Source organism: Lycium barbarum, chromosome 12 (assembly GCF_019175385.1).
Source record: "Lycium barbarum isolate Lr01 chromosome 12, ASM1917538v2, whole genome shotgun sequence".
NCBI classification, from domain to species: Eukaryota; Viridiplantae; Streptophyta; class Magnoliopsida; order Solanales; family Solanaceae; genus Lycium; species Lycium barbarum.
This window is the reverse complement of record NC_083348.1, coordinates 22080241-22224419: the sequence shown is the minus strand read 5'-3', so window position 1 is coordinate 22224419 and position 144179 is coordinate 22080241.

Here is a 144179-nt window from a genome sequence, read left to right as displayed (position 1 = left end):
TTTCCGAATTCCAAACGTATAATGCCGTTTTCGCCCCTCCAAGTCAGGTCATCCGAAAACGTTTTCTTAAATCGTCCTTTTGGAGGGCTTACACTCATTTTGGCTTATGGGTCCTTCTTAGGACTTGCTCAACCTCGCATGTACTACCCATATATCTCTTCATATGTATTTTATAAAGTCCCGATGTGTGGGCCCCACCTTAACTTATGGTTACGAGTGCTATCATCAAGTAACTTGTTAACCGATTTACCCCGTACGATCTCCAAATGTCATATATATACATTCTTATACTCAGATAATATAATCTTTATTCCTAATCCTTGTGTAACTTTGCTCTCCCTTGAGCTCATACTATGTCGTCGACAGTCTTGGTAACGCAAAAATTTTCGGGGTGTAACATCCTCCCCCCCTTTAAAACATTCGTCCTCGAATGTTCAACTTATCTTATGGGGTCTTATAATACTTCGGGGTTTCCTCTTATAGTTGTCCTTTTCTTCATGCCCATTCCTTATCTTTTACCATATTTTCCTTATAACCGAACTCCTTTATCTCTACATGAGTCCTTATTCCGTGTCACGGGTTTTCTAATCTACTGCACCATCTCATTATCCTTGTCCTTCCCTGGTCATTTCTCGACACAAGTATACTTGTCTTTGATTTCTTTGTATTTACGCTCCGAGGTGGATTTCCTACAATCATAATTGGATATAGCCTCACGTTGATGGCTCATATAATTTCATAGCATACACCCTCATGTCTGCCTCATGGCACACTTATAGTCATTTCACTTGTACTTCTTTCGGGTATCCTTCTGATGTGCCGATATGCTTTAAACTCTGGCTCCGAGCTAATAATTTTTTTTTCCCTTTTCTGGAGCCTGAAAATGTTGTGATTCCTTTTAGGCCTAATATAATACGTCCTCCCCCCCCCTTTAAGAGGTTCCTTGCATGCCAACAGTCCTTTTATAAAAAATTTGTCTATACTCTATTCCTTACCTTCTCTCCAACTTGTACCTAACATGTCGACAACTTCTTGTCCTAGGTTTTTCTTTTACTTCCTATCTATATCATCGTTTTGTCTACATTTCCATACCCGTTCATCCACTATTCGCACCTTTCACTTACTTTGCAACACTTGTACCGTTTACTCTTGCTATTACTCAAACTTCGGTATCCTAACTCGATTGATGCCTTTTATACCGTAGCTTCGGTTGTTGGGACTCACATATCCTTTAATACAATCATGCGTGGAATACCCTACGCTTCCATATATATATATATATATATATATATATATATATATATATATATATATATATATATATATATTATCAACTAACCCACAAAGTACTCCCAGACACTGTTCAAGCCTATCCTAGTTCTAGGGCCGAGCTAGTCTGCCTCGTCCTACGCGTCTTCCTATGGTCTCTAACCATCCCGTATATCCTAGTTTTCCTTAGACTACCCTAGCTTTTCATTTGTCTCTTCTGTCTCAATCTATAGAATTTCTTGCCAACTTCCCAGGGGGTCACCCATCATGGAATTGCTCCCACCTGAGCACGCTTAACCCAAAAACTTCACTGGAATTCGATGTCTTAATGTTGATATTCGCGCCCGCTTCCTCACATGACCTTTATTACATGTTCTGGAGCAAATCGAAGTCTTACAGGTTCTGAAATATTTTCGTAACACGTCCTTTCCTTTATAATTACCATTTTACCCTTTTTGACCCTCAACCTTCACTTTTCGTTCACGTGCATGACTATCCTTCGTCCTGGATCTCAGATTCCCGATAATAAGGATCACACCTTCATCGCCATGCCAGATCCATAACCTTTCTGAAACAACGCATCTCACTTATTACCTATTTACAGTATCTTCTGTCCCCATTTCTTTTTGTTAGGCGTATCTATTCTCACAGAACCTCCTTTACCATTCTTACTTTTCAAAATCTGTACGTAATAAATATCGACAATACTTCACAGAACATACAACTAGACGGCATATTCCAGCCATCCAGAACTTCAAGTTCCAAGTAACAGAGCAAATATATCAAGATTTACCTCTGTAACTTGCCATATCGCTTCTCGCCTTCTTCCGTCGTAGGTAAGGCTTGTATAAGGAAATCTTATTTCTTATGACTTGGCTCTATCGCACGATCTATGATAGAAAGAATGTCAACAATCCCTAGATGCCCTGCAGCCTCCTATTTATAAATGTGGCCGGCTTCACACCCAGAAACAGGACTCTACTGGACACGACTTTGCAGACAACCCTTAGACCGACCTGCTCTGATACCACTTTGTTACACCCCGACATTACTAGGGTGTGATGGGCACCCGACCCCATATTCGGAGCCGAGCGAACCCGCTGACTCACCTTACATAGATAATCCTTTGAACCTCTAAATCAGGTATATATAATAAAGCTTACTGAAGTATTTTCCCTTTTTTTTTTGCTACTCTTAAATCAAATAAAATCTGTAGCTGTGTAAAACTTATATCATAATACAAACTGACACATCGGCTGATGGAGCCGCTGACAGACTGACTCCCGATACCCACGACTCTGTCTGCAAAGTCTCTAACATCGACTCAGAAATTCTAGCACACAAGCTCTGACTCGGCAGCACTCCCAGGAACAAGTGGGATCTACCAACTTCACTGGAACCCCTTCTATACTAGCTTCTGCTCGTCTGGGTGTACTTGCGCGGCATGAAACGTAACCCCCGAAGAAGAAGGGTCAGTACGAGCAATGTACTGAGTATGTAAGGCATAAATAGAAACATAGTAAGAGATGAATATATGAATATTAACTATATGGAAGCATAGAACATATCATAAGGTAAAGGAATAACCTGTACATGTGAATATCATAAGATAAGGGAAAGACCTGTATATGTGAGTGCCTCTGAGGGCGGATGCCATGCATGCTTATCTTTCCTTTGAAAGGCATTTATTGTTCATATATGTATGAAAATAGAGCATGTCATGTTGCCGAGGCGTCGGTAGCCGATCCATTTAACCATAATTATTTATATATATCCCGCATCCGGGCACCCCGCGTCCGGGATGATATCATGTAAAATACGGATACATGTACCGTGTGTATATCCCAGCGTCTATAGCGCTCTGCCCTTTTTCCCATCTTCCCCATATACATACATATACATATATCATATCATAGCATGTAGGAGAGCCCAAAGAAAAACTACAACTCTATCGGAGTGACGTAAGGTCGGTAACCTCCGATTATATTATGGAATCATCATGGTCGTCACGTCTCACCTTGAAGGAACAATTATATAAGATGAGACAAATAGCAAATAACATAGGATAAGATCATAAATTTCATAAGACGTTGAATCATGTGCTTTAAAGTTTTTGAAAGAAAATAGAATTGTTATCAAGGAGTAAAGTTGAGAATTAAGAAATAACTCAATATTCCCATATTCGTATCGAACCCATAACTTAGGATTTTCCAACATGGAACCATTCTTAACATACTCATCATAGACGTTTTCTCATATCTGGCATTATCATTGTCATTATAAGAATCATATTCGTCGTTCTAGTCATAAAAGTTTTCAACTTCTTAAAACATGGTTTTTGGAAAAATATGGGTATTTTGGAAAACAGTTTGTAAACTATTAGGGAAAGACTTATACCTTAGTATCATAGGCTTCTAACTTTTGAAGATAAGGAAACTATGGAAACATTCGTAAACTTGCGACATAGAGATCATGCCAAAGAAGGAAAGGGTCGAGCTTTAACATACCTGTGTCGCGCCTTACTAGCTACGCCTATTCGTCCAACTTGTTTGTCTACATTCAAGAAGATTGACATAATCATTAGACTCAACATCATACAGTTGTCTTAATCCTTCAAATGAATTCATTTATAATCTGCCGAAATTTCGGCAGTATCTCCCCTGTAAATACACCATCCCCGAGATTCTAGCTCGGCTAATTTTAATCAACAACAATCCGGGAATTCAACCCGGACAAACCAACAACAATACCAACAATTATTCAAACAATATCAACATCACAACACTATTATTCATACCAATATATTTCATAAACATCCCACACGATGTTTTTCAACATGCAACAACAATATGGACTTCCTTTCATCCCAATCAAGGAATATAATCTCACCAACACACCAACAATGTTAGATACCATTTTTATATGCATAAATCAGTTCATCCACACGACCACAACATGTTCAAAACAGTCCATAAACGCAACAACTACAACACGACACTTTATGACCCTTCCTCCATAACTATTTTCATTTTTAAAGCTTGCTAGACCTTCAAATAAATTCAAAATAAGAGATGGAATAAATAACATACCTCAAAATTGAAGAAACTTAGCCACATCAACCTTTTTCCAACACCAAGCGTAAGCAAAAGCAAGAACAATCACCTTTCACGGACTAGTTTGGCGTAATCTTGCCAAATTCTTGATTTATTGGACTATAATATTTGGGAGAGGTGAAGAGAATTTTCTAGGAACTTTTAGAAGGTTAATTTTCTGAAAAGAACAGATTTATGGGGTATTTATAGGCCCCCTAGGTCGGTTTCACCGACCTCCCCTTGTGGGGCCCGCGGAGCTTCTCTTTGTTTTTTTTTTGGCAGCTTAAGGTCCGGTTACTAACATGGCCATAACCTTTGATACCGATATGGTGTGAGGGCCCACGACCTATGGTTGGAAAGCTCTTTCAATTATCTACAACTTTTATTGCTTGGTGTTTTTCCAAATTCCAAACGTATAATGCCGTTTTCACCCCCCCAAGTCAGGTCATCCGAAAACGTTTTCTTAAATCGTCCTTTTGGAGGGCTTACACTCATTTTGGCTTATGGGTCCTTCTTAGGACTTGCTCAACCTCGCATGTACTACCCATATATCTCTTCATATGTATTTTATAAAGTCCCGATGTGTGGGCCCCACCTTAACTTATGGTTACGAGTGCTATCATCAAGTAACTTATTAACCGATTTACCCCGTACGATCTCCAAATGTCATATATATACATTCTTATACTAAGATAATATAATCTTTATTCCTAATCCTTGTGTAACTTTGCTCTCCCTTGAGCTCATACTATGTCGTCGACAGTCTTGGTAACGCAAAAATTTTCGGGGTGTAACACTAGCTAGGCCATAATACATACATACAAGACTCGTCTACAAGCGTCTAGAGATAACAAAACTGTACCATGGTCGGGACAGGGCCCCGACCTACCCATCAATTGTGTTTATACAAAAGGGACTCTAAAATCTAGACCTGGTAACTCCGGATGAGTGGAGCTTACCAATCAAACTTATGTTTAGCCTTGTCTACTGGATTGGTCTATTCGGCTGTCTATCGGAACCTGCAGGCATGAAATACAGTGCCCCTGGCAAAAAGGACGTCAGTACGAAATAATTGTTATAGCCCGTATTTTGGATGTTTAGATATTTCAAAGTCGTCGTGGGAAGTTAAGGACGAGACCATTTTCAAAAATCATTTTTAATGTATGAGTTGTCACAAATATTATTTACGACTATTATTAGTATGGAAGTATTGTGAGAAGTTAAGGGCAAGAAGAGAAATTCGCAAAATAGGCCGTGGAAATAATGTGGAAGCTTAGGGGCAAAATGGTAATTTCACAAAGTGTTCAAGAAAGTTCATGGAAATTCATGTTGGTCGTGTGGCATAAAAATATGTCCACAATTTTTAATTTAGGAGGGCTAATTGTAAATTATAAGAAGATAAATTGGTCTTCTTTGACCATGTTAGGAAATTCAAAAGAAAAGGGAGGAAATCTCTAGAGAAATATAGAAAGGGGGCCATGTGTCTACCTTATAATTGGAAGGGACCTTATATATATATATGAGAACTTGTGAAGCAAGACAAAGTCTTCATTTTTTCCATGCTTAGGAAAGACTTGGAGAAGAGAAAAGAAAAGAGAGAGGGGTTCGGCCATGGCTTGGCCGAACCTATACCATGGAAAGTTCATCACAAAAAAATATTCTCTTCATGTATTCCAAGCAATTGGAACGTCCTTTCTAACGTGGAGTGGTTGTTGGAACAAGTAAAGTACTTATTCAAGCAACATCCAACCCTAGCCGAATAAGAGGAGGCAAAGAAATAAGGTAAGTATTAACCCCTTCTTTCATATGTTATGGGTGATTTGTACATGTTGTAGAGTGTGGAATGGATGAAAGTCATGGAATTTGGTATGCTTGAGTGTTGGCCGAATATGGTTCCATGGTGTAGAACAAATGAATTAATTTTATTTAGTAATTTGATTGTTGTTGTTATGTGGATTCTATGATGAACAATTGAAGTCGGAATCGTTTGTAGGTTGTTGGAGAAGATCATGTAATTTTCATATAGTTCTTGAATTATTGTGGTTAATATTGTTAACATGTGGAAGGTTGATGTAGTTAATAAATTTGGAAGATTGTAAATTGAGTTGTTGTGATTAAATTTGGGAGGAGGAAATGGGTTGTCATTGGTTTTGTTAAATTTGGAAGGTCTTGAAGGAAGTAGTATATTGATTAAGTTGTTAGAATGTATCTTGGGTTGATTATTGATATCGTTGCTATGATTGTTGGCATTGTTGTTTATAGTTTGGCCGGGTTGAATTCCCGGATTGTTGTTGATTAAATTGGCTAAGTTAAAGTTTTGGAGATGGTGTATTTATAGGGGAAGTGCTGCCGAAATTTCGGTAGACAAACGTTACCTTAAGATTCCACTTCTAAATGTCCTAACTAAGGTTTGGTAAATGTGACCAAATTGTAGATTTTGGCGGATTTGCAACTTGAATGTGGAGTATCATAAGGAGCGGAAAAAGGTATGTAAGGTTTTACTCTTTCTTTCTTGGCATGTCTTAGGCATACTAGGTTGGATACGAGCCTCGGGGATAACTCTATTCTCCGGAATCCGCACCTAAAGTTACCCCTTTTTCATTCAGTAGAATTGAATTAGAAAGTGTGCGAAATGTTGGAAAAACCTCCTAAACATCTAGAGCTTGCATAAATAGGACCCGACTACCTTAAAACCCTCACAAATGACGTCATGAAATGTAATGTATGTAAATTTGGCACGGCGCCTAATTTGACCCGAGGTGGGCCCATTGTTCCCGGATTTTCCTTATTGTTCCGTTTGTCAAGTGACAAGTATTGCAACCATTCTAAAGAGAATATGTCTATGATAAGTATGATAAGAATGATTCCATGACTAAGTGTCTTAAACTAAGGACCCAATATGAATATGAAAGTATCAAATTAGTTCTTGATTTTTAATTCTATTTCTTGGTTATGACACTATCTTCTAAAGATTCCAAAGCAGATGAATTGACTTCTATGACATCCATGACTTCATTCTATGTTTTCTTTCAACGCTATTCTCCGTGGATAGTCTAGCCTTAAAATACTCGATCCTTCAAGGTGAGACAAAGCGATCTTGGTTATTCCATAATGCAATCGGAGGTTTCCGACCTTACGTCACTCCAATGGATACATGATTTTCTTTGGGTTCTCATGCATGCTTTATACTTAAGTATTTTTTTTATCACACCGCGCCGCCCAATGGACGGCCGGGCAGATATACACACCACTATAGTGGGCAGTTTATACCCCGGACGCGGGCTCACACACCGATCCTACATGGACGGGCAGCATTACACCGTACCTATATGGTCGGGCAGTTTACTTACAGATATTTACATGTTTGTTTTAAAAGCTAGCATGTATGGCATCCGCCCTAAGGGGCATTCAGATGTACAGATTACTCCTTTACCCCATGATATGCTCAGATAGAGTTACACCGTACCTATATGGTCGGGCAGTAATACACCGTACCTATATGGCCGGGCAGCATCACACCGCACCTACATGGTCGGGCAGTTTACTTGAGATTTCTATAGGTTATTTCTAGAGGTAAAGTTGACTTGTATGATACCTGCCTTAAGAGGCAAACAGAGGTACAGGTTATATCCCTTCTCTACGTCGTGTTTCATGTCTTTTATTATGATCTTATGTTACTATTCATGCCTTACATAATCAGTACATTGTTCGTACTGATCCCTCTTCTTCGGGGGCTGCGTTTCATGCCACGCAGGTACACCCAGATGAGCAGAAGCGATCATAGAAGATGTTCCAGTGGGGTGGGTAGTCTCCACTTGTTCTGGAGTGCTGCCGAGTCAGAGTATATGAGCCATGATGTTTTGTTCAATGTTAGAGACTTTGCAGACAGAGTCGTGGGTATAGAATGTCAACTTTGTAGACGTCTTCGCCTGTCGATATGTTATTATGTTTCATGTCACGGGTCCCACATGATGATAGACTTTATTAAAAAAAAAGAAATTGGAGAGCGTACTATGTATTTTATTCTTAATTGATTCAAGAGCTTATATATGTAATAAGAGTCAGTGGGTTGGCTCGGCTCCAGAGATGGGGTCGGGTGCCCATCACACCCTAGTAAGGAAGGGGTGTGACAATAATGTACCGAGTATGTAAGGCAATAGAATAACTTAAAGTTGAAAATGAACTGAAATACACAATAGTTTGGAAGCCAAAGAATGCTCTGAGATGTACTCACCTGTTCTGAATCAACATAATGTAATATAGTAATGTTATTATTACACCTTGGAAATCCCACGTTATTCGTATTACGAATAGACTAATGTAAGCCTAGGGTGTACATAAATTCCCTATAATTTCAAGAAAGATAATTGATAATTCTAAGGGTATACCTTAAGATTCCAAAGGCATTTGAGGCAAAATAAGTAAGTTCGTCGGAGGAAGTTAAGGTTGAGCCATGTTTTGGGAAATATTGTATCATTTGAGTTGTTCATTGCTTGGAATCACTTTAAGGAAGAGATATATAGCCCCTTGGAAGGTTAATGAATATTTATACAAGTGCTAAGAAGGTTCCATAAGGATTGGAGGTCAAACGAATAAAAAAGAACACATTTTCACGGAACCAGACAAAATAGGGCCATATGCGGCCGGATACTCAGTATGCTGGACAGCATATGGGCAGAAAAACCCCCCAAAATGGAATCCCTCACTGGCCAGCCTCCTCCCTAAGTAGAGGATAGGAGATTCGGCCGCATCACCACCCCAAGACGGTGCGGGGGTGCTAGGTTGCCACCTTTTTAAATCCCAAACGACCTTAAGTTCATTTCCAACTTTTCCCAGTTATTTCTCCACCTCTCTTGAGATGTCCAAGAAGTTCTTGAAGGTTCCCTGACGCTTCACATCCTTCCATATCAACCAATGAGAGAATCAACATTAACACCCCAAGGTAATCCAAGGAAAGTGATTGTTCTTAATTTCTTTCAAGGTTGGAGTGAACTTGGTCTTGAAGGGAGTTGAGCAAGGCGAGGTTCCTTGACCATAAGGTCAGTATTTCATCTTATTTATATGGTTAGATAGATGTAAAGGTTTAGTAACCCCTAGAAAGGAAAAGAATTAAAGAGGAAATGCCGTAAGGGTGATGGTGAAGAAGATAACTATGGTGTGAGCTTGAAAAGGGGATTTTGGTTGAACTTGAGATTGAATTGAATGTAATTACTAGATTATGATATTATGGATATTATTGATATTGTTTGGGAGATGTTTTATAAAATGGTGGAAGTTGATGAAATAGGGGAAATGTTGCCCAAATTCCGTTAGCCTTTAGTTTCCCTAGCTTGAACTTAAGCATGTTTTCAATAACCTAACTTAGTACGAATCCCCTTGAATGTAGAGTTGCGAACTTTGGAGGGAAGCGCTTAGTCGTTAAGAAGACATGAAGGAATGTAAGGCTATCCCTTCTTTCAAAAGGTATAATTCCGATGTTATATTTTTATATGTGCCATTTATATCACCCTTATTTCCCCAAAGAGCTAGAAGCTTATGATTTTTTTTAAATCCTTGTGAGGCTATGGATAGATGTTTCCTGTGATGATAATGATAATGATGATGATCCCATTCTAAAGATTACAAAGATTATGGTTGTGATGCCATTATGAGATTATTGAACTTATTTCATGATTTTCTTGATTTCACTCATTGTTGTTGATCTCACCTTATGTTACTCGCTCCTTCAAGGTGAGGTATAGCGATGATGATTGTTTCATAATGCAAATCGAAGGTTACCGACCTCATGTCACTCTGATAGAGTTGTAGCTTTTAATTGGGCTCTCATGCATGCTTATGTTTATATATGATTACCCTGTGCCTATATGGCCGGGCAGACACCACTACGATGGGCGACTTATGGATAATGATAACACTGTGCCTACATGACCGAGCAGACACCACTAGTGGGCGCCGTGAGATGATTACCTCGGATGCGGGAGGCTCGGACGCAGGATAATGATGATTACACCGTACCTATATGGTCGGGCAGTTTATATATACATACATACATATATATATATATATATATATATATATATATATATATATATATATATATATATATATATATGTATGTATGTATATGTTTATGATGTTTTAAAAGTAAAAGTGACCATGCATGGTATCCGCCTTAAGAGGCAATCGTATGTACAAGTTGTCTCTTCATCTCATGTTTCTTTATCTCTTTACGATGTTATTATTCATGCCTTACATACTCAGTACATTGTTCGTACTGATGTCCTTTCTTTTGTGGACGTTGCGTTCATGCCGGCAGGTAGACAGGGAGGCGATCCAGATCCCTAGGAGCTTTGTCAGCGGAGATACAGGAGCACTCCACTACTTCGGAGTCGCAGTCTATTGGTATACTTCATTTGTGTATATATTGGGCATGGCAGGGTTTTTTCCCGTCCTTATGATTTCCAGTACTCCAGATAGAGGCTCGTAGACGTATGTGGATAACTAGAAGTTTCATGGTCTCCCTAATGTATAGTTTGTATATCATTTTTGTAGCCTTGTGGGCTTGTACGTATGTATGTATATGAGGTGAAGTTGAAGGTTGTCTTACGATGAGTTTTACCTTGAGAATTTACATTCGTTCATATGGTGTTAATTGAGAGTTAGACAAGTGGTCCATCGAGATAGATGGGAAGAAGTATGCTAGGTGGTGCTCGGTAGGCTAGCTCCGGGTACCCGCCATGGCCTTCTGGTTGGGTTGTGGTAGAAGTGGTATCAAAGCTATTCGTCCTAAGGTGTGTCTACGAGCCGTGTCCAGTAGAGGCTTGTTTATGGGTGTGAAGCATGCCACACTTATAAATAATAGGCTGCGGGGCATTTGGGAATGATTGACCTTCTTTCTTCTTCATAGATCGTGCGATAGTGCCATGGCATAAGGATTCTCTTTTTCCTAATCGTGTGTAATGATTTCAGCAATGCCTGTGCAGAGAAAAGTAACAGCTACCTAGAAGGGAAAGACAGCGACAGGAAGACAGACTGAACGGGAACTACCGGCAAATATAGAAGAGGGTGAGTCATATAATGAGGTTCCATCTCGGACCTCTCAAATCCCACCTATTTCAGAGGAGCATGAAGGGGTCTCAGCTCCAGTTCCAATACCTCCAGTTCCTCTGCCAGGTGCCTCAGGGCAACAGATTGCAGAGGCTATTTAATTGTTGACCCAGTTAGTGGCTGCCCAGGCTCAACGGCGGGGTGTGGGTCAAGGTGACAGAGCGGTTAGTGCAAAAGCCCGTGATTTTATGAGCTTGAATCCTCCAAAATTTTACAGGTCAAAACCGGATGAAGATCCGCAGGGCTTTATAGATGAGATGTTGAGGACGTTGAGGATAATACATACTTCTGATACTGAGTCAGTGGAATTGACCTCCTATAGATTGCGGGATGTGGCCGTTCTTTGGTATAACAATTGGATATCTTCGAGAGGGGAAAATATGCCTCACCCGGTATGGCAAGATTTCGTAGATGCCTTCGTCCACCATTATTTACCGCCCGAGGTCTGACGGGTCCGAGGTGATAGATTTTTGAATCTCAGACAGGGGAGTATGAGCGCTCAAGAGTATAGTCTTCAGTTTAATTTTTTGGCTAGATATGCTCCGGGTATGGTAGCGGACATGGGGGGCCGTGTCCACCAGTTTGTGAGCAGTTTGGGACCGCATTTGATTAAGGATTACTTGACAGCTTGACTCCAGGAAGGGATGGATATCTCTCGTATTCAGGCCCATGCCCAAAATCTGGAAGAGCAGCAGTAGCCACACAGAGGCGAGCATGATATAGATAGAGGGCTTAGTAAAAGGACCAGATCGGCAGGTGTTAGCAGTGAGTATAGAGGGGGTTAGAGGCAGTAGTATTCCAGGTATTCAGGCCAATCTGTAGCTAGTGCACCTCCACAATTTGCAGGCAACAGGTTTGACCGCCGTATTTATTCTGGATCGGGTCATATCTCTAGAGTTTTGGGTTCCCAGTATGGAGGCGATCCTAGTCAAAGGAGACCACTTGTACCACGATGCAGTCAGTGTGGTAGGTCACATATGGGTCAGTGTCGTCGGGGTTCGGATGCTTGTTATGCCTGTGGCTAGACTGGGCATATGATGCGTAATCGTCCATCGGTGGGTGATAGAGGTAGGGTCCAACCCACAGGATCAGCAGCCGATTTCTCATCGTCTGTACACCCTTTGTGGCAAGGCTCACAGGAGCCATTAGGTCGTGGTAGGGGCAGAGGGGGAGCATCCAGTTCGAGTGGCCCTCAACCCATATTTATGCATTAGCCGGGCGACATGATCTTGAGTCTTCCCCTGATGTGGTCACAAATATATTATTAGTATTCACTTGTGATGTTTATGCATTGATTGATCCGGGTTCTACTTTATCGTATATTACTCCTTATATTGTTGATCGTATTGGGGTGAAACCCGAGCCAATCAAATCTTTTGAGGTGTCTACTCCTGTTGGTGACCCGATAATAGCTAGACAGGTACATAAAAACTGTGTGGTTGTGGTGTGTGATCGTCGTACTATAGCTTATTTGATTGAATTAAAGATGTTAGACTTTGATGTTATTATGGGCATTGTCACGACCCGACTAGGGGGCCGCGACGAGCACCCAGCGCTAGCCCACCCGGCACCCTCTTAGCTTACTCTTATGCTTACATCTAGGTGAGCCACGTAATTAGACATACATTTCCATTCATTCGTCAACTAGTCCCATTGGACGACATTACCATAATATCGTAATTGGCATTTATGCCACATCTAATGTACATAGGCCGACAAAGCCAACAAAATGACATACAAGACGTAGGCCGACAAGGCCGGACATATCTAACCACATACACGTGACTACGATCCTCTAAGAGTATAACATATCACATTAGCGGGACAGGACCCCGCTATGCCCATAATTATATACACAAAAGAATGAGTACCCAAAAGATATGGCTCCGAAGGAAATGGAGCTCTCTATGTAATCTCTGAATAGGCAGCTATGGATCAAGTCTATCTCCCCGTGCACCTGCGGGCATGACGTAGCGTCCACAACCAAAAGGACGTCAGTACGAAGAATGTACTGAGTATGTAAAGCATGAGCAACATCAATAAATAAGCATCATGAACAACATATGAAATAGCATAGGAGCCGGGGACAGGGGGGGGGGGGGGGGGACAATAATATCATCGTCATAGCACTTACTTGCCTTTCATAGGGAGTTTCCATTTCTCATATGTACTCGTATACATACATCATCATCCGTATTCCATAATAGTACTCGTACTATAATTGTGCTCGTATTCGTATACATAGTCTTATCACATTCATATTCATATTATATACTTAGTCATTTTATATACATAACATTTACATTGCATACCCGACCTCAGAGGATCGGTGTTTCATACATACTTGGCCAACCAAGGCTCAAGGTTACTCATACCTGACCCTACCAAGGCTTCAGGGTTATCCGTACCATCTGCAGAGGTGTGCGCGCGTTTCGTAATCGTATACATACTTTATACATAATCATATACATATATTCTACCCGACGTTATAAGCTCGGGGTTTCATTATAGCCCTTCATAGGCACACATATAAGTATAATAGCCCATAGGCACCTTTAGCATCATTATTATCATCATTATCATTACTATCATCATCATTATCGTTACTTCTATATCATAGGCCTACTCGTCGTATGAGGTGCGTGGTACAATCTTAGTACATATCAAGGGTCGTGAGCTTATGAGCTCGGAATATCAACCAATTGAAAACAACGTACTCATATAGAGGATTTAAGAGTTTGGCCAAGGAACCATGCCTTAAGAAAGAAAGGTTGGCCTTACATACCTTTCCGTCGCACTATTCTACACTCGCGCGTACTCCTCCGAAGTTCACGTTTCTACCTTCATTAAGGGCATACCGTCATTAGAATCGACAACTAGCATATATGACTAAAGCTGGAGAAAATCGGACAGCATCTCCTTTATTTATACAACATTTTCCCATATCGTGATTCAACTCCCAAACGTCAATATTACTTTCACAATATCGTAACAATAGTCATTAATCATCCATATTATTCACATTATCTAGATTCCTCAATTTGCTTCTTATTCACCCATTTTCATGGTTAGAATACCCCCCTTCGCCCATTCATCGAAAATGTCTAGATCATGATCTTAACACCATTTATAACATATTCATATCACAACGCAAGAACATTCATGATTCAACTCAAACTATTTCTCAAAACATCACTATTCATCATTCATGACCCATTTTGCTATACTCTCCTAGTGACCAAGCATTTCAACTCTCAAATACCTTAAACAACATATAAATAGCATAAATCTTACCTTAGATGTTGTAGGGACGAGCCTTAGTTGATAATATTCCACTTTGAGTAAAACCCTAGCTTTTCTCCATTTGGATTTCTTGACTTTAGATGATCCTTGATGGGTTTTTACTCTTGATTCACTTATTTAATGTTGTTGATGGCTTATAATCCTTGAAAACTTGTATAATAAATGTAGACAGAAGTTTTAGAGAGAGGAAGGAAATGTTGAAATGATTTCATGAACTTGGTCCTTTATTTAATAACATTGCACTGATCTGTCGGGTTCCATTATACGGTACATTATACGGTCCGTATAATGGTTATATGGTCTCTATAATAGACCATGAAATGGGTCTGCCTGTACCCCTTCACTGTGACCATTTGACGGTTCGTTATACGGTCCGTATAAATTTATACGGTCCGTATAACTGACCGTAAAATTCCACCAGCAACCAACCTCCACTGTGATGGTTTTACGGTCCATTATACGGTCCGTAAAACATTATACGGTCCGTAAAATGAGCCGTAAAACTCATCAGTTCACTGAACTTATTCTCATCACTTCGTTTGATCTCCGATCCTTGCGGAACCTTCTTAACACTTGTTCAACACTTCAATACCAATCTAAGGGACGTTATAACTCTTCTCCAAGACATCACTAAGTCCTGGCTAACTCGTTACTCGTAATCCCTTTCCAATACTTATCAAATACTTTTGCCTTCTCTTGGCAATACTCTTCCCTCATCTCTAACATCTTTAGAATCTCAACTAGGGTCATCAAATGCCATTCCTCACTAGTTTGTTTACTTGCGTGCCATCGAAAAATTTTCCGAGGTGTAACAGGCATGGATTTGTTGGCTTCCTGTTATGCCAATGTTGATTGCAGAACAAAAATGTTCGATTCCAATTTCAGGAGAACCAGTGTTAGAATGGGAAGGTAATATAGCGTCCATGAGAGGTAGGTTTATTTCCTGTCTCAAAGCGAGGAAGATGATTGCTAAGGGTTATATCTATCATTTAGTTCATGTTCATGACACCGAAGCAAAGCCGCCAACTTTTCAATCGGTTCTGATAGTGAATGAATTTTCAGATGTATTTCCAGATGAGCTTCTAGGCCTTCCACCAGAATGGGAGATTGATTTTACTATCGATGTATTGCTGGATACCAAACCCATATCAATTCCTCCTTACAGAATGGCTCCTGCAGTATTGAAAGAACTAAAGCCACAACTGAAGGCTTTGCTCGAGAAGGGATTTATTAGGCCCAGTTCATCACCATAGGGAGCACTTGTTTTGTTCGTAAGAAATAAAGATGGATCTTTGCGAATGTGAATTGACTACAGGCAGTTGAACAAGGTGACAATAAAGAATCAATATCCGCTTCCGAGAATCGATGATTCATTCGATCAATTACAAGGTGCCAAGTGGTTTTCAAAGATAGATCTGAGATCAGGAAACAACCATGTGAGAGTCAGGGAGGAGGACATTCCAAAGACGACTTTCAAAATAAGATATGGTCATTACGAGTTATGGGTAATGTCGTTTGGATTGACTAACGCCTAGGCAGTATACATGAACTTGATGAATAATGTGTGCAGGCCTTTCCTGGATCTATTCATAATTGTGTTCATCGATAGTATTTTGGTATATTCTCGATCGGAGGCATAACATTCCAATTATCTACGTATTGTTCTTGTAATTCTTCGGACTCGGGAACTATAAGCTATGTTTTCAAAATATGAATTCTGGTTGAATTCTGTGACTTTTCTGGGCCATATTATATCAGTTGATGGCATTCGCATAAATATTCAGAAGATTGAGGCTGTGAAGACTTGGCCAAGGCCTACAACATCTACGGAGTTCCGTAGCTTTCTGTGGTTGACAAGTTATTACAGAAGATTTATAGAAGGATTTCTTCTATTTCTGCACCATTAACGAAGCTAACTTAGAAATCAGCAAAGTTCTAATAGGCCGACGCTTCTGAAGGTAGCTTCCAGGAGCTGAAAGATAGATTGACTTCGGCCCCGGTCCTGCCACTTCCAGAAGAATTAGAAGGCTATGTTGTATGTTGTGATGTCTCCGGTGTTGGGTTGGGCTGTGTGTTGATACAACACGGTAAGGTCATTGCTTATGCTTCAAGGCAGTTGCGGAAACACGAGAAGAACTACCCGACCCATGATCTCGAGTTAGCTGCGGTTATTCATGCGCTAAAGATGTGGAGATATTATTTATATGGTGTTTATGTTGATATTTATACAGATCACAAGAGTCTCCAGTATATTTTCAAGCAGAAGGAGTTGAATCTATGGCAGAGGCGGTGGTTAGAGCTATTGAAAGACTATGATGTGAGTATTTTATATCCTGGAAAGGCGAACGTGGTAGCTGATGCTCTTAGCTGGAGAAAAGGGAATTAACTCGTGAGCTTTAACAACTAGCTAGCCTAGAAGTTCGCTTAATGGACTCAGGCAGTACAGGAGGTGCTGTCCATAACCCAGTTGTTTCATCTTTGGTAGTGGAAGTGAAGGAGCGCCAACATGAAGACCGGAAGTTAAACCATTATAAAAATACATTTCCTCAGAAAGAAAAGTCACTATTTGAGATTTCTACAGATGGAGTTCTTAGGTATCAAGGCAGATTATGTGTTCCTAATGTCGCTGAGTTAGGTCGACAGATTTTGGAGGAAGCCCATCATTCTTGTTATTCTGTTCATCCAGGAGCAACAAAGATGTAACATGATCTCAAGTCCCTATATTGGTGGGACGGAATAAAGAAAGATATAACAGAGTTTGTAGCTCAATGCCCTAATTGTCAACAGGTGAAAGTTGAGCATCAAAAGCTCGGTGGATTGTTGCAAGCTATGGAAATTCCAACTTGGAAAATGGGAGGTGATTAGCATGGATTTTATTACAGGCTTGCTTCATTCTCAGCATAAGTATGATTCTATATGGGTAATTGTTGATAGACTTACAAAGTCAGCTCATTTTCTACCAGTCAGAACTACTTACGCAGCAGAAGATTATGCAAAGTTGTACCTCAAGGAGATAGTGCGACTTCATGGTGTCCCAGTATCCATTATCACTGGAGCACAATTAATAGCTAATTTCTGGAAGTCCTTTCAAGAAGGTTTGGGAACTCAGGTGAGACTCAACACAGCATTTCATCCACATACTGATGGGCAAGCTGAGCGCACTATTCAAACCCTCGAAGATATGTTGCGGGCATGTGTATTAGATTTTGAAGCTAATTGGGATGATCATATGCCACTCATTGAATTTGCATATAACAATAGTTATCACTATAGCCTTCAAATTTCTCCATATGAGGCTCTATATAGGAGAAAGTGTAGATCGCCAATTAGATGGTTCGAAGTAGGGGAGAAAAAGCTAGTGGGCCCAAATTTGATTCAGCAAGCGGTAGAGAAGATCAAGCTTATTCGAGACCGGTCGTTGACAACCCAGAGTCCACAGAAATCTTATGCGGACAACCGTCAACGAGACTTGGAATTCCAAGTCAATGATTGGGTATTCTTGAAAGTGTCGCCGATGAAAGGTGTAATGCGATTTGGCAAGAAGGGCAAGTTTAGTCCCCGGTATATTGGGCTTTACCAAATTGTGTGCAAAGTTGGCCATGTAGCTTATGAGCTAGATTTGCCTTCAGACTTGGCGTCAGTCCACCCAGTTTTTCATGTGTCAATGCTTCGCAAGTGCGCTGGAGATCCTTCCAGAATTGTGCCTATAGATGATGTCCAAGTTACTAAGAAGTTATCCTACAAAGAAGTACCAGTTTCCATTCTAGAGAGGCAAGTTCAGAGACATAGAACCAAGGATGTAGCTTTGGTAAAAGTTTTGTGGAGAAACAATAATAGAGAGGAAATGACTTGGGAAGAATAGGAAGATATGAAGTCTAATATCCGCATTTATTTCCACCCCCAGAACAGGTTCAGGTAGAGACATCATTGCCCCCAGGTATGTAATACTTCTTTTGATGATTTCTTTGTCGTGTGTGGCCAATATGGTTATTATTGTTGTAGCCCTGGGAGGCATTGTATATTTTCGGCTGTTGTGATAGGATGGTAGTGGTACAATTACAGGGGAAACTCTGGCGAAATTTCTGCAGAATTCTTAAAAGTTTAACATTCGGGGACGAATATTCCTAAGGTGGGAGGAATGTTACACCTTGGAAATCCCACGTTACTCGTATTACGAATAGACTAATGAAAGTCTAGGGTGTACATGAAGTCCCTATAAGTTCAAGAAAGATAATTGATAATTTTAAGGGTATACCTTAAGATTCCAAAGGCATTTGAGGCAAAATAAGTAAGTTCGTCGGAGAAAGTTAAGGTTGAGCCATGTTTTAGGAAATTTTGTATCATTTGAGCTATGCATTGCTTAGCATCACTTCGAGGATGAGATATAGAGCCCCATGGATGGTTAATGAAGATTTATACAAGTTCCAAGAAGGTTCCATAAGGATTGGAGGTCAAACAAATAAAAAAGAACGCATTTTCGCGGAACCGGACAAAATAGGGCCATATGCGGCCGCATACTTAGTATGCGACCGCATATGGGCAGAAAAACCCCCAAAATGGAATTCCTCACTGCCCAGACACCTCCCTAAGGATAGGAGTGGAAATGCGGCAGCATCTGCACCATGCGACGCCGCATCTCCACTGCAAGACGGTGCGGGGGTGCGAAGTTGCCACCTTTTTAAATCCCAAATGACCCTAAGTCCATTTCAAACTTCCTAAGTTCATTTCAAACTTTTCCCACTTGTTTCTCCACCTCTATAGAGACTTCCAAGAAGTTCTTGAAGGTTCCTTAACACTCCATATCCTTCTATATCATCCCAAGAGAGAATCAACATTAACAACCCAAGGTAATCCAAGGAAAGTGATTGTTCTTGATTTCTTTCAAAGTTGGAGTGAACTTGGTCATGAAGGGAGTTGAGCAAGGCGAGGTTCCGTGACTATGAGGTATGTATTTCATCTTAGTTATATGTTTTGATTGATGTAAAGGTTTAGTAATCCCTAGAAAGGAAAAGAATTAAAGCGGAAAAGTTGTAAGTGTGATAGTGAAGAAGATGACTATGGTGTGAGCTTGAAAAGGGGATTTTGGTTGAACTTGAGATTGAATTGAATGTAATTAATAGATTATGATATTATGGATGTTGTTGATAATGTTTGGGAGCTATTTTATAAAATGGTAGAAGTTGAATAAATAACGGAAATGCTGTGCAAATTCTGTTAGCCTCCCTAGCTTGAACTTAAGCATATTTTCAATAACCTAACTTAGTACGAATCCCCTTGAATGTAGAGTTGCGAAATTTAGAGGGAAGCACTTAGTCGTTAAGAAAACGTGAAGGTATGTAAGGCTACCCCTTCTTTCAAAAGGCATGATTTCTATGTTATATTTTCATATGTGCCCTTCATATCACCCTTATTTCCCCAAAGAGCTAGAAGCTTATGATTTTTTTTAAATCTTTATGAGGCGATGGATAGATGTTTCCTATGATGATAATGATAATGATGATGATCCCATTCTAAAGATTACAAAGCTTATGGTTGTGATGCCATTATGAGATTATTGAACTTATTTCATGATTTTCTTAATAGCACTCATTGTCGTTGATCTCACCTTATGTTACTCGCTCCTTCAAGGTGAGGTATAGCGATGATGATTGTTTCATAATGTAAATCGGAGGTTACCGACCTTATGTCACTCCGATAGAGTTGTGGCTTTTAATTTTGCTCTCATGCATGCTTATGTTTATGTATGATTACACCGTGCCTATATGGCCCGGTAGACACCACTACGGTTGGTGGCTTATTGATAATGAGAACACCATGCCTATATGGACGGGCAGACACCACTAGTGGGCGACATGAGATGATTACCCCGGACGCGGGCTAATGATGATTACACTGTACCTATATGGTCGGGCAACTTATATATATATATATATATATATATATATATATATATATATATATATATATATATGTTTATGATGTTTTAAAAGTAAAAGTGAGCATGCATGGTAACCGTTTTAAGAGCCAATCATACGTAAAGGTTATCTCTTCATCTCATGTTTCTTTATCTCTTTGCTATGTTATTATTTATGCCTTACATACTGTCACGACCCAATCGAAGGGCCGCGACGGGCACCCGGTGCTAACCCACCCGGGCACGTCTTATCATACTTTCACATTTACATCTAAGTGAGCCACATAGCTAAATCATACTTTCCATCCATTATTCATGCTAAGTCCATTGGGCAACAATATATATATATATATATATATATATATATATATATCATCAATAACAATGCCCATATAGATGTACATAAGCCGACGAGGCTAACAAAATGATATCCAAAATATAGGCCGACAAGGCCAAACACATCTAACCATATACACATGTCTACGAGCCTCTAAGGAGTGTATGTCATATCATATAGGCGGGCAGGACCCCGCTATGCCCATAAATATGTACACAAAAGAATAAATACCAAAAGCTGCAGCTCCGAATGAAATGGAGCTCCGCTATGTAGTCCCTGAGTAATAAAGCTATGGATCAAGCCTGTCTCCCTGACCACCTGCGGGCATAACGCAGCGTCCACAAACAAAAGGACGTCAGTACGAAGAATGTACTGAGTATGTAAAGCATGATCAACATCATTATAGAGGCATAATAAGCAACATAAGAAATAACATAGGATGGGAGATAGTAGTATCATCGTCATAAACACTTACTTGCTTTTCATAGGGACTTTCCATTTCAAATGCGTGATTGTGTACATACATCCATATCTGTATCCGTATTCATATCCGTACTCATTTACATTTCGTATCCATTTTTGCATTCATAGCATATTCGTATTTATATTCATATTCATATCGTGTACACATCCATATCATTTACATAGCATACCCGACCACGAAGGTTTGGTGTTTCACATACCTGGCCCTACCAAGGCTCAGGGTTGTCCGTACCCAACTGCAGTGGTGCGCACGCAATATATATATATATATATATATATATATATATATATATATATATATATATATATATATATATATATATATATATTCTACCCGGCCTTATAAGGTCGGGGTTTCATAATATCCATACATAGGCACATTTACATAAAAGCCCATATGCATCTTTAGCATCATTAGTATCATCGTTCATTACATCTATCCCTGGAGGATTACTCATCATAGGAGGAATTTAGTACAATCGTAACGTATCGAGAATCATGAGCTTAGTAGCTTTTAAAGGTAGAATCATTTGGAGGACATCATAGGCTTATAGAAGATTAGACATTTGGCCTAGGAACTATGCCTTATGAAAGACGGGTTAGCCTTACATACCTTTCCGTTCAACTATTCTATCACTTGCACGTTCCCCTTAAATGCTCACGTTTCTACCTTCATTAGAGTTATACTATCATTATAAAATCGATAGCTTAGCATACATGACTAAAGCTAGATAAAATTGGACAACATCTCCTTTATTTATACGACTTCCTCCATATCATATATCAACTCCCAAACATCAATAATAACATTCACAACATCATAACAATGGTCTTTATTCACCTACATTATCCATATTCCTCAATTCACTTCGAGTCATCCATATACATGGTCATAGCACACTATTACATTCACTCATATACAATGTTTATCCCATGTTCTTAATATCATTTATAACGTGATTATAATCATAACATATCAAGAATCATGACTCAATCCAAGCTACTACTCAAAAATGACATTATTCCCACATTCATAACCCATTTTCTATCTCCTTCTACAATCCAAGTCTTTCAACCTCTCAATTCCTTAAATAACATGGAAAGACCATAAAACATACCTTAGATGGTGTAGGAATAAGACTTGGGTGGAAATACATCACTTGAGCCAAAACCCTAGTTCACCTCCAATGAAATTTCATAACTTGGATGATCTCTAATGAGTTTCTTACACTTGGTTTTCTTAGTTTGATGAAGTTGATCATAAATTTGTCTTGAGTTCTTATGGATGAAGAGTGGAGAGGGTTCTAGAGATTTCTTGAAGTTTTGGGTGAAAATGAAATGAAATAATGAACTTGGTCCCCTTTTTAATAACTTAAAAATCTGATCTGTCAGGAAAATATACGGATATTTATACGGTCCGTATAAGTGACCGTGAAATCGCCCCTTCAACATCTCGCTTCTGTGACCATTATACGACACATTATATGGTCCACATAATTTTATACGGTCCGTATAAGTGACCATATAATCCCATCAGTGAGGGACCTTCACTGTGACGATTCTGCGGACCATTATACGGACCGTATAATCGGCCGGGTAACCCATCTTTTCTCTGATCTTGTTCTCGTCACTTCGTTTGATCTCCAATCCTTATGGAACCTTCTTGATACCGATTTAACACCTCATTAACGATCTAAGGGACGTTATAATTCTTCACCAAGACACTATTAAATCATCATTAACTTGTTACTCGTAAATCCTTTCGGATACACATCGTATGCCTTGCCCTCTCTTGGTAAACTTTCTCCTCTTACTCCGAATGTCTTTGCAAATCTCAATTAGGGTCATCAAATGTCATTTCTCACTTATTTCTATACCGTATACTTCGTGCCCTTCGTTAGTCTATTCATTGTGCATCAACGGGAAATTTTTCGAGGTGTAACGTTCTTCCCCCCTTAAGAACATTCGTCCTCGAATGTTAAGATCTCGGGGGTTCTATAAAAATTTCGCCAGAGTTTCCCCTGTAATAGGGCACTACCATCCTCTCACAATAGCCCATAATAAAAATGCCTCACAGGCCATAACATAATAGCAATAGAGTTTGGCCACACACGACCCAAATGCATAAAAAGGAAAACATACAGACCTCATGATCTTGATGTCTCATCTTGGATCTCTCCCGGGGGTTAGAATAAGTGCGGGTACTTGGATTTCATATTTTCTTCCGCTTCCCATGTCATTTCTTCTCGGTTATTATTTCTCCATAAAACCTTAACTCAGGCCACTTCTTTGTTTCTATGCCTCCGTACTTGCCTGTCTAATATGGCAATGAGTACCTCTTCATAAGTCAACTTTTCTGTCACTTTAACATCATTTACTGGCACGATCCTAGTAGGATCTCCAACACATTTACAAAACATCGAGACATGGAAAATTGGATAGACTGACTCCAAAGTTGCAGGTAGGTCTAATTCATAAGCCATTTGCCCTATCTTGCTTACAATCTTACAAGGTCCAATGTACTGGGGACTAAGCTTGCCCTTTTTGTCAAATCTCATGACGCCCTTCATTGGCGACACCTTCAAGAATACCGAATCTTTCACTTGAAATTCTAAGTCTCGTCGATCCTTTTTCTTGCTCAATAATGATATTAAGTCTTACATAGTTTGCAAATCTATCCCACTTTCTTTCTTCCATGTGACCATGATAATGGTATTGATTTACATCTGTAGAGTCTACATAAATTCAATCCGCGATGTCTTGTCGTAGGTGTCCCTCGTCGACTCATTCAAGACTTCATAATATTTGAGAATTTCATAACCCTTTGGTAAGCTGTTGGAAATTCGCTATAACCACAATGATACAAAAATGAATGTTCCAAGGCGTAACATTCTTCTAGTAAAACCGCCTTTATTCAATGATCCTATAGAATTCGTAAGTAATATAACCCACCTCAGGGATATCGTAGGAAACATATAGCATACACTTATATCAAATCCAGAGTAATTGTCCTATTTGTCCTTAATGATAATTCCGACTCAACATTTCGACTTAATTTACCATATATTCTCCCTCAACTGACCCGGAGTATAACAAACACACTATTCTTGTTTACCCCCTACTCCTCTTTCTACTTACCCCATTGGATTCATTCTCGATATGTAAATACTTACAGGTTACATAACCGTTCTTGTGTGATTCGTGTACGAACATCTAATCTTATTCGTAAACTTCCCTTCCTTTGGTCCGTTCTATTTTACGTATCTCACATACACCAAAACTCTTTTGTCTATCTGATGTAACTTATCTCGTCATAATCTTTTCTCTCCTTTATAAGTCCCCTGATTATCACATCTTATATTCTATTATAGAAAACTTTATGTCTCTTCCTATTTGTCACTTATAACTAGCAATATCATTAACAAATAACCCTACTATCAATTCCCTCGCCTCTATTCCAGTATAGCATTGCTATTCTTTACAATATTCCTCAAGTTATTTGCTCCCAATGTCATGTTGTTCAAGGTTTTCACGAATAATTTTCAGTACAGTCTCAGATACCCATTCGATTCTTGTGCACTTATTTACTAGCTATTAGACTCATTTCTACATAACTTTCACTTTTTGTTTTAGAGTCTATATCTGTCACGTCTTAGGATCCATCATTTCAATCTCTACACCTTTATTTTCCTTACTCGTTTCCCCTCTTAAGGGTCTTACTTATACCACTCTCAAATCCGTAACCTTACTTTCAATCTTGAATTCATATATCCCTTTCCTCAATTCCCTTATTATACTGCATCATATTCATGTCATCTCCCATAATTTATAGCTACGGTAATTCATGTGTGAAGTCTTAACCTGCTCATCTCGCAATTCTGTAATCAAGTAATACAACCAACATAGCACCCTAAACAAGGATGTATTTTACTTAGCTCAACCGTTAGTTATGAGTCAATGTCTACATCCGCTCCAATTAACAACTTCTGTCTCATAGGGATACTCAAACAGTAGTCTATCTAGCTATCCGTACCATCCATGTAATGTCACATATCCCGTTCTTCGATACCCAGAGTTCACTTATAGCTTCATCTTTCCCTTTTCTTCCAATCTCAAGTTATTCCTATCTTTCCTATAATCGACTTATAGTAACCGTAAATGCATTTTCCCTTAAACCCGCCATTTTTGTTTTCAAGGATCTAAGTCTCATGCGCCACTAATACCCCGTATGCCCCATACTCTTTTACTCTTGTGTTGCACTCAGCATTGGTTTCAAAACCAATCATAATCATGTCGTATTTGTCGCTGATGATAGCCTTACTTTATCGCTTTATCATCGTACGTAAACTCATAATTCATGGCCACATTTTTCTCTCCAACTTAGTCCTTTATATAGTTTACTCGTTCTGTCTTAGTGTAGGATATTCGTAGGAGATGCATCTTCCTTTTCTCATAATACGACTACTTCTTAAGCACGCGTACTTCGTATATTTCCTTTTCTTTCTATACTCGTACTTATTCCTTTACATTCTTTCCTCCTCAATTTATCTTATTACCTCCTTTTTTATAGTCAATCCTTTATTCCTCGCACAAGGAATCCTATTCTTAACTCAGTACCGCTTTGTCCTTTAGAATATATTACCTCTATACAATCCATTCTTCGCTTCCAAAACTTATTTTGTTTATTCTGATCATCCCCTCTCATCCTTATTATGCTAATCCTTCTTCTAACAATCGTTCTATTTAATTATTCATCTTTCCGTAGTCTTGGTCTTTTACATCCAGCCAAAGATATAACTCATGATCTCGATTATGCAAATCACCAACTGTTACTACTTTGCCATATCACTTTTCTCTGATTTCTTTTTCAAGTTGACTTCCTTTTTTTCCTTTTGCTTGCTATCATTTCTGTCATTGAGGAACCTCTATGCTAGACTTTCCCCTAACAAGGTCTTATAAGCATTCTCATCTACTGCCTCGTGGCTCGCTTGTTGGTTTCACATTTGCGTTCTGTTACACCTCGCTATTCGGACATTGAGTTCCGTAGGTGTTAATTGCTTAATTGTGAACACCGAAGTGATATGTGCCTATTTTATGGTTGTAAAGGTTTAAGATCATGTACGAGAAGTACCGAAAGGATTTGCAGACAACTGAATCAAGAAAATTAAATTTGTCGAACTTTGGAGAAAATATGAGGAGCAATTTTGGTCCAACTTGGGGGACGGATATATCTTAGCATATGAAGCGTTTTAAGGTAAAACAAAAGCCTAAGATGAAGTTCGTTGAGTCTAGGTTCAAACTCAACAAACCGCTAGTCGATAGGATATCGGAGTAGAGAATTATGAACGTTACAAGTTCAGCTGACAGGGCAGAAACGCGTGCTACAGTACTGCTACAGGGTAAGAACCCGACCCGAATTTGACCCTTATAAAAAGGGTAAGAACCCCTTTTTTTCACCAGATTTTGCGGGAAAATTCCAGAAATTGAAGAGAGGGAGTGAGGAAAACAAAAAGTGAGCAATTTTCAAGTATCGGAGTAGTGGTTTAGGTCCGGGTAACGCATGGTTGTGATTCTAGTGTTGTTTTGCGGTGGATTTTAGCGTGGATACTGAGGATATTGCGGTCTTAACAAGAAAGAAGGTATGAATATTTCTCTTTTGGAAGGTATGGAAGTTGGAAAACAGTGTGTGGGCTGTTTTATGGTACATATTGGTGTTGATATTATTGTTGTTGATGTTGGTATTGTTTTTGTTGTTGTTGGCTGCTGAATTGAGATTTTGGGCTAGGCATATAAATAGAAGAGATGCTGCCAAAATTTTGGCAGATTCTAGAAAGTTTTATTTGTAGGCTTAGGATAAGTATATAACAACGAGCCTAACCATAGAATGAATGGTTTTATATGTAGATTTCAAGACAGGAGGTAGGGTGGAATGTCGAGAAGCGAGCTTCCAGGTATGTTAAGGTTAAACATTTCTTTCAAAGGCATGATTCCTACGTTTTGATTCCATACATGACATCTATAATATTTTTACCCCTAGAAATTCCAGAAGTCTATAGTTTCTGAAAAATCTTACGATGACTCCAATCCTAGAGATTTTAAATCCTAAGTTTCTAGATGATTTCATGACGTGATTGAGCGTGCTATATAATATATGGCCTCAGCTTATGTCTGAGTGTGCTATGGCCTCAGCTTATGTCTGGGTGTGCTATGGCCTGAGCTTATGTCTGAGTGTGCTATGGCCTGAGCTTATGTCTGAGCATGCTATATAACATATGGCCTCTGTTTATGTTATGGATCATTCAAAGTGATACATGATAGTGGTGATGATTGTGGTAATGATGAAGATCCTTATCATCTAAACGAACCCAGCAAATAAATGAACTCCAAAGACTCTATTCCTAGACAGTATAGGAGTATTCGTATCTTTGACCTCTTGAGTCTCGAAGGGGCATCCATAAGTTGTGCAATTTGATAATGTTGTCTAATTCCTGAAGGGGAGATTCAAAGGGTTTTCCCTTTCCTATGCATTTTACATTTAAATTTTGGAGTCTCGAAGGAGACAGATGAAAAGGGGAAGAAGTTCCCGTTTTGCGTTAAAATTGCTCTGAAGGGAGTCTTTTGATTGTTTTCAAAGATTTTCATGCATTTGCATATTTATATACATGCACGACATCATTTCATGGGGAAGGGAAAAGGGCTAAGGCGTTATATATGCAAACCACCTGATCAGCTGGTATACGATGATGATGATGCCCGAAGGGGCCATTATGCTATTATGCCCGAAGGGGCTGCGAGCAGGGTGAAGGCATGCATTATATATATATATATATATATATATATATATATATATATATATACATACATACATACTCATGCTGCATCAAAAGTTCATATGCCCGTACATGTTTTCAGAGTTGGTTACAGGTACAGGTTGCGTCTGTTACTCTTTTATCATCCGAGTCGAGATATATTGTTTCAGTTCTGCCTTACATACTCAGTACATTGTTCGTACGGATGTCCCTTTTCCTGGGGGCGCTGCGTTTCATGCCACGCAGGTGTATACAGATGAGTAAAAGACATTGCCTAGAGGATGTTCCCAGACTATCAGCTGGATTGGTGAGCTCCATCTCAGTTCGGAGTGTTGCCGAGTCAAAGTACTTATGTTATGGTATTGTGTATATGTTAGAGACTTTGCTGACAGTGTCCTGTGGATAGTGCGTCGAGGAGTCGACAGTGGTATAAAGCGACCATATAGGTCGATGTGTTTTCAAGCTTTATTTTTAAGGATTCTATTGTGACTAAAGGTTTTCTTGAATTAACGATAAGGGAGAAGTCCCTGATTTGACAAAAGAGTTTTATTGAAAAGCTATTTTTTTTTAACTGACAGAAGCGTCATTCCATAGATTAAAGGTTCACAAAAAGTTGTGACTCATGGATGGAATGGTAGTATGGCACTCAGTAGAGTAGGGTCTTAGGTGTCAGTCGCGGCCCTTCGGTTTGGGTCGTGACAGAAGTGGTATCAGAGCAGTTCGTCCTAGGGGTTGTCTGCAAAGTCGTGTCCAGTAGAGTCTTGTTAATGGTGTGTTGTGCGCCACATTTATAAACATGAGGCTACAGGACATTTAGGATGGTTACCCTTCTTTCACATCTAAGATCGTGCGATGAGAGCCAAGTCATAGAAAATGAAATTCCTTGCACTAATTATTGATTTTAGTAGAGGAATGGTATCGACAAATGAAGTGAATGATGTTATTGGGACTACAGGGACAATAGAAGTTGAGGGAATCAGCACAGAGGTAAGTATTGGTAAAAAGGATTATGAGTCGAACATGGTAAGGGTGTTGCAAGAATGATGGAAATCTATAGCTAATGAATGGAAGAGGAAGTGACTAGGAAAGTACAAAAGGACGATCGATAAAGGTTGAGGTATATTCCGAGTCGTGACCCAAGAGGTAAGCTGGTTTGCATTTATGATTGTTTTCTAGATTGCTTACACAACTCCTAGATGTGATGTCGCTTGGCCGAGGAAGGAAGTGGAGATTGTATCAACCTTAGGAACATGTGGTATATTTCTAGCATACCCTTATAAGAAGACTTTACCCCAAATTTTGTTTAGGCAGGTATGGTGAAGGTTATTCGATGATAGAGAAATTAAGTGCGTTGTCGATTTATGTGTAAGGAGAGAAGAGAGTAGGTATGTAAGTGAATGTAAAATATCGCAAGGATCAATTTAGTTGCTGCAGGAAGGTAAAGGATATGAGGTTGATTATTTTAGACAAGGAAACAGGGTACGAGTTCGAGTACGAGTAAAGGGTTCTAAGGAAAGCTATATTGCCGGGATTCACAGTTAGGATGTAGAAAGGTATGCTAGGAAGACCTATAGATTTAGACATACGAAAAAGGGAATATGAGACACCAAAATAGCCCGAGGGAAAATTTGGAGCATATGAGCTTTGCAATTAGAATTTCGAAATGATTGTGAGGGATGAGTCTGGCTAGTTGGTCAAAAGAGGGGAGATGTATTAAAGCTACAAGTTCAGGACAAAATCAAATGGCAACGGGATGATAAGTCACAAGTGGCTACATCGAGTATTATATATACCCTTATGATCGATGTTACGACATGTCAAAAGTATTGATTGTGCTGTAAGTCAAAATTGAGGTAGCAAACGCTATAGAGGGAATCAGGATTGGGTTTTCTCGGGGATTAAAGTTAGATAGCGGTAACTCGACTAACAACACAAGAAGGAGCATTAGGAAAAAGGAAGGTTATGATATCAAGGAGGAAGGAGAAACTTGGACAAGGATAAAACGTATACCCATTGAGGATTAGATAATACATAATTGAGGAAAAGGTTAGGATGAAAGCAGGAAAGAAGACGATAGGATCAAGTTTAAATAAATCAACAGGATATAGAGAAAGGTTGTACGTGACAAATGGAGAATGTGAGGACTCCGGAACCGGCCTATACGTCCTTATAACCAGAACTAAGAAGGTTGTAAATAATAGGCACTCTAGCAAAGGAGGAAAAGGACAAAAGATTTAGGAGATCACGAAGATTATAAGTCTATGATTGTTACAGATTGATTAACAGAATGATAAGACGAAGCTGACACTACAAGTGGACATTGGGCGATAATTATTGAAGTAAAAAGTACTATTCCGGCTGGACAGATAGTTGGGTACATCATCGTTTCGAGTATCCCTAGGGATTATTATAGGCAAGATTTGAGATTTAAAGTAGTATTTTTGAGTAATGACAAGTAGGGCACTAGAAGGATTCGTAAGTGAAAGAACAAAAGCGGCGACGAAGGGATTATTATGGGAGGAAATTTCGATCGAGAATGGCAATGGAATACAACACCATAAGGTAAAGCCTTTAAGGGGGGAAGCAAGTAAGCTTGGGTACGAGCACAAGGGCTGACTAAGGTATTGGAGGAATTATGACACCCGACAATGGGAAATCGAGAAGTAATAGGGAGTTACGAAGCAAGATGAGCTAAGGAATGCGGGGAGAAGCCATGAACATAGACGAAGATAAGATGGCAAGAAAAGGATTCAAGGATATTGCTATTGGTCGAAACAAGCTGGTGACAATAAACCCTCGTGAAAATTTCAAGCCGCTAGTTATACCAATTGTGAGAGTATATGACATAGAACCATATAAACAATCGCCATGATGAGATGGCTAACAGAATGGTACAACAACGAGGAGGGAGATACTTCACTTTACAGCCCTCCAGACCGAGAAGAGGACAAGCCGGCTACATGTATATCAGTCTTTTATTGGAACTTCTTATGTGTGTACAATTATTGCAGGATACCATTTATAGTAGACAAACAGAAGTTTAAAATGACCGATAAACAAGGTACTTATAGATAACGACGACTAAAAAGTTTTACCGCTACAAGGAGTCTTAAAATTAGGAATGCAAAGCAGTTGTATGTGTTAGTTGATGGCTTGTCATCCAGAGTTCCAAAAGCTAAAACGACATTTGCTTGGTCAGTAAAGTGAGGGACTTTTCCAATTCGGAGGGAGGTACATGATCGAAATTTTTTCTTGGGATTCGTGATAACTTCCACTTGATTTAGGTCACGTGATAAAGGCCACGCAGTAGGATGGATGTGATCATACCAGCACTAATGCACCTGATCCCATCAGAACCTTGAGGTTAAGCGTGCTTGGGCCAGAGTAGTAATAGGATAGGTGACCCCCCTGGGAAGTGTGCTAAGGAGACCTACAGGTTTAGACATTAAGGGAGGATGAAGAACTAGAACAGTTTGAGGGAAATTAGAAGCGTGTGAACCTCACGATTGGAGATTCTAAATAATTGCGAGAGAAGAGGTTGACCAACCTATATTAAAAATAAGGTGATCGGAGTATAAGAGAAGGACAGTCACTTTAAGACATCAGCAAAAACGTCGTGGAGTTGTAACTACAACATTCGAGGACGAATGTTTTTAAGGGGGGAAGAATGTTACGCCTCGCAGTTCGGACATTGAGTTGCGTAGGTGTTAACTGCTTAATTGTGAACACCGAAGTGATATGTGCCTATTTTATGGTTGTAAAGGTTTAAGATCATGTATGAGAAGTACCGAAAGGATTGGTGGACAAGTGAATCAAGGAAATTAAGTTAGTCGGACTTTGGAGAAATTATGAGGAGCAATTTTGGTCCAAATTGGGGGACGGATATCTCTTAGCATATGAAGTGTTTTAAGGTGAAACAAAAGCCTAAGATGAATTTCGTCGAGTCTAGTTTCCAACGCAACAAACCACTCGTTGATAGGACATTGGAGTAGAGAATTATGGACGTTACAAGTTCAGCTGACAGGGCAGAAACGCGTGCTACAGTACTGCTACAGGGTAAGAACCCGACCCGAATTTGATCCTTATAAAAAGGGTAAGAACCCCTTGTTTTCACCAGATTTTGCTGGACAATTCCAGAAATTGAAGAGAGAGAGTGAGGAAAACAAAAAGTGAGAAATTTTCAAGTATCGGAGTAGTGGTTTAGGTCTGGGTAACGCATGGTTGTGATTCTAGTGTTGTTTTGCGGTGGATTTTAGCGTGGATACTGAGGATATTGCGGTATTGACAAGAAAGAAGGTATGAATCTTTCTCTTTTGGTATTATCTAAAACTTATTTATGGAGATAAAGTCGTTACATAATTGTGTAGTAAGTTGGTTGGTTATGGAAGTTGGAAAACAGTGTGTGGGCTGTTTTATGGTACATATTGGTGTTGATATTATTGTTTTTGATGTTGGTATTGTTGTTGTTGTTGGCAGCAGAATTGAGATTTTAGGTAGGCATATAAATAGAAGAGATGCTGCCGAAATTTCGGCTGATTCTAGAAAGATTTATTTGGAGGCTTAGGATAAGTATATAACAACGAGCTTAACCATATAATGAATGGTTTTATATTTATATTTCAATACAGGAGGTAGGGTGGAAAGTCGAGAAGCGAGCTTCCAGGTATGTTAAGGTTAAACCTTTCTTTCAAAGGAATGATTCCTACGTTTTGATTCCATACATGACATCCATAATATTTTTACCCCTAGAAATTCCAAAAGTCTATAGTTTCTGATAAATCTTACGATGACTCCAATCCTAGAGATTTTCAAGCCTATGTTTCTACATGATTTCATGACGTGATTGAGTGTGCTATATAATATATAGCCTCAGCTTATGTCTGAGCGTGCTATGGCCTTAGTTTATGTCTAAGTGTGCTATGGCCTCAGCTTATGTCTGAGTGTGCTATGGGCTCACCTTATGTCTGAGCGTGCTATATAACATATGGCCTCAGTTTATGTTATGGATCATTCAATGTGATACATGAAAGTGGTGATGATTATGGTAGTGATGAAGATCCTTATCATCTAAACGAACCCAGCAAATAAATGAACTCCAAAGACTCTATTCCTAGACAGTATAGGAGTATTCGTATCTTTGACCTCTTGAGTCTTCAACGTGGCATAATTGTTAGAGCAAGAAGACTCCTCTTTGTTGCAAGTTTATAATCAAAGCTAAGTGAGAAGCTAAGGAGAAAAGGTAAGAATCAACCTTCTTTTCTATGTTATGGATGGTTTTGAATGTTGTAGTGTCTAGAAATGAGTGAAATTCATGAAAATATGAAGGTAGGGTTGTGGCCGTGTACATGTGTGATGTGTAGGAACAATGATTCGATTATTTTATTTAGTGTTTTAGTTGTTGTTGTTGTGAATTCTATGTTGATAATGAAAGTTTAATAATTCTAGTTGAAGTTGTAAGGGTTGGAGAGTTGTCTTAAGAAGCTAATGTGATTTTAATGTCATTTTTGTAGTTATGGAAGGTAATGTTGTTAATGTGTGAATTGTTGGTATAATTCATGAATTTGAAAGGAGAAAATGTGTTGTTGTTGTTGTTATTGCATTTGGGATGTTTTGGGTGGAATGGCATATTGGTTGGATTATTTTGAATATAGTACGGATTGGTTGAAGTATTCTTGAATATTGTTTGAATGGTTTCGGATTAGTACTTGAATATGTGAGAAATTATGAATTGAATGTGAATGGGAAGTCGTCAAAGTTTGTAGAAAGAAGTTGCTAATGTTAGTATGCGTTTTGAATCGATTGTGGACATTGCTTGAGTAATTGTTGGTATTGTTGTTGATACTTTGGCCGAGTTAAATTCTCGGATTTGTTGTTGATGATATAGCCGAGTTGGATTCTCGGGGATGATAGTATTTACAGGGGAAGTGCTGTCGAAATTTCTGTAGATAAAGTATTGGTTTTGAATTGGACTCTTAAGTGTTATGGCTAATGTTTGGTATATATGAATATTGTTGTAGATCTTGTGAAGCGAAAGACTTAAGTTCGGATTAGTGTAGAAAACGGGCAAGGTATGTAAGGCTTACCTTTCTTTCTTTTGGCATGACCTTTGCAAAATGAACAAATGACATACATGTATTATTTCAAAGAAAGTCCCATTCTTAGAGCCACTAGGATGGCTAGTATCCTTGATTTCCATAAGTTGTTTCATATGATTTTGATCCGTAACTATGATTTTCGAAGATCTATTTGATATGTTGCCGAATTAGCATTCGAGAGATAAGTGATATGATTAATGTCTTGACTTGCAAATAATAGGCCGTCCGAGTGTTCCGTTGAGTCTTGATATATTACGATATGTCCATATGATTCCAAAAAGCTATATATTTGATTTGATCCATAATGATAGCCGAAAGGTACTTGATATGATCGTTGCTTTGATTTTCCAAAAATAGCCTCTGAAATGCTTGTAGAAGGTTCTGTACTTCAAACTCTCATAACTTTCTCATACTAAGTCGGATTGACCCGAAACTCGTTTCTGAGCCTTCAGATGTCGGTAAGTGTACGTATTCGTCGAGTCTTGATTTATGTACATATAGTTTCTCACTACTCTGCTCGTGCATGTGTTATGACCTCTTTCACCGAGTCCCGGGCCGTTACGAATCGTGTGTATGGTTCGTCGGGTCCCCCGCTTGAGGACCGAGTGCCATATATGTATTCCGGAGTTAGATGTGTTACGGTGTTATGATGTGTTTATGGTTCGCCGAACCATATATGATGTGATATTATGATGTGTGACGGAGATTACGAAGCAAATCTTCTGGAGTATGATGTGTGTGGCGCCAAAGGCAGGGTGGCGCCACGTTCCCCGGGTCCCGCAAGGGACCGGATACCGTTCTTGGCATGCATGGTTTGTGTTTCCAGTAAGTCGTTTTTATTAATTTGCATATCGTGCTTACTTTCTGTACTAACCTTCTGCACTATTTATTCCGCTTGTGATTCTGTTCATATAATTCCATGCTTTACATGCTCAGTACATATTTCGTACTGACCCCTTTCTTCGGGGGCTACGTTTCATGTCCGCAGGTACAGACGTCCGTGTGAGTGACCGGACAGCTTAGGCTATCCATTCTGCTGCTTTGGAGTGCTCCCCTGTTCTGGAGCCCACATTTTAGTACAGACTGTTCCGTTGTATATCTTTATGTATATATTCAGGGGTACGGCGGGGCCCTGTCCCATCATATGATTTTGTTGTCTTTGTTAGAGGCCTGTAGACATATATGTGGGTCATGGGTCGTCATTGTTTAGCTATGTCCGTTTGATTTCCGTCTTAAGCGGTTCCATTTGCTATGACGGCCGAAACGGCCTGTATGACTTTGTATACATATGTATATTTCGTTGGGCGATGTGTTTGATGACAGCCTTACCGGCTTTTGTGTGATACATTTTCTATATGTGACCGCTTAAGACGCCATTTATTCTTCGCATCTGTATAAATCAATGTATGCTAAATATGGGTAGGTCATTTATATATCGATTTGGTAAGTAAGTGTGTATGAGTGTCCAACTCGGGCACTAGTTACGGCACACGGGGTTGGGTCGTGATAGTCAACCCCTTAATCGTACTTGCTTATCCTTAGCTATCATCTTATTTAACTGCTTACAATCACTTGTACATATGCAATGAGCTATCCTACTCCCTTATAGACTGAATTGGTTCAACTGATCCTTCAAATAATCTTTATTTTCTTCAACTTCATAGGGATCATTTGCATAAGGCAAAGTAAATATTGGTTGCGCACTTAACAATACTTTTGTTTAGTAAGACTAATCCTTTACTTAAAGGAAGTCTTGGGGTCTCCCTCGGACATCCCTAAAACTTATTCACCATAAAGGTGAACTGGAAGATCGATAACTTGGCTTTCATAATATGAACTCCAATCATACGGTATGCATACTTATTTCTGATTCATCTTCTCGATCTTAGGACAAGAGATAAACTTATTCCTTGGTACTTATACAACTTTGCATGACTTGAGTGCCTTTGAAGGTCTGCACCCAATTTCTTTTGTAGACTATATCATTCCGGTCCGTATACCTTGGAAGGCATACTATATACTTTATAGGCTACTCACAGATATTCCTATAATGTTCCGCTTAATATCTTATTCGCTATCCCGCATTAGAACATATCCTTTGACAGAACACATAATTCACTCCTTGACTTTCAATGGCTTGGTTCTTTACATATCACAAAACTCGCAATCCTTCAAGACGTTGACCTTAACAATTACTCCCACAAGCTACCTTATAAGCATCTTGTAATCCTTAGTCAAAATTATATATATTCTATAATCTAGTCTTTGCCAAGGACCTCAAATTCACTGATTAACTCACTTTCATATCCTGCTCCTTACTTTCCGGTCTATGAACCCTTGATTTACATACACTATTAATACAAATCATCCAGTATCCTTTTCTTTGATCACATACCGCACTCCTTTTCCATAGGTATCTGCAAATGTCATCTACTCGTATCTACGACACCTTCTATTATTGGTGCCTTATTCCTTTATTCGGCTTTTTGTTTTCTGTTTCTTTCCTCTTAAGGCCAATATACTATAAGCTCAGGGTGCTTCAATCTAATACTGCTAATAAGTGTGAAGGATGAAATGTCACCTCATCTTTCTTCAATTTCTTACAATTCGTAAGTCCCACCTTATCTGCTTAGTCATACTACAACTTCTGTATCCATCCCTGAGAAATCTCTCTGAGAGTACATAAACTTATAGGACTTAAAATTTCAAATCTCACTTCAAAATCCATGTCCATAATAAGGATGTCCTGACTATAATTATTCATAAGAATAATCCATTATCAACTTTCTGAGGCCCCAGAGTAACGAAATGTCACGACCCAAACCGATGAGCCGCGACGGGAGTCTGAACTCTAGCGACCAAACACCCCTAAACACTTATCTGAAACATACTGAACATCAAAGGCCCTTAAATGGCATAAACTGTTCTAAAAAAAGGAACATTAGAACTCTGTACAATCGGCATATATATATACACAACATGCGGAAGAACAGAGCAAGCCGGCTAGGCTGCTACATATACTGTACACAAAAGAATAGAAGCCGACAAGGCTATATCATCTGACTACTATACAACTGTCTACAGACCTCTACTGGAATAAAAGCTGTAGAAAGGATGGGATAGGGCCCCGTCATACCCATATATGCATACATATCTCAAAAGGGGCATACCAAAACTGACTGTAGCTCCAGATCGAATGGAGCGTACTGACCATTGCTAGATCTAGAGGTCCTACTGAGCTGGACCACCTGTCTGTCTCCCTATACCGGCGGGCATGAATGCAGCCCCCCGAGCAACGGGGAGTTAGTACGGATAATGTACCGAGTATGTAAGGCAGAAGAACAATATATATATAAGAATCATGGATAAGATCTGGACTCATAAACTAAAATGACTGACTGCATGTACTTGTATGAACTAGTATCTATCTAAATCTACATAAATCTGCGTGATTGACAATGCCTCTGTGGGCACATAATATGCATGCTCATACATATCAATGATGATCGTGCATCTATATGAGTGCGTATATAACGCCTGATGTATGTGCGTATATAACGCCTGATGTATGTGCGTATATAACGCCTGTAAGCCTCTATGGCATCTCATCATATCATATTGGCTCCCCTGTGGCCATAATCAATATCATTATCATAGTAGTAATGCGTATATAACGCCTGTATTTCTTCTCATACTTTACATATATCTAGTATTCGCGTATATAACGCCTGATATACGTGTGCGTATATAATGCCTTCTAGTTAAATGTACATAAATATATAATGAATGTAATGCATGACTAAGCTATATGCACAGAACTGGCTACATAAGACTAGATCTATGAATAGAGGGATTTCTCATAAATAGGGTACATGAACATCAAAGACTGAAGTACTTCTAATTCTTCTAAGAGTAGAGTAATATGGAAGCTCGCTTACTCGCTTGTTGGATCATATCATAGGATCATGCCAAAAGATGAAAGGAATCTCAACATACCTTGGAGTATACTTAATCGTCCAACTTCTACCTCTCGAACTTGCAAGTCTACAATTAAGATAACACAGGGCTTAGTTAGATTACTTACTTCACTTACTAACCATCCTCAAATACATACAAAGCTCACAAACTATAGACAATAATTTCCTTTGTGAGCTTACAACTCTCTTGTTATACCCCGCATTTTCAGAGCATGAGCGTGACACGCGCTTCCTCAAAATTGACAATCATGTTGTTGCCACATAATTTAAACTCACGTTGATAATGTTGTATTCCATACTTTTGTACATTGGATTATTCATAAGCTGAGGTGGGGCCCACGCGTCGAGATTTTTTTAGGTCACATGACAAGTTATATGAAGCACATATGTGAAGTTGAACACAACTCAAGAAGGACCCTTGAGCCGAATCAAAGTGGAAGTCCTCCAAACAAAATTTTTTAACGTTTTCGGGTGATCTGAATTCGAGGGGAAAAAACGGTATTATAAGTTTGGAATTTGGAACAATACCAAGAAATAGAAGTTGTAGATAATTGAATTGGATTTCCAACCATAGGTCGTGGGTCCACAGGTGACGTCGGAATAAGGAAATATGGACGTTTTAATGCAGAAAGGTCAGTGGGCTAGACCCAATCCGAGCCCAACCGGGTTAGGCCCATTACCCATGTCTTTATAAGTGCAAATTTCGGCCTTCCTCCTCATTTTAAGACCAGGAACGCCCAGAAAATTCTTGGGAGAGAGAGAAAAAGAGTCTTGGAGAAGAGAAACCAATTTTGATCGAAATCTGAGCCTCGAATCCCAAAGCCCATGAAGGGAAAAGTGTTGTACGCTGCGTTGTCTTCAATTTGAGCTAAGAATCAACCAAGGAGAAGAGTGATAACGTGGTGGATGCATGCTTAAGGTATGAAAAAGGTTCCTCTTCATTGTTAACGAGTTTATTTAGAGTTTCGACGGATTAGCACGGAGAGAATAGCCTGATAAATTCGTTTGTTGGTGTTGTGAATTATGGAATGAAACTTGAAGAAAATTTTGGATGGTAATAAATGTATTTAACTTGTAAAATGTGGAGGATGTTGTTATTAATGTCATTGGTATTAATTTCAGCTTCTTTACCGAAATAAAATTATTAAATAGTTATATCGGAAATTTGGTTGGTTGAGAAATTTAGAAAATAGTGCGCGGGCTGTTTTATGGCATACGTCGGTATTGGAAATGATGTTAATACTATTGGTATTGTTGTTGATGTTGTTGGTTGTTGAATTGGAATTTCGGGCTAGGCATATAAACAGGGGAAATGCTGCCCGAATTTTGGAAGAATTTAAAGGGGTTTTAATTAAAGTTTCGAGACGAACGTACAACGATGATCCTAATGATGTTATGAATGATTCCATATGTAGAGTACGAGGCTACGAATAATTCTTACGCGAGTTGCAAGACGGGAAGTAAGTTGAAAGTCGAGAATCATCTTTCAGGTATGTAAGGCTTACCCTTTCCTTCTTTTGGCATGATCCTTGTGAAACAAATAGACAAAGTATATGTATGATTTCAAAGAAACTCCTATTCTTAGAGCAACTAGGATGGCTAATGTTCTTGACTTCCGAAAACTGTTTTGTTATGTCTTGATACATGTGTGTGGTTCCAAAAGTTCTATTTTGATTTGATCCATAGCGATATTCGAATGGTACTTGAGATGACTATTGCTTTGATTTTCCAAAGATAGCTTCTGAAACGTTCGTAGAGGTTTCTGTACTAAAATGTTCATAACTTTCCTATACTAACCCGGATTGACCCGAAACGTGTTTGTGATCTTTCAAGTGTCGTTTTGTGTACTCATCCATCGAGTCTTAAAAATTGATTTATGTGCATATAGTTTCTCACTACTCTGCTCGTGCATGCCTCAATGCATCTTTCACTGAGTCCCGGGCCAAGATATGTTATCGTGCGTATTCCACTGCATTGTTCACCGAGTACCTCATTAGAGGGCCGGGTACGGTATATGTATATGATATGCATAATTTATGTTTTAAAGGCAAGACTTCTGGTATTCTGAACATTGTACTTGTTTCTGTACTCCTTATATCAGTTATGATCCTGTTTACTGTATATCATGCCTTACAAGCTCAGTACATATTCCGTACTGGCCCCCTTTCTACGGGGGCTGCGTTTCATGCCGCGCAGGTACACCCAGATGAGTAGAAGCCATTATAGAAGATGTTCCAGCGGAATTGGCAAGCTCCATTTGCTCCTGGAGTGTTGCCGAGTCAGAGTATTCATGCTATGGTATCTTGGTCGATGTTAGAGACTTTGCAGACAGAGTCGTGGGTATAGAATGTCAGTCTTGTAAGCGGCTCCACCAGCCGATGTGGCATTATGTATTATGTTACAGATTCTTTATGATTACAGATTTACTTGCCTTGAGAACGATGAAAAAAAGATTTTGCAAGCCCTTATTATGTATTTTATTCTTATTTGATATAAAGAGTCCAAAGCGGTTATGTGTGTAGTAAGAGTCAGCGGGTTCGCTCGGCCCTAGGTAAGGGTTGGGTGCCCATCACACCCTAGTAAGATTAGGGTGTGACATCTCTAACTCCTCATTTGATCCCACATCAACTACAGTACTCACATTACCAATGACAACACATATGCATATCAAAATATAATCACATCCATCCCCAATCATCTCCTAACATAACCCTAAGTCACTATCTTGCCCATCATCAACTTACCACTTCCACAACTATACCCTCTTTACTAGAATCACTAAAACTCTTGATAGTAAACTTAAATACAAGGGTAGGAATCATTTACATATCGTGAGGGGTCAAGAATCCCAAAAATCACTTTAACTTCAACTCCCTAAGCTTCACATTCTTGGAGAAACCTTAGAAGAAACCTTCTTCTTCACAAGCTCGGGTTTACGGGGTATGGGTCTTGTCAAATCTTCACTAATATGCTATAAATGTTGGGAGAGAAAAATATTAGGGTTTTCTGATTTGGAGAGAAGGAAAATATGAAATAGGGTCATGGACCACCTATTTATACTTGCAAGCCAAAAAGGCTACAGCGGTCCGGTTCGACGAGCGGGTCGACGGCCCGTCGACTTGTACCATCGACCTGCACCTGCAGATGCAAGGCTGCGGGATCCAATCGATTTCTCAAGTCGACGGTCCGTCAAACATGTCGACGACCCGTCGATGATGACTGGTGTCCTGCAGGTTTTCTGATTCAGTTCAGATCACGTCGATTTGATTCGTTCAACTTCTAACTCTATAAATTTCCAGGAATATCTGCTGGTTCCCTCGTACATGCGGTAAGACATTTTCTACCTTCAAACTCAGGCTTGGGTCTCTATTCCAAGGGCATACCCGACTAGGAAACCATAGGTTCTACTACTATGAACACGAGGGGTGTAACATTCTCCCCCTTTAGGAACATTCGTCCTCGAATGTTCGAACAATCCCGGGTCATAAAGATTTCAGCAGAGTTTCCCCTATACTTAAACTAATCCACGCTGCATGCAACAACCCAGAATAATGCCACATAGGGCCACATACTATAACACACAATACCATGTCCTCACATGACCAATCATGATAACTGAAATGAAATAATACCTGGGGAATATCATACCTCAGATCAAACCTCTTGTACTGCTGGGAACAAATGTGGGTACTCAGTCTTCATTTCCTCTTCCGCTTCTCAAGTCACTTCCTCAACATTCTTATTCCTCCACAAGACTTTAACGGAGGTTACATCCTTGGTCCGCAACTGACGAACCTGTCTGCCCAATATAGCCACTGGAACTTCTTCGTATGATAACTGCTCGGTCACCTGAATATCATTCACTAGTATCACTCTCGAAGGATCTCCGATAAACTTAGGAAGCATAGATACATAAACTATTGGATGCACTGACTCTAACTCAGCCGGCAATCCTAGCTCATATGCGACTGTGCCCACTGTAAGAATGATCTTATATGGCCCAATATATCGAGGGCTCAACTTTCCCTTCTTTCCAAACCTCATCACTCCCTTCATAGGAGAAACTTTCAGGAACACCCAGTCGCCTATCTCGAACTCTAACTTACGTCGGTGATTATCCGCATAGGATTTCTGTCGACTCTGAGCTGTTAGCGACCTCTCTCTAATAACTTTCACCTTATCAACTGCTTGCTGAATTAAGTCTGGGCCTAATAACTGATTCTCCTCGACATCAAACCACCCTATGGGAGATCTACATCTCCGCCCATATAAGGCCTCATAAGGAGCCATCTGAATACTGGAATGGTAACTGTTGTTGTACGCAAACTCAATAAGAGGCAAATGATCATCCCAACTGCCTTAAAAGTCAAGTACACAAGCTCTAAGCATATCCTCAAGGGTCTGTATAGTACGCTCCGCCTGCCCATCTGTCTGGGGTTAAACGTAGTACTAAGACTCACCTGAGTCCCCAATCTTTGCTGAAAAGACTTCTAGAATTTGGCTGTGAACTGTGCTCCCCTATCTGAAATAATGGCTGAAGGAACACCATGAAGTCGTAAAATCTCCTTAAGATAAAGCCTTGCATAATCCTCGGCTGCATAAGTAGTTCTGACAGTCAGAATATGAGATGACTTTGTGAGCCTATCAACTATGACCCATATCGAATCACACTTCCGCTGAGTACGGGGCAACCCAGTAATAAAGTCTATATTAATTACCTTCCACTTCCATGTCGGAATCTCCATAGCCTGCAATAGACCTTCAGGCTTCTGGTGCTCTATTTTGACCTGCTGACAATTCTCACATTGAGCGATAAATTCTGCTACATCCCTCTTCATTGCATCCCACCAATAAACTTCCTTGAGATCATGGTACATCTTCGTTGAGCCTGGATGAATAGAATAGCGGGAGTAATGTGCCTCTCCCATAACCTGTTGACGGAGCCCTGCAACATTAGGGACACATAATCTACCTCGATACCTGAGTAATCCATCACCTGTGATCACAAAGGGTGTCTTTTCTTCCTGAGGGGCTATATCTTGGTAATGAACTATAACAGGATCCTCATACTGACGCTCCTTTATCTATATTACCAAGGATGATACCGTTGTGTCTTGAACTGTAACTCCTGCATCACCTGAATCTATCAATTGAACCTCGAGGTTAGCCAATCGATGAACCTCACGGACCATTTTGCTTCTCTGGCGACCTGTGAGACAAGCTACCCAGAGATTTACGACTGAGGGCATCGGCTACTACATTAGCCTTTTGGGGATGGCACAGAATATCCACATCATAGTCTTTTAACCTCTCCAACCATCGCCTCTGACACAGGTTCAAGTCCTTCTCCGTAAAGATGTACTAGACACTCTTATGATCAGTATAGATATCAACATGGACACTGCATAAGTAGTGCCACCATATTTTCAAGGCATGAATAAATGCCGCTAACTCAAGATCATGGGTTGGAGAGTTTCAGAAGATTAATAATAAATATCATGTATGGAGAGTTTCAGAAGATTCCGGGACCAAGCAAATTGAAGAAAATAAGTTTGTCGAAAATTTGGAAAATTTGGCAGAATTTTGGACAGAAATTCTAGGTCAACTTTAGAGAAGTATATCTCCTATTATATCAAGAGTTTTGAAGTGAAACACAAGCCTAAATTGAAGTTCAGGAATTCTAGTTTCCAACACAACAAACCGTTCGTCAAAATGACATCATAGTAGGGAGTTATGGGCATTTCAAGATAAGCCTCCAAGCTACCAAATGGCTCCTAGCGAGCCCCACTAGGGAAGTCGGTTGAACCGACTTTCAAAGGGTATAAATACCTTATTATTCCCCTTTTTCATCATTTTACACTTGTTTTGAGTTTTAGACACATCCATACACTTCCCTTAAAAACATATAACCCCTTAAATCACGAACTCAACAAGATTACACCAAACTAGTTAATGAAAAGTGATTGTTCTTGTTTCTACTTGATGTTGTGGTGAGTTTTGTCTTGAAGAAAGTTGGTGTGGCTAAATTTCTTCAAGTATAAGGTATGTTCTTCCTCCTATCTCTTATGTTGAGTTGGTTTGAAGGTTTAGCAAGTCTTAAAAGTTAAAATAGTTATGGAGGAAAGGTCATAAAGTGTTGTGTTGTAGTTGTTGAGTTTATGGACTATTTTGAGCATGTTGTGGCTGTGTTGTTGGACTAATTTCCATGTATATGGATGGTAACTAATGTTGTTGGTGTGTTGATCAGATTATGCTCCTTGATTGGGAAGAAAGGAAGCGTATATTGTTATTGTATGTTGATAAACATCGTGTGGGATGTTTTATGGAATATTTTGGTATTGATGATGATGTTGTTGGTGTTAGTATTGTTGTTGTTGTGTTGGTTGTTGGTATTGTGATTTCTGGCTAGGGATATAAACAGGGGAGATGCCGCCAGAATTTTGGCAGATTCTAAAGGGGTTTAATTTGAAGACTTAAGATAAGCATGTGACGATAAACCTAACAGTAGTATGAATTCTCTATAATGTAGATTTATGAGCTGGGAAGGATAAGCGTTAATCAGTAGGAGACCTAAAAGGGAGAATATAGACAATGTACCTGTAACCACATCTGGGGAGGACTCAAGATCCTGCCGTCCGACTAAAGCATATACACAGGGCTGAGTGGCACCTGAAGTAGATGCTGCCCCTCTGCCTCTACCTCGACCTGCTGACATCTGGGGAGTCTGCCCTACCGGGCGCACTGAGGATGAACCAGCTACTGAACATGTGGGCTGAATCCCAACTCTACCACTCATCGACGGGCAATCTCTCATCATGTACCAAACCTGACTGCAAGCATAGCATGCATCCGAACCCTGGCGATACTGTCTGGAATGTAATCTACCGCACTGGCTGCATCGCGGTACTAGGGGTCTCCTCTAACTATAATCCTCCCTGAACTGGGAATTTGAGGCCCTCGAACTCTGGCCCTATCCTGAATGAAAGAGCGATCAAATCTCCTTTCCGTAAATCGAGGTGGTGCACTGGTCACTGACTGGCCTGAATGTCTGGAATAAGTCTGCCTTGATCCCCCTCTATAATCACTGCCTGGCCTCATAGATCTGGCCCTCTTACATTGTCTTCTATCAATATCACGATCACTTCTTTGTGGTTATTGTCGTCCCTCTAAATTCTGAGCATGGGCTTGTATTCGGGAAATATCCATCCCGTCTTGTAGCGAAGCTGTCAAGTAATCTTTAAATAAATGTGGCCCTAAGCCACTCACGAATCTATGTACTCGATCTCCCATATCAGCCACCATAGTCGGGCCATATCTAGCTAATGAATTTAATTGAAGGCTATATTCCCGGGCACTCATGCTTCCTTGCTTCAAATTTAGAAATCTATCTGCTCTAGCTCGGCGAACCTCGGGTGGCTAGTAATGACGAATCAAAGCATGTACGAATTCTTGCCAAACCGAAGGAGGCGCATTCTCTCCACTTGATAATACCTAGTTATTATACCATAAGACTGCCACATCCCAGAGTCTATAAGATGCCAGCTCCACGGATTCAGTTTAGGAGGCAAGGACAATCCTCAACGTCCTCAACATCTCATCAATGAAACCTTGCGGGTCTTCATCCGGCTTTGACCCGAAAAACTCTGGAGGATTTAGACTCATAAAATCACGGGCTCTGATACTTGCTACCCGATCAGTTGAACTCGCATTTTGCCGCTGTACCTGTGCGGAAACCAATTGTGTCAATAGATGTATGGCCTCGGTCACTTGTTGACCCGAAGCAACCGGTGGAGGAATTAGAGCTGGAGCCCCTCCTTGTTCTTCGACATTTGGCGGGGTGGAGGAAGTATTAGATAGGGCCTCATTATGTGCCTCGCCCTCTTCAATATTCATCGGAGGCTCTCTTTCCACCCGCCTCTTTGTCGTAGTGTTGCCCTTCTGGGCGGCTGTAGCTTTTCCTTTTGGCGGCATTCTAAAATCACAACACACTATTAGGGAGGATAAAATCTTATATACGGCTCTATCACACGATCTCATTAGAAGAAAGATGGTCATTTTTCCTAAATGCCCTGTAGCCTCTTGCTTATTAGCGTGGTGCGCAACACACCATAAACAAGACTCTACTAGACACGGCTCGTAGACACTTCCTAGGACTGAACTACTCTGATACTACTTTTGTCATAACCCGACTAGGGCCGTGACGGGTACCCGAGGCTAACCACTGAGCACCACTCGTTCTACTACTTATCATGCTCATTAACATTCTTTTATCACCTTCATAATTATAATATAAGGAAATCATCATTCATTTGAAGACATAGATACTTTTATATACATAAGCCTCTCGGCTATCAAAATGATAAATATACATAAGTAATCTCGTGAGACCATATAACCCACACTGCGTATGTCCGAGCCTCTACTGGAGTGCTAGACATAAGAACTGGACAAGACCCCGTCATGCCTAAAATACATATACATATACATGACTATACACAAAAGAATCATCATAAGCACCTCCGAACAATGGAGTGCCCTCAATCAGCTACTGGTTCCTACGAATCCGGATCAAGCTGACCTCCCTGTCTACCTGTGGGCATGAACACAACATCCAAAGAAAACGGACGTCAGTACGAACATTGTACCGAGTATTAGAGGCATAAACAACGAAATAAGACAATTATGTAAAAGAAGTATCAATATGGAACATCTGTATCTGACTGTCAAGTATAAAGGAAATAATGCATGCTGGCTTACTCATAATCATCATCATGTCATGTATGCATAAGTATATATCAGATTCCCGTCCATGTAGGTACGGTGTGATAATGTATAAACTGTCTATCCATATCGGATCGGTGTAATAATCATAACATTAGCCTGCGTCCAGGCCTCCCACGTCCAGGGTATCATATCATGCCGCCCACTAGTGGTGTCTGCCCATGCCATCTGGCCATGGTGTATATACTGCCCGCCTTAGCGGTGACTGCCCGACTACATAGGCGCGGTGTATATCATCATCACACATGCTCATCATAGTATGCTCGTCATAACATGCTCATCATAATATGCTTATCATAATACATGTATAAGGCTCAAGGACAACTATACTTTATCGGGGTGACGTAAGGTCGTGATCCCCCGATTTCATTATGGAGCATTCATTGACATTCTGCCTCACCTTGAAGGAATTAGCATATAAGGTGAGTGTAAGCAATAAATAACATCATTAACGTAATAGGATCATCATATCATGCATTTTTTAATCTCTATACTTTAACTCGTCATCATCATTATAAGGCTTATAATATATCTCTTATCTTATGTACCTATTCATGGACATAAACTTTTAGCTTTCCGGAATGTAAGAATTCATGAAGAGGAAGGAAGAGTCATGATATAGGATTCATGCCATTAGAAATAAAGGACTAGCCTTACATACCTTTTACGCTTAACTAAGCTATCCTTCTCTTGTTCTCCTTCAATGTCACGTTTCTACCTTCCAGAGAGAATTCACATTAACGTTAGTTAGTCGACTATAAGAACGTGCTACTATTTCTAGGGAAAATTGAGCAGCATTTCCTTTGTTTATACTAATTTTCCCATATTCCATATCAACTCCCAAACGTTCTTATAACCATTCACAATATCGCAAACAACAATCTTCATTTATCAACATTTACCATAATTCACCATTTCCCTTCAAGTTCTCCACAATATGGTTATAGATCATTATCGCGTTTTCTTATATCTAATACTTATCTCATGGTGTAAACGTCATTTACGAAGCATTTACAATCACAACATAGCATCATTCATGATTCATCCCAACCACTATTCAACAATGACACTATTCACTCATTTATGACCCATTTTCTATGCCTTTCTACAATTCATGTGTCTTGGCCTTCCAATACCTTAAACAACATGATATGGTCATGAAACTTACCTTAGATGATGGTTGAACAAACCTCGAATGGAAATACTCTTCTAGCACCAAAACCCTATTTCACCTCTCTTGGGATTTCTTGGTTTGGATGACTTTCACTTGGGTTTCATACACTTGTTTTCATGGATTTGGAATTGTTGATCTTGGTTTTCCCTTGAATTCTTGTGGATGAGGGATGAAGAATATTCTAGAGGTTTCTTGACTTGTGGAGAGTGGCAATGAAATAAAATGAAATGAGAAGGGTCCCTTATATTAAATCACAAAGCTGTCCCGACCAACATATACAGACCAACATACGGTCCGTATATTTTTCACTGACCGTATGTTTGGTCTAGAATGTGATGTTCCTCTTGGCCAATTATACGGCCTAACATACGGCCAGTATAATTTATACGGTCCGTATGTTGGACCGTATAATGCACAGTGGTTCCGTTTTCGTTCTCGTCGACTCGTTTGATCTCCGATCCTTATGGAACCTTCTTAACACTTGTTTAACACTTCAATACCAATCTAAGGGACGTTATTACTCATCTCTAAGGCATCATTCTTCCATCATTTACTCATCGTCCATAATTCCTACCTGACCGTCCAAACTTCTTTCTTTCATCAACAATCTTCATTTATCAACATTTACCATAATTCACCATTTCCCTTCAAGTTCTCCACAATATGGTTATAGCTCATTATCGCGTTTTCTTATATCTAATACTTATCTCATGGTGTAAACGTCATTTACGAAGCATTTACAATCACAACATAGCATCATTCATGATTCATCCCAACCACTATTCAACAATGACACTATTCACTCATTTATGACCCATTTTCTATGCCTTTCTACAATTCATGTGTCTTGGCCTTCCAATACCTTAAACAACATGATATGGTCATGAAACATACCTTAGATGATGGTTGAACAAAACTAGAACGAAAATACTCGTCTAGTACCAAAACCCTATTTCACCTCTCTTGGGATTTCTTGGTTTGGATGACTTTCACTTAGATTTCATACACTTGTTTTCATGGATTTGGTGTTGTTGATCTTGGTTTTCCCTTGATTTCTTGTGGATGAGTGATGAAGAATATTCTAGAGGTTTCTTGACTTGTGGAGAGTGGGAATGAAATAAAATGAAATGAGAAGGGTCCCGTATATTAAATCTCAAAGCTGTCCCGACCAATTTATACGGACCAACATACGGTCCGTATATTTTTCACTGACCGTATGTTGGACCGTATGTTTGGTCCAAAATGTGATGTTCCTCTTGGCCAATTATACAGCCTAACATACGGCCAGTATAATTTATACGGTCCGTATGTTGGGCCGTATAATGCACAATGGTTCCGTTTTCGTTCTCGTCGACTCGTTTGATCTCCGATCCTTATGGAACCTTCTTAACACTAGTTTAACACTTCAATACTAATCTCAGGGACGTTATTACTCGTCTCTAAGGCATAATTATTCCCTCATTAACTCGTCGTCCATAATTCCTACCCGACACATAACATATCCTTTACTTTCTTCGTCAGACTTCTTTCTTTACGTCTAATGTCGTGAATCTCGATTAGGATCATCAAATGCCATTTTTTTACTTATCAAATCACCGTATACTTCGTACTCTTCGCTAGCCTATTCACTGTACGCTAACAGGGAATTTTCCAAGGTGTAATACTATCTATCCGAGAAATAAATAGTGCTCTGTTCAACTGCTCACACTCTTCTCAATCATCCGGGGTGTGGCCTCAACTGAAGACCATTAGTGATCTCATCTACTTCATCCTCCTAGGTCCCTATCACCTCCTTTTTCATTTACCAGTGTTTCAAAGTGGAGGGTCAACATCTATTAATTTCATAATGGTCAGTATAGAGGAAAGGTCTACAACTTCTAATGGAGCGAAGTCCTCAAGATTGGCTATCTCCCTCGATTGCGACTCATGAATATCAGCCTTAACTTGAGTTAATTCAGTTCAAACTACTTTCAAATCAGCATTGGGAGTTGTTCCCTTAACCTCGGTTACCCTTCTCTCAAGCACGTCAATTCTTGAATTGGCTTGGTGTTGTGGAAGCTTACCTGATTCTCTCAAAGGTCACAAGGCTCTCTCAATTTCTCGATCAACAAATGTCTTCAACTCTCTAAATAAACTGATAATTTGATGGTCATCCCACACTTCCTTGAGGGAAAAAGTTCATAAGTTTTATCGTGTGAGAGAATACAGAAGAGTACCACTGGGTGGCGGAGGTGTGGATGTAGTAGGAGAAGCTGATTAAGTAGGACTAGCCAAAGATGCAGGAGCCGCTGAAGTGGATGGTGCATCTGCAGCGCAGCACTTATGGTAGTATGAGTCTCTTAGTGCTTGTGTTGGTGGGATTTGTCCCATCCTTACTTTTGGTGATATCATAGACTTGCGATGCCTCAAAGTAACGGTCTATTAATGGAAATGAAGAAACCCCTACCTTCTAGAAAAACTGAGTGATGAGGCAAGGATATAATAGTATGTGGCCCCCTGCAGTAGCCTTTCTCAAATCTCTTTGGCAATAGTCTTCCCCACATTAATATGGGACCTGGACATTATGGATGTAATAAGAATGGGCTTGCCCAGGGTGAGGGTGTTATCAGTTGTGTAGGGAGAAGCCAATAAATCATGACACTCCACCAAAACTCAGCCTCGTGGGTGAGGTATCTTTTATAGATTGGAGCCCATAAGTTATTGAGCCATGCTAGAGCATCCCGAGCTATTACAGTTGTTATCCATGGTAATTGAGACGTTATGTGTGCAAACTTGTAGTCAGATTCTATTGTATTCTTAGGCCCTATGTAATCCTCTCAGAAATAGAATTGGTTTATGGCCTTGCTCATGATGTCCACTTCTACCCCACGGATTAAAACCTTTTTCAACACTGGATGTGACTGCACTTGATGCCTCGACTTCCTTTTCTTTGCAAGGATAACACTGTAGGAGCTATAGAATTTCAGACAAGAGCTGGACAATATTTCCCGGGAGGGTTGTTGAAGGGCTCTAGTGTAACGACCCAAATTACTAGTCGTGCGGGAACCTACCTGTCACACCCCGACTTTACTAGGGTGTGATGGGCACCCGACCCCATATCCGGAGCCGAGCGAACCCGCTGACTCTTGTTACATACTTAACTTCCTTAGACTCTTATATCAATAAAAATGGAAAACATAGTAAAACTTTCAAGAGATTTTTTTTTCTTTTTTTTTTTTCCATCGTATTCAAATCAAACAGAATCTGTAATCACATGGACTTTATGATATAACATATTATCGACACTCTATACCCACGACTCTGTCTGCAAAGTCTCTAACATCAAACAAACATCATGGCTCGGATACTCTGACTCGGCAGCACTCCAGAACAAGTGGAGCCTGCCAACTCCGCTGGAACATCTTCTATGATAGCTGTGGCTCATCTGGTGTACCTGCGCGGCATGAACGCAGCCCCCGAAGAAGAGGGGTCAATACGAGTAATGTACTGAGTATTTAAAGCATGAATAGTACCATAATAAGGAATATACAGTATGAACAATAACAGAATAGACATAAGGAGCTTATCCTGGGACAGATGTAACCTGTACATATGAGTGCCTTTCTGCAGATGTCATGCATGCTTAGTTTCTTTTTCAGAAAACGGTGTTTCTTATTTACATATACAGAAAACAGAACATTTCAGAAAACGGTGTCCTTTATTTACATTCACAGACGTCGAGTACATCGGCTCTCCCACCCCCCTCCCCAACAGTGTCCCAACATATTATATATATATCACATATACAGACGCCGTATCCGGCTGTCCCATATCCCGCGTCCGGGCATCCCGCGTCCGAGACGAAATCCAGATGAATCAGGTGGTGATATAACAGTGGCCCTTCCCCTTTCCCCATATACATATACATATACATATTCACATTCATATACATATGTCATACAATTGGCATGCATGAGAGCCCAAAGAAAGTCATGTGTCCATCGGACTGACGTAAGGTCGGTGAGCTCCGATTACGTTATGGAATAATCATGGTCACTTTGTCTCACCTTGAAGGAACGAGTATTTTAAGGTGAGACTACCAACGGAAAATAGCCTTAAGAGAGAGCATAGAATGAAATCATGGGCATTATATCCGTCAATTCATATTCTTTGAAGTCTTTTAGAAACTAGTGTCATAGCTACGGAATAAAATTAAGGTTCAAGAACTAGTATAACACTTTCATATTCACATTGGATTTTTAGCTCAAGACTCTTAGTCGTGGAATCATTCTTGTCGTACTTGTCATAGGCATATTCTCTTTTCTGACATCATCGTTATCATTATCATCATGGAAGTATTCTCGTTGGGATAGGTACAGTACTTGTCATTTGGTAATGGAATAAGGATCGAAGGTTTCTTTTGGATTCAGCTTCAAAGTAAGTCAAGCGGAACAATAAGGTAAATCCGGGAACCAGTGGGCCCACCTCGGATCAAATGAGGCGGCGTACCAAATTTACATATGTTACATGTCATGGCGTTACTTGTGAGGGTTTTAGGGTAGTCGGGTCCTATTTATGCGAGTTCTAGAGGTTTAGGAAATTCTTCCAACATTTTGCACACTTTTTAATTCAATTCTATTGATTGAAAAAGGGGAATCTTTAGATGCGGATTCTGGAGGGTAGAAGGGTCCCCGAGGTTCTTAGCCAACATATTACATCTAAGACATGCCATAGAAAGAAGGGAGAAGCCTTACATACCTTTTATGCTTCTTATGCGACTCCAAATTCACGTTCCAAATCCGCCAAAATCTACAAATTGGTCATGTTTACCAAAACTTGATTAGAGCCTTTAGAAGTTGATTCTTTAAAGTAACACTTTGTCTGCCGAAATTTCGGCAGCATTTCCCCTGTAAATGCACCATCCCCGAGAATACGGCTCGGCCCCAAATCAACAACAACAACAATCCGGGAATTTAACCCGGCCAAATCAACAACAATACTAACAGTTATTCTAGCAATATTCCAACATTCAATTTAATTCGATTTAATTCAATCCAATTCAATTTAATTCACACAATGTTCCAACAACTTAATCAACATACTATTTCATCCGAAACCTTCAACGTCAATCCCAACCATACATTTACTTATCATTCGTATACATTAACTTCGACGACACCCTTCATTCAATATCACATAATTCATAACGGCGACGGCTAGAATATCAAATTACATCAATTTACCTTAACCTACCAAACAACACCATTTTCGACCACAATGACTTCTTACACATTTTTCATACAATTTCATCCATCTCTACACATTACAACAACAACCACATGCTACATGAAATTCATTCATCCTTTTCCATATAACACAACTTACACACACGGCCAACATACTACATACACCCATATTGCCATAAATTTCATTCATTTCACACTCCGCAACATATACAACAATCAAATAACATTAAATAAAATTTGTTCATCATGCTCACACCAAAGAGACATACACACGGCCTCAACTTTCAACACACAACCTTTCATGGTTTTCATCCATTTTCATATACCACAACATGTGTAAATCATTCATAATACATGAGAAGAGGATTGAACCTTACTCTTTTTTTTTTTTTCCATTTGGCTCTCCAAAACCTCGGCTAGGAGTATGAATCATGCAAACGAACGCCTTACTTGCTTCAACAACTACCTCATGTCGATAAGGACCCTTCAATTAGTAGAGAAGCTAGGAAAAATAATTTTTCCATGATCATTCTCCATGGACCAAATTCAGCCATGCCTTGGCCGAACCCCCCCCCCCCCCCCCCCCCCCTTTTTTTTTTCTTTTTCTCTTCTTTCTCTTGATTTCTCTAGAACTTAAAATGATGACTTGTGCCTCTTATTATTCATCACACACACACATATAGGCACATGCACATGGCTGGTCATGTGCAATTTTTGTCCTTTCCTCTTTTTTTTTTCTTTTTCCAATTTTCTAGAAATTTCCAAGGTCATAAAAGATGACTTTATAATCTTCTCTTGCAAGCTTTGTCCATACTTATTTATAATTAGTCCATAAAAATGTGGGCACATGCCACACACATGCCACACACCACACGGCCAAGGGCCTCTTTTGAACCTCCAAGGCTTTTTGTGAAATTCCCATTTTGCCCTTAGTCCTCCGCAATATTTCCCATGAACCCCTTCGCGGATTTTCCTTCTTACCCTTGGCCTTTCTCAACATTTCCATTCTAGTAATGTCCATAATTGATATTAATTACCAAATTGTACATTAAAATAATTTTGGAAGGTGGTCATTCCCTTAACTTCGTCACGACTACCTTGGAATATCCGAACGCATAAAATACGGGATATAACACTACCATTTCCCACCTCGGTAGGCGAACCCATCCCTTAATCATTGATCCAAACAATAATAAAGTAAATAGAACAGAATAAGTAGAAGTCTAAATCATAAATAACATAACTGCGGAATACGAAATACAATCCCCAAGGAACTGGTCTGACTCGTACAAGAGCAACTATGTAAATGTCTAAATATACAAGTCTGTATGTCAAATATCAATTGTCTGAATGGAAGAATATAAAGACAGGATAGATGAGTCTCTGGGAAGCGGCTCGTTAGATGCTCACCCTAGATACTCGCAAGCACGGCCTCGAGAATCAGTCACGAGGAGTGGAAGTAGAGTCTGTCATGTAGTTTGCACTCAGAAAAGAATGCAGCAAGGTAGTATCAGTACAAACACTATATATTGGTAGGTATCACAGGCCGAAAACAATTAGCTAATATATATAAAGAGAGAAACTGAAGAATAGACATGCTCGCAATCAAATACAAACACAATCACAGTCCAAGAACAACAACTCAAGTATAGAAGTATCAAGTAAAAATCCAAGAAATATGTGGATGTAGTAATGAGTGCATATGCAATGCAATGCACTTACCAAATGTAATCTCCGTAGACACATGCTATGGACGGAATTGCTCCATGCCTCGATAGTCATGACCCATAAGGGACCCTCGAAGTCCATGTACCACTCTCAAGGTCCCGATAAAGACCTCGGGCATCGGACACTCATCCCTCTCATATACAATCTTGCAAATACCTCGGATGTTCCTTTGTCTCACTTATCATCACCAGTACCAAGTCATAGCTCATATCAATATATCATTTAAAATGAGGATGAGTGTCATGCATAATATCAATGCCAAGTGAAATCATATCAATGCCAATAGTTCCACACATGGACACATATCACAATATCAAGATTAAGTCATGTCTTTTACTCTATCCATGATAATACCATGCTAAGTGAGAGACAACTCTATCACAATCACAATATGGCAAATATGTACCAAGTCCAACATCACACACACAGCAACAAGCCCACAAATTAGTCAACAATACCAAACCTATGTAATCCATCCCAACTTCATACCCGAAGGGGTAACATGCTTTCTCCGATAATAACTAACTCTACATATGCTTCGCTAACCGAAGTCTAACCAGAAGGTAAGCAGTAACCTACCTGGTTACAGAGCTGGAGCCACAAACAATCAAATCTTTGCCTTGCCTTTCCGGAGAGCCTCTAATACTCAAAGTCTAAGAATTATTGAATTCTAAGTTAGAAATGAGGAGCAACGATACCCATATTTCTATACAATCATTCGAATCAAGAACAACTACGAAAAAGGGGAAACGGGCCCATAAGGGTAAAATGGATATTTCAAAGATGGAATAGCTAACCCAATATTCTGGAAGTTCAATTATACTCCCCCAATTGCTAAATTAGCTCAAAAGTTGGTCAATTTCATCATTCAAGTCAAAATCCCCAATTTGGGTATAAACCGTAAGTTTTAATATTTCAATTCTTCAACTATAATGGAAGATTCAAGCCTATTGGTCACTAATTCATCAAATTCCATGCTTAGATTTAGTCAAATCAATCAACAAATCTCATATTGGAATATTAAATATCAAATAATGAAGGAAATGTCAAAACCCATCTTCTTCCTTAAGTTCTATAGATTTTCTATCATGGATTCATGCATAAGAAAAGTAAATGAATCGAATCAAGGTTAGAGAACCTACGCGCAAGAGAAATCTACTTAGAACATCTTCGATTCTCCTTAAAGACACTTAGGAACAATAAATGTAGGAATAGGACATAAAGGGTTTAACGTAGCATTAAATAGAATTCTGGTCTGCGTCACCCGCTGCAGCGGTAGAGGGTCCGCTACACCAGGATTGCTCCTGCAGCAGCTCACCCTTCTCTAAAGCGTGTTCGATCCAGCAGAACTCCGTCCACTAGAGCGAATCACAACGAATCCACTCAACACGCCATAGCGTACCAAGCCACGTGCAAGGCGGTCCGCTATAGCGCACAAGTTGTCTCCACAGCGGGTATCAGACACCAACAAAATCCTGGTTTTTCATCAACTTCTTCCCAAAATCCGACAATCACCCAAGACCTCTCAAATATAAACCAGACATGTAACATACATTAAAAAACACTAGGGACTCACTCGTGGTCTTATAATTCCCAACCGAAGTTTATTTGACTAGATCAACACTCAATGGCCAAAGACCAACTTTCCTACCAATAATCCAAAACAATCCCGAGTGCCTCGAAAACCAATCTGAATATCCCCCAAGTCATAATCGACCATCCGAACCTATCGAAATTGACAGATTTTTGGAAAATGTCAGTTTATCCAAAAGTCAACTATCGGCCAACTGTTTTTCACTTTAAGGCTCTATTTCACATAAGTCATCATAAATCTAGCCCGATTACCTCGGGAACCATGCCACCAATCTTTGCGGGTCAAAATTGTACTAATATCGGCTCGAGGAAAGATCAACGGGGGTAAATGGGTCAAAATCACTATAACGACAAGACGGGTCATTACATCAGATACTAATTAAATAATCGCTCGTCCTCGAGCGACAAGGAAAGGAACGGGGCAAAGTATCTAAGTCAGCAAACAACTAGGGATATCTGGAACACATATAGGACTCGATTTCCCATGTGGCCTCCTCAAAAAGACAGTGCTTCCATCGCACCTTAACAGAAGCTATCTCCTTAGACCTCAACATTCTCACCTTCCTATCCAAGATCGCTATAGGCTCCTCCTCATGTGATAGATTCTCATCAAGCCACACAGAATCCCAACAAATGATATAAGACCCATCTGAATGGTACCTCTTTAGTATAGAAACATAGAATATTGGATAAACACCTGACAAGCCTGGTAGCAAGGCTAACACATAAGTAACATCACCAACACGACGGAGAATCTAAAATGGACCAATGTACCTCGAGCTCAACTTGCCTCTCTTCACAAATCGCATAACACCCTTCATGAGTGAAATCTTCAGAAGAACCTGCTCACTCTCCATAAACTTTAAATCTCGAACCTTCCAGTCCGTATACGTATTTTGCCTACGCTGAGCTGCCAGAAGCTTTTCCTAAACAAGCTTCACCTTGTCCAAATACTCCCTCAGCAAATCTGTACCCGAAGGTCGAACCTCAAAAGCATCAAACCACCCAAAAGGAGAATGAAACCTTCTACCATATAAAGCCTCGTGGCACCATATCAGTACTTGAATGTTAGCTTTTGTTGTACGTGAGCTCTGGCAAAGGTAAGAACTTGTTACACCTCGAAAAAACAATCATTCATGCACAGTGAATAGACTGACTAAGAGTACGACATATGCGATGTTTTGATAAGTAATAAATAACATTTTATGATTCTAAATAACATTTCAAAGACATGTGAATTAGGAGACGGAAGTTGTTAAGGAAGGCAAGGCATACGTTATGTATCGGAAAGGATTTACGAGTAACGAGTTAATGATGATTTAATGATGCTTTGGAGAAGATTTATAACATCCCTTATATTGTTAGTGAAGTGATAAACAAGTGTTATGAGGTTCCATAAGGATTGGAGATCAAACGAGTCGACGAGAACGAAATCGGAACAGCTGGGCATTATACGGCCCAATATACTAGCCGTATAAATTATACTGGTCGTATGTTAGGCCAAATATTTAGCCAAAATGTGAAACCTTCACTGGACCAAACATACGGCCAGACATACGGCCCGTATAAAAGATACGGACCGTACGTTGGTTCGTACGTCTGTGACGGGTCAGAATTTGTGTATTAAATAAGGGACCAAGTTCATTTTATTTCATTTTCCCTTTTCACTCCCCTTCTCTCTAGAACTCTCTAGAACATGTCTCCCATAAGAATTCAAGAAATATTAGTTATCAACTACATCAATCTAAGTGAATCAAGTGTAAACAGCACATTAAAGTTCATCCAAGCCAAGGAAACCAAGTGAAGGTGAAACTAGGGTTTTGCTCAAGTGAGGAGTTTCCACTCAAGGTTCATTCCTACACCATCTAAGGTAATATTTATGGTATTTCCATGTTTTTTAAGGTATTTAAAATTTGAAACACTTGGATTGTAAAAGGATATAGAAAATGGGTCATGAATGTGTGAATAGTGTCATGGTTGAGTAGTAGTTTGGGGATGAATTATGAATATTTGTATGTTGTGATTGTAAGTATGTTGTGAACGACATTTAGAACATGGAATAAGTATTATATGTGAGAAAATGCAATAATGAATTATGAATATTTGTATGTTGTGATTGTAAGTATGTTGTGAACGACATTTAGAACATGGAATAAGTATTATATGTGAGAAAATGCAATAATGAACTATGACAAGATTATGGAGAAATTGGAGTGAAATGGTGAAATGTGGGTAATATAGACGAATGATAATTGTTGCTTGCGATATTGTGAATGTTGTTATGGATGTTTCGGAGTTGATATATAATATGGAGAAAGTCGTATAAACAAAGGAAATGCTGCCCAATTTTCTTTAGCTTTAGTAAGCACGTTTAAGTAATCGATTAGCTAATGTTAATGTGAATTCTCTTGAAGGTAAAAATGTGGCCATTGAAGGAGAACAAGCAAGCGATAGATTAGTAAACGAAAAAGGTATGTGGGGATAGTCCTTTCTTTCTATGGCATGAATCCTATGGCATGATTTTTCCTTCTTCTCCATGAATCTTCTACATCCCGGAAAGCTAAGAGTCAATGTTCATGAATAGCCACATGAGGCAAGAGATATATTATGAGCCCAATAATGTTGATGATGAGCTTAAGTCTAAAGATTCTAGAGTTCATCATATGATTTTCCCATAAAGTTAATTGATGTCGTCCTTTATGCTACACTCGCCTTATATGCAAATTCCTTCAAGGTGAGGCAGAATGTGTATGAAACCCATAATGGAATCGGGGGTTCACGACCTTATGTCACCCCGATAAAATCTGATTATCTGTGAGTTCCTATACATGTGTCACGATGAGAGATGATGATGATAACGATGCTATGACGAGTTCGAATTTCGTATTCTTATGATTTCATAAATGTTGGTTCTTGTTGTTGGTCTCACCTCATGTTTTTAGTTCCTTCAAAGTGAGACATGATGATTATGATTATTCCATAACCTCATCGGAGGTCCCCAACCTTACGTCACTCCGATAGATTGATAGCTTATGTTTGAGCTCTCATGCATGCATTGGCTTATGTATATGTAAAATTACACCGTGTCTATATGGCACGGGCAGCACCGCTAAGGCGGGCGGCTTATAAATGATTACACCGTGTCTATATGGCATGGGCAGCACCGCTAAGGCGGGCGGCTTATAGATGATTACATCGTGTCTAAATAGCACGGGCAGCACCACTAGTGGGCGGCATGAGATGGTACCCCGGATGCGGGAGGCCTGGACGCAGGCTAATGATTATCACACTGTACCTATATGGTCGGGCGGCTTATACATGTATGCATACATGATATGATGATGATTATGAAGCAAGCCAGCATGCATTATTTCTTTAATAATTGATAGTCAGTTATAGGTTGCTACTCATTTGATGTTTCCTTATTTCATTGATGTATTGTTATTGTTGATGCATTACATACTCAGTACAATGCTCGTATTGACGTCCGTTTTCTTTGGACGTTACGTTCATGCCCACAGGTAGACAGGGAGACGGTGCCGATATAGAAGTTTTCAGCAATTTTACAAGAGCACTCCATTACACCGGAGGTGCTATTTGGTTTATCCTTTTGTGTAAAGATATGTATTTGTATTTTGGGTACGACGGGGTCTTGTCCCATCCATATGTCCAGTACTCTAGTAGAGGCTCGTAGATACGTATGTGTGGGTAGTATGGTCTCACGGTTTCTCCTCGTATGTATATATTATTTTGATAGCCAGAAGGCTTATGTATATATGGTAATTATGTTTCCAAATGAAAAAGGGTTTTTCCTATGATTATGAGCATATGAGTAGGAAAGAAATGCATAACAATGATGATGAGTAGCAGGATGAGTCGTGGTCGGTGGTTAGCCCCGGGTACCAATCACGGCCCCCAGTCGGGTCGTGACAAAAGTAGTATCAGAGCAGTTCAGTCCAAGGAAGTGTCTATGAGTCGTGGAATCTCTTTTATGATGTGTTGCGCGCCACACTAATAAACAGGAGGCTACGGGGCATTTAGGAAAAATGACCATCTTTCATCTTAAGAGATCGTGCGATAGAGCTGTATTATAAAATTATCCCCTCCCTAATTGTGCGTTATAATTTCAGCAAAGCTGATGAAAGGAAAAGCTACGACAGCCCAGAAGGGCAAGATAGTGGTTGAAGAAGGGCTTGAACGGGAGCCGTCTATAGATATGGAGGAGGGCGAACCCCAGAATAAGGCCCTATCTCGGTTTTCTCATGCTTCGCCCACTTTAGAGGATCAAAGGGGAGCCTTAAATTTAGCTCCAGCACCCCCCGTTCGTCCACCAGATGCCTCGGGCCAAGAGATGAGACAGGCTATTCTTTTACTGACTCAATTAGTAGACGCTCAAGCTCGGCAGCAGGATGTGGGCCACGGTAACAGGGGCTGGAGAAAGGGAGTTAATTCTTTAAGGTTTGATCTTGTGTTTAGGGGTGCTCCGAGGCAACAATTCTCTAGGCACTCAGTTCGTTCAACAATTAGTGCTCCTCCACAGTTTCTTGGACCCAGTTTTGATGGATCTACTTATTCTAGGCCACCCCAGAGTCTCAGGGTTTCTAACTTTCAGATTCAAAGTGGCTTCAGTCAGGAGAGGTCACTGGTACCAAGATGTACTCAGTGTCGCAAGTTACATTCTGGACCATGCCGCTTGGGCTCAGATGTTTGTTATACCTGTGCTCGGCCAGGCCATATCAGGCGCGACTGCCCATCGAGGCATGGTAGAGATAAGGTTCGACCTATGGGGTTAGTAGTTGGCTCTTCGTCATCGGTACGCCCTCCGAGGAAAAGGTCGCAGATATCAGCAGGCTGGAATAGAGATCATAGAGGAATGCCCCGTCCAAGTGGATCCCAGCACTATACATATGCATTAGCTGGGCGATAGGATCTGGAGTCTCCCCCTGATATTGTCCCAAGTATATTGTCAGTATCCTTTTATGATATGTACGCATCGATTGATTCGGGTCCTACGCCGGCATATGTTACTTCTGATGTTATTGAATGTGGTAGAGTAAATGTCTGGGCCAATCAAGCAAATTGAGATGTCTATGCTTGTTAGTGACCCAGTGATAGCCAGAATCATAATTTATGAATAAGTTGCGTGACCGTGTGTAGAAAATATATATAAATATATTGGAGTTCTAGATAGAGTCTGCTGGCACAACTTATGAGACAAGCTTTATTACTTACATCCTTTTATGGTAAACAGTTTTGTGGTGCTGAGTTGCATATTATATGTGTTTCGATATGTGTCCTATCAAGGCAGGAGATGTGTTTTTTGGGCTATGTGCAAGTTTGGGATTGTTATGTTTACGAGAGAAACTCTGCCGAAATTTTCTCAGGAATCTAAAGGAAATTGCCTGGACTATAGACAGAATTACCGTGAAAAGAAAAAGAGGCCAACAACGAGTGATTAAGGACGAAGCTAGCGTTTAAAATGCAGGATAGACATAGCGAGCATGCATTATACTAAAGGAAATGAAGAATAGGTTAGGATGGAATAAATAACACGGGAGGAGAGAATGACTTGCTCGGAATAGATAGAAATTTTATATACTAAGGAGGATTGAAGGGATAAGCACTCTAGAAGAAGTTGTAAGTTTGAAAGTTTGGTTAGTTCCCTTCGTTTTGGGAGGTATTAAGTTATGAGATAAACTCGATGTGTATGTGTAAGCCGATGCACGATGCGCTGAATCAGATTATTAAGCTATGCCTCTCCTGAGGAATATAGTGGGAGAGACTTTCAGGTCACTATAAGCTAACCTTAATGACTTGGGCAATACTTTGAGAAGAGAGATTAGAAGAGATGTGTTCACAAAAGCTCCTTGCCAAGCAATTGGTTGACCTTATGATCGTAGTTGTGTTCTGGGTGTAGTTTAAGCTATGCCTCTGGGAATTTGCTCGGGCGATTATGCGGCAGGGATTGCTATTATAGCTATGAGGAGTAGCGAAAATGAGACAAAGTGATCGGTGAAACAAAAGGAGGACAAGTGATGAACGCTCAATATATGTGTTGAACGTGGTAAAAGTGTTAGAAACAAAGGAGGAAGGGTAGGAGCGAGGCAAATAGGAGGGAAGCCCACTAGAACAGTAACTCGATAAATAGAAGGTGGAAGAGTATCAAACCCTATGGATCTTCTAGTACTACGAAGAAATAGTAATGGGTGTCGTGAAGTGATTGAGATTTTAATCAAGCCGTGAGAGCAGTGTGGCTAATTAAATTATGGTCCGAAGTACGGAATCGACTATGGAGTAAAATATCTTATTTGTGATGAACAACTTTACCCAACATCTTTTTAGAGAATTCTACAAGGACCATGTATTACCCTGTCGTCAATATGTTGAGATAGTAAGGACAGAACCGCTATGGCAGTGAGAACTGATCAGAAGGGAATATGGAGGTGAATGATGGACTGAGATGGGAAGTCAAGAGCAACAGTCACCGCGAGCAAGTTACATGGATGCGAAGTTTCAATGTCGCATAACAATTTAGGAAGCATTATACAGTGAAAGCCTTAAAGGCAGAGTGCTTGACTCAGAATTTAGTAATTCCTTTACTAACGGGAAGGTGCGGCGCTAACAATAAGAGAGGGCCGAAATGGAAATAAATTATTTAAAAAAGTGCAAATACTTGATGGTGTGGATAACTAGGGATACTACTATGATCAGCATCCCTGTGGGATAAAACTTGTTAATTGGAGAAGATTTAGACATTGACTCATAATTACCAGATGAGCCAAGTAAAATACATCTTTGTTCGGATGGCTATATCGGTTGTGTTACTTGGTTACAAACCTGCAAGATGAGTATATTAAGACTTAACACACGAATTGTCGTAGCTATAAATTATTGGAAACAACATGAATAAGGTATAGTATAGTAAGGGATATATGAATTCAAGATTTGAAGGTGAGGCAACGGATTTGAGAATGGTACAAGTAAAACTCTTAAAGGGGGGAAGCGAGTAAAAAGGAATTCAAGTGTAGAGATTTGGAAAAATGGATCCTAAAATGTGATAGATATAGACTCTACCACAAAGAGTGAGAGTCGCGCAGAAATGAGTCGAATCACTAGTAAATAAACAAACATAAATTGAACCAGCATCTGAGACTGTAATGGAAACCATTCGCGAAGACCTTGAACAATGTGACTTTGAGAGTGGATAACTCAAGGGATATTGTAAAAGATAGCGATGCTATACTAGAATGGAGGTAAAGGCAGTAACGGTAAAGTCGTAATTAATGATATTGCGAGTTATGAGCGACAATTAAGAAAGGGACCTAAGGTTTTCTATAGTAGAACCTAGGATATGATAATCAAGGGAAAAATAAAGGAAGGAAGAGAGCATGACGAGACGAGTTACTACAAATAGACAAAAGAGTTTAGGTATATATATACTCACCGAGCCTAGCCATGGTCGGGTACGCGAAACACCGAACCTTCATGGTCGGGTGTGCTATGTAAATGATATGTACATGTTACACCTCGGAAAATCCTCCGTTGTTGCACAAGTGGATGAACTAGTGAGGAGTACGAGTATACGATATTTTCATAAGTAAGAAATGACAATTGATGGCCCTAAGTAAGATTCCAAAGGCAATTGTAATAAGAGATAGGTTATGTTCCATAATGACTAATTATAGGTTCTGAAAATGTGGAAAGTTGCAAATTTGCATTTTGTCCAGTTGGACGTAAAATGAAATACGGACCGTAAAATGGTATACGGCCCATAAACTGCCATGTCGTATTTTGACTTCCAAAACTTCAACTTTCTGTCAAAAGTTCAAATGGTTAAATACGACTTGAAAACTGCGATCGTAAATCACTATGATCCCCAACATACTTTCTGGTTCTGTTATGCTTAAATACGACCACGAAATACGGCCCGTAAACTAGAATACGAACTGTAAATTGGGTTTACGACCACTGTGCACTTTCGACGACTGTTCATTTCAGATCAGATTTTGGGTTATTAAAAAGGGGACCAAGTTTATTATTTCATTTCACTTCACTTCTACATGACAACCCTTCTCTCTACATAAATTCCAAAAGAATTCAAGGATATTTGGTGATCAACAACAAAAACTAAGTAAATCAAGTATAAGAAAACCCATTAAGGATCATACAAGTCAAGAAATCTCATTGGAGATAAACTAGGGTTTTGTTCAAGTGGGGTATTATCAACCAAGGCTTGTTCCTACGAGTAATGTGTCTTGATGAGTAATGTGTCTTGATGTATTGTAATGTAAATGTGCTATAAATGATGTTGAGAACGTGAGATGTGCAATGCACGTGAATGGACATAGTTGTGTGTCATAGCCATTGATATGGGTGATTGAAGGTAAACTAAGAAATGTGGCTAATGTGAATGACTAATGATTATTGTTATGGTATTGTGAATACATTATTGACGTTTGGGAGTTGATATACGCTATGGAGGAATGTCGTATAAATAATGGAGATGTTGTCCGATTTTCTCTAGTCTTGGTCATATATGCTAGCTATCGATTCTAATGATAGTTGTTGACACCCAATTTTGTCCGGCCTCTCCTCTGAAATACCTGTTTACGCTTCTAATATTTTTGGCAAATTTAAAAAAAATATATTTATATTTTACTATAATTATTAGCTCATTATTAATACCGGCATTGCATTATCCCGTCATTATATTTTATTACCGTTTCTACTACCCTTATTATTATTATTATTATTATTATTATTATTATTATTATTATTATTATTACCAGCTTTATTATAATTCATAGTTTTTTTTATTTATTTCAGCATTTTTTACCAGCTTACGCACACACATCGCATTTATCTTCGCATAATTAAATAATAGTGTTTATTTACTGTGGACTTTCGATATATTATTGCACGGCTATTATAACCTCATATAATTTTATTTTTTATCTGAACACCAATAATTGCATACTTTTATATTAAATAATATTTTGGCACCCGGTAATATATAATTAGTTAAAGTAGGTCTTATATTTAAATTTCATTAACCCAAATCAGGGCCCAATCAACAACATTATTTTCGGACTAGCCCATTATCTCTTATAATAATTACCAGCCCATTCGTTTTAATACCCAGCCCAAAAAATTGATTTAGCCAACCCAGTCCATTAAATCATTTAGACCCGACCCGGATCCGTTCAAAATAAGGGAAACCCTTTTAGGGTTTCCTTTCATTTTTTCCTTCAGCTCTCTCTCTCCTCTCTCTTCACTCCCTACCGCCGCTCCCCCTCTCTACCCTACTCTCTCTTTTCCATCGTCATTCCCCACCACCGCCGCCTACACCCCACTCCCGCTCCCACTTCCCTCTGTTCCCCACTTTCCTCTGTTCCCCCCACGCTCTTCTCTCTCTTCTTCACAAAAACCAAACCCATAGATTTCGCCTTATAAATAATGGTTTCCAAATCAGTTTAAAGGGAGGATTTTTCAATTCATGAAATTCCCCAAGAACAAGTTGTTTTAGCTGCAGAAACCCCCTAGAAATTAAGCTTTCGAGTCGCAAAAATCCCCTGAAAATTAAAGTTCTGAAACAAGTTCTTGAAACCCCGAAAAGCTCTAAATATAAGTCTTTTAGTCGCCTAAAATTCCCTAAAATACGAGTTCTATTACCAGTTTTAATCTTATTTTATTATCAAGTCCAAATATCAGATCAATTTTTTGTTTGCCTGGGTGTTGCTGCGAATCAAGCATCGCATGCTCGGAGTTGGTAGTGTTCGAGTGTATATCGAAAGCTTCGCACCCACTTTGCTGCACCCGAAGAAGGTAATTCCCCATTTTTTATTTTTTTTTATTTTACTTTTTTGGGCATTCGTCGATTGCCCCTGTGTTATTTCTGTTTATTATTCCGTGCTTCCAGCATGTTAGTGTAGTTAATTGATTTAGTTTGACGGATAAGTTTGTTTCGGCATTGGACTGTTTGGGTGGTTAAGCATGTTTTGTGTACTAATGTAGTTTAGCCTATTTAAGTATGTGAACAACTCCCCTTTTAGTTGGTTTAGTTTCAGTCTAGTAATTTGACGAGCGTTTGTGTGTCCATACTTGTTTGTTGTCGCAGTTGGTTTATTTTCAGTTTAGTAGCATGGTAGTCTTATGTGTGTTCTTATTTAGTTAGTTTAGTTTCGGTTTAATAGTTAAGATATCTAGAGGTTCATGTTTTATCCATGGTTTAATTTCCAGTTCAGTAGTTAACAGAGTTTAGCTGTTTATGTCTCAATTCAACCCAGTTAATTTCAGTATTTATGTGTTCGTAAGAGTTTATCCGAAGATGATTATACCAAATAGTGATAGCATGTGATAAGTTAAATTGCAGCACGATCCTGTGTGCTTAAATATCAATTTAAAACAAGGTCCAAGTTATTTAGATTGGGTCTGATAGCTTTTAAAGTATTTATTACGGATATGCAAATGAAGATGTTTGAATTTGGTTACGTATCAGTATGGTAAACTTTTTGAGCTTGGATATGGAGTTTGTTCACTTGAGAACTTGGTATATATACATGAACTATAATAGATATGGCAAAATAAGTTGGACCTCTGTATGTGAACTTGGCATTCCTTCTTTGTATTCGTTAGATAGATGTTGAGTGAGCTTATTCAGTCATCAGCAGGCCTATTTGGTTTAAAGCTGTTCATGCTTAATTCTAATAGTTCTTTGAAACTTGCCTCGGCTTACTGCTTGGACAACTGAATGAATAATTCGAATGTGAGATTGGTCGATTACTGGTTGCTTATGAGTTCAACTGTTTCTTTTTGGTTTAGGTAGTCGCTATTTCACTAAGTGTATGTCAGTTTAAGTTAGACATTGGCCTGTCTCCTGTTGCCATTTAACTTAATCATTGTCGAAATCCAAATCTAGCCAAGTTGCTGGCATATGAAGTAACTCAAAATATGATTCAGCCTATGATTCATTGATAAGTTATAAATTGGTTAAGATATATAAAGAATTCCTATCCACATGCTTGCCTACTCAATTGTCATGTTGTCTTAATGGAACAATTGCATACTTGACTCTATGCTTATTATGCACTGTTGGAATCTTTCTTTAATCACTATGCTTTATCACTTGTTAATAATATATCCATGCTCCATGACTCACCACATAATTGTCTGTAGTTATCCAAGTGTATAATACATATCTAATAACTTCATATTCAACTGTGTCTATCTGAATTACTGTTTCTTCTGTTAGTCAAATATGATTTTAAGGTGACAACATGTTGTTAAGAGTAGCCACTGTTATCATGTCTGTTATGGTCTATTTGGGTGAGTATAAACTAAATGTCTCCCATTTGAATATGTGCTATGTCGACCCTCAGTATATCGCAGTCTAGCCTAATCCCTGTTATAAGCTCTAGGCAATCAAAATGATGGCAAATCTTGTATTGTGGTTGGAATTTGTTTGGATTAGTGAGGTTTAACATGGCTCAATCTAGCCTAGTTGTGTTTCCAAATAATGTGAGCTAAAATCAGATTACTTAGCCACAGTGTGCTACATTTACTTAATAGAATGACCAGATTTTAGTTTCCATGTTGAACAACATAAGTTCCATGCTAAATGACATGATTTTAGGTTCTTTTATTGCCTATAAATTTGACCGAAGCTGCTTACCACTTGAGTTCAACTGCGTATTTAAAGGATATGAAATGAATCTACCCTAGTGCCCATGTTTAGATTTCCTTTCCTTGTCACCTTTAATTTAGCCCGAAGAGCTTAGATTGAACAAGACTTTTAGATGAATTTCAAGTTGGTTGAATGGGATCTTCGTATCCAAAGAATGAGCTTGTAAGAATCTATTTGGGATTTCACCTGCTTCCCTTTACCTGGTTTAAACATAGACATTGCAAGAATTCGCCTCATATTGAGTTAATAAATCCTAGTTCTTTAAAGCGCATTCTATCTTCTCAAGTTTATTTGAAATCTGGTGGATATCAGTGATGGTTTAAACTACCAATAGTTTTCTTGCTTAAATTACCTTTGCATCTGTTTGGGCAGTCCCTACGTTTGTGCATAAAACATGCCGTTATAGTAGCCTGCTGAACCAAACTTGTTTTATCCTCTCTTCAACTCTAATTCGGTTTTTATTTCGATATTTTGTTCAAGTTCGGCTTATGCTTCGCTTGTTTGAGAGTCTGTTCGGTTGTTGCTTGGTCATCTCCCTTCGTGCATTCAAACATGTTTAGATACTTCAAACCTGCCCATGATTAAGGGATTCCATAGTTTGATATATTCTTTTCGGGGGTTACTTAAATATTTTCAGATTCGATTGTTTGCTTAGGAGAAGAAATCTGGAAGCATCCTCTATCTTATTTATATGTCGAATGGAATGATTTTTTATCTTATAAACAATGCGTGTTGAAATTGCTGTGTGAGCTGAAATCTATATGATTGTTGACTTGTCAAGTTAGCAAAAAATGCCTCTCAACTATCAAATGATTTTTCTCAAATCTTAATATATGTTTAGTTGAGGTTCCAACTTGTTCAAATTTTTTCAGGCTGCTTCTCTGTCAAACTGAACATTGTATGCGATGTATTAAAAGTTAGAAAATTCACTTCGCTAAGCTTAAAGCCTGCATCTTTATATCTACTTTCAATATCCACAATATCAATTGACGAGGGTTCTTTTTAGTTGGTCTGACCTTAAGTTGGTTTGTTATGTTTAGGTGTTATAGACTTGAGACGCCTGTTAAGATTCTTCTTTTTAAATGCTTCATCTGATTTCTATATGACAGCATGCCTAAAATGATTAAACTCAATATATGTTTGTTTTGCTTTAGGTGTTTGGTTAAATATTGATTATAACAGTGAATGGGATGTTGTCGCATTTGATATTTAGTTTAGTATTTCTCTTGTTTGTTGGTTTGTATGTTTGATTAGATTTTAAAAAAAAATGATTCATGAGTACTGCCCTATCCTCTGGTAGTAGTGGATACGATGCCACGACTACCATTTCTGTGTTTCCCTGGTTGACTGAATTCTATACACGCCCTAGTACAATATATATTATGCATGTTTAGCCTTGTTTACTGATTGCATACTAATCCTTTTCCTTTCATTTTTTATGCATGAACATCGCATACGAGTCCAAGGGACTCGTTCTTCTTCCGCATTCGGTGCGTAATCTCCTCGAGTCATTTCCATCAATTCTGCCGCAGCAAAGAAAAAATAGAAAACAAGTTTCTGGGCCAAAGCCCAATAGACAACAGCAGCAGATCAGCAGTCCTAAAATGGGCTGAGCCCATTTAATATCAGTCGCTCCTTTATTTCATTTTATGCATTTGATTTGTATTTGTGCAACTAATACTTTACTTTGTTATTTCCTTAACTTAGATGAACCTTAGCAAATTAGTGGGGTTAGTTTTAGTATTGGGTAGTTAATCCAAGGAAACTAACAATTAATTCCATAAGTTTTATTCTCTTCTTTCCATGTTAAAACTATTTATAATGTCTAATATTTTTTTTTTGGAACAATTGATTTGCAAAATAACATGACTATATATTTTAAGTAAAGCGAATCATATTTTATTCTTACTATCATAGACATTTCTAAAGCGTCACTAATACACAGATATAAACTCAAGTATATTTTATAAACATTGTCTTCAAGATTCATCCAATTATATATATTTTAGACGAGCATAGTTAAATAAAGTTCAAAAGAAAAGAAAACTCATCATCTTTTGCATTCTACGTATAAAATAAGTCTATGATTTTCTACACCACTGTACTCATATGATGTAATTTCATTCTAAGTTTAAATTGGCTAGGTCTTTTCTTAAAAGCTTCTATTTATGTGCGTATCATTATATTTTGCAAGTCTTATTTTTTTAAAAATAGTATTTTTATTTAAAGCCTTAGCATATCTTTTAAATCTTATTTTAAGCAGCGTTATTATATTTTAGTTTAAAACCTTAATAACACTATAAGCCATTTTCTTAAAATTTAAGCATCTTACCTAACCTTAATTAATTAACCTAAGTTTGGCCGGATAACCGTAGTTAACGGATTCTAAAGGATGCCTAACCCCTTCCCTTTAGGATAATATAGAGCCCTTACCTAGAATCACATTGGTTAAGCAGACTATTAACGGAGGTTTAGTTTTAACTTTAACTTAGTTAACATCTAGGTGTCCTAATTCACCGTTAAATTAATTAGGTGACGACTCCTTAAAATAAAATAAATAGGAATCACCAATATGTTGTACTCCTAATTTAACCCGGGTAAAATGGGGTATGACAGCTTGGCGACTCCACTGGGGAAACTTAGGTTCTTAACTATAACAACTTAGGTTAATAATTAATTAATTGGATGTTTTGCCTTTATTTTTGCTTTGTTGTTTTCTTATGTGCTTTTAAATGGCTGCTTTATTATGACAAGTTTTCTATGTTACTGCTTTCTTTAAACTGGCATTCCGTTCATATTTCCTCCATTTCTGGAAAACTCACACTATCACACGTACACGCGAGGTGTGTTTAGCGCACCCGCAAATGTTCTTCGTAGAATCCAAATTTTAGGAGAGTTGGCGTATGCGCGGGGTATCCGAATAACGGTGACCGCATAGCCTTCTCACTCGAGTAGTCCGCTTGGGAACCTTGTGTCTAGTAAACCCACTCTTAGTTTACATAGGGTAGAGCGAAAACCAAAACCTTGTAAGGACATGCATCATTTCAAACCTAGGAGGCTTAATACCCTTGGTGTATTGAGTTTAGTAGTCAACCTTACCAAATGTCCATATGAGTCTATGACTCTAAGTGACACTATTCACTATCTGTGTGCATTATTTGAAGGACAAATATGTGGAATATGTGGACCTAGTACTCTATAGATAAATATTTCAGGAAAAACTGACATTTTGTTGCAGGTTGTCATGGAGCATCCAATTAATGTCGGAGGGTTGAAGACAACTAAAAGAAATTAGTGGAGATGAAGTGTTAGATATCTTAGATTAACTTTGAATTGTATTATTAAACTGGCATGTAATAAATTTTTATTATTCTTGTAATTAGTTTAGGAAGAGTTGTGGAATGATACATAAAAGACATGTTTGTCCTTCAAATGTTCGTTAGGCCTACCTCTGGCATAAAGAGGTCCCTTGCATTATAGAATGCGATGTATTATGTGCAATAATGTGTTTATGTGCAATAATATATCCTTACACTATACTTACTCGTTTTCTTTTTTCTTTTCTTGTTTTATTTTTTTTTCTTTTAAACTCATTTTAAAAACAGAAGGTTGATTTGTGCTAAAGGGGAACTGGCGGAGCATTCATATTTCACACGGTCTAAAGCCAAGAAATCAGACTCTGACTCATCACTAATCACCTGGTTAACTAAAAAGACTCGTTCTAAAATGGAGCAAAGTTTGATCAATGCAACCACTTCATCTGAGCCATCTCTTAGTTTACCGATCACGAGTGATCCCACATCCTCTAATGAACCAGAAACACATTTGGAGATCATTGCTCATCTGGAGCGACGAGTTGCTGAACTAAGTCACATGGTACTTCAAAATCGGTCATTTTCTCAAACTCCGCCACATATGACTCCATCTTATGGGTTTCGTCAGACTTTGCCTATGCCACCTCCATTCCCAAATTTGGATGAACTTAACCAAGCAAACTATTTTACCACTTCTCAACCAGCTCATTCCGAACCCCTTGCCCACCTAGTTACTCAAAATGTTCCTCTTTTGTTTACAACCGCTTCTTCAAAGGCTCAGTTCATACCGCCGACACATGATGTTACCAATGCGCATCAAGTTCCGCCGGTATATACTTATACCACAGCTCCACCCATGACACAAACCCAAGGACAATGTCACGCAGATGTTGATCATTATGTCGAAGTCGAGAAGGAGGCAAGGGCAGTTAATGATGAAATGATAAATAGAAAGCTCAAAAGTTTGGAAGATGCCATGAGAAGTTTGCGTGGACTCGGAAGTAACCAAAGCGTGAAATATGAAGAATTATGTGCATTTCCTGAGGTAGAATTGCCACCAGGTTACAAGATTCCAAAATTTGAGAAGTTTGATGGGTCGGGAAATCCTTTTTTCCATTTGAAGGTCTATTGTGAAAAGTTGATTGGTGTGGGGAAGAACGAAGGGATAAGAGTCAAACTATTTAATCAGAGTTTGAGTGGAAAAGCTTTGGAATGGTATTCCAAGCAAGATACAACCAAATGACGTACTTGGGATGAATTGGCAAATGCTTTTGTGGATCATTACAAGTTTCATGTTGAGATCGCTCCTGACAGAATCTCAATTACAAAGTTAAAGAAGAAGTTAACCGAATCATTTCGAGAATATGCTATACGGTGGAGGGAGGAAGCATCTAGGGTACACCCGCCCATGGAGGAAACAGAAATGGTTACTTTCTTCATTCAGGCACTAGAACCAGAGTACTATGAACGTTTGGTGACAATGGGCGAAAAAACATTTGCAGAAGTGATCAAAGCCGGGGACATGATCGAAGATGGCATTAAGACAGGGAGAATAACAAGTCTAGCAGCATTGCAGTCTACTAGTAAGGCCATACAAACTGGTGCTCTTAGAAATGGAAAGAAAAAAGAAAAGGACGCGGCAGCGGTAATGGCTCTAGGAAGCACCTCGTACCACCATCAACAAACTCCGCGATATAAGTCTAACGCTCTCCACTCACAATATTTTCAATATTCGTCACATCCATACAACCAAGCTTTGTCATCTTACCCGCCTCAATCGCCATAAATTTCCTACCCCGTCTACAACACACAACCAACATACCGAGCTCCACGACCACCAACATACCCAGCTCCACCATCACAATCTCATCATCCAAACAATGCATCCGCACCTCGCCCAAATAGACCTTTCCGCAATTTTACACTATTGGGAGAGCCATTGAGCGTTGTTTTTGAAAGACTGCAAGCTTCAGGCTTATTATATCCTGTGGAAGGTAGAATTCCAGATCCACTACCTAGAAGTTTTGATCCCACTAAAACATGTGTCTATCATTCGGGGGTAAAAGGCCAATCCACTGATCGTTGTTACGCATTGAAACACAAGGTTGAAGATCTTATTGAAGCAAAACAGATCGTGGTCAAACAACCGGCACCAAACGTGGTTAACAATCCACTCCCGACCCATGATGGGGCCACAATAAATATGATTGGAATAGATGAAAATGATGACGATCCAGCCAAATTCATAGTGCCTGTGAATAGCGTGGAAGATCATGGTCTTATAGCCGTTGCTTCTCCGGCTATAGTGATAAGAGGTTTTGTGCCTGTTGAGATATTAGGAGCTTCATCAACACCTGTGGAGGTAGTTCAAGAGCCAAATCAGTTACCAGTACTCGATACCAAAGTCGTACCATGGAATTATCAACAAGCTGTGATGGAATGTCGAGGAAAGGAAACGATCACTGACAAGACTAAGACATCAGGAATGACAAGGTCCGGAAGGTGCTATACCCCAGAAGAGCTAGCTAGATTGAAGCAAACTAAAGAAAGCAATGTGCCTCCCAAAAGGGTCGTGACGGAAGTCGAGGCAGAAGAATTTTTTAGGAAGATTAAGGCCAGTGAGTACTCAGTTGTGGATCAGTTGAAAAAGACCAATGCCCAGATTCCTATCCTTTCTTTGCTTTTAAGTTCAGATGTACACAGAAATGCACTCTTGAAGATTTTGAGTGAAGCATATGTTCCAACCGAAACAACTAGTGAGACGTTAGCTGGAATAGTTGGGCGCGTGCTTGACAGTCATCGAATCAGCTTCGATAATGAAGAACTGCCACCAGAGGGATGTAGTCACAACAAAGCACTCCATATAACTGTCAAGTGTCGTAACATGTTTATGTCTAAAGTGTTGATTGATGGGGGCTCTGGACTTAACATTTGTCCACTAACAAGTCTGAAGAAGATCGGATATAATATTAGCGAGCTTAAGACAAGTGATATGAATATTCGAGCATTTGATGGGGCTCAAAGGCGTCCTATTGGAGAAATAGAGTTGAACGTGCTGATTGGACCTGTTGAGTTCATTATGGATTTTCAAGTACTTGATATCTCCACGACATACAACATGTTGTTAGGAAGGCCGTGGATCCATATGGCTGGAGTTGTGCCATCTACTTTGCACCAGACTGTCAAATTTGAGTGGGATCAACAACAAATATGCATACACGGGGAATGTGACACGTCTATCTATCAAGAGAATTCTATCCCATTCATTGAGGCAACAGGAGGGTTTGATGGAACAACTTACCATGCTTGGGAGGTGGTGAATGTTACTAGAGTGGGTGAAGTATGTCAAACTCAAGAATCAAAAAGGTCATGCGCCGCAATCATGGTTGCAAAGGAAATGCTAAAAAATGGGTACCAACCTGGACTTGGGTTAGGGAAGACATTAAATGGGCGGGTTGAGCCTGTAGTTCTCCCTGCACAACAGTTCACATTTGGTTTGGGATATGAACCAACTGAGGAAGAAGCAAAGAAAGCACGAAAGAATAAAGGAAAGGATATTTTCTTGCCAAAACCCATTCCTACCATTGATCAAACTTTCTCAAAACTTACCATCTCCAAAACTTCAGATCTGACTGTTGAAGTTGCCTATGATGATATTGTAGAAGGGATCAAGAACTTGTTCGTGGAAGATGAAGATGATCATGCTGGGGTAATCAAAGACTTTGCTAAAACACTGACCTTATAGGCTGCCGAGCCAGGACCTGAGTTGAAGAATTGGACTTTTATCTTAGCCCCGGTTCGCCGGGAGTTTCAATAATTTAAGTTTAAATTTCCTTTTGTAACAGGCCGGAGGCATAAGCTAGAACCTTTATTTTTTGTCATGTCGCCTCTATGTTTTGTTACGGCCTCTCTAAATTAAGACTTTGTCAGTTGTTGTAATGAACTACGTTTGGCCTGACTTCCTTTTGGATATGTAGGCAGCCCACATCGAGTTCGGCCACTCTTTTCAAAATATTTCGGTGTCTTTGTTTTGTGGGTAATGAACTACGTTTGGCCTGAATTCCTTTTGGATACGTAGGCAGCCCACATCGGGTTCGGCCGCTCTTTTCAAAATATTGCTATGTCTTTGTTTTGTGGGTTGGAACTACGTGTGGCCTGATTTCCTTTTGGATACGTAGGCAACCCACATCGGGTTCGGCCCTCCTTTTAAATAATAATAAAAAAAAAACCTCAAAAGTTTTTATTTTTATTCACGAACTACGTCTGGCCTGATTCCTTTGGGATACGTAGGCAACCCAAGGCGGGTTCGGCCATTCTATTTTAAAATGTTCAATATCTTCGGTTTGTCCAACCATTTTGGTCCCTATGAGATACATAAGGATTTTTTTTATAAGATTTTGATCTTCCCACTTTTAAAATTCATGTGTCCTAGTATCTTGAAACTGCGACAAATTTTTTTGAAATCGGCCAAATCGCTTCCAAAAACTTTCTTCATAAGTTCTCACTTTTCAATTGTTTAGAACCAAGAGCCTCCAGGACTAGAAACTGGGACAATTTTTTTTAGAAGAAGCACAAAAGTGGTCTTAAATGATCAGTGATTTTAAATAAAAGTCCGCCCATATCTTTCTAAAAATGTTGATAAGTTTGAATTCGAATCTTCACAATCATTTTATCTATTAGAGCCACTAAGTATCCCCTTTCAAAGTCATCCAAAACTCATTACTCTTAATTTCAGAAGACGTTCTGTATTACTTATTACTGAAGCTCCTTGGCAAAGCAAAATATGTGGTGAGGCCTCGAAGAACGTGGACACGACCAGGACAAGAATCAATTCAAGGACCAAGTTCCCCAACAAGCACAAGTCAACAAATTTTCTTTTAAACTCACAATTTTTCTTTGATGAGACAGGTTTCAATTAACATAGATGTGGCGCATATTTGACTCTTCTTCAAATTTTAGTTACGGACGTGAACAAAGAGTTAGCCTTCTGCAAAAGGCAAATATTCTTCAATATGGATGTAAATTTAGCTTGCGCTAAAACAGTGGATGTTGTTCCATTCTTCATGAAATTTTAATCGCAACAGTGGACATGAATTTATCTTCTCAACCAAGGGTTGTAAGCGTAATTCTTTCAAACCCAACTATTTACATATTCTTACCACTAACTGTCGTTTTAGCTCGTGGCATTTCTCGATGGATCAAGGGCACATAATCGTAGAGTTAACCTTCTTCAAAGTGGATACGGACATGGTCACCTGTTATCGGTTTGAATTCCTCAACTTTATCATCACTTCATACATATTTATTTATTTCAAGTCGCTAACAAGTTCTTTTTAGAATGTAGTATTTAATGAGATGACAGGATCGAAATCTTGCATCATATGTTAAATCGTGGGGACAATTGTAGATTTAACTTACGTCACAACAGGACATGAATTAGGATGTGGAATTATATCTCTTCACGAATGGTTTTGTGGATATGGACAGAAACGTGGATATACATTTCTACATTACAAATTGTGAGAGCGGACATGGATTTATATCTCAATTATAAACATTGTGGATATTGTGGACGTCGAAGTGGATTTATCTTTTCACATTATAAACGTTGGGGATGTGGACGTGGACGTGGACTTATCTTTCTCGCATTATACAATTTGTGAAAATGGACGGGGATATAAATTTACATGCTACGCATCTTGTGGACATGGACATGAAATTCTACATTATAAAAATTGTAGAAGTGGATATGGATTTATATTTTTTACCGTGGACGTGGACGTGGATTTATCTTTCTTGCATTACAAAATTTGTGGAAGTGGATGTGGATTTATATTTTTGTACAGTGGAAGTGGATGTGGATTTATATTTTTGTACAGTGGAAGTGGATGTGGATTTATATTTTTGTACAGTGGAAGTGGTTGTGGATTTATATTTTTTACACAGTAGAAGTGGATGTGGATTTATATTTTTGTACAGTGGAAGTGGATGTGGATTTATATTTTTTGTACAGTGGAAGTGGACGTGGATTTATATTTTTTTACCGTGGAAGTGGATGTGGATTTATACTTTTACACCGCGGAAGTGGATGTGGATTTTGGATTTATATTTTTTGTACCACGGAAGTGGATGTGGATTTATATTTTTGTACCGTGGAAGTGGATGTGGATTTATATTTTTGTACCGTGGAAGCGGATGTGGATTTATATTTTTGCACCGTGGAAGCGGAGGTGGATTTACATTTTGTACCGTGGAAGCGGATGTGGATTTACATTTTGTACCGTGGAAGTGGACGTGGATTTATATTTTTGTACCATGGAAGTGGATGTCGATTTATATTTTTTACACCGTGGAAGTGGATGTGGATTTATATTTTTGTACAGTGGAAGTGGATGTGGATTTATATTTTTAGATTTCCTTAAAATAAACGTGGATGTGGATTTAGATTTCGTTAAAGTGGATATCAACGTCGACTTAATTTTTCTTCAAGTGGAAGCCATAAAGTTAATTCATCTCCAAAGTATGTTGTGAATTCAACTTTCGAAACAGGGGTTACAAGAGTAAACTTCTCCAACCCTGTCTTATTTACACATATATTTCTTTATTGCTAACAATTGTCTTTATCTTGTGGCTTTTTTATAATATTAAAGTTGGCGTCACACATCAACTCGTGGAACTATTTCTTCGGCAGCGAACTGGGGCAATTTGGTTGGGAAGGATAATCAGACTTCCCGACAAGGGTCAAGGATCTACCTCGAACACTCGGCTCCAACCTCAAATACTCCGCTTGCATTCCAGCACACTCAATTTTCAAAATTCCCAACTTCTATCATAATACCCAATGTCATCATAATTCGATACTGGATAATATTTTGCAAAGATTCGCGCCAATCGGGATTCGTTAGTCATAAGATGTCGTAGTTATCCCAGAACTACACCCGACCTGATTCTCGTGCAGCCCGAGATATGTAGGCAACTCGGAGACCGGAGTTCGGCCATAATCCTCTCAAATTTCCTTTAGCCGGGACAAAATAGGCTACTGAGTCAACGTCTTTGCCCGACAATTCTTTTCATCATTACCGGGCAAAGAGGGACAAGTTGTTGACACCCAATTTTTTCCCGCCTCTCCTCTGAAATACCTGTATACGCTTCTAATATTTTTGGCAAATTTAAAAAAAATATATTTATATTTTACTATAATTATTAGCTCATTATTAATACCGGCATTGCATTATCCCGTCATTATATTTTATTACCGTTTCTACTACCCTTATTATTATTATTATTATTATTATTATTATTATTATTATTATTATTATTATTATTATTATTATTATTATCATTATTATTATTATTATTATTATTATTATTATTATTACTAGCTTTATTATAATTCATAGTTTTTTTTTATTTCAGCATTTTTTACCAGCTTACGCACACACATCACATTTATCTTCGCATAATTAAATAATAGTGTTTATTTACTGTGGACTTTCGATATATTATTGCACGGCTATTATAACCTCATATAATTTTATTTTTTATCTGAACACCAATAATTGCATACTTTTATATTAAATAATATTTTGGCACCCGTTAATATATAATTAGTTAAAGTAGGTCTTGTATTTAAATTTCATTAACCCAAATCAGAGCCCAATCAACAACATTATTTTCGAACTAGCCCATTATCTCTTAAAATAATTACCAGCCCATTCGTTTTAATACCCAGCCCAAAAAATTGATTTAGCCAACCCAGTCCATTAAATCATTTAGACCCGACCCGGATCCGTTCAAAATAAGGGAAACCCTTTTAGGGTTTCCTTTCATTTTTTCCTTCAGCTCTCTCTCTCTCTCCTCTCTCTTCACTCCCTACCGCCGCTCCCCCTCTCTACCCTACTCTCTCTTTTCCATCGTCATTCCCCACCACCGCCGCCTACACCCCGCTCCCACTTCCCTCTGTTCCCCACTTTCCTCTGTTCCCCCCACGCTCTTCTCTCTCTTCTTCACAAAAAAAAAACCCATAGATTTCGCCTTATAAATAATGGTTTCCAAATCAGTTTAAGGGGAGGATTTTTCGATTCATGAAATTCCCTAAGAACAAGTTGTTTTAGCTGCAGAAACCCCCTAGAAATTAAGCTTTCGAGTCGCAAAAATCCCCTGAAAATTAAAGTTCTGAAACAAGTTCTTGAAACCCCGAAAAGCTCTAAATAAGAGTCTTTTAGTCGCCTAAAATTTCCTAAAATACGAGTTCTATTAGCATTTTTAATCTTATTTTATTATCAAGTCAAAATATCAGATCAATTTTTTGTTTGCCTGGGTGTTGCTGCGAATCAAGCATCGCAAGCTCGGAGTTGGTAGTGTTCGAGTGTATACCGAAAGCTTCGCACCCACATCGCTGCACCCGAAGAAGCTAATTCCCCATTTTTTATTTTTTTTTATTTTACTTTTTTGGGCATTCGTCGATTGCCCCTGTGTTATTTTGGTTTATTATTCCGTGCTTCCAGCATGTTAGTGTAGTTAATTGATTTAGTTTGACGGATAAGTTTGTTTCGGCATTGGACTGTTTGGGTGGTTAAGCATGTTTTGTGTACTAATGTAGTTTAGCCTATTTAAGTATGTGAACAACTCCCCTTTTAGTTGGTTTAGTTTCAGTCTAGTAATTTGACGAGCGTTTGTGTGTCCATACCTGTTTGTTGTCGTTGTTGGTTTATTTTCAGTTTAGTAGCATGGTAGTCTTATGTGTGTTCTTATTTAGTTAGTTTAGTTTCGGTTTAATAGTTAAGATATCTAGAGGTTCATGTTTTATTCATGGTTTAATTTCCAGTGCAGTAGTTAACAGAGTTTAGTTGTTTATGTCTCAATTCAACCCAGTTAATTTCAGTATTTATGTGTTCGTAAGAGTTTATCCGAAGATGATTATACCAACTAGTGATAGCATGTGATAAGTTAAATTGCAGCACGATCATGTGTGCTTAAATATCAATTTAAAACAAGGTCCAAGTTATTTAGATTGGGTCTGATAGCTTTTAAAGTATTTATTACGGATATGCAGATGAAGATGTTTGAATTTGGTTACGTATCAGTATGGTAAACCTTTTGAGCTTGGATATGGAGTTTGTTCACTTGAGAACTTGGTATATATACATGAAATATAATAGATATGGCAAAATAAGTTGGACCTCTGTATGTGAACTTGGCATTCCTTCTTTGTAATCGTTAGATAGATGTTGAGTGAGCTTATCCAGTCATCAGCAGGCCTATTTGGTTTAAAGTTGTTCATGCTTAATTCTGATAGTTCTTTGAAACTTGCCTCGGCTTACTGCTTGGACAACTGAATGAATAATTCGAATGTGAGATTGGTCGATTACTGGTTGCTTATGAGTTCAACTGTTTCTTTTTGGTTTAGGTAGTCGCTATTTCACTAAGTGTATGTCAGTTTAAGTTAGACATTGGCCTGTCTCCTGTTGCCATTTAACTTAATCATTGTCGAAATCCAAATCTAGCCAAGTTGCTGGCATATGAAGTAACTCAAATATGATTCAGTCTATGATTCATTGATAAGTTATAAATTTGTTTAAGATATATAAAGAATTCCTATCCACATGCTTGCCTACTCAATTGTCATGTTGTCTTAATGGAACAATTGCATACTTGACTCTATGCTTATTATGCACCGTTGGAATCTTTCTTTAATCACTATGCTTTATCACTTGTTAATAATATATCCATGCTCCATGACTCACCACATAATTGTTTGTAGTTATCCAAATGTATAATACATATCTAATAACTTCATATTCAACTGTGTCTATCTGAATTACTGTTTCTTCTGTTAGTCAAATATGATTTTAAGGTGACAACATGTTGTTAAGAGTAGCCACTGTTATCATATCTGTTATGGTCTATTTGGGTGAGTATAAACTAAATGTCTCCCATTTGTATTGTGGTTGGAATTTGTTTGGATTAGTGAGGTTTAACATGGCTCAATCTAGCCTAGTTGTGTTTCCAAATAATGTGAGCTAAAATCAGATTACTTAGCCACAGTGTGCTACATTTACTTAATAGAATGACCAGATTTTAGTTTCCATGTTGAACAACATAAGTTCCATGCTAAATGACCAGATTTTAGGTTCTTTTATTGCCTATAAATTTGACCGAAGCTGCTTACCTCTTGAGTTCAACTGCGTATTTAAAGGATTTGAAATGAATCTACCCTAGTGCCCATGTTTAGATTTCCTTTCCTTGTCACCTTTAATTTAGCCCGAAGAGCTTAGATTGAACAAGACTTTTAGATGAATTTCAAGTTGGTTGAATGGGATCTTCGTATGCAAAGAATGAGCTTGTAAGAATCTATTTGGGATTTCACCTGCTTCCCTTTACCTGGTTTAAACATAGACATGGCAAGAATTCTCCTCATATTGAGTTAATAAATCCTAGTTCTTTAAAGCGCATTCTATCTTCTCAAGTTTATTTGAAATCTGGTGGATATCAGTGATGGTTTAAACTACCAATAGTTTGCTTGCTTAAATTACCTTTGCATCTGTTTGGGCAGTCCCTAAATTTGTGCATAAAACATGCCGTTAAAGTAGCCTGCTGAACCAAACTTGTTTTTTCTCTCTTCAACTCTAATTCTGTTTTTATTTTGATATTTTGTTCAAGTTCGGCTTATGCTTCACTTGTTTGAGAGTCTGTTCGGTTGTTGCTTGGTCATCTCCCTTCGTGCATTCAAACATGTTTAGATACTTCAAACCTGCCCATGATTAAGGGATTCCGTAGTTTGATATATTCTTTTCGGGGGTTACTTAAATATTTTCAGATTCGATTGTTTGCTTAGGAGAAGAAATCTGGAAGCATCCTCTATCTTATTTATATGTCGAATGGAACAATTTTTTATCTTATAAACAATGCGTGTTGAAATTGCTGTGTGAGCTGAAATCTATATGATTGTTGACTTGTCAAGTTAGCAAAAAATGCCTCTCAACTATCAAATGATTTTTCTCAAATCTTAATATATGTTTAGTTGAGGTTCCAACTTGTTCAAATTTTTTCAGGCTGCTTCTCTGTCAAACTGAACATTGTATGCGATGTGTTAAAAGTTAGAAAATTCACTTCGCTAAGCTTAAAGCCTACATCTTTATATCTACTTTCAATATCCACAATATCAATTGACGAGGGTTCTTTTTAGTTGGCCTGACCTTAAGTTGGTTTGTTATGTTTAGGTGTTATAGACTTGAGACGCCTGTTAAGATTCTTCTTTTTAAATGCTTCATCTGATTTCTATATGACAGCATGCCTAAAATGATTAAACTCAATATATGTTTGTTTTGCTTTAGGTGTTTGGTTAATATTGATTATAACAGTGAATGGGACGCTGTCGCATTTGATATTTAGTTTAGTATTTCTCTTGTTTGTTGGTTTGTATGTTTGATTAGATTTAAGAAAAAAATGATTCATGAGTACTGCCCTATCCTCTGGTAGTAGTGGATACGATGCCACGACTACCATTTCTGTGTTTCCCTGGTTGACTGAATTCTATACACTCCATAGTACAATATATAATACGCATGTTTAGCCTTGTTTACTGATTGCATACTAATCCTTTTCCTTTCATTTTTTATGCATGAACATCGCATACGAGTCCAAGGGACTCGTTCTTCTTCCGCATTCGGTGCGTAATCTCCTCGAGTCATTTCCATCAATTCTGCCGCAGCAAAGAAAAAATAGAAAACAAGTTTCTGGGCCAAAGCCCAATAGACAACAGTAGCAGATCAGCAGTCCTAAAATGGGCTGAGCCCATTTAATATCAGTCGCTCCTTTATTTCATTTTATGCATTTGATTTGTATTTGTGCAACTAATACTTTACTTTGTTATTTCCTTAACTTAGATGAACCTTAGCAAATTAGTGGGGTTAGTTTTAGTATTGGGTAGTTAATCCAAGGAAACTAACAATTAATTCCATAAGTTTTATTCTCTTCTTTCCATGTTAAAACTATTTATAATGTCTAATATTTATTTTATTTGGAACAATTGATTTGCAAAATAACATGACTATATATTTTAAGTAAAGCGAATCATATTTTATTCTTACTATCATAGACATTTCTAAAGCGTCACTAATACACAGATATAAACTCAAGTATATTTTATAAACATTGTTTTCAAGATTCATCCAATTATATATATTTTAGACGAGCATAGTTAAATAAAGTTCAAAAGAAAAGAAAATTCATCATCTTTTGCATTCTATGTATAAAATAAGTCTATGATTTTCTACACCACTGTACTCATATGATGTAGTTTCATTCTAAGTTTAAATTGGCTAGGTCTTTTCTTAAAAGCTTCTATTTATATGCGTATCATTATATTTTGCAAGTCTTATTTTTTTTAAAATAGTATTTTTATTTAATGCCTTAGCATATCTTTTAAATCTTATTTTAAGCAGCGTTATTATATTTTAGTTTAAAACCTTAATAACACTATAAGACATTTTCTTAAAATTTAAGCATCTTATCTAACCTTAATTAATTAACCTAAGTTTGGCCGGATAACCGTAGTTAACGGATTCTAAAGGATGCCTAACCCCTTCCCTTTAGGATAATATAGAGCCCTTACCTAGAATCACATTGGTTAAGCAGACTATTAACGGAGGTTTAGTTTTAACTTTACCTTAGTTAACATCTAGGTGTCCTAATTCACCGTTAAATTAATTAGGTGGCGACTCCTTAAAATAAAATAAATAGGAATCACCAATATGTTGTACTCCTAATTTAACCCGGTTAAAATGGGGTATGACAATAGTATAACTTTAATGAAGGTAGAAGTACTAGCATTTGGAGGAGAACGCGCAAGTGTACAATAGTTGAACGGAAAAGGTATGTAAGGCTAACCCTTCTTTCATAAGGCATGGTTCTTTGGCTAAATACCTAACTCTTCTATGAGACTTTGATGTCCTTCAAATGACTTGATCTCCCGAGTTGGTAAGCTCATAATTGTACTAAATCCCTCGTATGACGAGTAAGCCGATAAAGATAAATGTGATGAAGGACGATGAAAGTATAATGATGTCGGTGACAATGATGATAATGATGTAAATAGTAAAGATGCTTATGAGCTATTTTGTATATGTGTCTATGTATGACTATTATGGAACCCCGAGCTTATGAGGCCGGGTAAGATATGTAAATAAGTATGTATATGATTACGTAACGTGCGCACACCTATGCAGATGGTACGGATAACCCTGACATGGTAGGGCTAGGTAGATGTAACCCTGAAGCCTTGGTAGGGCCAGGTATGAGTAACCTTGAGCCTTGTTTGTCCAAGCATGTATCAAACACTGATCCTGCATGGTCGGGTATGCTATGTAAATGCTATGTATATGATATGAATGCGAATATGATACGATATGAATGTGGATAAGGGTATGTATACGAATACGAGTACAAATATGGAATGGATATGATTTGGATGTAAGTACACAAATACGCATTAGAAATGGAAATCCCTATGAAAGGCAAGTAAGTGCCTATGACGATGATATCACCATCTCCCATCTTGTGTTATTTCTTATGTTTCTTATTATGCTTCTATATTGATATTGATCATGCTTTACATACTTAGTACATTCTTCGTACTGACGTCCTTTCGTTTGTGGACGCTGCATCATGCCCGCTATTGCACAGGGAGCCAGGATCGATCCATAGCGGTATTCTTAGAGACTACATAGCAGAGCTCCATTTCATTCGGAGCCACAACTTTTGAGTACTTATTCTTTTATGTATATAATTATGGGCATGGCGGGGTCCTGTCCCGCTTATGTGACATGTTATACTCTCCTTAGAGGCTCGTAGACATGCGCATATGGTTAGATATGTCTGGCGTTGTCGGCCTATATTTTGTATATCGTTTTGATAGCCTCATCGGCTCATGTACATTGATGTGGCATAGATGCCAATGATGATATAAAGGCATTGTTGTCCAATGGGACTAGTATGATGAATTAATAGAAATGTATGTTTAATTGTACGGCTCTCCTAGTCGTAAGTGAAGTGTAAGCCAAGGGGTGCCCGGGTGGGCTAGCACCGGGCGCCCGTCACGGCCCTCTAGACGGGTCGTGAAAAAAGTGGTATGAGAGCAGTTCAGTCCTAGGGTGTGTCTACGAGCCGTGTCTAGTAGAGTCTTGGTTATGGGTGTGTTGCGCGCCACACTTATAAACAAGAAGCTGCGGACATTATAGGAATGAATGACCTTCTTTCTTCATAAGAATCGTGCGATAGAGCTATGATATAAGAAATTCTCGTCCTTTAATTGTGTGTTGTGTATTTTAGGAATGCCTGTAAAGAGAAAGGCTACAGCAGCCCAAAAGGGCTAGCCGGTGGCAGAAAAGCGGGCTGAAAAAGCACCGCCACCGGTAGTAGAGGAAAGTGAGTCCCAGAGTGTGGCTCAATCTCAGTCCTCCCATTCAGTACCTATATTAGAGGAGCATGAGGGAGCCTCAGCCCCGGCTCCAGCACCTCCAGCTCCTCCACCAGATGCTTCGGGCTAAGATGTAAAAGAGGCCATACACTTGCTTACTCAGTTGGTTGCTGCCCAGACTCAGCGGCAAAGTATAGGGCAAGGTGACAGGGCTGTTAGTGCAAGAGCCTGTGACTTTATTACTTTGAACCCTCCGGAATTCTTTGCGTCAAAGCCAGAGGAGGACCCTCAGGACTTCATTGATGGTATGTTAAGGACGCTTCGATTGATACATGCTTCGGACACCGAGTCGGTAGAGCTAGCCTCGTATAGATTGAGAGATGTCTCGATCCAATGGTATACGGTTTGGATGGCTTCACGAGGAGCCAATGCACCTCCCCCGGTATGGCAAGAGTTTGTTGATGCTTTCCTCCGACACTATATGCCTCCGGAATTTCGGCGAGCTAGAGCCGATAAGTTCTTAAATTTGAGGCAAGGTAGCATGAGTGCTTTAGAGTATAGTCTCCGCTTCAATTCTTTGGCTAGATATGCCTCGGCCATGGTAGCGGTTATGGGTGACAGAGTACACCGATTTGTTAAAGGCCTAGGGACACATTTGATGGATAGGTGCTTGACTGCGTCCCTTTAGGGCAATATGGATATTGCACGCATTCAAGCTCATACTCAGAACTTAGAAGAAATTTTACAACAAAAGAAAAGTGAACGCGAGCAGGATAGGGGCCATAACAAGAGGGCCAGATCTTCAGGCCCGATGAGTGAGTTCAGAGGTGGACACAGACAACAGATTTCCAGGCACTCAGGCTATTCTATGACGAGTGCACTGCCACGGTTTTCAGGCCAGAGATTCGATAGACCTCCTCGTTCTGGGCCGTGTGAAAGCTATTTGGGGTCTCAGTGTAGGGATGATTCGGGTCAGGCAAGGCCACCCGTACCACGCTGTTCCCAGTGTGGGAAGTTGCATTAGGGTCGATGCCGAATGGGCTAAGATGTTTGCTATTCATGTGGTCGACCAGGCCATATTATGCGTGATTGCCCCTCAGTTTATGGTAGAGGTAGGACCCAGCCTTCAGGGTCGGTAACCGGATCTTCAACATCTGTACGCCCTATGGGGCCAGGTTCACATGCGCCAGTCGGCCATGGTAGAGGCAAAGGTAGAGTTCCTAGTTCTAGCGGTCCTCAGCACCGTGTTTATGCTTTGGCTGGACGCCAAGATCTTGAGTCTTCTCCTGACGTGGTCACAAGTACATTATCGGTATTTTCTCATGATGTATATGCTTTGATTGATCCGGGCTCCACATTGTCATATGTTACTCCGTATGTTACGGGTCGATTTAGAGTCGAGCCGGAATTGATTAAACCTTTTGAGGTGTCTAAACCTGTTGGTGAATCGGTAATAGCTAGCCGAGTATAGAGAAATTGTGTAATTGTGATTTGTGATCGTCGTACCATGGTTGATTTGCATGAGCTAGAAATGGTGGATTTTGATGTTATTATGGGCATGGATTGGTTGGATTCTTGTTATGCCAATGTTGACGGTAGAATAAAAATGGTTCGTTTCCAGTTTCCGGGAGAACTAGTCCTAAAATGGAAAGGGAATACGGCGTCACCAAAAGGTAGGTTTATTTCCTATCTGAAGGCAAGGAAAATGATCACAAAAGGGTGTATTTATCATCTAGTTTGGGTTCAAGATGTAGAAGCTGAGTCGCCGACTCTTCAGTCAATTCCTGTAGTGAATGAATTTTCGGATGTGTTCCCGGAAGAGCTTCCAGGCCTCCCTCCCGAGCGGGAGATTGACTTTGCCATTTATGTGCTGCCAGGCACTAAGCCTATATCTATTCCTCCTTATGTAATGGCTCCCGCAGAATTGAAAGATTTAAAGGAGCAATTGAAAGACTTGCTTGAAAAAGGCTTTATTAGGCCTAGTTCATCCCCGTGGGGAGCACCCGTGTTGTTTGTCCGAAAGAAAGATGGATCCTTGAGAATGTGCATTGATTATCGGCAATTGAATAAGGTGACGATTAAGAATAAATATCCTCTCCCGAGGATTGATGACTTATTTGATCAATTGCAAGGCGCCAAATGGTTTTCGAAGATAGATTTGAGATCCGGATATCACCAAGTGAGAGTTAGGGAGAAAGATATCCCTAAGACAGCTTTCAGAACAAGATATGGTCATTTTGAGTTCCGGGTAATGTCATTTGGTCTAACTAATGCGCCGGCGGCATTTATGGATTTGATGAATAATGTGTTCAGGCCCTTCCTGGATTTATTTGTGATCGTATTTATCGACGACATCTTGGTGTATTCTAGATCTAAGGCAGAACATGCGGATCATTTGCGTACTATCCTCGGAGTTCTTCGAACTCGAGAGCTGTTTGCAAAGTTTTCCAAATGTGAGTTTTGGTTGAACTCAGTGGCATTCTGGGGCATATTGTGGCAGCCGACGGTATTTGAGTGGACAGTCAAAAGATTGAGGCCGTGAAGACTTGGCCAAGGCCCACAACTCCTACGGAGGTTCGTAGCTTTCTGGGCTTAGCAGGTTATTACAGGAGATTCGTTGAGGGTTTTTCTTCTATTTCTGCACCACTAACAAAGTTGACCCATAAATCAGCAAAGTTTCAATGGACAGATGCTTGTGAGCGTAGCTTCCAAGAGTTGAAAAGTAGATTGACTTCCGCCCCAGTCTTGACACTTCCAGAGGGATTTGAAGGATATGTTGTTTATTGCGATGCTTCAGGCATTGGGCTAGGCTGTGTATTGATGCAACATGGCAAAGTTATTGCGTATGCTTCAAGGCAATTGCGGAAACATGAGCAGAATTATCCAACCCATGATTTAGAATTGGCCGCAGTGGTTCATGCGTTAAAGATATGGAGACATTATTTATATGGTGTCCATGTGGATATTTATACAGATCATAAGAGTCTACAGTATATCTTCAAGCAGAAAGAGCTGAATTTACGGCAACGACGATGGTTGGAATTGCTAAAAGATTATGATGTTGATATCTTGTATCACCCCGGAAAAGCAAATGTTGTAGCTGATGCTCTTAGCCGTAGATCTATGGGAAGTTTGTGTGATGTACGACCCGAGAGGAGAGAAATGACTTGTGAGCTTCAGCAGTTAGCTAGCCTAGGAGTTCGAGTAGCGGACTCAGGTAGCAAGGGAACTACTATCCAGAATTCAGCAATTTCGTCGCTAGTAGCAGAAGTGAAAGAGCGACAATACGAAGATTTCATGATAAGGCATTACAGAGATACACTCCCTCAGAAAGAGGAGTCATCATTTGAGCTTTCAGGAGATGCAGTTCTCCGATGTCGAGGCGGATTGTGTGTTCCCGATGTGGCAGGTCTACACCACCAGATATTGAGAGAAGCTCATTGTTCCCGTTATTCTGTTCACCCCGGTGTGACGAAGATGTATCATGATCTTAAGTCTGTATATTGGTGCAATGGGATGAAGAAAGATATAGCGGAATTTGTAGCTCAATGTCCTAATTGTCAACAAGTGAAAATCGAGCACCAAAAGTCGGGTGGTCTGTTGCAAGCTATAGAAATCCCAACTTGGAAGTGGGAAGTGATTAACATGGACTTCATTACAGGCTTACCCCGTTCTCGACATAAGTATGATTCCATATGGGTGATCGTGGATAGACTCACCAAGTCAGCTCATTTCTTTCCAGTCAGAACGACGTATGTGGCAGAAGATTATGCAAAGCTTTATCTTAAAGAGATAGTGAGATTCCATGGTGTTCCAGTATATATTATCTCTGACAGAGGGACTCAGTTTACAGCCAATTTTTGGAAGTCTTTCCAAGAGGGTCTAGGGACCCAAGTGAGCCTTAGTACGGCATTTCACTCGCAGACTGACGGGCAAGCTGAGCGTACCATTCAGACTCTTGAGGATATGTTACGGGCATGTATAATAGATTTTGGAGGAAATTGGGATGATCATTTGCCACTCATTGAATTTGCTTACAATAACAATTATCATTCTAGCATTCAAATGGCACCGTATGAAGCCTTATATGGGCAAAAGTGTAGATCCCCAATTGGGTGGTTTGAAACAGGAGAGACTAAATTGATAGGGCCGGACTTGGTCCAGCAAGCCATCGAGAAAGTCAAGCTCATACAAGATCGGTTGTTAACAACTCAAACTCACCAAAAGTCCTATGCGGATAATCGTCGGAGAGACTTAGAGTTTCAAGTTAAAGATTGGGTATTTTTGAAAGTGTCGCCAGTGAAGGGCGTTATGAGATTTGGCAAAAAGGGGAAGCTTAGTCCCCGATACATTAGACCTTATGAGATTGTGCGAAAGGTAGGCAAAGTGGCCTATGAGTTAGATCTATCTCCGGATTTGGAGTCAGTCCATCCAGTTTTTCATGTTTCGATGCTTCAGAAATGTGTTGGAGATCCTACTAAGATCGTGCCAATAAGCGATGTGCAAGTGACAGAAAAGTTGACTTATGAAGAAGTGCCCATTGCCATACTAGATAGGAAAGTACGGAGGCTTAGAAACAAAGAGGTGGCCTCAGTTAAGGTTCTATGGAGAAGCAGTAAACTAGAAGAAATGACATGGGAATCGGAAGAGAGTATGCAATCCAGATACCCGCATTTATTCCAACCCCCAGGAGAGATTCAAGATGAAATGCTAACGATATAAGGTATATATACTTACTTTTCATGCTTTTGGTCATGTGTGGCCATAGATATGTTGATATTGTGATGTAGCCCAGTGAGGCATTATTATTATGGGTTGTGGTGACAGGATGGTAGTGCCCTATTAAAGAGGAGACCCTGGCGAAGTTTTTATAGAATCCCCGAGGACTTTAACATTCGAGGATGAATGTTCTTAAGGGGGGAAGAATGTTACACCTCGGAAAATCCTCCGTTGTTGCACAAGTGGATGAACTAGTGAGGAGTACGAGTATACGATATTTTCATAAGTAAGAGATGACAATTGATGGCCCTAAGTAAGACTCCAAAGGCAATTGCAATAAGAGATAGGTTATGCTCCATAATGATTAATTATAGGTTCTGAAAATGTGGAAAGTTGCAGATTTGCATTTTGGCTAGTTGGACGTAAAATGAAATACGGACCGTAAAATGGTATACGGCCCGTAAACAGCCATGTCGTATTTTGACTTCCAGAACTTCAACTTTCTATCAAAAGCTCAAATGGTTAAATACGACTTGGAATACGGACCGTAAATTGAAATACGACCCGGAAACTGCGATCATAAATCCCCATGATCCCCAGCATACTTTCTAGTTCTGTTATGCTTAAATACGACCACGAAATACGCTCGTAAACTAGAATACTGACCGTAAACTGGGTTTACGACCACTGTGCACTTTCGACGACTGTTCATTTCAGATCAGATTTTGGGTTATAAAAAAGGGGACCAAGTTTATTATGTCATTTCATTTCACTTATACATGACACCCCTTCTCTCTAAAACATCTCTCTACATAAATTCCACAATAATTCAAGTATATTTGGTGATCAACAACATAAACGAAGTAAATCAAGTATAAGAAAACCCATTAAGGATCATACAAGTCAAGAAATCTCATTGGAGATAAACTAGGGTTTTGCTCAAGTGGGGTATTATCAACCAAGTCTTGTTCCTATGACATCTAAGGTAATATTTATGATGTTTCTATGTTGTTTAATGTATTTAAGAGTTGAAATACTTGGATTGTAGAGAGGTATGGCAAAATGGGTCATGAATGTGGAATAGTGCCATTTTGAGAAATAGTTTGAATTGAGTTATGAGTCTTGATGTATTGTAATGTAAATGTGTTATAAATGATTTTGAGAACGTGAGATGTGCAATGCACGTGAATGGACATAGTCGTGTGTCATAGCCATTGATATGGGTGATTGAAGGTAAACTAAGAAATGTGGATAATGTGAATGACTAATGATTATTGTTATGGTATTGCGAATGCATTATTGACGTTTGGGAGTTGATATATGCTATGGAGGAACGTCGTATAAATAAAGGAGGTGATGTCCAATTTTCTCTAGTCTTTGTCATATATGCTAGCTATCGATTATAATGATAGTATGACTTTATTGAAGGTAGAAGCGCTAGCATTTGGAGGAGAACGCGCAAGTGTAGAATAGTTGAACAGAAAAGGTATGTAAGGCTAACCCTTCTTTCATAAGGCATGGTTCTTTGGCCAAATACCTAACTCTTCTATGAGACTATGATGTCCTTCAAATGACTTGATCTCCCGAGCTAGTAAACTCATGATTCTTGATACGCCACGATTGTACTAAATCCCTCGTATGACGAGTAAGCCGATAAAGATAAATGTGATGAAGGACCATGATAGTATAATGATGTCGGTGACAATGATGATAATGATGTAAATAGTAAAGATGCTTATGAGCTATTATGTATATGTGTCTATGTATGACTATTATGGAACCCCGAGCTTATGAGGCCGGGTAAGATATGTAAAAAGTATGTATATGATTACGTAACGCACGCACACCTCTGCAGATGGTACGGATAACCCTGACGCCTTGGTAGGGCCAGGTAGATGTAACCCTGAAGCCTTGGTAGGGCCAGGTATGAGTAACCTTGAGCCTTGGTTGGCCAAGCATGTATGAAACACCGATCCTGCATTGTCGGGAATGCTCTGTAAATGCTATGTATATGATATGATTATGTATATGATATGAATACGAATATGATACGATATGAATGTGGATAAGGGTATGTATACGAATACGAGTACAAATATGGAACGGATACGATTTGGATGTAAGTACACAAATACGCATTAGAAATGGAATGCCCTATGAAAGGCAAGTAAGTGCCTATGACGATGATATCACCATCTCCCATCTTGTGCTATTTCTTACGTTGCTTATTATGCTTCTATATTGATATTGATCATGCTTTACATACTCAGTACATTCTTCGGACTGACGTCCTTTTGTTTGTGGACGCTGCGTCATGCCCGCAGGTGCACAGGGAGACAGGCTCGATCCATAGCGGTATTCTCAAAGACTCCACAGCAGAGCTCCATTTCATTTGGAGCCATAACTTTTGGGTCCTTATTCTTTTGTGTATATAATTATGGGAATGGCGGGGTCCTTTCCTGCTTATGTGATATGTTATACTCTCCTTAGAGGCTCGTAGACATGCGTGTATGGTTAGATATGTCTGGCCTTGTCGGCCTATATTTTTTATATCGTTTTGATAGCCTCGTCGGCTCATGTACATTGATGTGGCATAAATGCCAATGATGATATAAAAGCATTGTTGTCCAATGGGACTAGTATGATGAATGAATAGAAATGTATGCTTAATTGTACAGCTCACCTAGACGTAAGTGAAGTGTAAGCAAAGGGGTGCCCGGGTGGGCTAGCACCGGGCACTCGTCACGGCCCTCTAGACGGGTCGTGATAGTACATGAATATGACTATGGATACATGTATATGTGTCGATGTGTATGTACAGGAATCACGCTAGAACGATTATGTAACTTGCAAGTATTTGTGCGTCGCCAATGAAACCAAGTGCATACTTAAAAAGAAGAGTAAGAGGTAAAACAAGGATAATGTAGTCATGATACTTCGGGTCAGTTAAAGGAAAATATATGGTGAATTGAGTTGAAATGTTGAGTTGGGATTATCATTAGGGATAAATAGGACAGTTACTTGGAATATGACATAAGTACATGCTATACGCTCCCTACGGTAGCCCTGGGGTGTGACAACTTACGAATGCAATAAGATCACTGAATGAAGGGAAGCTTAGCCCCTGATGCATTAGGCCTTAGGAGATTGTGTGCAAAATAGGCATGGTGGATTATAAATTAGATCCACCTCCTGATTTGGAGTCAGTTCACCTAGTTTCTGATGTCTCGATGCTTCGTAAATATGTTGGAAATCGTACTAGGATCGGGCCAGTAAATGATGTTCAAGTGACAGAAAAGTTGATTTATGAAGAGTTACCCATTGCCATATTAGATAGGCAAGTACGGAGACTTCAAAATAAAGAAGTGTCCTTAGTTAAGGTCTTATGGCAAAATAACAACCGAGAAGAATGACTCAGGAAGCGCAAGAAAATATGAAATCCATGCGTCCGCACTTATTTCAGCCCGGGAAGACATTCAAGACGAAACATCAAGATTTTGAGGTATCTGTGATTTCTTTCTATGCATATGGGTCGTGTGTGGCCAATTTATATTGCTATTGTGTTGTGGCCCTGTGGGGCAATATTATTGTGGGCTGTTGTAATAGGATGGTAACGCCATACTACAATGGAAACTCTAGCGAATTTTTTGTAGAATTCCCGGATAGCTTAACTGTTACACCTTGGAAAACTTCACGCTACAAAGGTCGTAGCCAGCTTAGTATGGGCCTGAGGAGGATCATTATTTATGAATAAGTTGCTTGACCGTGTGTAGAAAATATATATACATATATTGGAGTTCTAGACAGAGTCTGCAGGCACAACTTATGAGACAAGCTTTATTACTTACATCCTTTTATGGTAAACAGTTTTGTGGTGCTGAGTTGCATATTATATGTGTTTCGATATGTGTCCTATTAAGGCAGGAGATGTGTTTTTGGGCTATGTGCATGTTTGGGATTGTTATATTTACGAGAGAAACGCTGCCGAAATTTTCTCAGGAATCTAAAGGAAATTGCGGGGACTATAGATAGAATTACCGTGAAAAGAAAAAGAGGCCAGCAACGAGTGATTAAGGACGAAGCTAGAGTTTAAAATGCATGATAGACATAGCGAGCATGCATTATACTAATGGAATGATGAATGGGTTAGGATGGAATAAAGAACACGGGAGGAGAGAATGACGTGCTCGGAATAGAAAGAAATTTTATATACTAAGGAGGATTGAAGGGATAAGCACTCTAGAAGAAGTTGTAAGTTAGAAAGTTTTGTTAGTTCCCTTCGTTTTGGGAGGTATTAAGTTATGAGATAAACTTGATGTGTATGTGTAAGCCGATGCACGATGCGCTGAATCAGATTATTAAGTTATGCCTCACCTGAGGAATATAGTGGGAGAGACTTTCAGGTCACTATAAGCTAACCTTCATGACTTGGGAAATACTTTGAGAAGAGAGATTAGAAGAGATGTGTTCACAAAAGCTCCTTGCCAAGCAATCGGTTGACCTTATGATCGTAGTTGTGTTCTGGGTGTAGTTTAAGCTATGCCTCTGGGAATTTGCTTAGGCGATTATGCGGCAGGGATTGCTATTATAGCTATGAGGAGTAGCGAAAATGAGCCAAAGTGATCGGTGAAACAAAAGGAGGACAAGTGATGAACGCTCAGTATATGTGTTGAACGTGGTAAAAGTGTTAGAAACAAAGGAGGAAGGGTAGGAGCGAGGCAAATAGGAGGGAAGCCCACTAGAACAGGAACTCGATAAATAGAAGGTGGAAGAGCATCAAACCCTATGGATCTTCTAGTACTACGAAGAAATAGTAATGGGTGTCGTGTAGTGATTGAGATTTTAATCAGGCCGTGAGAGTAGTGTATCTAATTAAATTATGGTCCGAAGTACGGAATCGACTATGGAGTAAAATATAGAATTCTACAAGGACCATGTACTACCCTGTCGTCAATATTTTGGGATAGTAAGGACAGAACCGCTATGGCAGTGAGAACTGATCAGAAGGGAATACGGAGGTGAATGATGGATTGAGATGGGAAGTCAAGTGCAACAGTCATCGCGAGCAAGTTACATGGATGCGAAGTGTCAATGTCACATAACAATTTAGGAAGCATTATACAGTGAAAGCCTTAAAGGCAGAGTGCTTGACTCATAATTTAGTAATGCCTTTACTAACGGGAAGGTGCCGCGCTAACAATAAGAGAGGGCCGAAATGGAAATGAATTATTTAAAAACATGCAAATACTGGATGGTGTGGATAACTAGGCATACTACTATGATCAGCATCCCTATGGGATAAAAGTTGTTAATTGGAGAAGATTTAGACATTGACTCATACTTACCAGATGAGCCAAGTAAAATACATCTTTGTTCGGATGGCTATATCGGTTGTGTTACTTGGTTACAAACCTACAAGATGAGTATATTAAGAATTCATAGACGAATTGTCGTAGCTATAAATTATGGGAAACGGCATGAATAAGGTATAGTATAGTAAGGGATATATGAATTCAAGATTTGAAGGTGAGGCAACAGATTTGAGAATGGTACAAGTAAAACCCTTAAAGGGGGGAGGCGAGTAAAAAGGAATTCAAGTGTAGAGATTTGGAACAATGAATCCTAAAATGTGACAGATATAGACTCTAACACAAAGAGTGAGAGTCGTGCAGAAATGAATCGAATGACTAGTAAATAAACGAACATAAATTGAACCAGCATCTGAGACTCTAATGGAAACCATTCGCGAAGACCTTGAACAACGTGACTTTGAGAGCGGATAGCTCAAGGGATATTGTAAAATATAGCGATTCTATACTAGAATGGAGGTAAAGGCACTAACGGTAAAGTCGTAATTAATGATATTGCGAGTTATAAGCGACAATTAATAAAGGGACCTAAGGTTTTCTATAGTAGAACCTAGGATATGATAATCAAGGGGAAAATAAAGGAAGGAAGAGAGAATGACGAGACGAGTTACTACAGATAGACAAAAGAGTTTAGGTATATACATACTCACCGAGCCTAGCCATGGTCGTGTACGCGAAACACCGAACCTTCGTGGTCGGGTGTGCTGTGTAAATGATATGTACATGAATATGAATATGGATACATGTATATGTGTAGATGAGTATATACACGAATCACGCCAGAACGATTATGTAACTTGCAAGTATTTGTGCGTCGCAAATGAAGCCAAGTGCGTACTTAAAAAGAGGAGTAAGAGTAAAACAAGGATAATGTAGTCATGATACTTCGGGTCAGTTAAAGGAAAATAAATGGTGAATTGAGTTGAAATGTTGAGTTGGGATTATCGTTAGGGATAAATACGACAGTTACTTGGAATATGACATAAGTACATGCTATATGCTTCCTACGGTAGCCCTGGGGTGTGAAAACTTACGAATGCAGTAAGATCACTGAATGGAGGGGAAGCTTAGCCCCCGATGCATTAGGCCTTAGGAGATTGTGTGCAAAATAGGAAAGGTGGCTTATGAATTAGATCCACCTCCTGATTTGGAGTCAGTTCACCCAGTTTTTCATGTCTCGATGCTTCGTACATATGTTGGAAATCCTACTAGGATCGGGCCAGTAAATGATGTTCAAGTGGCAGAAAGTTAATTTATGAAGAGGTACCCATTGCCATATTAGATAGGCAAGTACGGATACTTTGAAATAAAGAAGTGGCCTCAGTTAAGGTCTTATGGCAAAATAACAACCGAGAAGAATGACTCGGGAAGTGCAAGAAAATATGAAATCCACATGTCCGCACTTATTTCAGCCCCGGAAGACATTCAAGACGAAACATCAATCCGTTCCGGTAGTGAACGAATTTCCGGATGTATTTCAGGATGAACTTCCAGGTCTTCCTCCAGAAAGAGAAATTAACTTCGCTGTTGATGTGTTGCCCGACACCAATCCTATTTCTATTCCTCCTTATCAGATGGCTCCGGCAGAATTGAAAGAGCTAAAGTCACAGTTGAAAGATTTGCTTGAGAAGGGGTTTATTAGACCCAGTTCATCACCGTGGGGAGCCCGAGTTTTGTTCGTGAGAAAGAAAGATGGTTCCCTTCGAATGTGCATCGATTATAGGCAATTGAACAATGTGACGATAAAGAACAAATATCATCTCCCAAGGATTGATGATTTATTTGATCAACTACAGGGTGCCAAGTGGTTTTCTAAAATAGACTTGAGATCGTGTTATCATCAGGTGAGAGTTAGAGAAGCAGATATTCCTAAAACAGCTTTCAGAACGAGATATGGTCATTATGAATTCCGGGTGATGTCGTTTGGGTTGACTAATGCTCCGGCAGTGTTCATGAATTTAATGAACAATGTATTCAGGCCACTCTTGGATTTATTCGTGATAGTATTCATTGATGATATTTTGGTATACTCTCGCACAAAATCAGAGCATGCAGATCACTTACGTATTGTTCTTGGAATTCTTTGAGCCCGAGAATTGTATGCAAAATTTTCAAAGTGCGAGTTTTAGCTGAATGCTGTAACATTTCTGGGCCATGTAATTTCAGATGATGGCATTCAAGTCGACACTTAGAAAATTAAAGCGGTGAAGACTTGGCCAAGGCCTACGACGCCTACAGAGGTCCGTAGTTTTCTGGGTTGGCAGGTTACTACAGAAGATTCGTAGAGGGATTTTCGTCTATTTTAGCCCCATTGACGAAGCTAACCCAGAAGTCAGCTAAATTCCAATAGAATGATGCTTGTTAACGCAGCTTCCAAGAGTTGAAGGACAGATTAACCTCAGCTCCAGTCTTAACACTTTCAGAAGGGTCAGATGGTTATGTTGTGTACTATGACGCTTCCGGTGTTGGGTTAGGATGCGTGTTAATGCAGCACGGTAAAGTCATAGCTTATTCTTCGAGACAACTGCGGAAACATGAAAAGAACTATCCAACTCATGATCTCGAATTGGCTGCGGTTATTCATGCGTTGAAAATGTGGAGACATTACTTGTATGGTGTGCATGTTGACATCTATACAGATCACAAGAGCCTTCAGTACATTTTCAAACAGAAGGAGTTAAATCTGCGACAGAGACGGTGGTTAAAATTGTTGAAAGATTACGATGTGAATATTTTATACCACCCCGGATATTTGCCCTTTTGAAGAAAGCTAACTCTTTGATCACGTCCATAATTAAAATTTTCAGAAGAGTCAAATATGCACCATATTCATGTTAATTGAACCTGTCTCAGCAAAGAAAAATTGTGAGTTTAAAAAAAATTGGTTGACTGCTTGTTGGGGAACTTGGCCCTTGAATTGATTTTTGCTTCAGTCGCGTCCACGTTCTTTGATGTCCCACCAGATATTTTGCTTTACCCGGGAGTTTCAGTTATAAGTAATAAAAGTGTATTTTGAGAATAACGAGATTTGGATGACTTCGAAGGGAAATACTTAGTGGCTCTAATAGATAGAATGATTGTGAAGACTCGAATTTGAATTTATCAACATTTTTAGAAAGATATGGGCAGACTTTTATTTAGAATCGTCAAACATTTAAGACCACTTTTGTGCTAACTTCTAAAAATTGTCCCAGTTTCAAGTCCTGGAGGCACTTGGTTCTAAATGATTGAAAAGTGAGAACTTATAATGAAAGTTTTGGGAAGCGATTTGACCGATTTCAAAATTTGTCCCAGTTTCAAGCTACTAAGACATATGAATTTAAATAGTGGGAAGACCAAGTCTTGTATAAAAATATTTATATATTTTATAGGAACTAAAATGTTTTGGACAATCCGAAGATATTAAAAATTTAAAAATAGAAGGGCCGAACCCGCCTCGGGTTGCCTACGTATCCCAAAGGAATCAGGCCAGACGTAGTTCGTGATCAAAATAAGAACTTTTGAGTTTTGTTTTTAATAAAAGGGAGGGCCGAACCCGATGTGGGTTGCCTACGTATCCAAAAGGAAATCAGGCCACACGTAGTTCCACCCATAAAACAAAGACACTAAAAATTTTTGAAAAGAGTGGCCGAACCCGATGTGGGCTGCCTACGTATCCAAAAGGAAATCAGGCCATACGTAGTTCCAACCATAAAACAAAGACACTGAAATATTTTGAAAAGAGTGGCCGAATCCGATGTGGGCTGCCTACGTATCCAAAAGGAAGTCAGGCCATACGTAGTTCCAACCACAAAACAAAGACAATGAAATATTTTGAAAAAGAGTGGCTGAACCCGATGTGGGTTGTCTAAATTGAAAATTAAAACTACCCGCATTATGAGGTGGGCGCCTGATTCGGAATGATCTGGTCGAGAAAAGGTAAAATAGCTTGCTTGGTTTGAGAATCTGGCATAGGCAAAGTCTGACGAAACCCATGAGATGGAGTCATATGTGGTGGATTTTGAGAAAATGACTGATTTTGAAGTACCATACGACTCAGTTCTGCAACTCGTTGCGCCAAACGAGCAATGATCTCCAAATGTGTTTCTGGTTCATTAGAAGAGGTGGGGTTACTTGTGATTGGTAAACTAAGAGATGGCTCAGATGAAGTGGTTGCATTGATCAAACTTTGTTCCATTTTAGAACGAGTCCTTTTGGTTAACCAGGTGATTAGTGATGGATTGGAATCTGATTTCTTGGCTCTAGACCGTGTGAAATATGAATGCTCTGCCAGTTCCCCTTTAGCACAAGTCAACCTTTTTGTTTTGAAAATGAGTGTAAAATAAAAAAGATAAAAGAAAGAAAGAAAGAAAAGAAAACGAGTCAGTATACGGTAATGACATGTTATTGCACATAAACATACTATTGCACATAATACATCGCGTTCTTTAATGCAAAGGGGCCTCTTTATGCCAGAGGTAGGCCTAACGAATATTTGAAGGACAAACATGTCTTTTATGTATCATTCCACAACTCTTCCTAAAATTAATTAGGAAATTTATTACATGCCAGCTTAATAATACAATTCAAAGTTAATTTAAGATATCTAATATTTCATCTCCACTAATTCCTTTTAGTTGTCTTCAACCCTCCGGTATTAATTGAATGCTCCACAACAACCTGCAACAAAAGGCCAGTTTTCTTGAAATATTTATCTATAGAGTACTAGGTCCACATATTCCACATATTTGTCATTCAAATAAGGCACATAGATAGTGAACAGTGTCACTTAGAGTCATAGACTCATTTGGACATTTGGTGAGGTTGACTAATGAACTTAATACACCAAGGGTATTAAGCTTCCTAGGTTTAAAATAATGCATGTCCTTACAAGGTTTTGGTTTTCGCTCTACCCTAGGTAGACTAAGAATGGGTTTACTAGACACAAGGTTCCCGAGCGGACTGCTCGAGTGAGAAGGCTACGCGGTCCCCGTTACTCGGGCACCCCGCGCATACGCCAACTCTCCTAAAATTTGGATTCTACGAAAGAAATTTGCGGGTGCGCAAAACACACCTCGCGTGTACGTGTGATAGTGTGAGTTTCCAGAAGTGGAAAAAATATGAACGGAATGCCAATTTAAGGAAAGCAGTAATATACATATTACATAGCAAAAATGCACATAAGGAACGGAATACAAACATTTAAAAGCATATAAAGCAACAATATAAGGAAAATAAAGCAAAACAAACAAAATGTCCCACAAATTATTTATTAACCTAAGTTGTTATGGTTAGAGCCTAAAGTCCCCAATGGAGTCGCCAAGCTGTCACACCCCATTTTAACCGGGTAGATTTAAGAGGTATGACATATTGGTGATTCCTATTAATTATTTTTTAAGGAGTCTCCACCTAATTAATTTAACGGTGAATTAGGGCACCTATATGTTAACTAAGGTAAAGTTAAAACTAAACCTCCGTTAATAGTCTGCTTAACCAATGTGATTCTAGGTAAGGGCTCTATATTATCCTAAAGGGAAGGGGTTAGGCATCCTTTAGAATCCGTTAACTTACGGTTATCCGGCCAACTTAGGTTAATTAAATAGGGTGAGATACAATGTTCAAATTTTAGAGTGACTTACAGGTATTGCTTGGGTCTTAAAGGAAAGTAATGTTAGTTAAGATTTATGAAAGATAAAATAATTTGCACAAAAGAGGACTTTAAATACTACTTAAAAATATGACTTAGACTTTAAATGAAAGTAATAAATAATGCTATTTAAAATAATACTTGTAGAAAAGCATAACAGCTTGCATAAAAGAGGATTTTAAATGCTATTTAAAACAAGGCTTGAATGTTACTAAGACTTTATATGAAAATATAATAAATGCTATTCAAGATAAGACTTGTATGAAATTATGATATTTTGCCTATAAATAATAGTTTTTGAGAAAAAGGATTTAGCAATTTTAAGCTTTGAATAAATCGTATTATTTGATTATAGCAATGTAGAAAAATCTAAGCTTATGAATAGGATTCAAAAGGAAGTGAATTTTCTTTATCATTTTCTTATTAACTATGATAATTATGCTTAGCTAAAATATGCATGATTGATTCAAACTTGAAAAGGTTATCTATAAAAATATACTGATAATTGCGTATTCGTGACGCTTTGAAACGTTTATGATAAAATGTGATTCCCTTTACTTAAAATATATAATCATGTCATTTTGCAAATTGATTATTTCAAATAAGATAAAAGCATGAAAGCATAACTTATGGGATTAATGGTTAGTCTTCCTTAAACTAAACTACCCAATATTAAAACTAAACCTATTAATTCATTAGGACTTATCTAAATTAAGAAAACAAAAAATCAAAGTAAAGGGTTAGTTGTATAAGACAAATTAATATGCACAAAATAAAATAAAAGAGGTAAATAACTATCGAATGGGCCAGCCCATTTTTTTGGGAAACTGTCCACTATTGGGCCTTGGCCCAAAATTTCCATCTTTTCTTTCTTCGGGGTTTTTTTGCTGCGGATTGGGCTGATCAGGGAGCTGACTCGAGAGCTGAGTTGGGCTTTTAGCCCAACAGCGAATGCAGGAATGACGAGTCCCTTGGACTCGTACGCGATGGTCATGCACAAGAACGAAAGAAATGGATTAGAATATAATCAAACGAATAAGATCAAACACATAAGATATACACTCAAAGCAAATTATGTATATGCCATGTATAGTTAATGTATATCTCATACATACATATGCACAACCAACCTAACATGCTTGCAATGTAGCAAAAAACACACCCAACATGCTCTATAGGACACATTAGAATGTCAACAGTTCATCCAGATTTGAACAAGTATATATATATGAGGTGGTACATTTAGTTGATTCATATGATTGTATGAGGTTTATCAAATGCAATTTGTGTGCGTATGAACTTGAGCAAGCACAGATGCAAAACTAATATCAATATTTGGCAGTGGTAGCGCCTAGGCAGAGATTTGAACATTTTTTATTTGACAAGATAGGCATCATATTTTAGCCATGCACTGTTAACAAAAGGATCAATCAAATATCAGCCCGTAACTCTTTAAACCATGACTACAGTCTCTACTGAATAAACAAATTGTGCTCTTTTGAATGTGATTTTTACACTAACTGCAACACTCACACAGGACAAACTCAATAACTGGGCATGGCTTCATACCCAGCTGTATGCCAGCAAACAAATTTGAATGTTAAATGCAGTTTTTTATCAATTGCCACAGTAAGCAAACAAACTAGAACAACTGAAGACAGTTTCTTGCCAACAGCAACACCAAGCAAACACTAAGTGGCTAAACACATATCAACTGCTCATGTTTGCGTAGGAAATGAGACTAAAGCAAGCAGGGGAGTAGAAGCAAACCAAGAGAGATACCCAAAGGAATATTTTAGATACGAAGGGAATAAATATCCAATTCAAAACAAACTATATTAGGACCTTTTATCTGAACTTGGACAGAATTTAGAACAAGCTATGAGATGAAGTCAACCAGTTCATGTTTGTATTTTCATATCTCTTAAAAGAAATGACAGGAAGAGGATAGCAAACAAGGGTCATATCATGAAAAATTGTATTCAATTTAAAAGAAACATCAGGAATTAAACCCATAAGCAAACTGCCAGATAACAGCAAAATAAGGAGACAGCCCGAGAGTACTATAATAACTTGACTCAGAATTACAATAATCTTAGTGTCCATTTTGAAAAACAGATGTAGCCATCGATTGCTTATTCACTCCAAAAAGCAGCCACTTCTTTTAGCAACCAAACTCAGATTAATCTAAAGATACTAGTTAACACATAGGCATAAGTACAATACTGTGGCATACATATATGGCCTCAACCCATTTTTCTTACATAAATTTAAATGACACAAGTTTGTAGGAAACTTGCTTAATCACACCAGTTGAGTCAACAACAAAATCATGCTTATCTAAGACTGTTTAGGCTATAAATAGCACATAAGACATGATCATTCAAATATATTAGCACAAGATTCAATCGAACTTAAGTGTTCAGCAGTGCAAGCTTTGGCCAAGCAGTAATGTTGAGAGTGAGTCAACTAAGCAATTTTCACCTTACAAAATTTACCACTTCTGAACCAGTCCTACTCATTTTTTATTCAGATACTACCATGAGTAGTTAAAACAGTAAATAGACAAGCTTCTTTATCTTTTACCCTTTATGCTGCTTTTAACATCTCTTTAGTTGAAGACTAATTAACTAGGTGCACTGCCCTTTATTTTAGACACATTTTTAGCTTCAAACCCAAACTATGAAGAGTTTACTATTGTTATCAGGGTCTGAAGAGAATGGAAGGCAATCCCAAGTAGCAACATTTCAAGTGAAAGCATCAAGTAAAAGCATGCAGAGTCACATACAGGGGTCATATGATACATGACTAACAGATCCTGCCAACAGGAGCTTCAATCACCATTACAGTACTCAGCAAAGTAAGAGCACAAGTCCACATATGCTGAATTGACTTTAAAATGCTTGGAGCTCTTTTGAAAATACAATCCGAGGCTTATAATAAAAAAAAATACAAAAAAGACCACATAGGCATGCAAAGGTTTAGTGCATCTTGTTGAATCAAAGTAAATATTTTTTACTCCATTGAATTCAGTTTCAGGTCCAGTAGGCGTGAAGATGCTATCCTAGTATCAACAACACATTTTGGAAAAAAAAAAACAAACAATGGCTCAACCAACCCATCGCAGAGAAAAACCATGCCAGTCTATCAAACACCATAGTTTACAAGTGACCTTGAACTTAACTTAAACAAACATGAGCACTCCTTAGGCATCAATATCAATTTACACATCAATCTAAGCCAAAGAGAAGATTAAGCAAATGTATTAGTTCATATGCTGCCAAACACCTTTGAATCAGATTGAGCAAATCCCACACATATTAATGAAGATTAAGCATAAATAAACCAACAAGCTAATTAACCACAGGAAACATAAATTACATACTCAGCAGATGAAAGCAAAATTAACACATGCCGATAATAAAATTTTAAAGCTAACAGCACTCAAATCTTGCCATAAACATTATGCTAATCAACTTACCTAACTAAATCCGCATGTTTTAAAACTACGCGACGATTGCAGAAAACATATATAAAGCAAAAAAGGGAGGGAGAATTACCTTCTTCGGGTGCAGCGAAGTGAGGCTTCGAGTCTCCGACCTACCTCGAACAACAAAAACTTCGAACTCGCATAGATTCGAACCAATATCCGGGGTAAAGGAAACAAAAAAAAGAATTTAGATCTTTTCGACTCGATATTTAAAAAAATACTGCAACTCCCAATGGAGCTAATATTTTAGGGATTTTATGGAAAATGGAACACCTATTCTTTTCAAAGGATTTCGGGTTTCAAGACTTAATCCCTTCCCGATTTCTGCGATTTCAAGCCTTAATTTTCAGGGGGTTTCTCCGTCTAAACAAGCTGTTCTTGGGGACCTTTTGAATCAAAGATCCTTTCTTTCTTACAGTAATTTCCTCAATCGAAAAAATCCCCTTTTTGTTCATTCTAGGAACGATTATTTATAGCTAGATTTTTTAGGATTTGGGGCTAGGGTTTTCGTTTTTTTGAGGAAGAGAGAGAGGAGCGGGGGGACAGGAGAACGTGGGGTGGCTGAAGCGTGGGGGAGACAAACGGAAGTGGGGGGGAGCGGCATGGTGGTGAGGAGAGAAGGAGAGAAGGAGAGAGACGGGAGCGGGAGGGAAAACGGGGAAGGCGGCGAAGGAGAAGAGGAAGAGAACCCTAGGGGTTCTTTTGTTGAAGAGGGAATTGGGCCGGTTTAATGTTTAAAATCATGGGCTGGGGTGAATTAAAATGGGCTGGTAAATTAAAATGTGGACTGATTTTGTGAATTGGTCTGAAAATAGTGTAAGTTGATTGGGCTACTGCATTTAAATAAAAGACCTATTTAAATAATTTGTGTTAAAATATTGCTTAATATAAAATATGTAATTACTAGTGCTCAGATAAAAAATGGCGTTGTAATAGCCGTGCAATAATATTTTGAAAATCCACAGTAAATAAACACTATTATTTAATTATGCAAAGATAAATGCGATGCGCGTGCGTAAGCTGGTAAAAATGCTGAAATGATAAAATTGTGAATTATAATAATAATAATAATAATAATAATAATAATAATAATAATAATAATAATAATAAGTGATAAATGATAAATGATGATGAGGATAGCTAGTAACTGTAATAGAATAATGCAATGCCGGTAATGATAAAAGGCTAATAATTATAGTAAAACATAATATATATTTTTTATTTTCCCAAAATATTAAAATCGCAAATAGGTATTTCGGAGGAGAGACGGGACAAAATTGGGTATCAACAATGATCCCACAGTTTCATCTCTGAATATAGAAGTGAAAGAGCATCAGTATGAAGATCCTCAGTTGAGCCATTATAGAGATGTATCTCACGAAAATGAGAAATCCCCATTTGATGTTTCTATGGATGGAATTCTCAGATACCGAGGCAGGCTGTGTGTGTCGAATGTGGCAGAATTGCACCGACGAATTCTGGAAGAAGCTCATTATTCTCGGTATTCTATTCACCCATGTGCAACAAAGATGTATCACGATCTCAAAATGGTATATTGGTGGGATGGCATGAAGAGAGACATGGAAGAATTTGTAGCCCAATGTCCAAATTGCCAGCAAGTAAAGATCGAAAATCAAAAGCCAGGAGGGTTATTGCAAGCAATGGAAATCCCTACTTGGAAGTGGGAAGTGATCAACATGGATTTTATTGTAGGGCTACCTCGTTCCCGAGGCAAGTATGATTCTATATGGGTGATCGTGGACAGACTCACGAAAGCAGCTCATTTTCTTCCAGTCAGAACCATATATTGGGCTGAAGATTATACAAGGTTGTATCTCAAAGAAATTTGGCGACTCCATGGTATTCCACTATCCATTATCACAGATAGAGGAGCCCAATTTACAGCCAAGTTCTGGAAGTCCTTTCAAGAAGGTCTAGGTACTCAGGTGAAGCTTAGCACGACATTTCATCCGCAGACGGGTGGAAAGGCCGAACGTACTATTCAGACTTTGGAGGATATGCTAAGAGCGTGTGTTTTAGACTTTGGTGGTAGTTGGGATGATCATTTACCTTTGATTGAGTTTGCATTTACAACAGCTACCATTCTAGTATCCAAATGGCTCTGTATGAAGCTTTATATAGAAGAAAGTGCAGATCTCCAATTGGATGGTTTGAAATAGGAGAAGTACAGCTAATAGGCCCTGAATTGATCCAGCAAGTGGTAGAAAAAGTCAAGGTGATCTGAGATCGGTTGTTGTCAGCCCAAAGTCGCCAAAAATCTTATGCGGACAACCACCGGCGAGACTTGGAATTTTAGGTTGACTATTGGGTGTTTTTTAATGTGTCGCCAATGAAAGGGGTGATGAGATTTGGCAAGAAAGGGAAATTGAATCCTCGATACATTGGACCTTATAAAATTATCCGCAAGGTGGGTCATGTAACCTACATATTGGAATTGCCTTCAGAGCTTGAATCAGTTCATCCAGTCTTTCATGTTTCGATGCTCTGTAAGTGTATTGGAGATTCTACGAGGATTGTTCCAATAAATGATGTGCAAGTGACAGAAAAGCAAGCATATGAAGAAGTGCCTATTGCCATCTTAGACAGGCAAGTAACAAGACTTCGAAATAAGGAAGTAGCTTTAGTCAAAGTCTTGTGGCGAAATAATAACCGGGAAGAAATGACCTAGGAAGCAGAAGAGAGTATGAAGTTCAAGTACCCGCACTTATTCCAACCCCCTGAAGAGATTCAAGATGAAACACTAACATTATGAGGTATGTATGCTTATTTTTCATGCTTTTTGTCGTGTGTGGCCATAAATATATTGATATTGTATTGTGGCTCTATGAGGCAATGTTATTATGGGTTGTTGTAACAGGACAATAGTGCCATATTACAGGGGAAACTCTGGCGAAATTTCCGTAGAATTCCCGGATAGTTCAACATTCGAGGACGAATGTTCCAAAAGGGGGGAAGAGTGTTACACCTTGGAAAATTTCGCGCTACTAAGGTCGTAGCCAGCTTAGTATGGGCCTGAGGAAGAGCAAAGTTATGCGAGGATTAAGGAGAAAGCTTATATTATAAGAGTGTAATAATGGTATACATATGACATTTGGAGACCATATGGGTTGAATTGGTTCATATGTCACTTGCCGAAAAGCCCTCGTTGTTATAAGCTAAGTAGGGCCCACACACCGGAGTCTTATGAAGGACATATGAAGAGATATATGAGTAGTACATGGAAAGTTGATCAAGTCTTAAGAAGGACCCATAAGCCAAATATGGGCATAAGCCATCCAAAAGGACGATTTAAGGAAACATTTTTGGATGATCTGACTTGGAGGGGCCAAAACGCCATTATAAGTTTGTAATTTGGAAACACACTAAGAATGCAAGTTGTAGGTAATTGAAAGAGATTTCCATCCATAGGTCATGGGCCCTCACACGATATCGGGATCAAGAGTTATGACCTTTTTACTGAACGAAACCATGCGGACAGCTTCTTCCACGACCATGTTTCACGGTCCGTGAAACTTTCCACGGACCGTATATTGGTCCGTGGAATACCCATCAAAGAATATGGTCTTCTGATGGTAAACCACCACCTGTTCCACGGACCATACAATATTCCACGGACCGTGGAAGTCCTGACGTGTTGAATAAGTTCTTATTATATAATGATGTTCCCACTTCATTTGTTTCATTCCCACACTTTTCTTCGTCTCTCAAGACCTCTATAAGGTTCCACAAACATCATATACAAGAAATCAAGGGAAATCCATGATCAAATACATCAAACCAACAAGAATCAAGAGTGTGAAACCCATTAAAGTCATGTAAGCCAAGAAATTTCAAGGGAAGTGAGTTAGGGTTTTGGGTGCAAGAAGAGTATTGCTACTCAAGGATTGTTCCTACAATATCTAAGGTAAGTTTTATGATATTCTCATGACGTTTAATATATTGAGAATTTGAAACACTTGAATTGTTGAAGAATATAAAAAATGGGTCATAAATGTGAGAATAGTGCTATTGTTGAATAGTAGTTTGGAATGAATCATGAATATGAATAGGTTATGATAGTAAGTAGATTATGAATGACATTTAGAACAAGGAATGAGTGTTATACGTGAAAGAACGTAATAATGAATTGTGACCATGATTATGGGGAAATTGAAGTGAAATTGTGAAATATAGATAATGTAGATAAATGACGATTGTTGTCTACTATATTATGAACGTTGTTAGGAATGTTTGAGAGTTGATATAGAATATGGGAAAAGTTGTATAAACAAAGGAAATTCTGCCCAAATCTTCCTAGAAATAGTAAGCACGTGTTACATCCGGTGTTTTCATGCGTTGGAAAGCGTACGAGTTAAATGACATCAGTAATGAAAACGAGGTTATCCCCCAAGCTTATAGGTGGTTAGAGTGATGGTACAGACGTGTTGTAAATATTAGAAGTTAAACAAATTGTAGAAAATAAGTTTCGTCGAGGTTTGATATTTATTAGAATGAAATACGGCCCAAGCTATAATATTCCGTATTTTTGGACTAGGAAGTTGAATCGTCCAAATGTGAGAAAATTTACTTAAGGTCGGAAGATTTAGTCACATTCAAGCATGAAAATCAAGAACTCGGTATATACAAGGAATAAAGTGCTAAAATAATTTAGGACTTAACAAGTGTGACGATGGTGATTGGGAATAATATTTGGTATATGCATAAAGAGGCTATGGACTAAAATTATACCACATTATCGTGATAATGAGTATATGTAGAGTGTAAACAAAAATTGGTATTATATAAGTGAAGTAGAAATAAAGATATCAAGTGAATTATTGAGTATGTGACAAGTGGTACAAAACCTTTCCACGTGTCAAAATAAAGGAAAGCATGTTATGACTGTGCATTATATTATATACGGTGTCACATTGTAGTTGAAAGAAATTATAGGGAAAGAGTTTAGTTATATAGGTAGACCCCATGTTATTTACTAAGATAGATTTATGAAAGTATCATTCATGTTGAAAATTTAACAAAAGGAAATGGGCAGCAAGTTCATTTCCACGAGTATAAGAGGAATCTTGTGGCAGCCTCTCTCTTGGAAAATTAAAGTATGCAACAAAATATTTTGGAAATAGCAACACGAATTCCTTTTGGCAAACAACAACGTTTTTCCTATTTTATGCGGATCGGAGATTTCTTCGAAGGGAAGTAAAGTGGAAGAAGATCATTTCTTGGCATATAAGGTAAGAATTCTCCTCTACTAAATATATTTAAATTCATCTCGGTCATAGCTAAATGAAGAGACGGGAACTACGAAATTAATTGCGGGAAATCGGATAAACGGTTATTGTTATCATATGGACTGTTTGGTGGTTGTTATAAGTTGTTTGGTGTGCTAGAATATCGTGAAATTGGCTGTAGTTATTGTTATTGTGCTTGTTGTTATACTATGTATATACGAAAATAAAGAAGTGTATACAAGTATCGATATAGGAATTGATGAAATAAACGCGAACTTACAAATAGAATTGTCATTTGATAGAGTTGGAGTTGTGGGCTGTTTTTCTTGTTGTAATTATATGATATGAAGCTGAGATTTGTGGTAAATGATGCCCTTATCATATTGATAATATTTTTAAGGTTAAGAATAAAACATACGAAAAGGTGCCATGGAGTATACGGATTGTAATTCGAGCTTGTCGCTCGTTATAGAGTATTATGAAGTTGTTATGGACATGCATGTTGTGTTTTGGAATTTATTTGTTGTTGGGCTATTGTTGTGATACTGATGATATGGGGGAGATGCTGCCCGTTTCGTTTTAGAATTAAGTTATCAATTAATATATATGATATACAAAAGCCTTCTTAAGTCACGTGCGTATTCTTACGATTATAGGTTTGGCATATTAATTGTGGAAATTCGTGGTTGGACTGAGTTCTTGAACGACGTAAGGTATGTAAAGTTGTCCCTTATTTCTTTTGGCATGTCTTAGATATAAGTGATGTATGATATGAGCTTTAGGGTAACTCTATTCATAAGTTCGAGTGTGATTCATGATTCTTATTCACTTCTTGATGTTAGAACTCTTAAAATAATTGAGCTTGCCTCTCAAGTTTTCCATACGTTGGATAATAGTCGGTATATATCAGCTCCTATCCTCAGAAACTCTACGGTGACTAATGTCCTTGACTTCCATAAGCTATTCCATATTATCTTGATATATGTCTATGATTCCTGAGGCTCTATTTGATATAGTCCATAGTGACATTTAAAGGGTACTCAATATGACTATCGCCTTTGATACTCGAGTGTTAATTATTCTTTTTATTCTATTGAGTCTCAGATGATGATTTAGTTGCATATGGTTGCTCATGATATTCTACTCGTGCATTCTGTTATTGTATCATTCACCGAGTCTCGGGTCGGGTATGTTATCGTGCACAGTGTCACTGCATTATTCACCAAGTCCCTTACTAGAGGGTCGGGTATGGCATATGTATATGATAATATGATGATACGATGATATGATGATATGATTATGGCACCGAGTCCCATGATGGGCCGGGTATGGTTTACGTGTACACGACTTTATTCACCGAGTCCCTTACTAGAGGGCCGGGTACGGTATATGTATATGATGATATGATTATGGCACTGAGTCCCATAATGGGCCGGGTACGGTGTATGATAATGATATGCATGATTTTATTTCGTAAGGCACAGGTACAGTGATTTCTTGATTTTCATACTTGTCTCCTGAAAGCTCTACTTCAGTTATGATCCTTCTTATTGTATTTCATGCTTTATATACTCAGTACATATCCCGTACTGACCACCTCTCTTCGGGGGGGCTGCATTTCATGCCCGCAGGTACAGATACTCGCTTTGGTGATCCTCCAGCTTAGGATTTTCACTCAGCTGTCTTGGAGTGCTCCATTGTCCCGGAGCCTGGACTTTTGGTACAGATCCTTTTTGATGTATATATATGTTTATCCAGGGGTACGGCGGGGCCCTGTCCCGTCATATGTCACTATTGATACTCTTAGAGGTCTGTAGACATATGTGTGGGTTGTGTATAAGTTTTGTTCAGTTGTGTCTATACGATGTGCTATGGATATGTTCGCCTGTTGTGGCAGCCTTGTCAGCTTGCGTATGGTATTGATATGTAGTGGCAGCCTTGTCGGCTTGCGTATCATATTGACATGTAGTGGCAGCCTTGCCGGCTTGCGTACCATAATATCTTTTGATTGGTTGTGACTCCTCAGGAGACAAGTTACCTTGATATATATATGTGACGTTCTGAGATAACGTTATGTTTTCACAAAGCTTCCATATTATGTTTAGTTTCAGTTTGATGATGTCTAACAGATATGTATATGAGTGTCCAGCTCGGGCACTAGTCACGGCCTACGGAGTTGGGTCGTGACAGCACGTTTAAGTAATCGATTGGCTAACGTTCCTGCGACTTCTCTTGAAGGTAGAAATGTGGGCATCGAAGGACAACAAGCGAGTGATATATTAGTTAAACGACAAAGGTATGTGAGGCTATTCCTTTCTTTCTATGGCATGAATGCTATGCTATGATTTTCCTTCTTCTCTATGAATTCTCTATATCCCGGAAAGCCAAGAGTCTTTGATCATGAATAGCCAAAATAGATAAGACATGTGCTATGAGTTCGATAATGATGATGATGAGTTAAGTATAAAGATTCTAGAGTTCATGATACGATATTCCTATAACGCTAATGATATCGTACGTTGTATACACTCACCTCATACATCACTTCGTTCAAGGTGAGGCAGAATACCATAAGGCTAATGAAGTCATTTATTTTATACACTCACCTTACGTACTATTTCCTTCAAGGTGAGGCAGAGTACTATACAGTTAATGATGTCATTTATTGTATACCCTCACCTTATATACTATTCCCTTCAAGGTGAGGCAGAATACTTATAAATGCTCCATAATGGAATTGGGGGTTCACGACCTCATGTCACCCTGACATATCAAGTTCTAATGTATGTTTCAATGATAAAGGTATAATGATGCTAAGTCATGATAGGTGTTATATCCCGCAATTTTGCATATTCGAAAAATTTGAAGTAGTGGTGACAAGCTAAAGACAAGGCCATATTTTGATTTTGTTCAATATATAAGCTGTTCATGGGAAAAACATTGATGAGGAAATATGGAAGGGGGCCAAGGGCGAAATTGGAATTTCGGAAATTAGTTCCGTGAATTACTAACATGATTCATAGCTAATTGGGCTCATTAAAATGACACAAAAATAAGGCACAAAGTGTATAGGGGTGGCCGGCCAAGGGGACTTGGCCCAAGCCCACAAATTAATCAAGTGATTAATTATATAAGGGGGATTAGTCTTCAAGAAGCTTCAAAAAAGCAAAGCAAAAACAAAAAAAAAACAAAAAAAGAGGCAATCGGCCAAGAAAAGAGAAAGAAAAAAAAGGGAGAAAAATATCTTGGAGCCTTCAACTTTGATTCAAAAACTTGTCTCCACTTGAATTCCCATCAAGTTCAAGGCCCTCTTCAAGATGATATAATTATTTTGGCAAGAAACTACCTTTTGCGGCAAGTGGAAGAATTGAGAAAAGGTAAGAATTTTATCATTTTATACTATGGAAGACATATATATATGTTATAGTATGTAGAGATGAATGAAAAGTATGAAAATTTTGTGTGTTGTAGATGTGTGTATGTTGGCCGTGTGCATCAAGTGGAGGAGGAACATGAATTAAATTGTTTAGTATGTCAATTGTGTTGTTGTAGTCTTGTGATGCAAGTGTAAGAATTTTAATTCAAGTTGGCATGAGAAAATTGTTGTTAAGTTGTTGTCGGAAAGTATGTGATTTTATTATAGTTTATGTAATTATGAAAATGAAGTGGTAAGGTGCAAATTATGATTGTTATTAATGAAATTGGACGGAAAAAAATGTATTGTGAATGTTTATATCGGAGGTTGGAAGTTTTGGATGAATTATGGTTTCGGTGGAATTGTTGTATACTTTGTAAGAACAATGTGAAATGCGTCCGAATTGCATTGAATGGTTCTGAATTAGCGCATGAATGTGAAACTGTTGATAATAGTTTGGAAGTACGAAGTTGGAGTAGAAGTTGTGACAGTATGAAGAAAGGAAGACTATTTATGTTAGAATGTGTTTTGTAGTAATAGTTGATGTTTTCGATATTGTTATGGGTGTTGTGTTGATATTCTGAGCCGAGTTATATTCTCGGGGCGGCGAAATTATAGGGGAAATGCTGCCCAAATTTTTGTATTAAAGATTTGAATGCTAAAAGTCTTACTGTTGACAATTGGTAAATATGACCATTTGTAGATTTTGGACGAAACGGGAATTGAATTTGAGCAAGCGTAAGGCGCAACTAAGGTATGTAAAGCTACCTCTTGGCATGTCCTAGGTGTACTAGATTCGGATTTGAGCCTCGTAGGTTATTCTGCTCATAGAAAAGCGAGTCTGAATTTTGGTACTATTCATTCAGCACAATTGAATTATAGCCCTTAAGTTTTGTTGGAAAACTGTTCAAACATCCATAACCCGTACAGACGTGATAGGCTCGCTTTGAAACCTTCATGGATGACTACATAGAGTCCAATGTTTGTAATTTATATCCGCCACCTCGACTTGACCCGAGGTGGGCTCACAAGTTCCGAAACTCCCTTCGTTTGTCTCACTTGAGCTATTCTTGTATGATATAAAAGTAAGTATTCTGATATTCTGGATAAGCTATTTACCTTCTGTATTTTTCCTGATATACGATTTTGGCATACATGAATCTATTCACCGAGTTCCTCACCGAGGGCCGGGGCACGTTGTATGTATGTGTGATGCATGATTCTGGCATGTGTGATTTATGTTTGGAAAGTAATAAAGTTGGCATTTATATTATTGTGCGCACTATGTGATATTGACCGCTGGACCCCTGACCGCGGTGTGTGCGACATTGACCGTTGGACCCCTGACCGCGGTATGCCGCACTATGTGATATTGACCGCTGGACCCCTGACCGCGGTATGTGCGACATTGACCGCTGGACTCCTGACCGCGGTATGCCGCATTTGTGATGTTGACCGCTGGACCCCTGACCGCGGTATCTGCGACATTGACCGCTGGACCCCTGACCGCGGTATGTCGTGTTTGGGATGCTAACCGCTGGACACTTGGTCGCGGTATGTGTGATAGTGACCGCTGGACTTTTGGTCGCGGTAATTGTGTGTTTGATTTTCTGTGTGTATGAGATGGAAATGTTTTTCAAGGGAAAGCAAAGTATTTTGGCATTTTGATTGCCGTAGTTGTCTTCTGGACCCTTTTATGTATGATTTGTACGTCAGATGCAACACTTTGGTATTCTGGCTATTGTGCTCACCTTCTGTACATTTTACTTCGGTTATGTCTTCGTTTTCTGTACTTCATGCTTTGCATACTCAGTACATCTTTCGTACTGACCCCCTCTCTTCGGGGGCTGCGTTTCATGCCCGCAGGTACAGATTCACGTTTTGGTGACCCACTGGCGTAGGATTTCCCTTTTGCGGTTCGGAGTGCTCCCTTTGTCTCGTAGCCGACGTTTTGGGTACATACTCTTCCGATGTATATGTTTATGTTTATTCAAGGTACGGCGGGGCCCTGTCCCGCCATTTGATTCTGTTGTTCCGTATTAGAGGTCTGTAGACATAGACGTGGGTAATGTACAGTTTTGTTTGGATGCGTTGTGTGAATTGTGTTTGGGTGGCCCAACCGCCGAGGCAGCCCTATCGGCCGCGTGTATGTATGCTTTGGTACGTTATGTATAGTATGATAGCCTTGCCGGCTTCTATGCAGTATATATGGTTGTAGGAACCAGTGTGGAGCCATGTCTGATATTCATTTATATACGAGTCGTCTGTATGCTGAATCTGGTAAATGAGCGCGTAGGGGTGCCCAGTTCGGGCACTAGTCACTACCTACGGGGATGGGTCGTGACAGAAATGGTATCAGAGCGGTTCGTCCTCGGATTGTCTACAGACCGTGTCTAGTAGAGTCTTGTTTATCGGTGTGTTATGCACCACATCTATAAACAGGAGGCTACAGGGCATTTAGGGTGTTATCTTTCCTTCTTGTCCTAGATCGTGCGATAGAGCTGTGTTATCAGGATGGTTCTTCCCTGACGAATTGTTATATTTTCAGCGATGCCTCCGAAGACGGCCACAGCCGCCCAGAAGGGCAAGTCTACAGCGGCAGGTGAGACCAGCCGAGCTCAGGTGACTACTAGGGCTCATGCCCAGATTGAGGCAGATGTTGTGCCTTCGACGGCCAGTTCTGCTATGCCACCAGTATCGGAGGGATTTGGAGCAGCCACAGCTGCAGCACAGGGGGCGGCTCCACCGCCAGCTCCCGCGGCACCAGTACCTGTACCTCCAGCCCCCCAGCCAGGGGCGGATGATGGGACCTTGCGAGAGGCAGTCCAGTTATTGACTCAATTGGTAGCTGGGCAGGTTTACAGACAGGGAGTAGGGGATGATCGTGTAGACAGGCGCGATAATCAGAGGGCCCGTGATTTTCTGCTTTGTCGCCCACCAGCGTTTTCCTGGTCAAAGCCCGCAGAAGACCCTTAGGAGTTCACCCGACAAATGCAGCGTACCCTGCGATTGCTTAGTGCCTCCGAGACAGAGTCGGTTGAGTTGGCGTCATACAGGTTGCACGATGTAGCGGCTAATTGGTACGAGTCTTGGATGTTGTCCAGGGGTGAGGGTGCTCCTCCAGCCGTATGGGGAGAGTTTACAGAGGCCTTCCTGGCCCATTTTCTACCTCCGGAGGTGAGGCGGGCCAGAGTAGACAGATTCCTGCTATTGAGACAGAGGGGCAGGAGTGTCAGGGAGTACAGTCTGGAGTTTGATTCGCTGGCCAGATATGCTCCCGCTTATGTCGCTGATATGACTGACCGGATGCACCGGTATGTGATAGGGCTGGATGATTATTTGGTTGACAGTTGTACGGTGATGGCGCCCGAGACAGGGATGGACATTGCTCGTATACAGGCCCATGCCCAGAGTATGGAGGACCGACACCGAGGGCGTCATCCTGACAGGGATTATGACAGGGGTCTGCCCAAGAGGTCCAGATCCGCGAGATATTCTGGGGAATCGCGAGGCAGGCAGCCTCAGCAGCAGCAGAGCAGATATCCTCCCCAACCAGCACCGACCACACCCCCACAGTTCCCCGGCTGGGGACCGGATGGTGCAGAGTATTCAAGGGCAGGCCAGAGCTCTAGGGCTTCAGGCGTACAGATGGACAGAGGTTCCAGCCAGTTGAGGCCACCCCTACCCCGATGTCCTCACTGTAGGAGACACCACCAGGAGGGGGAGTGTCATCATGCCGCGGGTGCTTGCTTTACCTGCGGCCAGCAGGGCCACTATATGAGAGATTGCCCCCTCAGAGACAGTGCCGGGGGAGCAGCTCAGCCTACCGGGTCAGTCGCCGGTTCGTCTTCCCCTTCCGTAGCTATGCGCCCGATAGGACGGGGCACACCGGCACCAGCAGGCTGTGGAAGAGGCTGTGGCGGAGCCTCCAGTTCCAGCGGTCCATCGAACCGCCTATATGCGCTGACCAGCCGGCAGGACCTAGGAGCGGCACCAAGTGCAGACCCAGGTATATCATTAATCTTTTCTTAAGAGATATGTGTATGGATAGATCTGTACTCTATCATATTACGTGATTTTATTCTTCTGGGTGTTAGTGAAAGTAAGGTAATTCAACCCAATAGAACTATATGAGATAGCTATAAATATACAGATGGAAATGGACATTGAGGATTCAGAAGGGCGATATGATAATTGTATGGTTTAGACCGGGGTGGGACCCGCTACGAAAACCTTCCGAAGATTTACTAAGACCCCGATCTGCCCTAAATTGCGTGACAAAGGTCGTGTGGGGCAGTCGACGCAATTATATTAGCATTAACGCATCAAAACGTATGAAAGTTTCGAGGTTAAGCGTGTTGGGGCCAGAGTAATTTTGGGATGGGTGACCCCCTGGGAAGTACCCCGAAATTTTCATAAATGTAGATACAAAAGGCAAATGGGAAATTTGGAGTAACTTAAAGGGAATTAGATGTACTGAACGGGTAGAAACCCTGAATAGGTCGAGTAGGCTAAGGCGGACCCAGCCGGTAAAGGAAAAGGGAGCGCAACACAGTTTTGTGATCAGAGTAAATTTGAATAAGTGTTCGGAAATGTCTTGTGAGCAGAATGGTAGTAAATATACGTGCATGCGTACGACATCCCATTTATGACCGCACCGATCGACGGTGGGCCCCAGCAGTCGGTGTTGTAATACATAAGAGACAATGACTAAACGGAATCTACAAGACAAAGCGAAAAATATGGTATGGATGTTATGAGCAGACGGATACTAGTTCCACCAGACAAAGCTGAAAGGTTTTAGTATAGCGATGCTCGGGAATAGAAGGAAATGAGTAAGGGAAAAGGGGGAAATAACTATGGTAGCGTTTGAAAATTTCATGAAGGAAAGACAGAGACCTTCCCGAAGTACGATGACCCCCATACGGTCAATTTAACATTCGAGGACGAATGTTCTAAAAGGGGGGAGGATGTTATATCCCGCAATTTTGCATATTCAAAAAATTTGAAGTAGTGGTGACAAGCTAAAGACAAGGCCATATTTTGATTTTGTTCAATATATAAGCTGTTCATGGGAAAAACATTGATGAGGAAATATTGAAGGGGGCCAAGGGCGAAATTGGAATTTCGGAAATTAGTTCCGTGAATTACTAACATGATTCATAGCTAATTGGGCTCATTAAAATGACACAAAAATAAGGCCCAAAGTGTGTAGGGGTGGCCGGCCAAGGGGACTTGGCCCAAGCCCACAAATTAATCAAGTGATTAATTATATAAGGGGGATTAGTCTTCAAGAAGCTTCAAAAAAGCAAAGCAAAAACAAAAAAAGAGGCAATCGGCCAAGAAAAGAGAAAGAAAAAAAAGGGAGAAAAATATCTTGGAGCCTTCAACTTTGATTCAAAAACTTGTCTCCACTTGAATTCCCATCAAGTTCAAGGCCCTCTTCAAGATGATATAATTATTTTGGCAAGAAACTACCTTTTGCGGCAAGTGGAAGAATTGAGAAAAGGTAAGAATTTTATCATTTTATACTATGGAAGACATATATATATGTTATAGTATGTAGAGATGAATGAAAAGTATGAAAATTTTGTGTGTTGTAGATGTGTGTATGTTGGCCGTGTGCATCAAGTGGAGGAGGAACATGAATTAAATTGTTTAGTATGTCAATTGTGTTGTTGTAGTCTTGTGATGCAAGTGTAAGAATTTTAATTCAAGTTGGCATGAGAAAATTGTTGTTAAGTTGTTGTCGGAAAGTATGTGATTTTATTATAGTTTATGTAATTATGAAAATGAAGTGGTAAGGTGCAAATTATGATTGTTATTAATGAAATTGGACGGAAAAAAATGTATTGTGAATGTTTATATCGGAGGTTGGAAGTTTTGGATGAATTATGGTTTCGGTGGAATTGTTGTATACTTTGTAAGAACAATGTGAAATGCGTCCGAATTGCGTTGAATGGTTCTGAATTAGCGCATGAATGTGAAACTGTTGATAATAGTTTGGAAGTACGAAGTTGGAGTAGAAGTTGTGACAGTATGAAGAAAGGAAGACTATTTATGTTAGAATGTGTTTTGTAGTAATAGTTGATGTTTTCGATATTGTTATGGGTGTTGTGTTGATATTCTGAGCCGAGTTATATTCTCGGGGCGGCGAAATTATAGGGGAAATGCTGCCCAAATTTTTGTATTAAAGATTTGAATGCTAAAAGTCTTACTGTTGACAATTGGTAAATATGACCATTTGTAGATTTTGGGCGAAACGGGAATTGAATTTGAGCAAGCGTAAGGCGCAACTAAGGTATGTAAAGCTACCTCTTGGCATGTCCTAGGTGTACTAGATTCGGATTTGAGCCTCGTAGGTTATTCTGCTCATAGAAAAGCGAGTCTGAATTTTGGTACTATTCATTCAGCACAATTGAATTATAGCCCTTAAGTTTTGTTGGAAAACTGTTCAAACATCCATAACCCGTACAGACGTGATAGGCTCGCTTTGAAACCTTCATGGATGACTACATAGAGTCCAATGTTTGTAATTTATATCCGCCACCTCGACTTGACCCGAGGTGGGCTCACAAGTTCCGAAACTCCCTTCGTTTGTCTCACTTGAGCTATTCTTGTATGATATAAAAGTAAGTATTCTGATATTCTGGATAAGCTATTTACCTTCTGTATTTTTCCTGATATACGATTTTGGCATACATGAATCTATTCACCGAGTTCCTCACCGAGGGCCGGGGCACGTTGTATGTATGTGTGATGCATGATTCTGGCATGTGTGATTTATGTTTGGAAAGTAATAAAGTTGGCATTTATATTATTGTGCGCACTATGTGATATTGACCGCTGGACCCCTGACCGCGGTGTGTGCGACATTGACCGTTGGACCCCTGACCGCGGTATGCCGCACTATGTGATATTGACCGCTGGACCCCTGACCGCGGTATGTGCGACATTGACCGCTGGACTCCTGACCGCGGTATGCCGCATTTGTGATGTTGACCGCTGGACCCCTGACCGCGGTATCTGCGACATTGACCGCTGGACACCTGACCGCGGTATGTCGTGTTTGGGATGCTAACCGCTGGACACTTGGTCGCGGTATGTGTGATAGTGACCGCTGGACTTTTGGTCGCGGTAATTGTGTGTTTGATTTTCTGTGTGTATGAGATGGAAATGTTTTTCAAGGGAAAGCAAAGTATTTTGGCATTTTGATTGCCGTAGTTGTCTTCTGGACCCTTTTATGTATGATTTGTACGTCAGATGCAACACTTTGGTATTCTGGCTATTGTGCTCACCTTCTGTACATTTTACTTCGGTTATGTCTTCGTTTTCTGTACTTCATGCTTTGCATACTCAGTACATCTTTCGTACTGACCCCCTCTCTTCGGGGGCTGCGTTTCATGCCCGCAGGTACAGATTCACGTTTTGGTGACCCACTGGCGTAGGATTTCCCTTTTGCGGTTCGGAGTGCTCCCTTTGTCTCGTAGCCGACGTTTTGGGTACATACTCTTCCGATGTATATGTTTATGTTTATTCAAGGTACGGCGGGGCCCTGTCCCGCCATTTGATTCTGTTGTTCCGTATTAGAGGTCTGTAGACATAGACGTGGGTAATGTACAGTTTTGTTTGGATGCGTTGTGTGAATTGTGTTTGGGTGGCCCATCCGCCGAGGCAGCCCTATCGGCCGCGTGTATGTATGCTTTGGTACGTTATGTATAGTATGATAGCCTTGCCGGCTTCTATGCAGTATATATGGTTGTAGGAACCAGTGTGGAGCCATGTCTGATATTCATTTATATACGAGTCGTCTGTATGCTGAATCTGGTAAATGAGCGCGTAGGGGTGCCCAGTTCGGGCACTAGTCACTACCTACGGGGATGGGTCGTGACAGAAATGGTATCAGAGCGGTTCGTCCTCGGATTGTCTACAGACCGTGTCTAGTAGAGTCTTGTTTATCGGTGTGTTATGCACCACATCTATAAACAGGAGGCTACAGGGCATTTAGGGTGTTATCTTTCCTTCTTGTCCTAGATCGTGCGATAGAGCTGTGTTATCAGGATGGTTCTTCCCTGACGAATTGTTATATTTTCAGCGATGCCTCCGAAGACAGCCACAGCCGCCCAGAAGGGCAAGTCTACAGCGGCAGGTGAGACCAGCCGAGCTCAGGTGACTACTAGGGCTCATGCCCAGATTGAGGCAGATGTTGTGCCTTCGACGGCCAGTTCTGCTATGCCACCAGTATCGGAGGGATTTAGAGCAGCCACAGCTGCAGCACAGGGGGCGGCTCCACCGCCAGCTCCCGCGGCACCAGTACCTGTACCTCCAGCCCCCCAGCCAGGGGCGGATGATGGGACCTTGCGAGAGGCAGTCCAGTTATTGACTCAATTGGTAGCTGGGCAGGTTTACAGACAGGGAGTAGGGGATGATCGTGTAGACAGGCGCGATAATCAGAGGGCCCGTGATTTTCTGCTTTGTCGCCCACCAGTGTTTTCCTGGTCAAAGCCAGCAGAAGACCCTTAGGAGTTCACCCGACAAATGCAGCGTACCCTGCGATTGATTAGTGCCTCCGAGACAGAGTCGGTTGAGTTGGCGTCATACAGGTTGCACGATGTAGCGGCTAATTGGTACGAGTCTTGGATGTTGTCCAGGGGTGAGGGTGCTCCTCCAGCCGTATGGGGAGAGTTTACAGAGGCCTTCCTGGCCCATTTTCTACCTCCGGAGGTGAGGCGGGCCAGAGTAGACAGATTCCTGCTATTGAGACAGAGGGGCAGGAGTGTCAGGGAGTACAGTCTGGAGTTTGATTCGCTGGCCAGATATGCTCCCGCTTATGTCGCTGGTATGACTGACCGGATGCACCGGTATGTGATAGGGCTGGATGATTATTTGGTTGACAGTTGTACGGTGATGGCGGCCGAGACAGGGATGGACATTGCTCGTATACAGGCCCACGCCCAGAGTATGGAGGACCGACACCGAGGGCGTCATCCTGACAGGGATTATGACAGGGGTCTGCCCAAGAGGTCTAGATCCGCGAGATATTCTGGGGAATCGCGAGGCAGGCAGCCTCAGCAGCAGCAGAGCAGATATCCTCCCCAACCAGCACCGACCACACCCCCACAGTTCCCCGGCTGGGGACCGGATGGTGCAGAGTATTCAAGGGCAGGCCAGAGCTCTAGGGCTTCAGGCGTACAGATGGACAGAGGTTCCAGCCAGTTGAGGCCACCCCTACCCCGATGTCCTCACTGTAGGAGACACCACCAGGAGGGGGAGTGTCATCATGCCGCGGGTGCTTGCTTTACCTGCGGCCAGCAGGGCCACTATATGAGAGATTGCCCCCTCAGAGACAGTGCCGGGGGAGCAGCTCAGCCTACCGGGTCAGTCGCCGGTTCGTCTTCCCCTTCCGTAGCTATGCGCCCGATAGGACGGGGCACACCGGCACCAGCAGGCTGTGGAAGAGGCTGTGGCGGAGCCTCCAGTTCCAGCGGTCCATCGAACCGCCTATATGCGCTGACCAGCCGGCAGGACCTAGGAGCGGCACCAAGTGCAGACCCAGGTATATCATTAATCTTTTCTTAAGAGATATGTGTATGGATAGATCTGTACTCTATCATATTACGTGATTTTCTTCTTCTGGGTGTTAGTGAAAGTAAGGTAATTCAACCCAATAGAACTATATGAGATAGCTATAAATATACAGATGGAAATGGACATTGAGGATTCAGAAGGGCGATATGATAATTGTATGGTTTAGACCGGGGTGGGACCCGCTACGAAAACCTTCCGAAGATTTACTAAGACCCCGATCTGCCCTAAATTGCGTGACAAAGGTTGTGTGGGGCAGTCGACGCAATTATATTAGCATTAACGCATCAAAACGTATGAAAGTTTCGAGGTTAAGCGTGTTGGGGCCAGAGTAATTTTGGGATGGGTGACCCCCTGGGAAGTACCCCGAAATTTTCATAAATGTAGATACAAAAGGCAAATGGGAAATTTGAAGTAACTTAAAGGGAATTAGATGTACTGAACGGGTAGAAACCCTGAATAGGTCGAGTAGGCTAAGGCGGACCCAGCCGGTAAAGGAAAAGGGAGCGCAACACAGTTTTGTGATCAGAGTAAATTTGAATAAGTGTTCGGAAATGTCTTGTGAGCAGAATGGTAGTAAATATACGTGCATGCGTACGACATCCCATTTATGACCGCACCGATCGACGGTGGGCCCCAACAGTCGGTGTTGTAATACATAAGAGACAATGACTAAACGGAATCTACAAGACAAAGCGAAAAATATGGTATGGATGTTATGAGCAGACGGATACTAGTTCCACCAGACAAAGCTGAAAGGTTTTAGTATAGCGATGCTCGGGAATAGAAGGAAATGAGTAAGGGAAAAGGGGGAAATAACTATGGTAGCGTTTGAAAATTTCATGAAGGAAAGACAGAGGCCTTCCCGAAGTACGATGACCCCCATACGGTCAATTTAACATTCGAGGACGAATGTTCTAAAAGGGGGGAGGATGTTATATCCCGCAATTTTGCATATTCAAAAAATTTGAAGTAGTGGTGACAAGCTAAAGACAAGGCCATATTTTGATTTTGTTCAATATATAAGCTGTTCATGGGAAAAACATTGATGAGGAAATATTGAAGGGGGCCAAGGGCGAAATTGGAATTTCGGAAATTAGTTCCGTGAATTACTAACATGATTCATAGCTAATTGGGCTCATTAAAATGACACAAAAATAAGGCCCAAAGTGTATAGGGGTGGCCGGCCAAGGGGACTTGGCCCAAGCCCACAAATTAATCAAGTGATTAATTATATAAGGGGGATTAGTCTTCAAGAAGCTTCAAAAAAGCAAAGCAAAAACAAAAAAAAAAACAAAAAAAAAGGCAATCGGCCAAGAAAAGAGAAAGAAAAAAAAGGGAGAAAAATATCTTGGAGCCTTCAACTTTGATTCAAAAACTTGTCTCCACTTGAATTCCCATCAAGTTCAAGGCCCTCTTCAAGATGATATAATTATTTTGGCAAGAAACTACCTTTTGCGGCAAGTGGAAGAATTGAGAAAAGGTAAGAATTTTATCATTTTATACTATGGAAGACATATATATATGTTATAGTATGTAGAGATGAATGAAAAGTATGAAAATTTTGTGTGTTGTAGATGTGTGTATGTTGGCCGTGTGCATCAAGTGGAGGAGGAACATGAATTAAATTGTTTAGTATGTCAATTGTGTTGTTGTAGTCTTGTGATGCAAGTGTAAGAATTTTAATTCAAGTTGCCATGAGAAAATTGTTGTTAAGTTGTTGTCGGAAAGTATGTGATTTTATTATAGTTTATGTAATTATGAAAATGAAGTGGTAAGGTGCAAATTATGATTGTTATTAATGAAATTGGACGGAAAAAAATGTATTGTGAATGTTTATATCGGAGGTTGGAAGTTTTGGATGAATTATGGTTTCGGTGGAATTGTTGTATACTTTGTAAGAACAATGTGAAATGCGTCCGAATTGCGTTGAATGGTTCTGAATTAGCGCATGAATGTGAAAATGTTGATAATAGTTTGGAAGTACGAAGTTGGAGTAGAAGTTGTGACAGTATGAAGAAAGGAAGACTATTTATGTTAGAATGTGTTTTGTAGTAATAGTTGATGTTTTCGATATTGTTATGGGTGTTGTGTTGATATTCTGAGCCGAGTTATATTCTCGGGGCAGCGAAATTATAGGGGAAATGCTGCCCAAATTTTTGTAGACTAGTAATGAATTAAAGATTTGAATGCTAAAAGTCTTACTGTTGACAATTGGTAAATATGACCATTTGTAGATTTTGGGCGAAACGGGAATTGAATTTGAGCAAGCGTAAGGCGCAACTAAGGTATGTAAAGCTACCTCTTGGCATGTCCTAGGTGTACTAGATTCGGATTTGAGCCTCGTAGGTTATTCTGCTCATAGAAAAGCGAGTCTGAATTTTGATACTATTCATTTAGCACAATTGAATTATAGCCCTTAAGTTTTGTTGGAAAACTGTTCAAACATTCATAACCCATACAGACGTGATAGGCTCGCTTTGAAACCTTCATGGATGACTCCATAAAGTCCAATGTTTGTAATTTATATCCGCCACCTCGACTTGACCCGAGGTGGGCCCACAAGTTCCGAAACTCCCTTCGTTTGTCTCACTTGAGCTATTCTTGTATGATATAAAATTAAGTATTCTGATATTCTGGATAAGCTATTTACCTTCTGTATTTTTCCTGATATACGATTTTGGCATACATGAATCTATTCACCGAGTTCCTCACCGAGGGCCGGGGCACGTTGTATGTATGTGTGATGCATGATTCTGGCATGTGTGATTTATGTTTGGAAAGTAATAAAGTTGGCATTTATATTATTGTGCGCACTATGTGATATTGACCGCTGGACCCCTGACCGGGGTATGTGCGACATTGACCGCTGGACTCCTGACCGCGGTATGCCGCATTTGTGATGTTGACCGCTGGACCCCTGACTGCGGTATCTGCGACATTGACCGTTGGACCCCTGACCGCGGTATGTCGGGTTTGGGATGCTAACCGCTGGACACTTGGTCGCGGTATGTGTGATAGTGACCGCTGGACTTTTGGCCGCGGTAATTGTGTGTTTGATTTTCTGTGTGTATGAGATGGAAATGTTTTTCAAGGGAAAGCAAAGTATTTTGGCATTTTGATTGCCGTAGTTGTCTTCCGGACCCTTTTATGTATGATTTGTACGTCAGATGCAACACTTTGGTATTCTGGCTATTGTGCTCACCTTCTGTACATTTTACTTCGGTTATGTCTTCGTTTTCTGTACTTCATGCTTTGCATACTCAGTACATCTTTCGTACTGACCCCCTCTCTTCGGGGGCTGCGTTTCATGCCGCAGGTACAGATTCACGTTTTGGTGACCCACTGGCGTAGGATTTCCCTTTTGCGGTTCAGAGTGCTCCCTTTGTCTCGGAGCCGACGTTATGGGTACATACTCTTCCGATGTATATGTTTATGTTTATTCAGGGTACGGCGGGGCCCTGTCCCACCATCTGATTCTGTTGTTCCGTGTTAGAGGTCTGTAGACATAGACGTGGGTAATGTACAGTTTTGTTTGGACGCGTTGTGTGAATTGTGTTTGGGCGGCCCATCCGCCGAGGCAGCCCTATCGGCCGCGTGTATGTATAGTATGATAGCCTTGCCGGCTTCTATGCAGTATATATGGTTGTAGGCACCAGTGTGGAGCCATGTCTGATATTCATTTATATACGAGTCGTCTGTATGCTGAATCTGGTAAATGAGCGCGTAGGGGTGCCCAGTTCGGGCACTAGTCACTGCCTACGGGGATGGGTCATGACAGAAGTGGTATCAGAGCGGTTCGTCCTCGGATTGTCTACAGACCGTGTCTAGTAGAGTCTTGTTTATCGGTGTGTTATGCACCACATCTATAAACAGGAGGCTACAGGGCATTTAGGGTGTTATCTTTCCTTCTGGTCCTAGATCGTGCGATAGAGATGTGTCATCAAGATGGTTCTTCCCTGACGAATTGTTATATTTTCAGCGATGCCTCCGAAGACGGCCACAGCCGCCCAGAAGGGCAAGTCTACAGCGGCAGGTGAGACCAGCCGAGCTCAGGTGACTACTAGGGCTCGTGCCCAGATTGAGGCAGATGTTGTGCCTTCGACGGCCAGTTCTGCTATGCCACCAGTATCAGAGGGATTTGGAGCAGCCACAGCTGCAGCACAGGGGGCGGCTCCACCGCCAGCTCCCGCGGTACCAGTACCTGTACCTCCAGCCCCCCAGCCAGGGGCGGATGATGGGACCTTGCGAGAGGCAGTCCAGTTATTGACTCAATTGGTAGCGGGGCAGGTTTACAGACAAGGAGTAGGGGATGATCGTGTAGACAGGCGCGATAGTTAGAGGGCCCGTGATTTTCTGCTTTGTCGCCCACGACAGTTTTCCGGGTCAAAGCCCGCAGAAGACCCTTAGGAGTTCATCCGACAAATGCAGCGTACCCTGCGATTGATTAGTGCCTCCGAGACAGAGTCGGTTGAGTTGGCGTCATACAGGTTGCACGATGTAGCGGCTAATTGGTACGAGTCTTGGATGCTGTCCAGGGGCGAGGGTGCTCCTCCAGCCGTATGGGGAGAGTTTACAGAGGCCTTCCTGGCCCATTTTCTACCTCCGGAGGTGAGGCGGGCCAGAGTAGCAGTCTGGAGTTTGATTCGCTGGCCAGATATGCGCCCGCTTATGTCGCTGATATAACTGACCGGATGCACCGGTATGTGATAGGGCTGGATGATTATTTGGTTGACAGTTGTACGGTGATGGCGGCCCAGACAGGGATGGACATTGCTCGTATACAGGCCCACGCCAAGAGTATGGAGGACCGACACCGAGGGCGTCAGCCTGACAGGGATTATGACAGGGGTCTGCCCAAGAGGTCCAGATCCGCGAGATATTCTGGGGAATCGCGAGGCAGGCAGCCTCAGCAGCAGCAGAGCAGATATCCTCCCTAACCAGCACCGACCACACACCCACAGTTCCCCGGATGGGGACCGGATGGTGCAGAGTATTCAAGGGCAGGCCAGAGCTCTAGGGCTTCAGGCTTATAGATGGACAGAGGTTCCAGCCAGTTGAGGCCACCCCTACCCCAATGTCCTCACTGTAGGAGACACCACCAGGAGGGGGAGTGTCATCATGTCGCGGGTGCTTGCTTTACCTGCGGCCAGCAGGGCCACTATATGAGAGATTGCCCCCTCAGGGACAGTGCCGGGGGAGCAGCTCAGCCTACCGGGTCAGTCGCCGGTTCGTCTTCCCCTTCCGTAGCTATGCGCCCGATAGGACGGGGCACACTGGCACCAGCAGACTGTGGAAGAGGTCGTGGCGGAGCCTCCAGTTCCAGCGGTCCATCGAACCGCCTATATGCGCTGACCAGCCGGCAGGACCTCGGAGCGGCACCAAGTGCAGACCCAGGTATATCATTAATCTTTTCTTAAGAGATATGTGTATGGATAGATTTGTACTCTATCATATTACGTGATTTTCTTCTTCTGGGTGTTAGTGAAAGTAAGGTAATTCAACCCAATAGAACTATATGAGATAGCTATAAATATACAGATGGAAATGGACATTGAGGATTCAGAAGGGCGATATGATAATTGTATGGTTTAGACCGGGGTGGGACCCGCTACGAAAACCTTCCGAAGATTTACTAAGACCCCGATCTGCCCTAAATTGCGTGGCAAAGGTCGTGTGGGGCAGTCGACGCAATTATATTAGCATTAACGCATCAAAACGTATGAAAGTTTCGAGGTTAAGCGTGTTGGGGCCAGAGTAATTTTGGGATGGGTGACCCCCTGGGAAGTACCCCGAAATTTTCATAAATGTAGATACAAAAGGCTAATGGGAAATTTGGAGTAACTTAATGGGAATTAGATGTATTGAACGGGTAGAAACCCTGAATAGGTCGAGTAGGCTAAGGCGGACCCAGCCGATAAAGGAAAAGGGAGCGCAACACAGTTTTGTGATCAGAGTAAATTTGAATAAGTGTTCGGAAATGTCTTGTGAGCAGAATGGTAGAAAATATACGTGCATGCGTACGACATCCCCTTTATGACCGCACCGATCGACGGTGGGCCCCAGCAGTCGGTGTTGTAATACATAAGAGACAATGACTAAACGGAATCTACAAGACAAAGCGAAAAATATGGTATGGATGTTATGAGCAGACGGATACTAGTTCCACCAGACAAAGCTGAAAGGTTTTAGTATAGCGATGCTCGGGAATAGAAGGAAATGAGTAAGGGAAAAGGGGGAAATAACTATGGTAGGGTTTGAAAATTTCTTGAAGGAAAGACAGAGACCTTCCCGAAGTACGATGACCCCCATACGGTCAATTTAACATTCGAGGACGAATGTTCTAAAGGGGGGGAGGATGTTATATCCCGCAATTTTGCATATTCGAAAAATTTGAAGTAGTGGTGAAAAGCTAAAGACAAGGCCATATTTTGATTTTGTTCAATATATAAGCTGTTCATGGGAAAACCATTGATGAGGAAATATGGAAGGGGGCCAAGGGCGAAATTGGAATTTCGGAAATTAGTTCCGTGAATTACTAACATGATTCATAGCTAATTGGGCTCATTAAAATGACACAAAAATAAAGCCCAAAGTGTATAGGGGTGGCCGGCCAAGGGGACTTGGCCCAAGCCCACAAATTAATCAAGTGATTAATTATATAAGGGGGATTAGTCTTCAAGAAGCTTCAAGAAAGCAAAGCAAAAACAAAAAAAAAAACAAAAAAAAAGGCAATCGGCCAAGAAAAGAGAAAGAAAAAAAAGGGAGAAAAAAATCTTGGAGCCTTCAACTTTGATTCAAAAACTTGTCTCCACTTGAATTCCCATCAAGTTCAAGGCCCTCTTCAAGATGATATAATTATTTTGGCAAGAAACTACCTTTTGCGGCAAGTGGAAGAATTGAGAAAAGGTAAGAATTTTATCATTTTATACTATGGAAGACATATATATATATATATATGTTATAGTATGTAGAGATGAATGAAAAGTATGAAAATTTTGTGTGTTGTAGATGTGTGTATGTTGGTCGTGTGCATCAAGTGGAGGAGGAACATGAATTAAATTGTTTAGTATGTCAATTGTGTTGTTGTATTCTTGTGATGCAAGTGGAAGATTTTAATTCAAGTTGGCATGAGAAAATTGTTGTTAAGTTGTTGTCGGAAAGTATGTGATTTTATTATAGTTTATGTAATTATGAAAATGAAGTGGTAAGGTGCAAATTATGATTGTTATTAATGAAATTGGAAGGAAAAAAATGTATTGTGAATGTTTATATCGGAGGTTGGAAGTTTTGGATGAATTATGGTTTCGGTGGAATTGTTGTATACTTTGTAAGAACAATGTGAAATGCGTCCGAATTGCGTTGAATGGTTCTGAATTAGCGCATGAATGTGAAAATGTTGATAATAGTTTAGAAGTACGAAGTTGGAGTAGAAGTTATGACAGTATGAAGAAAGGAAGACTATTTATGTTAGAATGTGTTTTGTAGTAATAGTTGATGTTTTCGATATTGTTATGGGTGTTGTGTTGATATTCTGAGCTGAGTTATATTCTCGGGGCGGCGAAATTATAGGGGAAATGCTGCCCAAATTTTTGTAGACTAGTAATGAATTAAAGATTTGAATGCTAAAAGTCTTACTGTTGACAATTGGTAAATATGACCATTTGTAGATTTTGGGCGAAACGGGAATTGAATTTGAGCAAGCGTAAGGCGCAACTAAGGTATGTAAAGCTACCTCTTGGCATTTCCTAGGTGTACTAGATTCGGATTTCAGCCTCGTAGGTTATTCTGCTCATAGAAAAGTGAGTCTGAATTTTGATACTATTCATTTAGCACAATTGAATTATAGCCCTTAAGTTTTGTTGGAAAACTGTTCAAACATCCATAACCCATACAGACGTGATAGGCTCGCTTTGAAACCTTCATGGATGACTCCATAAAGTCCAATGTTTGTAATTTATATCCGCCACCTCGACTTGACCCGAGGTGGGCCCACAAGTTCCGAAACTCCCTTCGTTTGTCTCACTTGAGCTATTCTTGTATGATATAAAAGTAAGTATTCTGATATTCTAGATAAGCTACTTACCTTCTGTATTTTTCCTGATATACGATTTTGGCATACATGAATCTATTCACCGAGTCCCTCACCGAGGGCCGGGGCACATTGTATGTATGTGTGATGCATGATTCTGGCATGTGTGATTTATGTTTGGAAAGTAATAAAGTTGGCATTTATATTATTGTGCGCACTATGTGATATTGACCGTTGGACCCCTGACCGCGGTATGCCGCACTATGTGATATTGACCGCTAGACCCCTGACCGCGGTATGTGCGACATTGACCGTTGGACTCCTGACCGCGGTATGCCGCATTTGTGATGTTGACCGCTGGACCCCTGACCGCGGTATCTGCGACATTGACCGCTGGACCCCTGACCGCGGTATGTCGGGTTTGGGATGCTAACCGCTGGACACTTGGTCGCGGTATGTGTGATAGTGACCGCTGGACTTTTGGCCGCGGTAATTGTGTCTTTGATTTTCTGTGTGTATGAGATGGAAATGTTTTTCAAGGGAAAGCAAAGTATTTTGGCATTTTGATTGCCGTAGTTGTCTTCCGGACCCTTTTATGTATGATTTGTACGTCAGATGCAACACTTTGGTATTCTGGCTATTGTGCTCACCTTCTGTACATTTTACTTCGGTTATCTCTTCGTTTTCTGTACTTCATGCTTTGCATACTCAGTACATCTTTCGTACTGACCCCCTCTCTTCGGGGGCTGCGTTTCATGCCCGCAGGTACAGATTCACGTTTTGGTGACCCACTGGCGTAGGATTTCCCTTTTGCGGTTCGGAGTGCTCCCTTTGTCTCGGAGCCGACGTTATGGGTACATACTCTTCCGATGTATATGTTTATGTTTATTCAGGGTACGGCGGGGCCCTGTCCCACCATCTGATTCTGTTGTTCCGTGTTAGAGGATTGTAGACATAGACGTGGGTAATGTACAGTTTTGTTTGGACGCGTTGTGTGAATTGTGTTTGGGCGGCCCATCCGCCAAGGCAGCCCTATCGGCCGCGTGTATGTATGCTTTGGTACGTTATGTATAGTATGATAGCCTTGCCGGCTTCTATGCAGTATATATGGTTGTAGGCACCAGTGTGGAGCCATGTCTGATATTCATTTATATACGAGTCGTCTGTATGCTGAATCTGGTAAATGAGCGCGTAGGGGTGCCCAGTTCGGGCACTAGTCACGGCCTACGGGAATGGGTCGTGACAATAGGTCTATAAAATGATCAATAAAGTAAGTTGTAATATGCCTATGCTAAGTATGAATATGATGAATTACGATGAGTATATGAGGATATGATATTACACCGTGCCTATATGGACGGGCAGACATACACACCACTATAGTGGGCACCTTACATCTCGGACGCGGGAGGCCTGGACGCAGGTTAATTATTGTCACACCGTACCTATATGGACAGGCAGCTCATACTTGTACACTTATACATTTATGCATATATGATATGATGATGGATATGAAGTAAGTCAGCATGTGCTATTTCTTTTATAAGTGACAGTCGTCTACAGTTGCTCCTTATTGATGCTTCCCTTACCTCATTAATGTATCATTATTGTTTACGCCTCTCATACTCAGTACAATATTCGTACTGACGTCCATTTTCTTTGGACGCTGTGTTCATGCCCACAGGTAGACAGGGAGGTGATCCTGATCCAGATTCATAGGAGCTAGTGGCTGATTTGAGAGCACTCCATTGTTCGGAGGTGCTTGTAATTATTCTTTTGGGCATGACGAGGTCTTGTCCCGTCCTTATGTCTAGCACTCCAGTAGAGGCTCTTAGATACACCGTGTGGGTACATGGTCTTACAAGGCCATTGCTGTATATATGTATATATGTGTACATTATCATTTTGATAGCCGAGAGGCGTATGTATATAAAAGTACTCATATTCTCAAACGAAAAATGATTTTTCTCATGATTTGACCATAAATTTGATAAAAGAGCATTAAATGATTGTGATGAGTAATAGAACGAGCAGTGCTCGGTGGTTAGCCCCGGGTACCCGTCGCGGCCCCTAGTCGGGTCGTGACATTAACATTCGAGGACGAATGTTCCCAAGGGGGGAAGAATGTTACACCTCGGAAAAATTTCCGTTCATGCACAGTGAATAGACTGACGAAGAGTACGACATATACGATGTTTTGATAAGTAAGAAATAACATTTGATGATTCTAAATGAGATTTCAAAGACATGTGAAGTAGGAGACGAAAGTTGTTAAGGAAGGCAAGGCATACGTTATGTATCGGAAAGGATTTATGAGTAACGAGTTAATGATGATTTAATGATGCTTTGGAGAAGAGTTATAACTTCCCTTAGATTGTAATAAACAAGTGTTAAGAAGGTTCCATAAGGATTGAAGATCAAACGAGTCGACGAGAGAGAAATCAGAACAGCTGGATATTATACGGCCCAACATACTGGCCGTATAAATTATACTGGCCGTATGTTAGGCTGTATATTTAGCCAAAATGGACAACCTTCACTGCACAAAACATACGGCAAGACATACGGCCCGTATAAATGATACAGACCGTATGTCCGTGGCGGGTCAGAATTTGTGTATTAAATAAGGGACCAAGTTCAGTTTATTTAATTTTCCCTTTTCACTCCCCTTCTCTCTAGAACTCTCTAGAACATTTCTCCCACAAGAATTCAAGTGAATCAAGTGTAAGAAGCACATTAAAGTTCATCCAAGCCAAGGAATCCAAGTGAAGGTGAAACTAGGGATTTGCTCAGGTGAGGAGTTTCCACTCAAGGTTCATTCCTACACCATCTAGGGTAAGTTTTATGTTATTTCCATGTTGTTTAAGGTATTTGAAAGTTGAAACACTTGGATTGTAAAAGGATATAGAAAATGAGTCATGAATGTGTGAATAGTGTCATTGTTGAGTAGTAGTTTGGGGGTGAATTATGAATACTGGTATGTTGTGATTGTAAGTGTGTTTTGAACGACATTTAGAACATGTAATAAGTATTATATGTGAGAAAATGCAATAATGAACTATGACCATGATTATGGAGAAATTGGGGTGAAATGGCGAAATGTGGGTAATATAGACGAATGATGATTGTTGCTTGTGATATTGTGAATGTTGTTATGGATGCTTGGGAGTTGATATATAATATGGAGAAAGTCGTATAAACAAAGGAAATGCTGCCCAATTTTCTTTAGCTTTAGTAAGCACGTTTAAGTAATCGATTAGCTAATGTTAATGTGAATTCTCTTGAAGGTAAAAACGTGGGCATCGAAGGAGAACAAGCAAGCGATAGATTAGTAAACGAAAAAGGTATGTGGGGCTAGTCCTTTCTTTCTATGGCATGAATCCTATGGCATGATTTTTCCTTCTTCTCCATGAATCTTCTATATCCCGGAAAGCTAAGAGTCTATGTTCATGAATAGCCATATGAGATAAGAGATATATTATGAGCCCAATAATGTTGATGATGAGTTAAGTCTATAGATTCTAGAGTTCATGATATGATGTTCCTATAAAGTTAATTGATGTCGTCCTTTATGCTACACTCATCTTATATGCAAATTCCTTCAAGGTGAGGCAGGATGTTTATGAAACCCCATAATGGAATCGAGGGTTCACGACCTTATGTCACCTCGATAAAATATGATTATTTGTGAGTTCCTATACATGCGTCACGATGAGAGATAATGATGCTATGACGAGTTCGAATTTCGTATTCTTATGATTTCATGAATGTTGCTTCTTGTTGTTGGTCTCACCTCATGTTTTTAGTTCCATCAAAGTGAGATATGATGATTATGATTATTCCATAACCTCATCGGAGGTCCCCCGACCTTACGTCACTCCGATAGATTGATAGCTTATGTTTGAGCTCTCATGCATGCATTGGCTTATGTATATGTAAAATTACACCGTGTCTATATGGCACGGGCAGCACCGCTAAGGCGGGCGGATTATAAATGATTACACCGTGTCTATATGGCACGGGCAGCACTGCTAAGGCGGGCGGCTTATAGATGATTACATCGTGTCTAAATGGCACGGGCAGCACCACTAGTGGGCGGCATAAGATGGTACCCTGGACGCGGGAGGCCTGGACGCGGGAGGCCTGGACGCAGGCTAATGATTATCACACCGTACCTATATGGTCGGGCGGCTTATACATATATGCATACATGATATGACGATGATTATGAAGCAAGCTAGCATGCATTATTTCTTTTATAATTGATAGTCAGTTACAGGTTGCTCCTCATTTGATGTTTTCTTATTTCATTGATGTATTATTATTGTTGAAGCCTTACATACTCAGTACAATGTTCGTACTGACGTCCGTTTTCTTTGGACGTTGTGTTCATGCCCACAGGTAGACAGGGAGACGGTACAGATCCGTAGAAGTTTTCAACAATTTTACAGGAGCACTCCATTACTCCGGAGGTGCTATTTGGTTTATCCTTTTGTGTATAGAGATATGTATTTGTATTTTGGGCACGACGGGGTCTTGTCCCGTCCATATGTCTAGTACTCTAGTAGAGGCTCGTAGATACGTATGTGTGGGTAGTATGGTCTCATGCGTTCTCCTCGTATGTATATATTATTTTGATAGCCGGAAGGCTTATGTATATAAGGTAATTATGTTTCCAAATGAAAAAGGGTTTTCCCTATGATTATGAGCATATGAATAGTAAAGAAGTGCATAACGATGATGATGAGTAGCAGGATGAGTGGTGCTTGATGGTTAGCCCCGGGTACCCTTCGCCGTGTCAGAACTGGTCCCAACGATCACCAAAATCAATAACACATGCTATCAACATATTCTCAAGCACCTGAATAGTCCTCTCAGACTGACCATCAGTCTGTGGATGAAATGAGCTCATGGCTGACTATTATTTTGATACACGACTTAGACACTAGAGGGAGGAGAATAATGTCTTAACAAATTTTAACTCAGTCCTCATTTGGTCAAAATTGAGTTTGATGATATTGCAGAATTTACAAATTAGAAGTAATTCAAGCTATCTTTACGAGTTATGCATCAAAGATTGGAGGAAAACGAAAAAGAAATAAACAAACTAAAGAAGAAAATAACGTAAAAGAGTATTTACTACTCCGGTTTGTCCCAATTTATGCAACATTCTTTCCTTTTTGGTCAGTTCAAAAAAGAATGACACATTTTTTATATTTAGTAACAATTCAACTTTAAATTTACTCTTTCGGTTCAAAATAAGTGTGTTGTCCACTTAGCCTTATTCACATCTCTTAAGAAAATACTAACTTCTCTAAGAAAACACTAACTCGTAGAAAAAATAGGTATTGTGCTTAAATTACGCTTAATTAATAAGACTCTTGCCTATTTATTGCCTTGTGTTAATTGAGGCAAATCTGAAAAAACAATGTTAATTCTTTCTTGATTATGCAAGTGGGCACTTATTTTGAACCAAAATAAAAAGGTTAAGTGGACACTTATTTTGAACCAGGAGTACCATTTTACCCTTACTGAAATGATTTCTAGCCACATAAATTTTCATGATTTGTTTTAGACCATAAGTTTCAAAAGTCTTCATTTATTTCTTAAACTTCGTGCCCAGTCAAAACCCTCATATAAAATGGGAAGAGGGAGTAGTATTTTCATTGGCCATCAGTTACCAAATTTTGTTCACTGCCGTAATTTCATTTTCATAGCTACTTTGATTTGCGATACTGTTATAGCCCGTATTTTGTACGTTTGGATAATTCAGAGTCGTCGTGGGAAGTTAAGGGAGAAACCAATTTCAAAATTATATTAATGCACAAGTTGTTATAAATATTATTTATGACTGTTATTAGTATGGAAATATTGTGAGAGGCTAAGGATAAGAAGAGAAATTCGCAAAATGGCCGATGGAAATATTGCGGAAAGAATAGGGGCAAAATGGGAATTTTGCAAGGTCCAAGAAGTTCATGAAATGGCCATGTTGGCCGTGTGACATGCATGGTGCATGTCCAAATTTTATTAACTATAACGGCTATTTGTGAATTAAAGAGAAGAAGGGGTCAAAACTTGCTTAAGAAGACAAATGGTCTTCTTTGACCAACTTTAAAGAAAAATTTAAAAAAAAAAAAAATGAAAGAAACCTCTAGAGAGGGGCATGTGCCCCTCACATGTTGGGACCTTACATATATATATATGATTAAGTCTTGAAAGGAAGACAAAATTTTCATTTTAATTCTAGAATTTTCAAGAAAAAGGAAACAAAGAAAGAAGGGGAGCCACCACCATGGCCATTTCGGCCAAGCTCTCCAATTTTTGCCCCTTGAAAGTTTGCTCCTAAAATTATTTTCTTGTGGTATTCCTACTAATTCAAGGGTCCTCTACAACATGGAATAATTGTTTCGGAAGATAGGCCATCCGTTTCATTGTTTTCCGCACCTTGGTTGAGTAAAGAATTTGAGAGGAAAACGTAAGAATTAATCCTCTTTTATATGTTATAAATGGTTTGTGTATGTTGTGGTATGTGGAAATGGAAGAGAAGCATGAAAATATGCATGTTGGAGGCTTAGCCATGTGTGTACATGTTGTGTAGGAAAAAAAAATGGAATAATTTTTATATGATAATATGATTGTTGTTGATAAGTATCCTATGATGAAAATGAGAACTTGATGATTCAAGTTGGATTTGAGATTAGTGTGTGTACCCGTGTGTGTGTGTGGTGTGTAGAAATGATGAATTAAGTGCATTTAGCATGATTATGTGTTGTTGGGATGTGCAAAAAAATGGATGAAAATTATGGAATGTGTGTGTTGAAGGGCTGGCCGAAAATGGACTGTTTTGCATGTCAAAGAATGAACTAATTTTATTTAGTATGTTTGGGTTGTTGTGTTGTGGATTATGTGATGTAAATGAAAGCTTAATGATCTAAGATGGTGTCGTAATTGTTGCGGGCTGTTTTTGGAAGCCAATTTGAATCAAATGTAGTTTCTTGTAATCATGATAATAATGTTGTTAAAGTGTGGTTTGTTGGTGTAGTTTGTGAAGTTTGAAGAAAGAAATGTGTTGTGATGGTTCCTATGGAAGTTGGAAAATTTCGGGTTCCATGGTGCATTGTTGGGTTGTTTGAAAAAATCGTGTCAATTGTTTAAAGCATTCGTGAATATTGTTTGAATGGTTTTGGATTAGTAATCGAATGCATAAACGTTGATATTAGTTGGAATATTGTGAACGTTGTCGGATTATGTAAAAAGAGCGTTTAATGTTAGAATGTATTCTTGAATTGATTATTGATGCCATAGCTTGGTTGTTGGTTGGGTTGTTGTTGAATTGGGCCGAGCCATATTCTCGGGGTTGGTACATTTACAGGGGAGATGCTGCCGAAATTTCGGCAGAATATAAATGAAGGTATTGAAAGGGTGAGGCAAGTACTTGACGAAGGAACTAGTGAATGAATGAACTCTCTTGCATGTAGGCAAACAAGTTGGATGCACAAGCGTAACTAGTTGGTCGCGGCACAGGTATGCAAGGCTTACCCTTTCTTTCTTTGGCATGTCCTAGAGCCAAGTAAGGTATAATGTGATATGCTGCCTTGGGGTAACTCTGTTCTGTGATGCTGAGTCTGATTATGATTCTAATTCACTTCTTGACCTGAGTTTGTGATCCTAGTTCATCCCTTGATATAGGTATTTGATATAAGTATTTTGATATAAGTATTTTGGTACAAGTATTCTGATATACGTATTTTGATATAAGTATTCTGATATAAGTATTTTGATATAAGTGTCTTGATATAAGCATTTTGATATCAGTCTTCTGATATAAGTGTGTCGATATGAGTATTTTGATATAAGTATTCTGATGTAAGTATGTTGATATAAGTATTCCGATATAAGTATTCTGATATGAGAATTCCGAAATCAGTATCCTGATAAGAGCATTCTGATATGTTTATTCTGGTTCGAGAACTTCTGTAAGATTTAATGTCCCTAACTTCCGTATACGATCTCGGATTGCTCTGAAATGTTCGAAGAGGTTTCTGTATCAAGACGTCTATAATTTTCTTATACGTAAGTATGGTTCCAAAATCTCTATTTGATCTGATTCGTAAGGACATCTGAAGGTGTCTGATATGACTATGACTCTGATTCCCCGAAAAAGGCTTCTGAAACGCTTATAAAGCGTTCTGTACTTCGAACGCACGTAACTTTCTCATACTACGTCGGATTGACCTGAAATCTGTTCCGAGCCCCCAGGTATCGGTAAGTACACTGCTCTGTCGAGTCTTGATTCCTATGCATGTGGTTTCTCACGACTCTGCTCGTGCATGACTCAATGTATCTTTCACTGCGTCCCGGGCCAGGTTCTGTTATGTCCTCGTGTGTCCGCTACGATATGATTCACTGCGTCCCGAGCCAGGTTCTGTTATTGTGCGCATTCCTCTGCATTGTTCACCGCGTCCCTCATAGGCGGGCCGGGCTCTGTTATATGGTATGATGATATGATGATATGGGGTGGTGGCCAGGATGGCATATGATCTGTCTATTCTCCGCGTCCCGTACTAGAGGGTCGGGCTCTGTTACCGCACCCCTCACTGGAGGGTCGGGTTATGATATATGCATATATGATACATGAATTTGATATATGATGATTCTGTTTACCGCGTTCCTCATCACAGGGCCGGGTTCTGTTATACGCATATGTGACATACGATTCTGAGTATTCTGTATGTTCTGACATCATCTGAGTATTCTGTATGTTCTGCATTCCGTCCGATATATGACATCATCTGTACGTTCTGTATTCCGTCCGATATATGACATCATCTGAGTAATCTGTACGTTCTGTATTCCGTCCGATATATGACATCATCTGAGTAATCTGTACATTCTGTATACCGTCCGATATATGACATCATCTGAGTATTCAGTACGTTTTGTACTCCGTCTGACGTATGACCTTATCTGTGCGTTCTGTACGTGCCACACTCCTCCTGATATCTGGTATCGGTATGTGCGATCTGTGTCTGGAAAGTAAGTATGTCGGCATTCGGTATGCTCTGTATGATTTTGTTACGCTCTGTATGATTTGTACGGTCTGTATGATCTTTATTGGTCAGTATGGTCTGTGTTGGTCTGTATGGTCGGTATTGGTCTGTATGATCTGTGTCTGAGAAGTAAGTAATTCGGCAATCTGGATAACATGCTCACCCTTGGTACTGTTTGTTTCGATTATGGTTCTGTTTTCTGTATTCTATGCCTTACATACTCAGTACATATTCCGTACTGACCCCTGTTCTTTGGGGGTTGCGTTTCATGCCGCGCAGGTACTCCCAGATGAGATAAGGACACTATAAAAGATATTTCAGCAATGGTGGCGAACTCCATTTGCTCTTGGAGGACTGCCAAGTCAGGGTATGGTATATGGGTTATGGTTTCTGTATGGTGTTAGAGGCTTTGCAGACAGCGTTGTGGGTATGGTGTGTCAGTCTGTAAGCGGTTCCATCTGCCGATATGTTGGTCTATGTTGTGTATTGAATTGTGTATGAATACAGATTTGTTCGCTTGGAAGATTCGAGAAGGAAAATTTCTGAAAAGAATATTTCTGGAAAAAAAAATATTTGCTATGTATTTTATCTGATTTGATTTAAAAGTTTGACGTAACTTTATGTGCAGCAAGAGTCTGAGGGTTCGCTCGGCCCTAAGTAAGGGTCGGGTGCCCATCACACCCTAGTAAGGTCGGGGTGTGACAAAGTGGTATCAGAGCAGGTCGGTCTAAGGGTTGTCTGCAAAGTCGTGCCCGGTAGAGTCTTGTTTATGGGTGTGTAGCGCGCCAGACTTATAAACAGGAGGCTACGGGGTATCTAGGAATTGTTGACCTTCTTTGTGCCATAGATCGTGCGATAGAGCCCCGATATAGGGAAACGAGACCCCAAATGTAAGCCTTACATACGTTGGGGAAAAGGTGAATAATGATATGGAAGGCCACGGAGGTAAGTTTTGACATGTTCGTTCTGTTATCAGAAACCGGAAGCCCTGTACGACAGTGATTTGGTATGATATGATCCCATATGAAATGACACGACGCGATATGATACGATACGATATGATATGATATAACAAGACATGATATGACATAATATGACATGATATGGTCTGATATGAGGTAATATGATATGATACGATGTGAAACGATATATAAAGGCCCTGGCCGGCTGGAACATGTTATATATATGTACGATCCGTGAGATGTTGTTGATATTTGTAGTGTGTGAGTGAATTCCGAATAGTAAGGTTGGAAAAGGGTAAAATGGTAATTGCAAGGATAGAACGGGTTACAGAAATGTCTCGGAATCTGTGAGACCTTGATCTGCTCCGGATCAGGTAATAAAGGTTATAAGGGAAAGTGGACGCGATTATATCGGCCCTAAGGCACCGAAATCCATCAATGTTTCGAGGTTAAGCGTGCTCAGGCGGGGGCAATTTCATGATGGGTGACCCCCTGGGAAGTTTTCTAAAATTTTTGTAAAATTCAGATGTGAGCAGCAGGTCAGGAGCTGGAGTAATCCAAGAGAAATTTAATGTATACGGAATGGTTGGGAAACCATACGAGGTCACATAGAATGCGACAGGCTAGACTAGAAAAGAAACAGAAAGTGCAGTGCAGTTTTGGAATTTGGATAGGCTTGAATAGCGTCTGAAGGTAATTTGCGAGTCAGTTGATACTAATTATATGTGTATATGTATATGAACATGAATGGTATCTCCTATGTCAGGATATCGACGGAAAATGAAAGGAAAACTTATGATAAGGAATTTTGCTATGTTGTGCACGGAGTTGAAAAGAAGTATTGTTGGCTTATAAGGAGCCCCTTAAAGGGGGGGGGGGGGGGGGAGGCCATATTAGGCTTACAAGGAATAGCGATGAACGAAATGAGCGTCACCACATGAAGTCAAAGACAAGTATGCCTATATCGAGAGATACGAGAAGAGACTAAGGAAGAGTTATAGTAAGAATCTAAAAGTGTGACTTTTGTTAAGATACGATCACGAAACAGTAACAGAAAAGAGATGACCTGAGAAGGACAAGGAAAATATATCGGCCCAGCGGATTAGAAAGCTCATGGCACAGAATAAGGACCCATATAATGATGGAGAGACTCGATTATATGAAATGGGCATGGAGAAACGGGCAACTATAAAAGAAACCCCCTCCCGAAGTGCTACGAGTCCCCAAAAGGCCAGTTGAACATTCGAGGACGAATGTTCTATAGGGGGGGAGGATGTTATAGCTCGTATTTTGTACCTTTGGATAATTCAGAGTCGTCGTGGGAAGTTAAGGGCGAAACCAATTTCAAAATTATATTAATGCATAAGTTGTTATAAATATTATTTATGACTGTTATTAGTATGGAAATATTGTGAGAGTCTAAGGACAAGAAGGGAAATTCGCAAAATAGCCTATGGAAATATTGCGGAAAAAATAGGGGCAAAATGGGAATTTTGCAAGGTCCAAGAAGTTCATGAAATGGCCATGTTGGCCGTGTGACATGCATGCTGCATGTCCAAATTTTATTAACTATAAGGGCTATTTGTGAATTAAAGAGAAGAAGGGGTCAAAACTTGCTTAAGAAGACAAATGGTCTTCCTTGACCAACTTTAAAGGAAAATTTAAAAAAAAAAATGAAAGAAACCTCTAGAGAGGGGCATGTGCCCCTCACATGTTGGGACCTTACATATATATATATGATTAAGTCTTGAAAGGAAGACAAAATTTTCATTTTAATTCTAGAATTTTCAAGAAAAAGGAAACAAAGAAAGAAGGGGAGCCACCACCATGGCCATTTCGGCCAAGCTCTCCAATTTTTGCCCCTTGAAATTTTGCTCCTAAAATTATTTTCTTGTGGTATTCCTACTAATTCAAGGGTCCTCTACAACATGGTATAATTGTTTCGGAAGATAGGCCATCCGTTTCATTGTTTTCCGCACCTTGGTTGAGTAAAGAATTTGAGAGGAAAAGGTAAGAATTAATCCTCTTTTATATGTTATAAATGGTTTGTGTATGTTGTGGTATGTGGAAATGGAAGAGAAGCATGAAAATATGCATGTTGGAGGCTTAGCCGTGTGTGTACATGTTGTGTAGGAAAAAAATGGAATAATTTTATATGGTAATATGATTGTTGTTGATAAGTATCCTATGATGAAAATGAGAACTTGATGATTCAAGTTGGATTTGAGATTAGTGTGTGTAGCCGTGTGTGTGTGTGGTGTGTAGAAATGATGAATTAAGTGCATTTAGCATGATTATGTGTTGTTGTGATGTGCAAAAAAATGGATGAAAATTATGGAATGTGTGTGTTGAAGGGCTGGCCGAAAATGGACTGTTTTGCAT